Source organism: Peromyscus leucopus, chromosome 17, assembly GCF_004664715.2.
Source record: "Peromyscus leucopus breed LL Stock chromosome 17, UCI_PerLeu_2.1, whole genome shotgun sequence".
Taxonomy (NCBI): Eukaryota; Metazoa; Chordata; class Mammalia; order Rodentia; family Cricetidae; genus Peromyscus; species Peromyscus leucopus.
Window position 1 is genome coordinate 52543925 of NC_051077.1, and position 143623 is coordinate 52687547.

At 46.3% G+C, this 143623-nt stretch overlaps 4 protein-coding genes and 1 non-coding gene across 8 annotated transcripts; 4 read left to right on the top strand and 1 right to left on the bottom strand.

The window, feature by feature from the left end:
* The first annotated feature begins 31212 nt into the window (after positions 1-31212).
* On the top strand, positions 31213-31287 carry Trnaa-agc. Its single transcript has one exon. It is a non-coding gene; the product is annotated as a tRNA-Ala (tRNA).
* A 1421-nt stretch (positions 31288-32708) lies between these two features.
* On the top strand, positions 32709-44107 carry LOC114709579 (zinc finger protein 791-like). The gene is made up of 4 exons (XM_028893511.2): positions 32709-32793; positions 40596-40722; positions 40871-40931; positions 42328-44107. Exons 1-4 carry the CDS (start codon positions 32791-32793, stop codon positions 43481-43483), a joined length of 1347 nt encoding a protein of 448 aa, XP_028749344.1. The 5' UTR covers positions 32709-32790; the 3' UTR covers positions 43484-44107.
* Positions 44108-65371: 21264 nt separating this feature from the next.
* On the bottom strand, positions 65372-91133 carry LOC114709593 (cytochrome P450 4F3). 4 transcript variants are annotated; one of them, XM_037211794.1, is made up of 14 exons: positions 90991-91133; positions 90421-90619; positions 84313-84457; positions 83020-83073; positions 82215-82342; positions 79061-79182; positions 76311-76581; positions 74006-74072; positions 71478-71607; positions 68948-69081; positions 68795-68859; positions 68128-68210; positions 65922-66016; positions 65372-65791 (listed from the first exon to the last, which is right to left on the bottom strand). In XM_037211794.1, exons 2-13 carry the CDS (start codon positions 90616-90618, stop codon positions 65953-65955), a joined length of 1461 nt encoding a protein of 486 aa, XP_037067689.1. In that variant the 5' UTR covers position 90619; positions 90991-91133; the 3' UTR covers positions 65372-65791; positions 65922-65952. The 4 variants fall into 4 exon arrangements, 2 of the variants coding, with proteins under 2 accessions (XP_037067689.1, XP_028749361.1); XM_028893528.2 differs by lacking the exons at positions 65372-65791; positions 65922-66016 and adding an exon at positions 67555-67801; XR_005093112.1 differs by lacking the exons at positions 65372-65791; positions 68795-68859 and having other exon boundaries at positions 65949-66016.
* A 31716-nt stretch (positions 91134-122849) lies between these two features.
* Positions 122850-123852, top strand: LOC114709560 (olfactory receptor 2Z1-like). Its single transcript, XM_028893475.1, has one exon. It carries the CDS (start codon positions 122851-122853, stop codon positions 123808-123810), a length of 960 nt encoding a protein of 319 aa, XP_028749308.1. The 5' UTR covers position 122850; the 3' UTR covers positions 123811-123852.
* A 6201-nt stretch (positions 123853-130053) lies between these two features.
* LOC114709603 (olfactory receptor 1361-like) lies at positions 130054-134159 on the top strand. Its single transcript, XM_028893541.1, has 2 exons — positions 130054-130180; positions 133211-134159. The coding sequence occupies exon 2, from the start codon at positions 133218-133220 to the stop codon at positions 134157-134159; it is 942 nt and encodes a 313-aa protein (XP_028749374.1). The 5' UTR covers positions 130054-130180; positions 133211-133217.
* The last annotated feature ends 9464 nt before the right edge of the window (positions 134160-143623 follow it).

The following is a 143623-nucleotide window of genomic DNA, read 5'->3' on the forward strand; positions in this document are numbered from 1 at the left end:
CCTATCCTCTATGTTTAATATTGTGGCTGTTCTGTCACTGACCCCAGATAAGTTTATTAGGGTGCACAATATTTCGGGGAACACAATACCACCTCAGAGAAACCCTGTCTTGAAAAAAAAACAAAAACAACAAAAAAAAGAGAATAGCAAAAACAAACATTTGGGAAGATTAATGAAATTTTATCCTGTTGGAGATGGGACAATTATTCCTGGATGATTTGTCATTTTTCTACAGATGTCTCATTTATCCAGTGGTCTTCAGACTCCTTAGCTGATAAAATCAAAAACCCTTCTCCAAACCTAACTTTGGGGAGGTCCCATTTGGCAAGTTATATCCTATCAAATGAAAAGCATTTGTTAGTCTGAAAGTTAGTTTAGATTGAATGGCCATGCTGATTGATGAACTATATCATCTTTTTTAATTAAGAGGTCTCTCTTGTTCAATTCAAACCTTTATAAATCTTGATGATATTCATAGCCTTTCTTCTCCTGTGGAAACAAAAGCAAAACCTCTTCCCAACATAACACATATCCTAGTTTCCATTCTAAGGTCAACACATCTTTAAAGTATACAGGTTGAAGTAATTCTGTAGATTTTTTTTTCTATTGTCCAATGTCTCTCTGCAGCTGTTCCTTTCTCATTAGAATTTAGAAAACTCAAAGTTAATAAAACATTATGTAATCTATTTCTGAAGGTCTTTATTACCCCCTCTGTTTATTTAGCATATCCTTTAGAGTTCAGTTTGATCTTTGTATAGTTGCTTGGCTTGTATGATTCTGTGATATACCTTTAATATGCTTTATATTGTAATAAGAAAAAGCTTTTTCATTTACCAGAGACATATTCTAGAGAACTGTCAGTCTTACTTTGTACAGGTATACCCATGATGGCCATAACTTCTAGCAAATTTGTGATTACAGAATCAACCTTTTCAGAACTCAAAGCAGCTGCCCATTGAAATCCTGAATAGGTATCAGTGGCTTGGTGTCTGTATTTTATTTTTCCAAATTCTGAAAAAATGAAACAAATATGTCTGCCAAATTTCATTCCTTTGAGTACCCTATGGGCTACTTCCTGTGGGTAATGGAGTTTGGGTTTATAAAGAACAAGTAGGACATTTACTTATCATTTCCTTGCCTTGTTGCCAAGTGATGGAAAAATCCTTTTTCAAACCCTTGCTATGGACATGTTTTTTATGAAACTCTGAAGTCTCTAGCACATTTCCTATCAATAGTTGATCAATTTCATCATTGCCTTGTGCTAGAGGGCCTGGCAGACCCGTATGGGATCTGATGCATGTTATATATAAGGAATGATTCCTATTTCTGATTTTCTTTTTTTTTTTTAATTTTCCAAGACAGGGTTGCTATATATAACAGTCCTCGCTGTCATGTAACTCACTTTGTAGACCAAGCTGGCCTCAAACTCACAGAGATCCACCTGCCTCTGCTTCCTGAGTGCTGGGATTAAAGGCATGTGCCGCCGCCACCACCAGGCTTCTGATTATTTTTTGTAACTGAATAAATAATGAAATTAATTCTGACTCATTAGGAATAAATTCAGCAGTTTAAATATGTAAAAGAACTCTGTATACTGAGAGAGAGTAACTTTGTTAAGAGGTTCTATAAAATCCATTAATACCATCACCATATAATTTCAACTTTTGGACCGATTCATAAGGGCTTTGAGCCACTTTAGTTTAATTTCCTAATTTATAAACTGCCTTTCCTGGTTTGTTTGCATCAGTATAAAATGTAGAGGCTCCAGAAATTGGTGCTCCCCATACAATATGAGAAAGAATCCAGTTAGTTCCTTTTTTTTTTTTTTTTTTTGGTTTTTTCGAGATAGGATTTCTCCATGTAATGGCTGTAGCTGTCCTAGAACTCACTTTGTGGACCAGGCTGGCCTCGAACTCACAGAGATCCACCTACCTCTGCCTCCCAAGTGCTGGGATTAAAGGCGTGCACCACCATGCCTGGCTCAGTTAGTTCTCTCTCTCTCTCTCTCTCTCTCTCTCTCTCTCTCTCTCTCTCTCTCTCTCTCTCTCTCCCCCTCTCTCTCTCTCTCTCTCTCTCTCTCTCTCTCTCTCTGGTTTTTTGAGACAGGGTTTCTCTGTGTAGCTTTGTGCCTCTCCTGGAACTCACTCTGTAGCCCAGACTGGCCTCGAACTCACAGAGATCCGCCTGCCTCTGCCTCCCGAGTGCTGGGATTAAAGGCATGTGCCACCACCCGGCCAGTTAGTAATCTTTATAAACTGAATTCTCTTGCTTTTGGGATATTTGTTGTTAATCTTTCCCAGAAAAATTACTGCAAGTTCTTTGCCAAGGTTCATTTTCTGCTCATAATTTGTCCATTTCATCATTAGTAAAAGATACTACAATTTTTGCTGGGTCTATTCCTGCTAATTGATGAAGTCTCAGTTTTACTTTTAGAATCAACTCAGAAATCTTTTTCACATAAGTTTTTAATTTGTTATTCTGTTTATGTGGTAAAAGATCCATTCTAAGATAATGTCTTCTCTCTGCATTAATATTCCTGAAGGAGAATGCATAGAGGTCAAAATAACCAGGATGCAATTGAGCTCTGGATCCAAATGATCCACATGTGTATCCTGTAATTTCTTTTCCACCAAAGCCAATTCAATTCTCTCTTAGCATCAGATGATAATTCTCTTGGACTATTTCAGTCACCATATAAGGTTTTAAATAAATAATCAGTTCGTTATTTTTTATGACAATAGTGGGCCGTAGATTGAAAATATCTCCTAGCAATCTTTGAAAGTCATTAAGAGCCTGCAATCACTCTCTCCTAATTTGCAACTTTTGGGGTTTAATTTTTTGTAGACCCATTTTACATCCTAAATAATTAATAGAATCTCCTGTTTGTATTTTTTCAGGAGCACTTTGTAATCCCCAACAATTCAAATTTTTCTTTACTTCTTCAAACATTCTTTCTAAAGTATCTACATTTGAATCAGCTAGTAAGATGTCATTCATGTAATGGTAAACTATAGAGTGAGAAGGTTGCTTGTGATTTTTTTGTTGTTTTTGAGAGAGTTTCTCTATGCAGCCTTGGCTGTCCTGGAACTCATAGAGATGCACCCACCTCTGCCTCCTGGGTGCTAAGATTAAAGGTATGGACCACCAACACCCAGCTTTTATTATGATTATTAATAATGCCAAGACCAATTAATGCTGACTATGTGCACATGGTTATGGGGACGTTCACTGTGGGGGCAGGGTTAATGGGCAATCTACCAGCAAGCACATCACCAAAGAATACTAGCTCTCCCTCCCTCCCTCAGCAGCCATCAACTGACAATAGTTCCTCCACTTGCAGTGAGGCCTTATGATCCTTTCCCCCATCCATGTTGGAATTTTGACAGGCTTGATCTTGTGTAGGTAACCATAGCTGATGTAAGTTGATGTGTGTAGCAGCCATGTCCTGTCTAGAAGGCAGAATTTCACACTCTCCTCTGAAAGATTGTTGTAGAATATTATTTGAAAATGTGATACATTTGTTTATACGGTGGAATTTTTTTTTTTTTTTTTCCGAGACGGGGTTTCTCTGTGTAGCTTTGTGCCTTTCCTGGAACTCACTTGGTAGTCCAGGTTGGCCTAGAACTCACAGAGATCCACCTAGCTTTGCCTCCCGAGTGCTGGGATTAAAGGCGTGCGCCGCCGCCGCCGCCGCCGCCGCCGCCGCCGCCGCCGCCGCCGCCGCCGCCGCCGCCGCCGCCACCACCACCCGGCCTTGGAATATTTGTTTTAATGATGCAAAGACATGTTGCATTCTTTTATGATGCATTTGTTTAACTCTTTGAAGCTGTGATTCTTTAGCTGTCTAAAACACCTGATGTAGAGCTGAATGGCCAAAAGCAAGGCAGGAGAAAGGATAGGCAGGGCTGACAGGCAGAGAGAATAAATAGAAGGATGGAGCAAGAGAACAAGAAGAAGACACTAGGGGCCAGTCACCTAGTCACACATAGAGTAAGAAGTAAAGAAAAGGTATACAGAAAAAGAGAAAGATAAAAGCCTGGAGGTAAAAGATAGACAGGATAATGTGGGTTAAGAAAAGTTGGCAAGAAACAAACCAAGCTAAGGCTGGGTGTTTATAAGTTATAATAGGTCTCTCCGTGTGTTATTTATTTGGGAGCTAGGTGGCAGGCCCCCGAAAAGCCAAAGAGCCTAAAGAGGAAAAACACAAACAACAAGAAGAATGAGGTCAAAGAAACCATGGACACCAAAATGAGGAACAGTAAAGGACTCAGCTTATTCAGGAAGCAGAGTACAGAGTCTTAATTCTTAGCCCTTTTATACTGTTACAGCTCTAATTACAAAATTTATAGTGCATAAGACACTAATCTGTAATGTTTGTTTTTTTCTTACTGAATAAAGAACAGTTTTTTATGTGTTGCTGACTGAGACTTTCCCCCAAAAGATAAATCTAAAGAACATGACAGCTGGCCAAGAAATATTTGTTGGAGTGTGAAGGTAGCATTCTGCCCAAATTCTGCAAACATCCTCTCGTTTTCAAGGAATGTCTGGCAAGTGCATTGTCCTGGCCTGGCATCAGTTCAACAAATCTCCTTCATTTTCCCCTTTTTATTTAACTATATTTTGTAACATAATATTGAGTACAGCTGCTCAATGTTGAGTCATTTCTTGATTCTCAGTTTTTTCCTCAGACTATTAAAATATAACAAAACCAAACAATCAATATAAACATTATAGCATGGGAGGAGCTTGCACTCTTAAGTTGATTAAATGAATTTAACTTCCCCAAGCCATTAGCAATATCCACCAATAATTTATCTCCAGACAATCCATGCATTTGTTTTGCAATGTGAATAATATCAGACTGTAACTTCAATATTACCTGAGTGATATACTATATTAGCATATTAGTCATATACTAATACAAATAATGAATGTTTTCTAGCCTTGTCCCAGTGGAAGGAGATCTTGTTCATTGCACAGGAGAAAAACACAATTGAGTCACATTCCAATCACATCTTTTTTTACTTTATTTATTTTTACGACAGTTTCCCCTCCTTTCTCTCCTCTCATTCCCTCCCCATACCTCTCCTCTGCCATGCCCCCCTCAATCCACTCCTCCTCTGTTTCTGTTCAGAAAGGACAGGTCTCCCATGGGTATCAATAAAGCATGGCATATCTAGTTGCAGTAAGACCTTTGTATTAAAGCTGGCAAGGTGACCCAATATGAGGAGTAGGGTCCCAGTAGCCAGTAAAGAGTCAGAGACAGCCCCTGTTCTCACTGTTAGGAGTCACACAAGAGGACCAAGCTACACAACTGTCACATATATACAGAGGGCCTAGATCAGTCCCACTCAGGCTCCCTGGTTGTTGGTTCAGACTCTGTGACTTCCTATGAACCCAGGTTAGTTGTTTCTGTGGGTTTTCTTGGGAAGTCCTCTACCCCTTTGGCTCCTACAATCTTTGCTTCCTTTCTTCAACAGGATTCCCCAAGCTCGGCATAATGTTTGTCTGTGGGTCTCTGCATCTGTTTATGTCAGTTACCGGATGAAGGCTCTCTGATGACAGTTGGGGTAGTCACCAGTCTGATCACAGGAGATGTCCAGTTCAGGCTATGCATCCACTATTGATAGGGGTCTTAGTTAGGGTCATCCTTGTAGATTTGTGGGAGTTTCCCCTGCATCAGGTGTCTACCTGACCCTGAAATGCACCCCCTTCAATCATCTCTTTCAGTACTCTCCCCCAACATCCACCCCAAACCTGATCCTTCATGTACCCATCGCCACCTGCCCCCAGTCTACCAGGAGATCTCTTCTATTCCCCACCCCCTTACTAGGGAGAACCATGTGCCCCCCCAAGGCCCTCCTTGTTACCTAGCCCCTCTGGGACTGTGGACTGTAGCATGGTTATCCTTTACTTTAGAGCTAATATACACTTATGAGTGAGTATCTCTGTATCTGGGTTACCTCACTCAGGATGATCTTTTCTAGTTTCATCCATTTGCCTTCAAATTTCCTAATATCATTGTTTTTAATAACTGGGTAATACTCCATTGTGCAAATGTGAAACATTTTCTTTATCCATTCTTCAGCTGAGGGGCATCTAGGTTGTTTCCAGGTTCTGGCTATTACAAACAAAGCTGCAAGTGTCCTTGCGATATGATTGAGCATCCTTTGGGCATATGCACAAGAGTGGTATAGCTGGGTCTTAAGGTAGATTGATTCCCAGTTTACAGAAAAACTGCCAAATTGATTTACATAATAGCTGTACAAGTTTATGCTCCCACCAGCAGTGGAGGAGTGATACCCTTATTCCACATGCTCTCAGATATAAGCTGTCCTCAGTGGTTTTGATCTTAGCCATTCTGACAGGTGTAAGATGCAATTTCAGAGTCATTTTGATTTGCATTTCCCTGGAGGCTAAGGATGTTGAACATTTCTTTAAGTGTTTCTCTGCCATTTGAGATTCTTCTGTTGAGAATTCTCTGTTTAAGTCTGTACCACATTTTGTTTTGTTTTGTTCTGTTTTTGTTTTTCAAGACAGGGTTTCTCTGTGTAGTTTTGGTGCCTGTCCTGAATCTCACTCTGTAGGCTAAGCTGGCCTCCAACTCACACAGATCTGCCTGGCTCTGCCTCCCGAGTGCTGGGATTAAAGGCGTATGCCAATGTTGCCCAGCCCCTGTACCACATTTTTAATTAAATTATTTGGTTTTGTGATGTCTAGTTTCTTGAGTTCTTTAAATATTTTGGAGATCATCCCTCTGTTGAATAGGGGGTTGGTGAAGATCTTTTCCCATTCTGTATGCTGCCATTTTGGTCTATTGACAATGTCCTTTGCCTTACAGAAGCTTTTCAGTTTCATGAGGTCCCATTTATTGTCAATCTTAGTGTCTGTGCTAGTCTGTGCTATTTAGGAAGTTGTCTCCTGTGCCAATGAATTCAAAGCTATTTCTCATTTTCTCTTCTATCAAGTTCAGTATAACTGGATTTATGTTGAGGTTTTTTATCCTCTTGAGTTTTGCACAGGGTGATAAATATGGATCTGTTTGCATTCTTCTGTATGCGAACATTCAGTTATGCCAGCACCATTTGTTGAAAATGCTTTCTTTTTTCCATTGTATAATTTTGGTTTATTTATCAAATATCAGGTGTTCATAGATCTATATATTTATGTCTGGGTCATCAAGTCAATTCCATTGATCCATGTGGCTGTTTCTATGCCAATACCATGCTGTTTTTATTACTATAACTCTTTAGTAGAGCTTGAAATCAGGGATGGTGATACTGCCGGAAGTTCTTTTATTGTACAGGATTGGTTTAGCTATCCTGGGGTTTTTGTTTTGTTTTGTTTTGTTTTGTTTTTTTGTTTTTGTTTTTGTTTTTTTGTCTTTCCATATGTAGTTGAGTATTATTCTTTCAAGATCTGTAAAGAATTATGTTGAGGCAGGTGGTGGTGGCACACACCTTTAATCCTAGCACTTGAAAGGCAGAGACAGGCAGATCTCTGTGAGTTCAAGACCAGCCTATCTACAGAGTTAGTTCCAGGACAGCCAGGGCTACACAAAGAAATCCTGTCTTGAAAAACCAAAAAAAAAAAAATTATGTTGAAATTTTATGGTGAATCTGTAGATTTGGTAAGATGACCATTTTTACTATGTTAATCCTACTAACCTGTGATCATGGGAGATCTTTCCTTTTTCTGATATCTACTCCAATTTCTTTCTTCAAAGACTTGAAGTTCTTGTCATAAAGGCCTTTCACCTGCTTAGTTAGAGTTACCCCAAGATACTTTATATTGTTTGTGGCTATTGTGAAGGTTGTTGTTTCCCTGATTTCTTCCTCAGCCTTTTCATCGATAAGAGTGCTACTGATTTTTTTAGTTAATTTTGTATCCAGCCACTTCACTAAGTAGGACTTCCCTGGCAGAATTTCTCTGGTCTCTTATGTATACTCTCATGTCATCTGCAAATAGTGATACTTTGACTTCTCCTTTTCCAATTTGTATTCCCTCGATTTCCTTTTGTTGTCTTATTGCTCTAGCTAGAACTTCAAGTACTATATTGAATAGATATGGAGAGAATGGACAGCCTTGTCTTGTTCCTGGTTTTAGTGGAATTGCTTTGAGTTTCTCTCCATTTAATTTGATATTGGCTGTTGCCTTGCTGTATATTGCTTTTATTATATTTAGGAATATTCCTTGTATCCATGATCTCTCCACGACTTTTATCATGAAAGGATGTTGGATTTTGTCAAAGGCTTTTTCAGCATCTAATAAGATGATCTCTCTTTTTTTCTTTTCTTTTCAGTGGTTTATGTGGTGGATTACATTGACAGATTTTCATATGTGGAACCATCCTTGCATCCCTGGGATAAAGCCTACGTGATCATGATGGATGATCTTTTCAATTTGGTTTGCCAGCATTTTATTGAGTTTTTTTGCATTAATGTTCATGAAGGAAATTGTTCTGTAATTCTCTTTCTTTGTTGCATCTTTGTGTGGTTTGGGTATCAGAGTGACTGTGACCTCATAAAAAGAATTTGGCAATGTTCCTTCTGTTTCTATTTTGTGGAATACTTTGAGGAGTATAGATATTAGCTCTTCTTTGAAAATCTGGTAGAATTCTATGCTGAAACCATCTGAACACTTATGCCCTAACTATTTTTATAGTTAGGAGAATTTAATGACTAATTCTATTTCCTTAGGGGTTATAGGTCTATTTAAATAGTTTATCTGGTCTCAATTTAATTTTCGTATGTGATATCTATCAAGAAATTTGTCCATTTCTTTTAGTTTTTCCAATTTTGTGGAGTACAGTTTTTTGAAGTATGACCTAATGATTGTCTGGTTTTCCTCAGTGTCTATTGTTATTTGTCCCTTTTCATTCTGATTTTAGTAATTTGGATATTCTTTCTGCCTTTTAGTCAGTTTGGATAGGCATTTGTCTATCTTGCAGATTTTCTCAAAGAACCAACTCTTTGTTTTATTGATTCTTTGCATTGTTCTCTCTGTTCCTATTTTATTGACTTCAGTCCTCAGTTTGATTATTTCTTGCCATTTACTCCTCTTGGAGTATGTTTGCTTTTTTTCTTCTAGAACTTTTAGGTGTGCCATTAAGTTGCTAGTATGAGATTTCTCCAAATTCTTTATGCAGGCACTTAGTACTTTGAATTAGCACTAAACACCACTTTCATTGTGTCCCATAAGTTTGGGTGTGTTGTGCATTCATTTTCATTGAATTATAGGAAGTTTTTAATTACTTTATTTCTTCCTTGACCCAGTGGGATTCAGCTGAGACTTGTTCAGTTTCCATGAGTTTGTAGGCTTTCTGTTGTTTCTCTGGCTATTGAAATTCAACTTTAATCCATGGTGATCTGATAAGATACAGAGAGTTATTCCAATTTTTTTATATCATTAAGACTTGCTTGTGGTCAGTTTTAGAAAAGGTTCCATGAAGTGATTGGAAGAATGTATAGTTTTTGGTGTTTGAGTAAAATGTTCTGTGAATATCTGTTAGGTCCATTTGAGTCATAATTTCTGTTAGTTCTTTTATTTCTCTGTTTAGTTTCTTTCTGGATGACTTGTCCATTGGTGACAGTGGGGTATTGAAGTCTCCTGCTATTAATGTGTGGTGTTTAATATGTGATTTAAGCTTTAGTAATGTTTATTTTACAAATGTGGCTGCCCTTGTATTTGGGGCATAAGTGTTCAGAATTGAGACATCATCTTGGTGGATTTGTCCTTTAATGAATATGAAATCTCCATCACTTTTTGATTAACTGTGGTTTGAAGACTATTTTGTTAGATATTAGGATAGCTATACCAGCTTGCTTCTTAGGTATGTTTGGTTGGAAAATCTTTTTCCAACCCTTTACTCTGTGGTAATGTCTCTCTTTGATGTTGAGGTGTGTTTCTTGTATGCTGCAGAAGGATGGATCCACTTTTCATATCCATTCTGTATGTCTATGTCTTTTTATTGCCAAAATGAGTCCATTGATATTGAGGGATACTAATGACCAGTGATTGTTATTTCCTGTTATTGTTGCTGTTGTTGTTATTGGTGGTGGTGGTGGTTTTCATTTGTGTAGCTAATTTCCCTGGTTGGAGTTTTCCTTCTAATACCTTCTTTAGGCCTGTATTTGTGGATAGATATTGATTAAATTTGACTTTGTCATGAAATATATTGTTTTCCCCATCTATGGTGATTGAAAGTTTTGCTGGTTGTAGTAGTCTGGGCTGGAATCTGTGTTCTCTTAAAATCTGCAAGACATCAGACCAGACCCTTCTGGATTTTAGAGTTTCCATTGAGAAGTCAGGTGTGATTCTAATAGGTCTGCCTTTATATGTTACTTGGCCTTTTTCCTTTGTAGTTTTTAATATTCTTTCTTTTTTTTTAATTTATTTATTTATTATGTATACAGTGTTCTGCTTGTGTATATCCCTTCAGGCCAAAAGAGGGAGCCAGATCTCATTGCAGATGGTTGTGAGCCACCATGTGGTTGCTGGGAATTGAACTCAGGACCTCTGGAAGAGCAGCCAGTGCTCTTAACCTCTGAGCCATCTCTCCAGCCCCTTAATATTCTTTCTTTGAGCTGTATGTTAGTGTTTTGATTTTTTTTTTCTGTTTGTTTGTTTTGTTTGTTTTTTCGAGACAGGGTTTCACTGTAGCTTTGGAGCCTGTCCTGGACTAGCTCTGTAGACCAGGCTAGCCTCAAACTCACAGAGATCCGCCTGGCTCTGCCTCCTGAGTGCTGGGATTAAAGGCATGCGCCACCACCACCCAGCAGTGTTTTGATTATTATGTGGCAAGGGGACTTTTTTCTGGTCCAGTCTATGTAGTGTTCTGTGATCTTCTTGTATCTTTATAGGTACGTTGTTCTTTTTTTTAAAGATTTATTTATTTATTTTGTATACAGCATGTATGACTAGAAGAGGGCACCAGATCTCATTACAAATGGTTGTGAGCCACCATGTGGTTGCTGGGAATTGAACTCAGGACCTCTGGAAGAGCAGTCGGTACTCTTAACCTCTGAGCCATCTCTCCAGCCCGGTACGTTGTTCTTTAGGTTGGGAAATTTTTATTTTATTATTCTGTTGAACATGTTTCCTGGGCATTGGAGCTGGGATTCTTCTCCTTCTTCTATTCCCGTTATTCTTAGGTTTGGTTTTCTCATAGTGTCCCAGATTTCCTGTATGTTTTATGTTAGGCGTTTTTTAGATTTAACACTTTCTTTGACCGATGGATTTATTTACTCTATCATATCTGCAACTCCTGAGAGTCTCTCTTCCATCTCTTGTATTCTGTTGGTGATTCTTGCATCTGTAGTTCCTGTTGCTTACCAAGATTTTCTATTTCCAGAATTCCCTTGTTTGTGTTTTCTTTATTGCTTCTATTTCCATTTTCAGGTTTGAACACTTTTTTTTTTTTTTGGTTTTTCGAGACAGGGTTTCTCTGTGTAGCTTTGCGCCTTTCCTGCAACTCACTTGGTAGCCCAGGCTGGCCTCGAACTCACAGAGATCCGCCTGCCTCTGCCTCCCGAGTGCTGGGATTAAAGGCGTGCGCCACCACCGCCCGGCTAGGTTTGAACACTTTTATTTGTTTCCATCACCTGTTTGTTTTCCCCCCTGGTTTTCTTGACATTCTTTAAGAGATTTATTTATTTCCTCTAATTTTTTGTTTGTCGATTTCTTCGAGGGATTTTTTTCATTTCCTCTTTAAGGACCCCTATCATCTTCATAAGGTCATTTTCTTGTGCTTCAGCTGCATTTGAATATTCAGGTCTTGCTGTCATAAGATAGCTGGGCTCTGGGGGTGACATATTGCCCTTTCTGTTTTGATTGTCTTATACTGGCCTTTAGGCATCTGGATCTAGGATGATTGTAGGTCAAGGTGTTGATTACTATGTTTGTCTCTGTTGGATGGGTGTTTTGTTTCTTGATTTCTGTTTCCTCTGATCTTCTGGCTAAGTGGCCAAAGGTGACTGGTGAGTCTTCCGGTCCAGTAGGGTGTCTCTGCTGGGGTCTTGGGGGTCCTTTGATCTGGTCTGGTCTCTGGTAAAGTTGAAGTCTTCTTGGGTCTCTAGATACAGCCTGCCCTCCAATAAAGCCTGAGTCTTTTTCTAAGGTACTTAGGACCAGCCTGGCCTCTAGTAGAGCTGCTGGCACTGTTTTTCCAACTGGTTTGGACTATGTGTTGGGATTCTGCCGTGCTCCAGCTGCATGACCACACATGCGCAGTTCAGGAGCTAAACAAAGGGTCTTGTGTCTTAAGTCATCAGTGTGTGCTGTTGTTGACTACGTGCATGCAGCATGGTCACACAATCAGCGCATGCCTGGCATAACTTCATAAGCTCACCTGTGCCTTAAAAAGCCAAACATAGACCCCCTCCTTCTCCTCTCTATTCTGTTCTCTCTGCCCTCCCCCATCTCCATCTCTCTCCCTCTCTCTGTTCTCTGCACATGCTTCCCCCAGGCCTGGGTCTCCCCCCCTTTCCTCCTAATAAAGCTCTGATACTGGGTTTTATCATGCCTCATGACCTTTCAGCGCTGGTAGCCAGTGACGCCTTATCATTTTAAAACCATCACTGTGTCTGGGCCTGTGGAGTGTGCTGGAGCTCTGGGAAATGGTTGGTCATAGGGGTTTGATGGGGTGGGAGGGGTTGGGTGTCTCTTGGTGGAGCAGAATTCAGGGGTTGCAGCAGTCCAGCTGGCAGATCGGTCACTCCCCAGTGCCTTGACTGGTGAGGACTGTACCAGAGCAGTGGGATTCCTCTGGGTTTGGGGGAAGGGCCCAGCAGTTGGCACAGGTGCTGAGATGGGAAGTGGTGGGCCATGGGACAGAAGGATCACTCACCAGTTGTGTCTGGTGTGGTCTGTGCCTCAGTGACAGAAGCCCACTGGGATTAGGAGCAGGCCTAGAAGCAGCAGAGCCAGGGACAAGCTGGGGTGGCATGGGCTTGGAAAGGGTCAAGGGAGACAGAATCCAGGAAGGGGTACAGTTTGGCTGGCAGGTGGATCGCTTACCAGTTCTGATGTCTCTAATCACATCTTAATGATAATTATCTTTGGATTTTTTGTTTGGTTGGTTGGTTGGTTTGGTTTTTTGAGATAGTGTTTCTCTGGTTATCCTTGGTTGTCCTAGAGTTTCCTTTGTAGACCAGGTTAGCCTCATACTCAGATATATGCCTGTCTCTGCTTCTTGAGTGCAGGGACTACAGGCATGCACCACCACCACCCAGCTCATAATTGTCTTTGTAAGCTAACAACTTGATCACCTATCATAACTACAGCTGACTCCAAATCAGTGATTTCAGCATGAAGCATACTGTCTTTGAGTGTTCCATAATTTTTCTGAATCAGAGTGTCATCTTTAACTGCAATATACAATTTGCATGCTTTGATGCAGGACTAGTCCAGCTGTAGCAGCAATGGCAGTAATGGTAACGATTCCCAATACAGTGGCAAATAATAGTCCAGTCATATTTTAGCCCTTTTCTTCATTTGATCCAATATATGATAAAGCATAGACATGGAGGGAGATCCTTCCAAGGCTTGATCCATCTCTACAGGTATCCAAACACCAATCCAGGCTCAGAGTATATAAATGCACTGGGAGCTCAAATTAAAAGGTGTACAAGCATTTAAACATATATATAAATTGGAACAAGTCACATGTCCTTCAGATCAATTCCATGTAGTTTCTCCAATCATAAACAAATAAGGAAGATGAACACATGATAAATTTTTCATAAAAGAGAAAACAGTAATTATTAAAAGTATTTTTTTCATATGTTCCCTTTTCAGTTCCAAATGTTATCCAATGCTGATATTAGTTTTCATGTATGTTCTTGAGTAGTTCCTCTTTCCACATGGAGAAGGAAGGTAATCCCCCCATGCCACACCAACCCCTCAGGCCCATCACTATGGGTGGTGACAGTATTATTATTAAAGAACCATCTTAATTCTTTGTCTTCCTATTTGATATGAGCAGAACCTACAGGGCTCTAATCTATGACACTACCGTATGAAGTATCACTAGGAACTCACACCTCTGGCCCTGTGCAGAGACAACAGGAACGGGGTGGAGTAAAGGGTCATTAGTAATATTTCCTTTAAACCCTTTAGCCACTAAAATAAACAGGTTTTCCTTCCCTTCTTTTTTGTTCCGTTATGAATAATTGATAACCATTCCCTAGATATATCTTTCGAACAACAAACTTCATGTCCAATACAAATAGGAAGTCCTTCCACCCGTATTTCATGAGTTTACATTTAAACCCTCTTCTTTGGGAAAAAAAGAACCTCTAGTGTTATAAAGTCATTAGTACAAATTAGAATAGTGGAATCCCCCAATGTACCAGTCTGCTTAATGGAGGGCTAGGAAAATGAGCCCAGTAAGAAAAATTCTTTGCCTCACTATTTGAACTTTGGGATTGATAACATGGCCAAAAACAAGGTTTCAGATGTTTTGTTTCGCCCTGGATTATGAACCATTTCATCTCATTCACTGGCTAATTTTTTTTCCAGCTGTCCCCAGGTAGGAAAGGTGCCATTTATTGTGGAAGGTAATGGTTTCACAATTGTTTTGGATGTTTGACCAAGAGTCAGATGAGCCACTTGTTCAGTAGGCAAGTTAGGGTCAAACAGTGGTCGCTTGCTCACCTCTCAATTTCGGCAGTCTCTCTGGAGACCAATAATCACCTGAATCTGTGGAAACATAAGCATATCCTTTATATCCCATTTATAACATTTCCTTTATTCCACTGTGAAGAGTTTTGCTCTTTATACCTAATAGGTTGTAATATATTACCCTCAATACTTTCTTCAGTAATACATTGCCAATGAAGTTCAGCTGGCAGAAGATCACTGTCCTTACAATTCAAAAACTTAAAGTTAATAATGAATCTAATATGATGTTCCTAGGATTAAGGGTCATCTTTCCCCCTTTTTGTCTAATTAGCATCTCTCTTAATGTCTTTTTAAATCTATTAGTAATGGTCTATCCTTGAGGATTACTAAGGAAATTGGTAATATGTTTACTATTCCAATATTTTAAAACTCTTTAAATTTTTGTGACATACACACTGGAGCATTATCCATTTTAATTTGTTGAGGAATACCCTTGACATTAAAAGCTCCTTTTTTTTAAGTAATATAACTGATGAAGACTTTTCATTTCTTAATGAAATGGTGGTCTATTGAAATGCTGAAAATGTGTCAAGAGAATGATGTACATATTGTAATTTACCAAAAAATTAATGTACATTACATCCATTTGACATATCTTATTTTATTTATTTTTTGTTTGTTTTTTGAGACAGGGTTTCTCTTTGTGTAGCCCAGGCCATTCTCAAACTTGCTTTATAGACCAAGATGGCCTTGAACTCAGAGATCTGCCTGGCTTTGCCTCCTGAGTTCTAGAATTAAAGGCATGTGCCACCACCACCCAGCCCATTTGCCATATCTTACTCAATATATTACCTCTGGGGTTGTTACCAGAAGGTAATTGAGGCCTATGAAGAGTTTGACAAGTTTCACAATGTGAAGTTTTTAATTTTGCCATTTTTTGGGTTGTAGGAATTTTTTTCTTTTTTTATTTATTTTCTTAATTACACTCATGATATTCATTAATTACACTCATGATATTAATTACATTTGTGGTATTCACTGATTACATTCGTAGTATTCATTCAATAACTATATTTATGACATTCATTAATTACATTAATTGTATTGATTTATTACATTCATGGTGGTAGCACAGTGGCATTCTGCTGTGGCAAATGACTGTCTCTTGTCTCTTATTTTTTAATCCACAGCCCCTCGCTTGGACATGGTGAATGGGTGGCGGTAGCGTTACCACAACAATTCATGATATTATGTCCTGATACTACTGTCCATTTGTGGGGCTTTTGCATCACACAAAACAGAGATTCTGTACTTAGGAAATGATGGCTCTATATTCCTTTTTTTTCCATCTTGAGATAATGTCTAATCTTTCTGTCTCTATGAATTTGTGTAGCCAGAGTATTTCTGGTCCTGCGTGGCCCACGGTCAGGACAAATCTCTCTCACCTGCCAGTCCCACCGCTGCTCAGACCCAACTGAGTAAGCACACAGAGGCTTATATTTCTTATAAACTGTGTGGACATGGCAGACTTCCTGCTAACTGTTCTTATATCTTAAATCAACCCATTTCTATTAATCTATAAGTTGCCACATGGCTCAGTAGGCAGCTGGCAGCCTCTCTCTGCCTCAGCCTTCCACTTCCCAGAATTCTCCTCTCTCCTTGTCCCACCTATAATTCCTGCCTGGCTACTGACCAATCAATGTTTTATTTATTAAGCAATCAGAGCTACACATTTAACATACAGAACATCCCACAGCAAATTTGTATATTCTATATATTTCATTAATACAATTCTATAGTATTTGTCCTTTTTTAATGTAAAATATTTTATATACAACTGCAGGAAAAATAATACACAGATAACTTGAAAAAAAGTCCAGGGTTATTTGAAACTGGAAAATACTTTCTCTGTAGAAAATAGGAAAAATGATAACATTTCCCAATAAGCCCTGTTAAGCCAAATAATAGCTGAATTATACATATAAATATTGATTAGATCCTGGGATACAGAAGAAACCTTTCTTCATCTGTTCAGAAAGCTATGTTTTACTTAAGTTGTATAAGTGAGATTCCTATTTATCTCCCCCTTCGCTATTTGTTTATGGCAGACATTTTTCTGTAGGATAATCCATAATCTAAAAAGATTTTAGCCTCTCCTCCTGAAAGTACAGCCAACATTTTCTTTCATCAGCTTGATACAGTATAAATTCTTATCCTAATAGTGAAATGTTTCACTAAAGCTTGCCCAGTGATTGGGCAAAACCAAAACTTATTATAAGGCACAGTCATCCTAGGGTCCCCCCTACTATGTAGCCTCCCTGGATCTGTGGGTTGCAGTCTGACTGTCCTTTGCTTTATATGTAATATCCACTTACAAATGAGTACATACCATGTTTGTCCTTCTGGGTCTGGGTTACCTTACTTAGGATGATATTTTCTAGTTCCATCCATTTGCCTGCAAATTTCATGCTGTCATTGTTTTTCTCTGCTGAGTAGTACTCCATTGTGTATTGGTACCACATTTTCTTAATCCATTCTTTAGTTGATGGGCATCTAGATTGTTTCCAGGTTCTGGCTATTACAAATAATGCTGCTATGAACATAGTTGAGCATGTATCTTTGTGGCATAATTGAGCATTCCTTGAGTATATGCCCAAGAGTGGGATGGCTAGGTCTTGAGACAGATCAATACCCAATTTTCTGAGAAACAGCCATACTGATTTCCACAGGGGTTGTACAAGTTTGCATTTCTACAAACAGTGGAGGAGTATTCCCCTTGCTCCATATCCTCTCCAACATTGACTGTCATTGGTGTTTTTGATCGTAGCCATTCTAACAGGTGTAAGGTGTGATCTCAGAGTCCTTTTGATTTGCATTTCTCTGATGACTAAGGATGTTGAGCATTTCCTTAAATGTCTTTCAGCCATTTGAGATTCTTCCCGTTGAAGAAGCCAAGCTGTGGTGGCACACGCCTTTAATCCCAGCACTCGGGAGGCAGAGACGGGAGGCAGAGGCAGGCGGATCTCTGTGAGTTTGAGGCCAGCCTGGTTTACAAAGTGAGTTCCAGGAAAGGCACAAAAATCACATAGAGAAACCCTGTCTCAGAAAAAAAAAGAGAGAGAGAGAGAATTCTCTGTTTAGCTCTGTAGCCCATTTTTTTAAATTGGATTGTTTAGTATTTTGATGTCTAGTTTCTTGAGTTCTTTAAATACTTTAGAGATCAGTCCTCTGTCAGATGTGGGGTTGGTGAAGGTCTTTTCCCATTCTGTAGGCTGTCCTTTTTGTCTTATTGACTGTGTCTTTTGCCAAATTGTAGGAAAATTTTTAAGGCTCTCCAATTAGCATGTATATATGGATGAAACTTAATAGTTTCAGGTAAAAAGGTACAAGAATATAATTGATATGCATTGATTAAAGAATCTATGAATTGATTAGCATCAGCCACAGGGCAGGGAGATTGGTGTGCTCTAATGTGTGTAATTAAAAGTGAGTTAAGCCAGGTGGTGGTGGCCCACGCCTTTAATCCCAGCACTTGGGAGGCAGAGGCAGGTAGATCTCTGTGAGTTCGAGGTCAGCCTGGGCTACAAAGTGAGTTCTAAGAAAGGCACAAAGCTACACAGAGAAACCCTGTCTCAAAAAAACAAACAAAAGTGAGTTAATGTGCCGGGTGGTGATGGTGCAAAAACCAAAAAAATAAAAATAAAATAAAGGAAAAAATGTGGGTTAATGTGATGAATCAATAGTTGTTGTAGCTATGGAATGAAAGAAATAATTCTCTATCGACAAGATAAAGAAAAACAGTGTAGGGGCTGGGGATTTAGCTCAGTGGTAGAGTGCTTGCCTAGCAATTGCAAGGCCCTGGGTTCGGTCCTCAGCTCTGGAAAAAGAAAAACAATGTAAATATGTTGAACTGTATATGTTGTATATTGTGAATCTGTAATAATATTTAAAGGTTGGGGGAAATCTGGCAAGTTGCCAATCAGCATTTGGACAGAGAAGAAAGGGGTTTATAACACTTTGGAAATATCTTTTCTGTCAGAATATCCAGCAATTTCAAATGTATTACCATCAGCTTAGAAAGTTAGTGTTTGATCAAGAGGTTTATGCTTAACAATGGTGTAAATAATAACATCTGTTCATTTTAAAATGGAAAAGGCTTGTGTTTTGGATACTGATTACTCATTTTTCCTATGTAATCACTTGAAGCTATCTGCCAATTTTCATTAATTTTCCAAAGATCCTGTGTTTGCCTTATTAGTTTAAAAAGGAGATACAATGATAAGTAGGGACTCAATAGGACTAAGAAGTTTTCAGTTAACTTTTTGTTACAGAATTTTAACTATATCTAATAAATGTACAAATCTCGAGGTAAGTTTGTATTTTAGCAAAAGTTTTAGAGCAGTGCCACATTTACATCACAATTCATAACAGTAGCAAAATTACAGTTATGAAGTAGCAATTGGGGGTCACCACAAAATGAGAAACTGTATTAAAAGGTCACAGCATTAGGAAGGTTAGAACCACTGGTTTAGAGAGTTAAAACTAAGAAAAAGAGTATGAGGTAAGCAATTTATTATTTTTTTAATTCCAAATCACTAATATTTCCCGTCTTTATAATGTAATTCATTAATTGAAAAAGATGAGCACCATTTTCATAGTATTTCAATTCCTAGAAGATCCACTTCATGGGTCTTTATAAAGAGGAAATAAAGAAGCCAAAGCCAATGATGGAATTTGACAAGGTATAACTTAACATTTAGGATGATACCTATGGTTGTTGACCGCTTCCTCAGAACCACACTGGACCTTCAACCACGTCTTCATTAGCACTCTGAAATCAAGTGAATGGAAAGAATAGCAACATGACACTAATCAACATAATTAATGTGAATGTGTAGGGATGCATATCCAACAATTTGACATACACTAAACTTTACAATACCAAAATGAATCTGTTTACCATGTTTGTATTCCATCAGAATCCTGTGAATATGCCTCCAGCATTTCCTGTGAGCACCCATTTCTAAATATAAAAGGTAACATGGGAAAACATAATGTGTGCCCCAGGGAAGCTGGTCTCTTGACATCATACATCCAAGAATTTTAAATTTAGTATTGGCCTCTGATTGGGTGCAAAAGGTTATACCTTCTCCATCTTCGACTTCTGAGCAATAATGTAGAAATCTATACAAGGGCATAGTCTGTTTTGATTGTTTTAAAGCACATGTCTTTTCCTGGGCTATTCTATTTGTTCTGTCTTGCTACCTTAGAGTCAAATGGCCTTGTGACCCAGGACAGAGATTTGAGGAAACTTTTAAACAAGCATGATTGAGTCAGGAGAGGAAGGGCCATAATACAACACCAGAGCCAGCTTTTTAATAACGAAGAACAGCATAAAACAATATTATTCATGCCCCAAAGCCATCTGAATCCCTGAAAAATGGAATCAAGTGACCAGAGGAAGGGACCAGAACAAACAGAGAACAAAGAAAGCTCAGAGATAAGAGATTTAGCAGGACTTAAACAGCAGGCTTCACTGAATCAAGAAAAGGGACAGAGACTGAGCAAGGAGAGAGCTGGGAGACAGAACTACAACAAAACTTGTACATATAGACAAAGACAACACAAGACAACTTCATTTCGAGGGAGTCCAGAGAGGGGCTTGCCTTACCCAAATAAATACAAACAGAAATAATAATCAGACGAGCAACAGCCAGCCACCAAGCTCTGAAAAAAAAAAGAAGAAAAAAGAAAAAGGCTTAGAAAACTTGGAATTGGGGCTGGAGAGATGGCTCAGCAGCAGTTAAGAGCACTGACTGCTCTTCCAGAGGTCCTGAGTTCAATTCCCAGCAACCATATGGTGGCTCACAACCATCTGTAATGAGATCTGGTGTCCTCTTCTGTATACATAATAAATAAAAAATATAAAAAAAAAAAGAAAGAAAGAAAGAAAACTTGGAATTACATGCAGGAGGTCGATCAGGAAGAACCTCATCAACTGGACCCTCCCCCATCTAAATAACTTTTCTTTTTTTTTACATTGATTTTTTTGAAATAACAATCTCTTCTTCTGAAGAGGAATGTTTTTTCTTAATGCCTTCCTCCTCCTGCTCATCATAAAAGATATCAGAACCTCAGCGACTCTGAGTTCTAACATGACGAGTTTACGTAGTGAGGGCAGAAATCTAAGTGCTGGCTGTGTCAACTGTCAAATACCTGGATTTGTTCTTGTCTTTTATTTCCATAGCCTTTTTTCTCTAACTCCTATCAGTCGTAGCCTAATTAGACAAGCTTTTGGCATCAGTCTGTAATGGTGCTTAAAAGCATTGGAAATTAAAGTGCAAGGGGACCAAACAGCAATGGGAATATTTTCCCCTCTTTAATGAGCTCTCTTTAGAGATTTCATTATTTGCATCCACGTCTTATAAATTAAAATAGGCCGGGTGGTGGTGGCGGCAGCGGCGGCGGCGGCGGCGGCGGCGGCGGCGGCGGCGCACGCCTTTAATCCCAGCACTCAGGAGGCAGAGGCAGGCGGATCTCTGTGAGTTCAAGGCCAGCCTGGTCTACAAAGCAAGATCCAGGAAAGGCTCAAAACTACACAGAGAAACTCTGTCTCAAAAAAAAAATTTAAATAGTCCTCTCTTCTGGGTGGAACCAATAGCAACACCTGTTTAAAAATTGTGGAAAAGTTTCATTTTTTATACATATCCCACCTCCTTAAGAAAGGCTTTGAGATATTCTCTTCAATTGACAGAAATTTCCCATTTCTTTGCTGTCAATACTGAAAGTTTCCCTGACTTCTGAGTGGACTATTTCCCTTTGGTTTCAGATGCCTTTACAGGGATGTGTTGATTATACACACACACACACTCTCTCTCTCTCTGGCTCTCGAAGAGAGGACCTCTTTTATTTATCCTTCTAATAATGAAACCATTATTTGCAGCAAGGCATGTAAAGCCTGGGTTTTACATAATCAGTTCCCAAAACCTTTCAAGATTAAATCATAATGTTCCCGAGCCTTCTACCACTTTTTCCTTCCATGTCCATGGTAGCTTGCACGGTACATTCCTATTTGGGTCTAGGGGCAAGTCTCATTACTTTAAGGGACGTAGGTCCAGTAGGTAAAACATCTAAAAGATGCTTTAAAAAGATGGTTAATAAGGAAAAGGAGCACTCAAGGGAAGGAGCCAGAGTGGGAGGGACAAGAAGGCCACACATAAGAGGAGGCTTGTCATTGAATTTTTGTCTGGTCCCTGCGTCTTTGAGCCTCATCTTAAGCCAGTTAGGACTTGCTGGTAAGGAGCATCGCTTTTTGTGGAGGAGGACACAAATCCCATCTTTAGCCATACTCAGATCTAGCTTCCTTTAATTTTGGAGTACCCAGCAATGGAAGAATGGAATTGGTCTTGAAGGATGTTAAGATGATTATGTTATGCCCAGATCTTGGGGACCCCCAAAAGACCACCACGGAGACCAAATCCCATATGTAAAAGCAAAGAGCCTTTATTTTCAAGCTCCACGTTTGGTCTCTCTCTCTCTCTCTCTCTCTCTCTCTCTCTCTCTCTCTCTCTCTCTCTCTCTCTCTCGCTCTGTCTTATGGAGAAGTGAGAGCAGAGAACCCTGAGCTCAGTCGAGGGTTTTATCATAGCAGAGGTTGGGGTGAGGGGGATTTCCAGGGTTCAGTACCCTGATTGGCTGACATTTGTCTAGGGATATCTGTAAAACGGAAATAGGTGTGTGCTAGATTCAGGGACATCTGGCCATCTTATCTAACCTTATCTAATGGTTGGAATGTTTGGGATGTTAGGTATTTCCCCTAAGATGCCACGTTGTGACCACACTCCTCCAGGAGGAATCAAAATATCTGGATTAAAGTTGCCATCTCCCTTTCTTGGTGGAGGCCACCATTTTCCTCCTAGTCTAGGTCCCCACACTTTAGTTTGTCATCCCATCTGTATGTTACTCCATCCACAGTCTTCAGCCAATACCCCTTAGGGTCTCATGTTATACACAATGCCCTTGAAATAGCCCCAGAAACTGAATTATTCATCACGGCCAAATTAAGTCCATTGAGCTGATACACATCATACCACATGCTACAGTTGACCACACATTCAGTACCTTTTATCCAAGCCTGAAAAGCTTCCCCGGGCTGAAGGTCCTTTCTCATGACCTGCATAACTGCCTTGACCCCAGCCTGGGTGATCATCTCTGTATAATTTCCCCTGAAATTTGCTTCATTCCCATCCTGTTTCACAGAAAGTACCCTTGGTCTAGGAACACAGAACATGAAGATCAGATAGAAGAAAACGATTAGCATTACAAGAAGTAATTATATGGAGGAGAATGTGACATGTGCATGCCATAAAGCATGACCTTGGAACACGTAGGCATTTCTGCCTTGGCCCTCTAGAGGCATGCCAAGCAGAAGATCTGGAGGGGAACTTGAGGAGGGTTGGAGGTCCACAATCTTGGGTCCCTCATCTCTACTTTCTGCTGGCAGCACTTCAGGCATCTTGTATGCTGCCCCGGGGCACAGATGTTTTAGTTGTAAAGTCCTGAAAAACTGCCCAGAGTGGCAAGAAGAGGGATGAGCTGGGTGGCCCATTAGTCAGTCCCTTTTTCAGAAGTCACCTGAAATACTTTTAGGGGGCACAGATCTCTCTTCACTGCTTTGAGCTGACTTAAGAGGTGTATGGAAGGGGCAGCAGTCAGAGTGTCTCATGGGAGGGTCCCTCTAATGGGTCATGATACAGCTTAACAGATGTCAAAGATCCGAAACATAAGACAGCCATGGAGCATCCTTGGAGCTTACTCTATGGCTGAGGTAACATCTGTAACACACAAAAATGTTAGAACTATTCCTAATGAAAGTGGAGTTAAGAAAATAGGGCAGACTTTTGCCCGTGTTCGAGGAAGAAAACCGTCTAAAGAAACTTTGGCAGGCTTTGTCATAGGTATTAGTGAGACTGGTATTTTTTGTCATGTGTCGATTACAAGGTGTAAGGCCATTGGTTTGGTGGAAGGGCTTAAGATATTTTTTTTTTTTTTTTTGGTTTTTCGAGACAGGGTTTCTCTGTGTAGCTTTGCGCCTTTCCTGGAACTCACTTGGTAGTCCAGGCTGGCCTCGAACTCACAGAGATCCTCCTGGCTCTGCCTCCCAAGTGCTGGGATTAAAGGCGTGCACCACCACCGCCCGGCTTAAGATATTTTTCATTGACGAGCATGAGCTCAGAATCTGCCAGTGTATCTCTGCTGTCATGACCTTGTGGGGAGCATTAGGAGTTTAACCCACGATTAATTTGACTGGAACTTGCAGGAATAAGGGTCCTGAACGGTGAGGTGTGGAGTGGGAGTGTGGTGAGAAATAAAGAAAAAAGCAGCAGCTGGAACCAGGAGGCCTTGCATAAGCTGATGACTCGTGCCAAGCTGGTTTATCAAGAGTGCAGCAGCATACACACCGTTTGCAGGGAGCTAAGTCAGACATCAGCAGAGGACACAGGATACCTCAGATACCACCGCTGCCTAAGGACTGATAACTACACCCCAGGGGGATGAGTGGGGTCCCCAGGCACCACAACCATGACTCTTTTTCTTTTGAGACAGGGTTTCTTTGTGTAGCCTTGGCTGTCCTGGAACTCACTCTGTAGACCAGGTTGGCCTTGAATTCACAAGAGATCCACCTGCCTCTGCCTCCCGAGTGCTGGGATTTAAAGGTGTGTGTGCCACCACCACCCAGTCACAACCATGATTTACGAGGAACTGGCTCCAGCCTCAGACAGGCCTTGCCAAGTCCACTCCTGGACAAGAACACAGAAGTTCCCTTTGTCCTTTCATCAGGGCCTCTTTGTTAATTCTACAGTACCTCCCACCCATATGTGACCAAGCACATCCGGTGCAGATGGGTCACACAAACTTGTGTAGAGGATGAAAAACATCTGGCTTGGTATCTCCCATAAACAACAGCCTCCAGAATTTCAGAAACTGTTTTGGGGAAAGGGACTTGCAGATCAGATTTGTTTCATGGATCTCTTTAAACACAGTAACTCAAATTTAAAATGTAACTTTGACTCTCACATTCTGAGGGAGTCTTTGGTCAGTCTGGTTCCCCACATAGCTTTGTTTAGGGAGGAAAACGCAACTGCACAACAGGCTAGAACATGCATGCGCCAGAGGCCCATAGAAGGATACAGCAACCATAGTCAACTGTTGCACCAGACTCCTGCATAAGGGACACATACCCGGAAGCTTTGTAAGAGACGTCTGTTAAAGTTACCATCTAAGTGACACTTAAAGGAGGAAAAAGAAGGCTGGAGAGATGGCTCAGAGGTTAAGAGCACTGACTGCTCTTCCAGAGGTCCTGAGTTCAATTCTCAGCAACCACATGATAGCTCACAGCCGTCTATAATGGGATCTGGTGCCCTCTTCTGGCTTTGCAGGCAGGATATAGTGATATACATAATAAATAAGTCTTTTAAATTAAAAAAAAAAAAAAAAGGAGAAAAAGAATCCCATTGAGACACCATTTGGATATCCTGAATCATTTCCCAAAACTCTGAGTTTGAGTGACAGTATCTAACAGTTGGTCTCCTTTAACCAGGGAATCTGATGTAACACACAATTAACTACCTTGGTCTTTTACAGGGCTCTGGTATGTGGTCCAGCTAGTGGCTGGGGATGCAGAAGGACACATCTGTGGGAAGTACACTTCCAGAAAGAGATGGTGTCTGTAGTTGGTAAACACAGTGCCAGAGTCCAGCTCCAACAAGGTTCAAGTCCCCCAAAGGAAGTGTGGAATCGTCGAGGGAAGGAGGCTGACAGGCTCTGAGGGTGAATCAGGATGGCTGCCCATTTAGTGAAAACAGGCCCCACCTTATGTACACTCTACACAATTGCATTACAGTTTAACCACAATCGATATTGACAGCAAACAGTGTTTCTGGGGTGAAAGCAGTCATCAGCGTCATTACAGCATTTTTTTTTTTTCTTGAAGCAGAAAACAAGAAGTTTAGCAAGAATCTAAATGCCTATTGTTCTCCAAGATTCAGTTAACCCCTCCAGGTCAAGATGCTGGAACCTTGTCAAGCAGCAGTGGTCGCCAATTCGGTCCACACCAACACAGCTTTTAGATTTGGCCCCATATTACAGAAGATGGGGTTGCTTTCTGGCTGTGGTTTTCTCAGAAACTGTAGCTGCTAACATAAGCCAAGGTCTGTCCTGTACCTCGGTAATAAGTATATGAAGAAGAGGATCGCTACTTGGAAATAGCTGAGCAAATACCATTCCATATGGTGTCTTGGTTATATTATCATTGCTTCCATCAAACTCCATGACTAAAAGCAAGTTGGGGAGGAAAGGATTTATTTGGCTTTCACTGAAGGAAGCCAGGACAGGAACTCACACAGGGCAGGAACCTGGAGGCAGGAACTGATGCAGAGACCATGAGGGGTGCTGCTTACTGGCTTGCTTCCCCTGGCTTGCTCAGCCTGCTTTCTTATAGAACCCAGGACCACCAGCCCAGGGATGGCCCCACCCACCCCTGGGCTGGGCCATGCCAGATTAATCACTAATTAAGAAAATGCCACTCAGGCTTGCTAACAGCTAGATCTTTTTTTTTTTAATTAATTAATTTATTTATTTATTATGTATACAGCATGTATGACTGCAGGCCAGAAGAGGGCACCAGATCTCATTACAGATGGTTGTGAGCCACCGTGTGGTTGCTGGGAACCGAACTCAGGACCTCTGGAAGAGCAGCAGTCAGTGCTCTTAACCTCTGAGCCATCTCTCCAGCCCCACAGCTAGATCTTATGGTGGTATTTTCTCAGTTGAGGCTCCCTCCTCTCAGATGACTCTAACTTGTGTCAAGTTGACAAAAACAAACAAACAAAAACAAAAACAAAAACCAGCCAGCACAAGTGGCATCCTTCTCATTCTGATCCAGCCCACCCCTGCCGAATACCCACAGCACTTGCTGACACACTGTGAGTCCTGCCCCCCCGCCCTGTGTGGGGGCCCCTTCTGTAGACACCCACCGCCCCCAGCAGCTCCTCTCTGTTTCTCTTCCACTCCTCCTCCTCCTCCTCCTCCACTTCCACCTTCCTGGGCAATCTCTGAGTTTCACTCTGTAACCAAATCATCCATTTCCAGGCCCGGTGTGGACCGCACGGCGACCACCACTGCTTGACAAAGTTCCAGCATTCTGACTTTGTGGATCGCAATTCTCTCGCCCCCTTTTACTTTCATTTCTAATGATTCTCACTCTGTGTTAATGGGAGTTTCCTTATGCTTTGGTGAAGGATGAAAATGTATACAATGACAGTCTCTCTCTCTCTCTCTCTCTCTCTCTCTCTCTCTCTCTCTCTCTCTCTCTTGTTTTTTTGTTTTTCGAGACAGGGTTTCTCTGTGTAGTTTTGGTGCCTGTCCTGGATCTCACTCTGTAGCCCAGGCTGGCCTTGAACTCACAGAGATCTGCCTGCCTCTGCCCTCCCCTCCTCTGAGTGCTGGGTTTAAAGGCATGTGCCACCACCACCCAGTCAATGGTAGCCTCTTTAAACAAAATAATTCTTTAAAAAAAAAAATCCCCACCTCTGCGGCACCATATAGCGTGATAACTCTGCCTACTTCCATATACATTAACACCAAGCTGTTAGAAAAATTAGATAAGTAACTTATGCTTGATAAATAAGATATATTTGATAATCAAGATTTATAAATTCCTAAGCTCTACCCAGGTTCACAGTAATATTTGTCTAGCCTTGTCTTTGCTTGCTGGGGACCAGTCTCAGCAGTTTTGGGGGTCCTAAGGATGGGGTACCTGGAAGGCGTAGTAACGACTCAGAGACAGTGCTCATGCAAGTTGACAGGTCACGTCAGGCTTCTGCAGTTGCTAAGTAGCTTCTGCTACAGCTTCTGCTTCTGGCATGGTAACCTCAGTCTTTAATTATCATGAGCAAGGGGAAACAGAAAAGGGGGAAATCCCCCAATATGGAGTATTCTCATAATTCCAAAGGTTATTCTTAGAAAAATCACTAATATATTCTTCATCATCTTTGATTAAACACAGAAACAATCCCAGGCTTAAAGCCAGAGCAAGCACAATCTACTTTTATTCTTTAATGATTATACAGTCTTCTGAGCATTTGACCCAAAGGCTAGCAACATGCAATTTCACAATTAAAAAAAAAAAAAAAAAAGGTAAAAATAAGAACAGTGGTCAATGTACCAGACAGTCATTTCCTTCTCACACAGTCTGCTCCGACCTCAAGACCTCTGCAGCTGCCTAAGTTCCTCCTCAGCCCTCTGCAAACATCAAGCCCCATGACTGGTGGGCCACAATGACTTCAGACAAGAGATCTGCCCCTGCAAGTCAGCAACTTCTGTCCTTCTATATCCCAACAGTTCCAAGGAAGACTTGATCCAATTTTCAGAGCTTCCATGAAAGGAAGATCACCTTTCCTGGCAGCTCTTTTCAATCTAGGAACCCAATAAAACTTGCAGCCATCACTCCAACCACTGCCACATTGTCTCCACACTCCTCCAGGAGGAATCAAAATATCTGGATTAAAGTTGCCATCTCCCTTTCTTGGTGGAGGACACCATTTTCCTCCTATTCTAGGTTACCACACTTTTAGTTTGTCATCCCATTGAAAGACCCTAGCCCTTCAGGCTTCCACCCCAAGCCTCAGGAAAGGAGAAACTTCAAGCACCAGGAAATGAGAAACTAAAAATCTAGTTCCAAGGGCAACCTGACTTAGCCATTGTTCAATCTCCCCTGCAACCATATAACAATGTAAAGAGATTTTTGTTAAGAGATGAGCTCAACTGTGACTGGGATAGTTGCAGGTGTTCCAGGAAGGACCACTGTGACCTTTGTGTAAACTCCACTCCTGCCCTGATGCTCCCCTTGAGGTTTTAGGAAGAATGTACCTGTTGATGTAACTGTACCCCCTCTGTGATCACTCTATACCCAGACCATGATCTTGTGAAACGAAATTGTATGGGAATTGTAATCTTATGGGGTTTGTGGGTTTTTCCTTTATAAGCCCCCATGAGGTTGCAGTAAGATGCAGCTCTTGCTCTTATGAGCAGAGTTTGCCCTTCTATATAGAAGCTTAATAAAATCCTCCTGCTATTGCATCAACTGGACTGGAGTCTGGGTTCTTGGGGCGCCCACTTGAGACCCTAAATTTTGGGGTCCAACACCATCTATATGTTACTCCATCCATTGTCTTCGGCCAATACCCCGTAGGGTCTTAGGGTCTCAAGTTTTAGGGTCTCAAGTTTTACACAATGCCCTTGGAATATCCTAAGAAACTGAATTATTCATCATGGCCAAATTGAGTCCATTGAGCTGATACACATCATACCTTGTGCTATAGTTGACCACACATTCGGTCCAGTTTATCCAAGCCTGAAAAGCTTCCCCGGGCTGAAGGTCCTTTCTCATGACCTGCATAACTGCCTTGACCCCAGCCTGGGTGATCATCTCTGTATAATTTGCCCTGAAATTTGTTTCCTTCCCATCCCGTTTCACAGAAAGTACCCTTGGTCTAGGAACACAGAACATGAAGATCAGATAGAAGGAAAAGATTAGCATTACAAGAAGTAGTTATATGGAGGAGAATGTGACATGTGCATGCCATAAAGCATGACCTTGGGACAGGTAGGCATTTCTGCCTTGGCCCTCTAGAGGCATGCCAAGCAGAAGATCTGGAGGGGAACTTGAGGAGGGTTGGAGGTCCACAATCTTGGGCCCTCGTCTCCAGTTTTTGCTGGCAGCACGTCAGGCATTTGTATGCCGTCTCCAGCATTTGGTATTTGCTCACTTTTAAGCTTTAGTTATTTGGATAAACTAAGCCAAACAAGAATCTATAATAGAGTGTATGATTCCCCAAGGAAGTCCTTTTCCCAAGGTCAGGCATTTAGACAAAGCCCCCCATTCCCTCAGGGGCTTAAAGAAAGTTCCTGCTTGTTAAAAAAACCAAAAAAAAAAAAAACCAAAAAAAAAAAACAAAACAAAAACAGAAAAGACATTCTCATCTCTGACAAGAGGAACTTGTGGCCCTTCCATTAACATGACTGGTGCCTATTAACTTGTCAAGGTCAATGCTAGCCTCCTGGATCCCTGATCACAAGCCACATCCCAGTTCACTTGTCCTTGTCCCATTTAATTCTATGTGCAACTACAGAGTATAAAAGATGTATTTTTTCCAATAAATTGCGCAGGCAGCCATACTTATTCACCCTCAGATCCTATCAGTCATAGCCCTCTCCCCATCCCCCAACTCCATACATCTTCTGTGGGACCTGAACCCCACCAGAGCTCGTCTCCAGCATAACTCCCTAAAAATTATTTTTCAGAAGCTGCTCTAAGAGAGCATGATGGCAATTTCAGGATCCACCAGAGCCCAGCCAATCAAGTTAAAGCTGTTTTCCTGCTACATGGAGTCAGCCTGACCTAGGCCCCCTTAAATCCTGGAGACAACCCTCAGGCTGTCTTTCTTCAATAGGAAGTAGCCAGGGAGAGAATCCATTGCTTCATCTTCTTATCTGTTGTCGGGGTCTGGAATGAAAGGTTAAAGACCTAAATGCCTCAAGTGGTCCTGACTGATGTCACCTGTGGGAGCTTCTGATAAGGGGACCCACAAATGAAACCTGCAGGGATCCACCTCTCCCAGACTGCAGGGGAAGTGATAGACTCTTCATCCTCAACCTCCTTTTCCACTTGTAAAACCCCAAGACACCACACACACACACACACACACACACACACACACGCACGCACGCACGCACGCATGCACGCACGCACGCACGCACGCACGCACGCACGCATGCACGCACACCCACACTTGTAAAACCCCAAGACATACACACACACACTGGGCCTCAAAACTCAGGACAAACGGCTGCCCTTCAGATGTTCTCATGACAAGGCCCCAGACCTTAGCATAACTAACTCCCTGATGGAAGTACCACTCCGGCCATGAAACTCAGCACATAGCACCACCTTTGAAAAATGAAAAAAATAAACCTACTCCAACAAAGCCCATAGTCCTGGGAACGTCTCTAAATGACTAACCTTGCTTTTTGCTTCTGTAGTTCTGTTTTTGACTAACTGTTCTTTTTTTTTTTTTTCCTGGAGCTGAGGACCGAACCCAGGGCCTTGTGCTTGCTAGGCAAGCGCTCTCCCACTGAGCTAAATCCCCAACCCCTGACTAACTGTTCTTAACTGAAGTATGTCAACCCAGCATATATTTTGTGCTTAAAAGTTCACCCTGAGGCTGGAGAGATGGCTCAGCTGTTAAGAGCACTGGCTGCTCTTCAAGAGGACCCAGGTTCAATTCCCAGCAACTACATGGCAGTTTACACCTGTCTGTAACTCCTGTTCTGGGGGATCTGACTCCCTCACAAAGACATGCAGGCAGAATACCAAAGTACATAAAATACAAATAAACAAAATTTAAAAAAAAGTTCACCCTGAGAAAGACTGGGGGGTACACTGAGATCCCAAACATCAAGTATAGTCGCCACCTGCCTAATAAAGACATTCTGTTAATCCCAACTTCAAGAATAAGACCACTACATGGGGTTGGGGATTTAGCTCAGTGGTAGAGCGTTTGCCTAGCAAGCACAAGGCCCTGGGTTCGGTCCTCAGCTCCAATAAATAAATAAATAAATCCACTACAATTTCAACCAAATTTGAAGCAAGATTAATTTTTATTAGAGTGCACCCAAGAGCTGGCCAGAAACTACTTCCTAAACCAGCCCCAATCCACCTACTTCTTGGGCCCCTTTTAAGGAATAAAATTACAAGTAGTTTCACAGAGGAGAGACAAAGGGGCAATAAGGGAATAACAAAACAAACCAAAAAAAAAACCTTTAAAACATCAAGTGGTCACCAACCATGAGATTAGGGAGGGATCAGGGAGGGTCAGGATAACCCCAAAAATAAGTCAAGGTCATGGGCTGCGGAAGGTCAGGTTCCAGGAAACAGAGCAACTCAGCTCTCATTGGCAATAGAAACTTTTTTTTGACAGTTTCTCTCTATAGCTTTGTGCCTTTCCTGGAACTCACTCTGTAGCCCAGGCTGGCCCTGAACTCACAGAGATCCGCCTGGCTCTGCCTCCCGAGTGCTGGGATTAAAGGCGTGCACTACCACCGCCCGGCGAAACTTATTTTATTTTTTTTTAAATACAGCATAATGGCTCCTGCCTTCAAAATTGAGGCAGGTTCCTCAATTCTGTTGGTTTAAACCCATGTCTGCGGAGTCTTCTTTGGTGAATACCCCACAACATTCCCATTAAAGAATAATTCAGCCTCTGGAGACGTCTATCTGCTTTCACACATTTCCAAGTCACCTCCATCAATTCCTAACAAGGAACCTCATCGGGCAGTGCTACACAAAGGGAATACAGATATCTCAGGAACATCACAGCAAGCACACAGCGGCCTTGGAACCAGTAACCACAGCCCTGGAGGGTGGGCAGGTCGGCTGAAAGCTTAACTCGCTAGAGGCTCTGGCCATAGCCCGGGACCTTGCCAAGTCTGCGCCTGGACAAGAACACAAAACTAGAGTTTCCCTTTTGTCTTTTCATGTGCGCCGCTGAGAAAGCCTCAGATTAGCCTGGCCCCAACAGGTTTCATTGTAGCCCTAGCCGGCCTTGAACTCGTAATCCTCCTGCCTCCATCTCCCTAGTGCTGGGTGACAAGTTGTGCGTGCCATCACACCCAATTTTCCGTGAGTAAATCTGCATTTCTTGTGTCCTTTTTGGAGACAAGGTCTCCTGCGGCCCAGGCTGACCTCTCACTGTGCAGCCGAGGCTAGCCTCCCTGCAACTCCAGATTTTCCAGTTTCTACCTTCAGCCCCCGTGCACATGCCCAATCAGATCTGAGCCAGCATTCGCCTCTGGACAGGCACCAGGCCGGGGCAGGACTGCGCTGGAACGCACCGGTTTCAGGACTCTACTGGAGGCGACTGATCCTGTCCATCAAGGAGCAGGGACTCCCTGGAGCCAATCAGGATGGCGTGTGAGCGGAGCCGTCCAATCAGCAGCGGGCAGCCGCTCTTCCGGTGCCGCCTCTGTTCGGCGCTCACCTCGGCCGCGCAGCCGCGCGCACGGTCCGCGGTGGCACCAGGCGGAGCGCAGCGAGAGCGGGAGCGCGCCATGGTGAGTGCGGCGTGGAGACGCGGGGGGAGGCGGAGGGCGGAGGGGCCACGGGCTCCGCGCGGTTGGCGCTCGGAAGTTCCCGGAACTTGCTGAGCGTTTGCAGACCGACTCTGCGGCCTCTTCCTGGAGCCCGCAGCCCAACTGCAGGAAAAGGGGGTCGCCGTGGATGTGTGTGTTCGGGGGTTCGAGTGGAAAGGGAGACGTGGGGCCCTCTCTGGGTTAATTGCTCTTGGGGCTGTTTCTAGATGCGTTCTTTTGGTGTTTTTAATTACACTTATTTGTAGGGGTGGGTCCGCGGGGAGGGCAGCGTCCGGTCTCGCCTTCCACCGTGTGGGTCCTGGGGATCGCGCAAGTCGTCAGGTTTGGCAACAAGCACCTTTTCAGCTGAACCATCGCGCAGGTTCCTTCTTTCTTTTTCCCCTCACTATTTTTGTTTGTTTGTTTGTTTGTTTGTTTCGAGACAGGGTTTCTCTGTAACAGCCCTACCTGTCCTGGAACTAGCTCCCTAGACCAGGCTGGCCTCTCAGACATCTGCCTGCCTCCGCCTCCCGAGTGCCGGGATTAAAGGCGTGCGCCACGTAACTATTTTTTTTTTTTCCCCAAAGATGCGTTTCCTTATATGCATATTCACAAACCTGGTGAGACCATGTTCCCAGGATGAGAGAAAGAGGTTTTTGTCTCCGGGGCTGGGGAGATGGCTCAGAGGTCCTGAGTTCAATTTCCAGCAACCACATGGTGGCTCACAACCATCTGTAATGGTATCTGATGCCCTCTTCTGGCCTGCAGGGACACGTGCAGACGGAGCACTCAAAAAAAGTCGGCGGGGCGGTAGCTAGCGGCCCGCGCCCTTAATCCCCGCACTCCGGAGGTAGAGGCAGACGAATTTCCGGGAGTTCGAAGTCAGTCTGGTTTACAGGGGGAGTTCTAGGACAGCCACAGCTACCGAGAACAACCTTGTCTCGAGGGGGGAAAAAAGTCTTTGAATATACAGCAGCTGAAGAAAAATTACAACTTCTTGGAAAAACTTTTCTTCAGTTGCTGTATGTTTCTCTTTCCCCCATTACACCACAAACAAAAGGATGGGGGCTGGGGGTCCACTGTAGCCCCGACTGGCCAGCACTGTTTCATTACCGAGTCTGAAGACAGGACCCTGTGGCCCTGACCTACTTATGGACAGAAACAGGGACCCAGTCCCAGCAACAGAAGGAAGAGCAATCATAATTCAGGGGGAAAAAACACAACTCTCATCTCAGGGGAATAAAGGCATGCTTTATTTTGAATCCACACATGAGTGGCCATGGCCGGAACCCCCAGACACTCCTCACACAGTGTTCCACTGTGGAAGTGGTTGCATGATGGGTGGTGGCAGTGCACGCCTTTAATCCCAGTAATTAGGAGGCAGAGGTAGGTGGACCTCTGAGTTGGAGATCAGCCTGATCTACAGATCAAGTTCCAGGACGGCCAGGGCTACACAGAGAAACTCTGTCAAAAAAAACCAAAAAAACAAGAAGAAAGAACAGAGTCATGAAGTGTTTATCAAAGGCCTCAGTAGGGCCACAGGTTTGCAGCAAGTAGGAACTCAGTGCTGTGGGATTCTGAAGCTAAGTCAGATATTCCGGGTTTGGGGGAGGTGCGTGGTTGGCTAAGAATTGTAGGATTTTTGATAGTCACAGGATGTGGGCTTTCAAAGGGACAAAAGCCCCTGTAATCCTGTGAGCGGCCCACTGTGGGTGCTGGAAACTGAACCCAGGTCCTCTGGAGAAGCAACAGGTGCTTATAACCACTGAGCCATCTCTGCAGCCCCTTAGGATTTGGGGGGGCTGCTGGGGGGGGGTCCTCTCACTATGTAGCCCTGGAGAGCAGGCTGGCCTGGGATTCAAAGAATCCTCCCTGACTCCCAGGTGCCAGGAATTAAAGGTATGGTCACCTCTCTCCATGATCCTTGGTATCATCAGTCATTTTGGCCTAGAATCTTCATCTCTTTAATCTCTCTTCTCTCCACCCCCCTCGCTGTTCTGCTCTCCCTCTTGGGAACTTCAGTTCTCATGGGGTTACCGGGAAACTGATACCCAAACCCTAGAAAATTCCAGGCTTCCTTAGAGCCCCAGGTGCCCTGCTGCCCTATAATTATAGACATACACATACCTCATTCCCACCCTCATCTACTGAACCTCTGATCCCTCATACTTCCACGACTTCTTTTTTTGTTTCATTGTGACTGCGTGTGTGTGTGTGTGTGTGTGTGTGTGTGTGTGTGTGTGTGTGTGTGTAGATGTGTGCACATGTGCCATGGAGTACATGTGTTGGTCAGACATTCAGAAATCAGTTCTGTCTTTCCACGGTGGGTCCCGGGGATTGAACCCCGGTCATCAGGCGTGGCTGCAAGCACGTACCTTCTCACGCACCTTCTCTCCTTTCTAGTTTGACTAGTTGAATTTTATCAAATCTCATGCGTCTTTCAAAGAACGAGCTTTTCCTTTTGTTGTTTTCTTGAGTTTAATTTCTCATGTTCTTGGGATTGTCTTGCTTTAAAAGATTCCTGTGTGTGATGCATGAGTGCATTGCCCAGGAAGGCCAGAAGAGGGCACTGGATCCCCTGGAGCAGGCATTACAAGTGGTTGGGATCCATCCAGTCTGAGTGCTGGGAACTGGCTTGAGACCTCTGGAAAATAGCAGGTGACTCCGCGGCAGAGCCATCCCCCACCCCCCGGTGCCCCCCACCCATGTAATCTGATACCATGTTAGGAGCAAACATACCTGTAGGGTTTGTTGCATTTTCGTTGATTAGCATTGTTTGATCCTCGTATTCCTGGAAGACTCGGCATAGTCTACAGTTAATTTAGGTAGTGTGTCCTTTCGGTTAGTGCTAGAAGTACATGGATCTCATTTTTTTTTAAGGGAGGGTTTTTACCCCCATCCCCCCCCCACCCCAAGACAGGGTTTCCCTGTGTAGCTTTGGAGCCTGTCCTGGAACTCACTCTGTAGCCCAGGCTGGCCTCGAACTCAGAGATCACTGGCTCTGCCTCCCAAGTGCTGGGATTAAAGGCGTGTGCCACCACCGCCTGGCTAAGGGGGGGGAGTTTATTTCAGTTCAGTTCCTGTTTACCGTTCATCATGGTGGGGATGTCACAGCTGCAGGAGCTTGAAGGAGCTGGTCATCTTTGAAAAGAACGACTTTTTTCCCTTCCACTAGCTCTTTATTATTATTATCATTATTATTATTTTCCTTGTTCTTCCTCCTCTTTCCCTTCTCCTTTTCCTTCTTCCTCTTCTTTTCTTCCTCCTCCTTTCTTTTCTTTTTTAATTTATTTTTAAATTACTCTTGTGATAAAGAATGACTTTCATTTATGTGTCTCTGTATGCAGTGGGATGACGGACTGTGCCACCAAAGCCTGGCTTCTATTTCTTTACCATCTCTGTGTGAGTTTTTGTTTTAAGGGGTGTGTGCGTGTGTGTGTGTGTGTGTGTGTGTGTGTGTGTGTGTGTGTGTGTGTGTGTAATTGTTTTGTTTGCATGTATGTGCACCCCATGCATACAGTGCTCACAGAGATCAGAAGGGGAATTCAGATAGCCTGAGTTACAGACTGCTGTGAATCATCATGTGCGTGCTGGGGATTGAACCTGGGTCCTGCAAGAACAAAAGATGCTCTTAACCCCTGAGCTATTCTCCATTGCCAGTATGATGATGTTTATTGGGTGTGGTGTGCACGTGTGCCATGGCAGACACATGGACATAAAAGAATAACTTACAGTAGTCAGTGCTCTCTCCTCCCAGGGTTCAAACTCACGTCACAGATTTGTACAGCAAGCACTTTTAGCCACTGGACAATCCAGCCAGGTTCCTGGTGTGATTCTCCCATTATTTAAGCTGGTGGGATCCCTTCCCCCAACTCAGATCCTAGATGCCGCCAGAGGTTGAATACTGAACTGGCTGCTCAGGGGGACAGTCTTGGGAATGCTTAGTAACTCCTTCAGCACTCCGGGCGGCAACACTGCATTTAGTCAAGTGCTGTAGACCCTGCGTAGGAGATGTTAGGTCCAATTGGATGGCTCAGCTGGTGAAGGTTCTGGCTGGCTGCTCAGTCTTGTCACCTCTGATCCCTGACACCCACATGGTAGAGGGACCGAACTGCTTCCGGCGGGTTGTCCTCTTGTAAGCACCCATGCTTACTTTCCAGGTTACCTGAAATGGCAGCCAGGAAGAACGAGCCTGTGACAGTTTTATTGAGAGCAATCAGACTTTTTATACCTGTATCAGGAACAGAATATAGTGACAGTTGCCAGGATACGGTGTTTGCAAACCTTACAGAGTACACAAGATGAATGTCCAAGACCAATTGTCCTGTCAAAGCTTCCTTGACGTCTAGGGGAACATACAGAGAAACACAAAGCAGCCTGAATGCTTCACTGCCTGAGGGAATGCATAGACACACAGTGCCCCGGGAGCCATGGACTCTAATCTGGAAAACCTATGATGATGCCTCTCCGGGCAGCTAGGCCAGGCCACATCCATGGTTCCCTGCGTTTTCCCCTCTTTTATTTTTTATTTTTAGGGTATGCAAGTCAATCTTTACAGCAGATATGGAGTAGCAAATCAGTCTCAAAGCTGTAATGCTTCCCAGTATAACCATTAACAAACTTCCAGAGACATTTCTTGGACCATAATTTAGAAGTCCAATTTGAGACAGAAAAATAATGATCAAAAATCTTTGCTAGGTTTTGTGCAGCAATGGAGGAGGGCAATTCATCTCATTCGAATGCTGAATAATTAGTATTTCATCATGCAGGGTCTGAACATCAGTACTCAAATTGCCATGTGACCATCTTTGTTTAGGGAACAACTTGATTACCAGGATCTGAGTTACTTGCGTCAACAGGGATGTTATTCTCTTTCCAGCTAGCAAAGCGAAGCGCAGGAGGGTCAGGTCTGGAAACCCAGTAGCAGGAGCAGGTGCCTTCAACAGGACAGCTTAGCAGACAGAGCAGTTCTGCAGCCACGCCCTTCCCTTGAGCTTTCCTCAGCTCTCCCAGTCACCCGCTCTCCTCCTTTTCTTCCAGTGTAGCCTCTGGAGACGCTTTGGAAGCTCTTCATCCGTCTTCCACAGCTTGAGTCGGTCTTTCAGGTATCCACGCTGACTTTTCAGCACCCTGAGGGAAAAACACAAACACAGCCTCTGGCTCCAGTGAATTGCTGTACCCGGGCATTCAATGGGCCAGACATAACATCTCTCCAAAGGACCGGGACCCTGAAATGTTTTGGAGGGGCCCAAATTTAAATTTTTTTAAGTAAATAAACAGAAGATAAGGGATGGAGAGAGAGATGGTTCAGCTGCTGAGAGCACTAGCTACTCTTCCAGAGGACCCAGGTTCAATTCCTAGTACCACCATGGTAGCTCACAACAGGGCTTCTGACACCCTCACACTGACAGACAGACATAAAATAAAATTTAGATCCTATGTATGTTTAAAGGGATAAAATACTGTGAGGAGTAGCCAAACTACCTTACTCCTCCTCCTCTTAAATAATGTTTAAGCTGTCCATTAGCTTTTTCCACAAAAGATTGACCCTGAGGGTTGTGGAATGCCTGTGATGGGTTGTATCAAATTGTTGGCAAAATTCCTGAAAAGGCTTGGCGGTGTATGCAGGAGCATTGTTGGTTTTCAGTGTTTTACAGGGGCCTAAAATACAAAAGCCAGGGTTAAGTTATCCAGAATATCTAATAATTTTTTTAATTTTTTGAGGAATATAAACCTAAAGGATTGATCCAATTTTTATTTATTTATTTTTGTTGTTGTTTTTGGTTTTTTTGAGACAGGGTTTCTCTCTGTAGTTTTGTTGCCTGTCCTGGATCTCACTCTGTAGACCAGGCTGGCCTGGAACTCACAGAGACCCACCTAGCTCTGCCTCCCGAGTGCTGGGATTAAAGGTTGTACCACCACTTCCTGGCCAATTTTTATTTTATTTTTTTTAACAAATTTTTAAGATTTATTTATTATGTATACAGTGTTCTGCCTGCATGTATGCCTGTAGGCCAGAAGAGGGCACCAGAGCTTATTATAGATGGTTGTGAACCACCATGTGGTTGCTGGGAATTGAATTCAGGACCTCTGGAGGAGCAGGCAGTGCTCTTAACCTCTGAGCCATCTCTCCAGCCCCAATTTTTATTTTTGCAAAGAGTTCTTTTAGCATTTTTTTGGGGGGGGGCAGAAAGCAAAATATCCATATAATAAAAGCGAGAAGAAACAATTTTCCTCTTCCCCTGTTGTTTTTTCCTGATCACTTTCATATATAATTTTAACTGTCATTTTTATCTATTACTGTTGTTGATTTCTTTCCAAAGCTGAATAGCATCACTGGGAATTTTCTCTGGTCTCCTTGTGTCTAATTCTCCCTGAATTGCTCTTTGTATCTGGGACCCTGTTCTCAGATCCAGAGATCCCTCTTCAGGGAAAGATTTGAGAGAAATCAGACTTTTTATACCTTTATCAGGAACAGAATGTAGTGCCAATTGCCAGGATCAATACAGCTGTAGTTGCCAGGATACAGTCATGTTTGCAGGATATACAAGATGAATGTCCAAGACCAATTGTCCTGTGAAAGCTGCTTCTACGAGATCATAGAGAGAAACACAAGGCAGCCGGAGAGCTTCACTGCCTACAGAGTACTCACAGGGGCCATGGACTCTAACCTGAAAAACCTATGATGTGTGCCTCTCAAGGCAGCTAGGCCAAGCCAACTCCATGATTCCCTGCATCCTCTGACCTTGACTTATGTGTCACCAGTACGTACATACACACACGAATAAGTTTTCTTAATGCTTGGAGTAATCCACACTATACACGTCATCGCCTGCACTTACCAGTGGAAGGCTGCTCCTTCTGTGTATGTTGAGGCAGTCTCAGCTGAGGGACTGCCCAGACTAGACTGGCATGTGGACTTGTCTATGAGCAATTGTCTGGGTTGTTGATTGATATTGATATAGTAGGGCCCAGCCCACTGTCAACAACAACGTTCCCTAGACAGATGGGCCTGGACTATATATTTTTTAAAAAAGTTAGCTGAGTATGAGCCTTAAGTGAGCTAGCAGTGTTCCTCCATAGTTTCTGTTCTAAATTCCTGCTTGAATCCAAGCCCTGGTTCCCCTCAGTGAGGGACTGTGACCCGGGGAGTCTAAGCCAAATAAACTCCATCTCAGTTACTTTACTGCTGTGGTTACTTTGCACCATGACCAAAGCAGCTTAGAAAAGAGAGCATTTAAGGGCTTGCTTACAGTTTCATAGGGTGAGTCCATAACCATCATTGCAGGGAGCGTGGTGGCAGGCAGGCAGGCATGGCAGGCAGGCAGGCATGGCAGGCAGGCAGGCACTAGAGTTGTAGCTGAGAGCTTACATCTGATCATAAGCAGAGCATTCTGAGAATGGCTTGGGCCCATCGCTGGGGACACACCTCCAACAAAGCCACACCTCCGAATGCTTCCTAAAACGTTGCACCAGCCGGGACCCCAACACTGAGCTGTGTGAGCCAGTGGGGGGCACTCTCGTTCAGTCCATCCCACATTCTTTCCTCACCTAAGTCGCTCTTGCTGGGAGTGTTCATCGCAGCAGCAGAAGTCAAAGTAGAACACCTGTGTGTTGCTTGCAGTTGCAGTGTGGGAGGAAGAGGAGGCCGCAGAGTAGACGGCAGGTCTGATTGCCATGCCGTAGAACCGACGGAAGCATTGTCCTCTCAGCCTGGTATCAGCGGAGAGTGAGCACCAGCTGCTGCCAGTCTCTTTATTGTGTAATAACATGGGATGTTTCAGGACCCAGTGACCTTTGAGGATGTGGCTGTGAGCTTCACCGAGGAAGAATGGGCCTTGCTGGATGTTTTCCAGAAGAACCTCTACAGAGATGTGATGCAGGAAACCTACAGGAATCTGACGTCTATAGGTAAGCCTGCCGTCGAGGTTTCACTCGCTTTGTCGAGTGCTGATTCGGAGTGAGGATGCGAGCACACGACAGCCAGGGTCGGCCTCGTGCCGCAAGCGGCTGATGTCACTTTATACTTTCTTAAAATTGTTCTGCACCTGTATTCCAGGAACGAAATGGGAACAGTGGAATTTGGAAGCTTACTACAGAAGTCTAAAGAGAAATATGAGGTAATGAATACCCACAAAGAAACAGCTGAGAGTCACTGGATGTTGGGAAAATGTTAAAAAGAGCACAAATTCAGACTATTTATTCTTTTAAAAACAATCTCCCTAAGCTCTGAAAATGAATGCTTGTATGTCCTATGGATATTCAAGGTCTGCAAAATAGTTTATGTAAGACATTCCATCTGGGGCCAGAGCATTCAAATACATGGGCCTGAGGGGGCCATTCTCATTCAAACTACCACATACACATCATTTGAAAAAAATAAATAAGGAGCCTAGAGAGATGGCTCAGCCGTAAAGGACACTGGTTGCTCTTCCAGAGAACTCAAGTTCGGTTTCCAGACCCACATGACTGCTCACAACTGCCTGTAACTCCAGTTCCAGGGATCTGACACCTTTACACCAATGCACATAAATAAAGTTAAATAGCCGGGCGGTGGTGGCGCACGCCTTTAATCCCAGCACTCGGGAGGCAGAGCCAGGTGGATCTCTGTGAGTTCGAGGCCAGCCTGGTCTACAGAGCAAGTTCCAGGAAAGGCGCAAAGCTACAGAGAGAAACCCTGTCTCAAAAAACCAAAAAAAAAAAAAAAAAAAAAAAAAAAAAGTTAAATAAATTATTAAAAATATATATAAAAATAATTTTAAAAAGTAACTAATCTTAAAAAAAAAATGATAGGAGCTATGGTCCAGCCATCTTACAGCCCCTTGAATCCACTTATGTTAAAACTTCTCTCCAGTGCTATACCCTGTGTGGCTGGGCCACAAGGGAGTAAGGAAAGGACAGAGACTCGTAAGGGAAGCTAGGGTCATGTGGGCAGTGCTGGAGCCACACCAAGTAGGCCACACTTGGCACCTGAGTGCATTTATTAGTACACCACAGAGCTGGTGTCTCTAGGAGGTGGCTGGAGGCAGCAATCTCAGGCTGTAAACATCTGGGATGAGGAAGCTGCAGTTGCTAGTCTTTCCCCCCACCTCCCAGACAGGGTTTCTCTGTGTATCCCTGGCTGTCCTGGAACTCACTCTGTAGACCAGGCTGGCCTCGAACTCACAGAGATCCACCTGCCTCTGCCTCCCTAGTGCTAGGATTAAAGGCGTGCGCCACCACCGCCCGGCACAGTTGCTAGTCTTTACACACACCAGTCACTCGTTTGTAAATACTTGTACTTACACAGTCAACATTAACACACAGGCTGGAGGAAGGCTTCGCCATTGTCATTAGACTGAGGCATGGCCATACCCATGTCAGCAATATGCATTCACTCAGGACTTCTGCCCACACTGTGGGTCATAAAAGCCCAAAGGACCTTGTGAATGTTCCCAATGTAAATCTAATATCTACTAATAAGTATAACACTGTTAATAAGTAAACTTTTAAGGTTATATTTCTTAATTCTTACAGAATACAAATGGTAAAGAGAGACGATGAACTTGCAGACAATGGCCTGTATAGAGAAGCCATAGCCCAAAATCCAGTCGATATCACAAACAAGACTCCTGAACTTCCTGATTGCCACAACATCAGTCAGTCGTCCCCGGAGAGGCATGTTATGTTCAGCTCTAAGCAGAGAACCTGTGACTATCAGAAATATGTAAAGAAATACTGTGAATGTGAAACATGCGGTAAAGCCTTTATGTGCTCAAGCTCCCTTAAAAAACATAAAAAGATCCACAATGGAGAGAAACCTTATAAATGTCTGCATTGTGAGAAAGCCTTTCGTTATCGGCACTGCGCCGATAGGCATATGCTAACTCACAATGCAGACAGGCACAAATGCAAGGTGTGTGGAGAAACCTTTCCTAATGCTGATGCCCTTCGGGGTCATAAGACAATTCACTCTGGAGAGATACCTGAATGTAAGGAATCTGGGAGGATGTTCTGGACTGTCAGTTCCCTGGACATGCATAGAAGGCTTCATACAACAGAAAAACTTTATGAATGTAAACACTGCCTGAAAACCTTCAAGAGTTACTGTTCCTTTAAACTACACGAGAGGATTCACACTGGGGAGAAACCTTATGAATGTAAGCAGTGTGGGAAAACCTTCAGACATTCCAGCCATGTTCAAGCACATGAGAGAATTCACACTGGAGAGAAACCCTATGAATGTAAAGAGTGTGGGAAGACCTTCACTTCTGGCCACTGCGCAAGAAGACATTTAGGGACACACAGTGGAGCCTGGCCTTACAAATGCGAGGTGTGTGGGAAAGCTTATCCTTATGTCTATTCCCTTCGAAACCATGAAAAAAGCCACGCCAAGGAGAAACTTTATGAATGTATGCAGTGTGGGAAAACCTTTAAATATAGTTCTTCCTTACGGAACCATTTGACCACTCACACTGGAGAGAAGCCGTATGAATGTAAGGAGTGTGGGAAAACCTTCAGTTGTTCCAGTTACATCCAGAATCACATGAGAACACACAACGGACAGCCCTACAAATGTCAGGAGTGTGGTAAGGGGTTCTCGTATTCCAAAAGTCTGAGGAGACACATGCATCTACACAGTCAGTTGGTGATGGGTAGTTTTAAGTATGAGTTAGAAGTCGAGTGTGAGTAGAAGAACTCCACACATTCCAGCACATGGGGTAAAAATGAGCCTAGGGGTGCAGTGTGTGTGGGAAAATCTGCACAGTTTCAGTCAGAAGTATGTGCCAGAGTTTGTTCGGTGTGTCAAACCCTGTGAGTTCACATCCTGTTGGGAAGCATTTCAGCGCTGAGGACTTGAGATGAATACACACTTGGGAAAGCTTTTTGCCCATCCTTGTTAGCACACATGGGCAGGAAGACACAGTGGAAAGAAAACCTATCCCTGTTAATAGGATGGGAAAGTTCTACCTTGAATTTCAGCAGTGTGGGAAAGTCTTCAGTAAGCTCCCCCACAGACCCAGACTCTGTAAATGAAGGAATACTTGAACTTTTGCAATGTTAATGTTTTCAAACCCATGACATGAAGTGAGTCCCCAAATCTCATAAACCTAAGAAGTTTAAAACCTGTTGATTCCAGTGCTGTCCAGAAGCCACAATTGCAAAGAAATGTCATAGTGTCCTGTGATCTTTCTCCAGCTCACTGCTAAATGTGTGGATTTCTGATTCTTAGTCATAATTCTGTTGGTGTTTTTTGATTTAGTTATACATGGTTTTTGTTTGTTTGTTTTGGTTTTTGGTTTTTCGAGACAGGGTTTCTCTGTGTAACAGTCCTGGCTGTCCTGGAACTCGCTATGTAGACCAGGCTGGCCTCGAACTCAGAGATCCACCTGGCTCTGCCTCCCGAGTGCTGGGATTAAAGGTGTGCTCCACCACCCCCTGGCTTAGTTATACATGTTTGATCGACATAATTTAAGTGCTTTTGTGATTAAGGGACCAATAAAAACTGACTTTGTAAATTGTCCAGATTTTGTCACAGGCCTATATATTCCACATTTGTTTTCTAATAAAAATGTCTTTTTTCCCCAGCACAAAGTTTACTCAATCACTCATACTAAAATAGTACCTCTTTATGCTTTTTACATCTGTTACATTGTGTATGTGGGGGGGTGGGGCGAAGCGGGTTGCACACGTGAGTTCAGGTTACTGCAGGGTCCAGAAGAGGGCATTGGATTCCCTTGAGCTGAACTGTAAGAGCCGATTTCTGAGTCCTCTCTTGAGTCCCCATTTATTTCTGGGGAATGTTTTCACTTAGCTGTAATGGCGTCTCAGATGCGCATCACTGATTCCAACACTGCCTCTATGCGGAGCTGTTTGTTCATGGATGTCGCTTTGAAAATGGACTCCCTGGGGGAGCTATTCAGTGGCTCGGTGGCCCCGGACTCAGTTGCCAGGCGCTGTAAGGTGTGTCATTGGGTTTCAGTGAAGCTGAAGATGAATTCAGAGTGAGATGAATTTTCTGAAGGGAATCCCGCTGGTGTGGGCATTCCAGAACTAGCCCTGGTGCTTCCATGGTAGTTTGCTGAGAGCTTAACTTGCAAACGATGTGGCTGGCAGTGTGTGGGAGGGGGTGGTCGGTCCGTGGACTCTCCATAAACGGGTGCATGCTGCCAGTGCCCGCACCGGCTTCCAGTGGGTGTGAGTGCCTGGTGTGGGCATGTGTGCACCACGGCATGCACGTGGAGGTCAGAGTTGCAGGAGTCGGTCCTCTTACCATACGGGCCCCAGGGACCTGACTCGGGTCATCAGGCTTGGCCACCAGTGATTTTCCTGGCTGAGCCATCTCCCCAGCCCTAGTTTTTAATGTAGGAGATTTTAGTTGTCCTTTTCTTTGAGAGAGGAGGAGGACTTTTGTTCTGGCTGTCCTGGAACTCGCTTTGTAGACCAGACCCAGACCTGGCCTGCCTCTCCCCCCCTAGTGCTGGGGTGAGGAAAGGCGTGTGCTACCGCCGCCCGGCTAAAATAAAGGTTTTTAAAGCTGGTATAGTGGTACACACTTGTAATCCCAGCACTGAGGAGGTAGGGTCAGGAGGACTGGGCCTTGCTGGTTCAGATTTATAGGATTTTCCATATGACCCAGCAGTACCTCTTCTGAGCACATCCCCGAAGGACTTCATCTCCTACTACAGTGCACATCTGTGTTCACTGCTGTCACTATGGAGACACGAGCACATCTATGTTCACTGTGACACTATGGAGACACGAGCACATGTGTGTTCACTGCTGTCACTATGGAGACACGAGCACATGTGTGTTCACTGCTGTCACTACAGAGACACGAGCACATGTGTGTTCACTGCTGTCACTACGGAGACACGAGCACATGTGTGTTCACTGCTGTCACTATGGAGACACGAGCACATCTGTGTTCACTGTGACACTATGGAGACACGAGCACATGTGTGTTCACTGCTGTCACTATGGAGACACGAGCACATCTGTGTTCACTGTGACACTATGGAGACACGAGCACATCTGTGTTCACTGTCACTACAGAGACACGAGCACATCTGTGTTCACTGCTGTCACTACGGAGACACGAGCACATCTGTGTTCACTGTCACTACGGAGACACGAGCACATCTGTGTTCACTGCTGTCACTGCGGAGACACGAGCACATCTGTGTTCACTGCTGTCACTATGGAGACGCAAGCACATCTGTGTTCACTGTCACTATGGAGACACGAGCACATCCGTGTTCACTGTCACTGCGGAGACACGAGCACATCTGTGTTCACTGCTGTCACTACGGAGACAGCAGCGCATCTGTGTTCACTGCTGTCACTATGGAGACACGAGCACATCTGTGTTCACTGTGACACTATGGAGACACGAGCACATCTGTGTTCACTGCTGTTCTATTCCCAAAGGCCTGGAAATGAAATCAAACTCAGCTACAGAGTGAGGAATGAAGATGGGAATATATGCACAGTGGAATACTGCTCCGCTGTAAAACATGAAATTAATCTGCAGGAACATGGAGGCAACTGGAAAGTAAAATTTGAAGCAGTGTAACTCGGGTTCAGAAACACAAATGCCACGTGTTCTGTACTATGTGGATTTTAGAATGGTTTATTTTTCTGGGGGGTGGATGAGCGTTTTGCCTATAGGTATGTACATTCACCATTGGTGTGCTGGGTACCTGCAGAGGTCAGAATTGGGCAACGAGTCCCCTGGGACTGGAGTTGGTCGTTCTGAGCCACCGAGTGGGTGCAGAGGGTGGAGTCCATGTCCTCTGCACAAGCAGGAACTGCACTTAACCATTGGGCTTCCCACCCCGTCGTATGCAGATTTAGTGTGTGGTTTGTAATTATGCATTTCTAAGTAGGAGTGGGGGAGAATCCTGGGAAAGGACCCATCGGAGGAGGGGAAGTACCTTTAGATGCCTCTAGCTAACCCTCAGGAAACATTAGCCGTGCTGTATTTAAAACCTGGGAGTCATGATTTACTGGATTAGTATCTGACCGCTTACAACAGATTCTAAATTAATGACGGGTTGGTGAATAGAGACACTCGCTGCCAAGTCTGAGGACTCACTCCCCAAGAGCCTCGTGGTGGAAGGAGAGACCAGACTCCTGCAAGTTGTCCTCTGACCTCCACACACGATGCAGCACACGCATGCAAGCCACAACCAGCCAATCAAAAAATAAGGCAAATGTAACTTATTGCATTCCCTGACTGTGTTCTCTCAGGAACTGCGGTTCAAATGTACTCCCAGGTGTTTCTCCTGATCAACAGTGCTGCTGGAAGTGTGTGGCATTCCTTACTCATGTCCACACGTTCGGTTGTTTCCATTGGGTTGCTTTTTAAAATTTGATTTGTCTTTCACTAGTTCTTATTCTGTAAGTGTAAATATTTTAATAAAAATAATGTAAGGGGCTGGGGAGATGGCTCCGTGGGTGAAGAGTGCCTGAATGAGGACTGAGTTCAGATTCCCAGCACCCATGCAAAAATCGAGCATACGTCAATCAGGGACAGAAACCGGGGATCCCTGGAACTCACTGGCTAGTCAATCTAACCAATCAGTGACCTCTAGGTTCAGTGAGAGACACTGTCTCAAAAAAATGAACTGAAAAGTAGGTGATAGTAATATAAATACAATAAAAGATAAGTAAAATAAATAATAAAAGATAAAGTGAGCAACTGAAAAAAAATGGAATCAACCTCGACTCCACACACACACACACATGTACAAACACACATGCGCAAATACCTGCATGTGTATATGCACATAATATTCACACATACGCAAAAATAACAAAATAAGACTTAAAAACGGGGAGGGGCTTGATTTCAATGGACCTTCCCCTTTGAATGACCCTCATCAACATGTGGGGTCCTATCTATATGATACACACACAGGATAGGTAAATAGCTTCCTGTGATGTCATTCATGCCTGAAAAAGGACTGAGAGATGTGAAGGAGTGGCCGTCCACATTTCAGAAGGCGCTTGTAACTCAGACTTGGTATGTCGTGTAGAATACTCTCTCTCTCTTTCTCTCTCTCTCTCTATCTCTATCTATCTATCTATCTCTCTCTCTCTGTGTGTGTGTGTGTGTGTGTGTGTGTGTGTGTGTGTGTGTAGGCTCACATGCCACGGTTTGTTAGTATACTAAGTTACTCAGGACAAGGACAGCCAAAGAGAGACATTCGAGGATGTAGTGGAGCTTTGCAGCATCAGGGCAACTGTCTCAAATGGTCTGAACCCCAGAACAGCTTTGCAGAATCGTCTTTATTGATGGTCACACAAAAGTCAAGTTTCTCGTACCACAGCCTCTGCTGTGATCTATGTGCTGCCTGAAGGAACACACGACCCACGCACTTCTCAGTCCTTACTGTGCACTCTTTGCAGTACCCAATAATTCAAGAATTCCAGGTTCGCAGGGAACGTCTTGTGATTAGTCATGCGAAGGCCATAAAGCTCCTTCAGAAAAACAGCTCCATAAATCTCAGAAAAAAAAATCACTGATCAGATACAAAAGATTTCCTCAGGACGCAGGCGCGTCTAAAACAACCCCAACATCCCAGTGTTCATGCCAGATACCACGGCTTTACTAATTCTCCCACTGCAATGGAAGGCCAGAGGACAACTCACTGGAGTCTGCGCTCCTACCACTCTGTGGGTCCTGGGAACTGAACTGGATCGTCACACTTGGCAGCAAGCGCCTGCACTTGCTCAGCCCTCTCTACGATCCCTGCCCACATCCCCTGATGCTTGTCAAACCGGAGTCTGCGCTTGAGGCTTGCGGGGGAGGCGGGGGCGCGTTCTTCCAAAATGTGGTCCATCTGTGCTGTGGGCAGCTCCCTGGCTGCTGCTTGAGGACTCGCTGCACAGATGAAGGGATCCTGTGTCAACTTTGAATTCGTCCCAAGCATCCCTGAAAGTCCCAGGGACTGCTGCGGAAGAGGACTTGGGCGAGTTGAGGTGGGGGGGACACTAGAATACCCGGAAGAGGATCTTGGCTGAGCTCTGTCGTGTCCTCCAGGGATAATGCTCAGGAAACTTGAGTGATTGACAGGCGGAGCTCTGGAAAGGAGGTGGCCGAGGGGCCGAGGGTTCATTCTAACAACTTAGTGCACAGAACTAAGGCAATGCTTCAGCTCAACTCGGGGGCATCTTTTTCTTTTCTCTTTTTTTCTGTTTCTTTTTCTCTTCTTTTCTTTCCCTCCTTCCCTTTCTCCCTTCCTTTTCTCAAGGCTAGAGAGATGTCTCGGTGGTTAAGAGCACCCAAATTCGATACCAGGGTTCCACATGGTGGAGGGAACCCACTCCACAAAGCCGTCCTCTGACCTCCACTCACACAAATAAGTAAATGTACATTTTCAAAAACTAAAACTTCCCAAGAAGCCCCCGGTGTAGGGAACTCTTTTGTGGCCCCTGCTGCTGGGAAACCATGTGATCCACACTGAAGGGAGGACCCTTCCCCCTCCCGGGTCCTTCCCCGCTCACCATTTTGGCCTCCAATTGTGGGAACTTTCTCCCCGATGAAATCCGGGTCAAGTTGGGCATCTGCAAGTCCTTACATCACCGCAACCCCCAGAGAGAAGGGGGTAGGTTAAATAAAGAGAAGACGTGGTGGGAGGCGTCCTTCCCATCCCTCTCACCTTCGGCTGAAGGAATTCCTCCTGCACCTCCTGCGCCTTCATCAAGACATCAGACACACGCAATGTGTTTTGAAGCTTCCAGAACAGCCTCAAGGCTCTCCTTTGTTCCCCCTGCCTGACCTGGCTAAGGCTTTATCCTGCACCAGTGGAAAGCACTCCATGAAGGCTCTAAGATAAGGAAAACTGAATCCCAAAAAAAGAAAAAAAGGTCTTGCCTCAGAGCAAGAGCTGCAACTCAAGAAGGAGACAACTTTATTCAAGAGCATCCAGGAGCCAGCAAGATGGCTCACGGGAGAAGGCACTTGCTGCCGAGAGTTCAGTACCTGGAACCCACATGATAGAAGGCAAGGACCGGATCCAGCAAGTTGTCCTCTAACCTTCACATGGCAGGTATGTGTGCGCGCGCGCGTGCGCGCGCACACACACAATGATTGATTGATTGATTGATTAGATGGTTGGTTGGTTGTTTGGTTGGTTGGTTGAGTTTTAAAGCTGGAGAAATGGCTCAGCTTTTCAGAATGTGTACCATTCTTGCAGAGGACCAGAATTCAGTTCCTAGCACCCAGATGAGGCAGCTCACAATGCCTACAATTCCAGCTCCAGGAGATCTGGCACACTCTTCTGGCCCTTCACTGGCACTACACTCACATGCACAAACACACACACATGATTAAAAATAACACAAACCTTCATCAACAATTTTGAAGCATCCACAGAGACAGTTACCAGTCATCGAGTGAAGAGTTTTTCTTCAGTGGTGCAGCCACTACTAGTAAGGTGTCCATACTCCCATAAATAACCCTCACCCATGCTCCTGCAAGAGTGAAACTCTGCTTCACACACACAAAGGCAAGAGCAGGCAGAAGAACTAGCTTGGAAAGGGATGGGGATCAATGGGAGCGGGGTGGGGAAAGAGGGTACTGAGGGATGAATGTGATCAAAACATGTTATATACACTTATGAAAATGTCAGAATGAAACTCACTATTATATATTATTAATACACTCCAATTAAACATCTTAAATATTTTTGATATGTATATATTGTGTGTGGGTATTTGTGTGCTACAGTAAGTAGGCATGATGGCTAAAGAAGTTCCATTTTATGCTGGGCATCCATCTTGGTAGCCACCAGTGGTTTGTCTCTGACTCCAGTCCCTGGAGGATAAGTTCCTAGTAACCTCAACTGAGTGACTCCCACCTAGAAATACACAGCCCTGACCATCTACTTGTTATGATACGGCTACTGCTTTTTTTGCTTCTGTAACTTGCTTATGCAGACACCCAAATGGCATGGACCACGTGGCAATCGTTACTGCTTGACCAAGTTCCAGCATTTTGATATTGCAGATCACAATTCTCCAGCACCTTTTAACTTCATTTTTAATGATTCTCGCTATGTGTTATGAGAGTTCCTTTATGCCTTTTCCTTTGGGAAATTTTCTGTGGGCTTTGCAGGGTGAAAATGTATAAAATGGTGGCTTCTCAACAAAATAATTCTTTGGAAAAAAAATCCCCACCACCGAGGACTAGGAATCCCAATGTGCCCTCCTAATTATACCAAGAACAGGAACGTTAGAGATTTACCAGCACACCTGATCCCAAGGATGAAATGTCTACAATCCAGATCCAGAGATCCAGAGCCTGAGGCCATTAAGGTCAAGAGTTCAGTTAATAAGTATAGAGAAATCAGAATGGTACTGTATAATGGGCAAAGAGTAAGACATCAGGACCGGCCCTTTTGGGAGTGAATGAGGGGAACAGGCCCGTAGAGTAAGACTAAGACACAAAGGAACACAATTAGAGAACAGCTCAGTGCTTACACTGCATCATGCCCCTTGAGGAATGAACATTGCTCTTAAATTGGAGTGGAATGTCTGGTCCCCAAGGAAGTCCTTTTCTCAAGGTCAGGCATTTGGATAAGGACCTCTATTCCCTCAGGGGCTTGGAGAAAGTTGCTGCTTGCTAAAGCAGTCATTCTCCTCATCTCTGACAGAAGGAACTTGTCCTTACATTCTATCAATGTAAGAGGGTGCCTGGTGGAGTTACTGAACCTTTGAGAACAATAGGCATTTAGATACTTGCTGAACTTATGGCTTCTGTCTCAGGAAAAATGCTATGATGAGGTTAATAGGCACTTTCTGTCCCTGAATCATTGAGTGTACTTTCAATCTTGCCTGTGGCTAAGCCATTGAGTACAAAAGGTGTATTTTTTCAATATGTGCCTTTTTCAATAAAGGGCACACTAGCAGCCCTCTTGATTCACCCTCAGATCATGTCCACCCCCTTCCTTCCCTCCACAGACTCCACACATCCTCTTTGGGATTCTAACACCACCCCCACCACACCCCCTACCCCCACCCACCAAAGCAGGTCTTGGGTACCCAAAGATTGTTTTGAGTTGCCTTAACCACTTACCTTGGCAGAACAGACCAGTTTTTGCTTGTTCGCATAAGTATTGAAGGACTTCTTTTTTTTTTTTAATGTGATAGACGTGTATTAAACAGCACCAGCCTCCGATCACAAAAATAATGCAAATTCTAAATCGCTGGGCATCTGTTTGAGCACCTAAATTTCACGATTTCCATCTCTGTGAAGAGATGCCAGAGGAGGGGCTTTCATTCTGCCCTTTCGACTGTTGCTCATGGGTGCTGAAAGAATGGCTCCCCTTTTCTGCTCTGGGTTCCCCTTCAAGCAGCTCGCCACAGGATTTCCCCATGCTTGGGATTTCTGGGGTGGCATCAGCCAGTCATTCATTCTTGCCCTGGCCAGGAGAACGCTCCTCACTGTTTTCCAGCTTAGCTGCTGCTGTTTGCCAAAGACTCGAATCCACAGAAACTGTTTAGAAGCTGGGAAGAGGTGCCCCCACAACTGTACCTTGTTTCTTTTTCTTTTTTCTTTTCTTTTCTTTTTTTAATGCCGAATGCCATTTATTGAAGGAGGGAAGAGGTCTTAAATACAGGTTTACAGCACAATGGGAGAACCCCGGAGGGCAGAAGTTAGCTACTGTTGTTTTACAATCTTGCATCTAAGCTGTTAATGCCCATTATGCAGGATACACAGACAAGGAACTTCCCTTAAGCATTCAGGAGGGTGGAACCTCTGAATTAGGCAGGGAATTAACATAGGGAGGATATTAAGGTCAAGGTCAGCCATCAAGGCAACAGTTACCCAAAACAGGGGCCAGGACCCTACAGGTCCCCCTTTTACTAAAAAATGAGCTTCTGACTTAGGTTGCGTGGGACATCAGCAGGTCACCTTACCCGTCATGGAGACGCCTGCCCAGGCCACACAGGTGCTCTGTCTTAGGTTGGTGAGCACCCCACAGGCATTACCCATCTCTGAATAATCATTATCATACAGGCTCAATCATGTGTGAGCTGTAGAGTTAACTGCTGCCAAAGATCTCAAAGTGGCACTGGGCTTGCAATCTGTGTGTTCGACACAGAAAAGACCAACAGAGGTCCTATCCCACCCATAGCCAGTAGGCTAAAGGCAACTGAGCCATTCCCTTCCTTTTTTTTTTTTTAATATATTTTATTTTTTTATGTGCATTTGTGTTTTTGCCATGCATGTCAGGGTCTCCTGAAACTGGAGTTACAGACAGGTATGACCTGCCATGTGGGTGCTGGGAATTGAACTCAGGTCCTCTGGAAGAAGAGTCAGGGCTCTTAACCCCTGAGCTATCTCTCCAGTCCACCATTCCCTTCCTTAACAAGCTTTACTGCAAATTGGAGTCCTTGTAAGATGGTATCCCAAAAGCAAATGGAACTTGAGTTTATAAATTTATAATTTTCAAAGCCAATCAAAATGTATATAACTATTGAATTAAATTTTTCATGCCCAATAGAATGAAAGATTAACTAACTGTGGTAGCTACTTTTGCTGCCAGGGTCTCCACTGTGCTAGCTGTAGTAAGCAATTATGAAATGATAATCCCAGAAACAGTAGCAGCGGTGGCCGCCACTGCTATAACAGCAACAATGGCAGCAGTGATGTCAAATTCTCTTCTGGAGCATGTGGACATCCACTGGCATGGATCCAACTCCAGGAACAACTCCCATTTTTCTTGATCCCAGCACGACTTAAGCTGGCAGCTCTGCAAAAGAACAACTAAGAACCATAAAGAAAAAACAGGCAGCTCACAAGGAGCAGAACTAATGGTCTCATAATGGCTACATTCAGGCTCATAAATTTTAAGGTATCTTCAAAGGGGGCTAGATGAATTTCAGGAGGCCAATGAATGTTGCACAGAGCCACTCCTGAAAAGTAGGTACTGCACCAGCTTGAAGAGGGTTGTGAAAATGAAAAGGCTTAGCTGGCATGCTACTGTTAACAAATGGAGGTCAGTGACCTTCAGGGTTATGCTTAATCTCCAAGGTGTCTGGGTGACACGTTCTCAAACATACTTGAAAAAGCAGTTTCCATACATTACCTTCTGGAATTCAACCGCATGGCTACAGTTCCTAGGCTTATGTTAATACTTGCCAAAGCTGGCCATATTGGGCTCTCAATCCCCATTGGCATCAGAAGGGGAGAGTTTTTCACAAAGGCCCAATAGGTCTCTGCCATGTTGGGCTTCAGCAGCAGCCACAGGGTGCACACAGTGCTCAGGAATCCAAAGAGGAACCTCATTGTTGAAGGACTTCTTGAAGTTTTCCCCTATCAAAATCCTTCCCTCTGCCCCTTCCTCATGGCAGTCTCAAATTCGACTCAAAGATGGTTTGTCCTGCTAGCAGCTAATCAATAAATCTTTTAATTACAATTGGATTGAGTCTGTGTTCTTTTCCCAGGGTCACAGACTCCATAACGAGGACAACTTGCTGTAGCTGGTTCTCTCCTTCCGCCCCCTGGGTCCCAAGGACTGAACTCAGTGCATTGGCTTAGTGACAAGCACCTTTATTCACAGAGCAATCTTACCAGCCCACAGACTTTCTTAAGTGGTTGGCTCTTACCACTTCCCTGCACTGTGTATCAGGAAGGCTGGGGCTCTAACCCCGGCTTAGGGACCATCTCTGGGGAGACACCTGTCAGTGATCCTAACTAGACCATCCCAAAGTCCACTGAGGCAGGTGATGAGGTCACCTGAGTCTGTCACCATTCCCAATCCTCAAGGACAGAGACCAGCCAGTCCTTTCTGCTCCAGCCTTGTGACCTTCCTACAGAGCCCCCTCTGCAGGCTGGGGATGGCTGTGCAGTGACCAGGTCTCCTTACTTCTGGAGAGAACCAAGCTCGGGGTGACAGCCCTGAGAAAGAGTGGCCACAGAGAACACCACCTGACTAAGAAATGGACTGGTCCTGTCCTGCAGTTTCTATCTCTATTGCCCTGGGAGGACCAAGTCAGGCTCCTCCTCAGAGACAAACACTCTCTTTCCCTAAGAGGCTGGGGCAGCCTTCAGGCATGCCTCCCTGCTGTGGAATAATGCTTTTGTACACTGGTTTAATAAAACACTGATTGGCCAGTAGCCAGGCAGGAAGTATAGGTGGAATAAGCAGAGAAGGAGAATTCTGGGAAGAGGAAGGCTGAGTCAGGAGATGCCAGCCTGCTGTCCAGGGAGCAGCTTGTAATGGCACACAGGTAAAGCCACGGAACATGTGGCAATATGTAGATTAATAGTTATGGACTAATTTAAAATATGTATACATAATAAGTAAATAAATCTTTTTTAAAAAATGCTTTCTTGTCGGGGCTGGAGAGATGACTCAGAGGTTAAGAACACTGACTGCTCTTCCAGAGGTCCTGAGTTCAATTCCCAGTAACCACCACATGGTGGCTCACAACCATCTATAATGAGATCTGGTGCCCTCTTCTGGTGTGCAGACATACATACAAACAGAACACTGCATACATAATAAATAAATAAATCTTTAAAAAAAAAATGCTTTCTTGTATAAGAGCTGCCTTGGCAAAGGATACTGTCAATAAGACAAAATAGCAGCCTACAGAATAGGAAAAGATCTTCACCAACCCATATGACAGGGCTGATCTCCAAAATATATAAAGAATTCAATAAACTAGACATCAAAATATCAAACAATCCAATTAAAAAATGGGGTACAGATCTAAACAGAGAATTCTCAACAGAAGAATCTCAAGTGGCCAAGATACACTTAAAGAATTGTTCAACATCCTTAGCCATCAGGGAAATGCAAATCAAAATGACTCTGAGATACCATCTTATATCTGTCAGAATGGCTAATATCAAAAACACTATGAACCAATGGCTGAGGGGCCCCCAACTGGATCAGGCCCTCTGATCGGGTGAAACAGTTGATTGGCTTGATCTGTTTGGGAGGCATCCAGGCAGTGGGACCGAGTCCTGTGCTCATTGCATGAGTTGGCTGTTTGAAACCTGGGCCTTATGCAGGGACACTTGGCTCAGTCTGGGAGGAAGGGACTGGACCTGCCTGGACTGAGTCTACCAGGTTGATCTCAGTCCTTGGGGGAGGCTTTGTCCTGGAGGAGGTGAGAATGGGGGGTGGGCTGGGGGGAAGGGGAGGGGGGTGGGAGGGGGGAGAACAAGGGAATCCGTGGCTGATATGTAGAACTGAATTGTATTGTAAAATAAAATAAAATTAAATTAAAAAAAAAACACTGATGACAGCTTATGTTGGAGAGGATGTAGAGTAAGGGGAACACTCCTCCACTGCTAGTGGGAGTGCAAACTTGTACAGCCACTTTGGAAATCAGTATAGTGGTTTCTCAGAAAACTGGGCATCGCCAGGTGGTGGTGGCACATGCCTTTAATCCCAGCACTCGGGAGGCAGAGCCAGGTGGATCTCTGTGAGTTCAAGGCCAGCCTGGTCTACAGAGTGAGATCCAGGAAAGGCGCAAAGCTACACAGAGAAACCCTGTCTTGAAAAAAAGAAAAAAGAAAGAAAGAAAACTGGGCATCAATCTACCTACCTCAAGACCCAGCTATACCCCTCTTGGGCATATACCCAAAGGATGCTCAACCATACCACAAGGACACTTGCTAAACTATGTTCATAGCAACCTTGTTTGTAATAGCCAGAACCTGGAAACAACCTAGATGACCCTCAACTGAAGAATGGATACAGAAAATGTGGTACATTTACACAATGGAGTATTATTATTCAATGATTTTTTTAAAAAAAAGACATCATGAGATTTGCAGGCAAATGGATGGAACTAAATAAAAATCATCCTGAGTACAGCCGGGCAGTGGTGGCGCATGCCTTTAATCCCAGCACTCGGGAGGCAGAGGCAGGTGGATCTCTGTGAGTTCGAGGCCAGCCTGGTATACAGAGCGAGTTCCAGGAAAGGTGCAAAGCTACACAGAGAAACCCTGTCTCGGGGAAAAAAAAAAAAAAAAAAAAATCATCCTGAGTGAGGTAACTCAGACTCAGAAGGACAAACATGGTATGCACTCACTCATAAGTGGATATTAGATGTAAAGCACAGAATAACCAGACCACAATCCACAGCTCCAGAAAAGCTAGCTAACAAGGAGGACCCTAAGAGGGATGCATGGATCACCCTGGGAAGAGGAAATAGATGAGATTCCTGAGTAAACTGGGGCAGGGGGGTATGAGAGGATGGGAACTTGAGGGAGCAGGTTGAACAGGTTGGGGGTGGGATGGAGGGGGAGAGCAATGAAGAGATATCTTGATGGGGGCCTTTGGGGGTTACGGGGAAACCCGGTGCTAGGGAAAATCCCAGGAGTCCACAAGGATGACCTCAGCTAAGACTTCTAGCAATAGTGGAGAGGGTGCCTGGACTGGCCATCTACTGTAATCAGCTTGGTAACTACCCTAACTGTCATCAGAGAGCCTTCATCCAGGAACTGATGGAAGCAGATCAGAGATCCACAGCCAAGCACTGGGCCAAGCTCCAGGAGCCCTGTTGAAGAGAGAGAGGAGAGATTGTATGAGCCGGGAGGGTCAAGATCATGACAGGGTAATCCACAGAGACAGCTGGCCTGAGCTCATGGGAGCTCATAGACTCTGGACCAACAGCTAGGAGCCTGCATGGGACCAACCTAGGCCCTCTGCATGTGGGTGAGAGTTGTGTAGCTTGGTCTGTTTGTGGGGCTTCTAGCAGTGGGATCAGGATCTGCCCCTGGCACTTGAGCTGGCTTTTGGGAAGATATTCCCCATGCTGGGATGCCTCCTCAGACTTGATGCAGGGGGAGGAGCTTGTGACATGCCATGCTTTGTTGACTCCCATGGGAGGCCTGATCCTTTCTGAATGGAGATGAGGAGGAGTGGATGGGGGTTGGGGGGAGTGGATGGGAGGTGGGGGAAGGAAAATGGAGGAGAGGAAGAAAGGGAAATTGTGGTCAGTATGTAAAATAAATGAAAAAAATGTAATAATAAAAAAGAATGTTAAAAAAAAAAAAGAGTTGCCTTGGTCATGGCAGCTTGGTCACAAACACTAAGATAGTGGGTATGGATGCTTGCCAATAAGTCTGATGGCCTAAACTGGGTCCTGGGGACCCACAAGGTGGAAGGAAAAAAACCAACTCCCACAAGCTGCCCTCTGACCTCTACATGGACACACACACACACACGCACACGCACACGCACACGCACACGCACACGCACACACCTTTCTCTACTGTGCAGCAAAGGAGAAAGGGACGCATATTTACCTCTGCATTCTGTGAGTCAACCTTCCAAGGCATCAAAGACATATAGGATGTTATGCTTGTCTTTAGGGGGGAAATCACTGTCTGAGACAGGAACTGTGTCATACGTGATAGGCGGGAGGCAGGAGACTAATACAAGCCAGACAGAGCTGCAGGACAGCTTGGTGGTTAAGAGCACTCGCTACCCAAGCCTCAGGACCTGTAACAAGCCCGCAGGCCTCGCGCAGGAAGTCGGGCAGAGATAGCGGAATGGCTGCAGCTTGCTGGCTCCCAATCTGGCCTCCCCAAAATGTGAGTCCCAGGTTGAAAGAGAATAAATCAGAGAGTGATAAAGGACATGTGGGGTCTTTTCTGTCCTCCATGCACACACCCAGGCAAGTGCGTGTACCTGCATCACACATACCTAAAAGAAAAAAAAATCCATATAGGGCTAGAAGAAGTTCTTCCTGACACCCCAATATTCCTATTCTGCTATTTTAACCCGAATACCAAGAAATGGGAAGAAAATAAAATTGGGGCTGGTGTGGGGGGGGTGTCACCGCCTAAGGCGCTTGCCCACTAAACATGGGGACCTGACCTTGATCTTCAGAACCCACGTAAAAAGCTGGCACGGTGGTGCACACTTAGAATCCCACTGCTGCAGAGACAGCGACGAAATGAACCTGAGCCTTGCTGTCAGGCCAAATGAATCAGTGCGTCCCAGGTCGTTGGACAGACTCAGGCTCAAAAAACAAGATGAGGTCAGAAAGATGGCTGCCAAGCCTGACGACCTGAGTTCTATCCCCAGGACCCACAAGATGAAAGGAGAGAACCAGTTCCCACAAGTTGTTCTAGAAAGCCCACACTCAGCCCATGTCATGCATGCACACAGATAAAGTAATTAATTTAAGAAAAATTATAAACAAAAGAAAATGTGTTTATGCGCAACGGAGTACCGAATATCCAGGGTTAGATTCCCTAGGAGGAACTGGACAGCACATTGGCCCTCTAGTGGTTATTGTTGGCATCTCACTTTAGTGCGATTTCCCCTAAGCTGTGGAGACTGACGCTCCAGCTCCTGTCTGTCACAGGTTAGTGGTGAGCCAGGAAGGTTCTCCCAACATGTCTCAGTTTCCCTGACAGCAGAGATACATCACTTTTTAAATATTTCCTTTATTTTTGAGGATTTCATACATGTACACAATGAAATGGTGGCATCTACTGCTAACCCCTCCCCGTCCCCCACTCCCCCCCCCATTCCTGTAACACCTCCCCTTCCCAACTTCATGTCTGTTTTTGGTAATAACCCACATAGTGCAGTTAGCGCTTCTCACACGTGCATGGGTATGTAGACATCCACTAGAGCATGGGAAATCTGCCGGTGGCCACATTCTCAAAACAGAACGATTATCCCTCCCCAGGAACTATCCGCAGCCAGTAGCTCCTCAATAAGGGGTGGGGCCTGGAGACCATCACCCCTGCGTCTGCTGAGATTTTGATTGGCCTGATCATGTGCAGGTGACAACATTATCATGATGGCCATATTTCTCCGGCCCCACCAGGCCCCCAGGTCCAGAAGAATCTCTCCCACCCACGGTCCTGAAGCCACTCATAAAATAATCACTCAGAGGCTTAATGTTAATCACAAACTGTATGGCCTATGGCTCAGGCTTCTTGCTAGCTAGCTCTTATAACTTAACCCATTTCTATTTGCTGGACTCCAAAATCTGGGGGTCTCAAGTGGGCGCCCCAAGAACCCAGACTCCAGTCCAGTTGATGCAATAGCAGGAGGATTTTATTAAAGCTTCTATATAGAAGGGCAAACCCTGCTCCTAAGAGCAAGAGTCGCATCTTACTGCAGCCCCATAAGGGCTTTTAAAGGAAAAACCCACAAAACCCACAAGATTACAATTCCCATACAATTTCTTTTCACAAGATCATGGTCTGGGTACAGAGTGATCACAGAGGGGGTACAGTTACATCAACAGGTACATTCTTCCTGAAACCTCAAGAGGGGTTATCAAGGCAGGAGTGGAGTTTGCACAAAGGTCACAGTGGTCCTTCCTGGAACACCTGCAACTATCCCAGTCACAGTTAAGCACATCTCTTAACAGAAATCTTTTTACATTGTTGTATGGTTGCAGGGGAGATTAAACAATGGCTGAGTCAGGTTGCCCTTGGAACTAGATTTTTAGTTTCTCATTTCCTGGTGCTTGAAATTTCTCTTTTCCTGAGGCTTGGGGGTGTAAGCCTGAAGGGCTAGGATCTTTCACTATTAATCTATTTCTTGCCATGTGGCTTCATGGCTTACTGGTACTTTCACACCCTGCCTCTCCTGGTGGCAGCTCACAGCATCTCCCTTCCTCTTCTTTCCTCTCTCACTGTCTCTCCATCCTGCCCTGCCATAAGCCAATGCAACTTTATTTATTAGCCAGTGGGAACAACACATATTCACAGCATACAGAAAGACATCCCACAGCAGCCATGTCCTGACCGGAAGATGGCATTTCATAGCTCTCCTCTCCACCCTCGGGCTCCTACCTCATCTGAGATGTGCCCTGAGACTTGGGGGTGGCAGGCTTAATGCAGATGTCCTGTTTAGGATGGGTACTCATTCTCAGCCTCAGCACTTCGGCCATCTCTCCATTGACTGCAAAAAGTAGGTTCTCTATCCAAGGCTGAGGGCAATCCAGACAGTCAGCACCTGGGGCTGGGCAGACTACCACACAGCAAATCATGATGGGTAGAGGGCCAGCTGCAGGGACTGAGTATCGATGACCATGAGGACATGGGCATCACTGTAGACCTGGCCACGACTGGGAACAGAACAAGAATGAAGGAGACAGGGAAACCCCTGTCTCGTGGAGCTTGTGTCTTGATTAGAAGAGGCAAACAAGAAAACATACATCTGCTGAGCACCAAAACGCAATGACCAAAATGGATTTTAGTGTCTGGGGCTGGGGCTCAGTTGATAGAACTTATAGCTCGGTTGGTAGAGTACTCACCTAGCATGCAAAAAGTTCTGGGTTCAATTCCCAGCACTTCATAAACAGGGCTTGGTGAAGCACACTTGTCATCCCAGCTCTGGGGAGGTAGAGACAGAGATCAGGACTTCAAGGTCATCCTGGGCTGTAAGAGCTAGAAGAACAACATGCCAGGAGCTGAGAACAGCAAATGCAAAGGCCTGGAGCAAGGTGAGAATGAGTCCATCAGAAGCAGGGATGAAGCAGGTCTGAGGAGACAGTCCACTCAGTCATGAGACGCTAGAACCCAGCACCCAGAGGAAACAAGCTGGGTGTGGTGGCACCCACCTGTTCTGCCCAGATTAGGACCCCCAAAGAAACCACTGTAGGCCAAAGATGTCCAGAATGCAATAGCAAGGTTTACTTCTCGACGCAATACAAGCTAGCAGGGAGCCCTCATCCGCAGCACTCGGCTAATCGAGGCACGGAGAAGAGTTCTTCTTTCTTGGGGAGGTTAGCTTTTGAAGGCAAAAAACACAAAATTCTTCAGAGAGGAGGGGGTTAGTAGGGGTCTATCCTTGATTGGTCCAGTTTTCCCAAGCCTGGACTTTATCTTATTTAGTTTGTCTGTTTGCTCTGTCAAGAGTTTTATGGCTCATCTCTGAAGTCTGGTCATGTTATCTCGGGGGAGGGGGCGTCTCGTGGTTAGTCACCACCAGACGGCCTGCTTTGTACTTTTAAAACTTCCGACTTCACCCTGTCTGGGAATGGGGAACTGACTCAGTTCTGGTTATTTTAAGATATCCCTTCCCTCAGCTCTCCGGGCCTTAGGGGGAACTGGGGTGGGGGTCTCTCAATCCCAGCACTGGCCAGAAGACAAACAGATCTCTGGGGTCACTTAATATAGAACTTGGGGCCACAGCTTGTGTCTCAAGCAGCCAGGCTCAGTCACCTGTCCTCCATAAGGCAATTAGAAAAGTCAAATTAAGAGTGAAAAAGCTACACAGAGAAACCCTGTCTCGAAAAACCAAAAAAAAATAAAAAATAAAAAATAAAAATAATAATAATAAAAAAAGAGTGAAAAACGGAAAAAGGAGATTTGGTCAATGTGGCCACTTCGGGAAGAGCAAAGAGACCCAGCGACTCCCCCAAACCCACCTTTAAGGTCCTGGAGTAAGTTAAACTGTGAGGCATTTCTGTGCGCATCTGAGCTGTCCTGGGCAAGGTGAGGTCCCACCCACCAGTGCCCTAGATTACCTTTGGAAGGTTGGACATCTCTCCAGGAGGAGAAAAGCACGGCCCCCTCTGGCTGGCCCAGGCTGGCCTTCTACCAGCTTGAGACACCTGGGAAAAATGCAGTTTCTTGGGGACCATTTTTAATAGTCGTAACCAAAGAGTCTCTTCAGAATATATTCATTTCTTCCATGCTGATTACAGGCTGGCCGGGAAGCCTGTCATATTGGTAAGGTCCAGGTTCAGGGAGAAAATATATCTTAGAAAACAGGGAGCTGGAGAAGCGGCTCAATGGCTTCGAGCACTTACTACCCTCCCAGAAGACCGGAATCTGTTTCCCAGCATCCACTGCTGCTCATAGCCATCCGTAACTCCAGCTCAAGGGAATCTGACGCCCTCTTCTGGCCTCTGTAGGCACTGCACACATGTGGGCATAGACTCGCGAGCGCGCGTGCGCGCACACTCGGGAACTTATACACACAGAAGGGGAGGGAAAAGGAGCATAGGGGAAGAAGGAGGAGGAGGAAGAGGAGGAGGAGGAGGAGGAAGAGGAGGAGGAAGAGGAGGAGGAGGAGACCCCTGCCACCAGCAGCAGAACCAAGGCAGCCAAGTGGAAAGAGCCAAGGGGACAGGCTAAAGAGGAGGTGACGCCAGCCAGGCCTCAGCAGTGCCAAGCCCCTCGAAAGTGAGACACAGACAGGGAAAGAGGCCAGCATCTCCGCTGAGGGGTCTCTCAAGAGCTCTTCCAGATACACCCACTACTCTAAGAAAAAAAACTGCTGCTGGGACCCAGTGAGATGGCTCCATGGTAAAGGTGATCGCAGCTCGCTGCTCAAGTCTGAGGACCTGAGTTCAGTGTCCGGGACCCATGGTGGAAGGAAAGAACCGACTCCTGGAAGTTATCCTCTCATCTCCCCACATTTGAGATGCGGCACATGCACATTGTACACACACACACACACACACACACACACACACACACACACACACACACCATGCATTTACATAGACACATAATAATAACAATAATAGCAAATTGATGGCAAGGCCCTGTTGCTGGAAATAACACCTACACAGGTCATTGAACAGGCAGTCAAGCTGCTGCCTTGCTAGAGCCTCCGCCTCCACTGGCTAGTGTTCTTGGTACCCAAAGGTTCTCTGCGTGCTACCAAAAGAGAAACATAAACACCAACCCAGCCACAGTCCCTTTGATCTACAGTGGGGTCCTGCCTGCCAGACATGCTAGGGCAACGGTGGCACGAGGCTGGTGGGAGTCACCAACCAACCACAAAGATGGAACCCATGCACAACACTGCTTGGGTGACCAAGAACCAGAGACCAGATAGCCCAGGGTGCTGTGGGATGATCTGTATGTCCTGTGGGAGCCCTTCTTGGGTTCCTTGTGGCGTTACCCAGCAGGTCCGTATAGAGGATGATTAGGACCATGGGCCTGAGTGCAGGTGTTTGAGATGGTCTGCACTTGGCTGTGCTGGGGGATGGTCTGTATGTCAAGTTGTTCTGATTGGTTAATAAATAAAACCTGATCGGCCGTGGCTAGGCAGGAAAGATAGGCGGGACTAACAGAGAGGAGAAATAAAAAGGACAGGAAGGCAGAAGGACTCGCTGCAGCCACCGCAATGACCAGAGAGGCTGCAGCCGCCGCCATGACCAGAGACACTGCAGCCGCCGCCATGACCAGCAGCCTGTGAAGACGCCGATAAGCCACCAGCCACGTGGCGAGGTATAGATTTGTAGAAATGGATTGATTTAAGATAAAGGAACAGTTAGCAAGAAGCCTGCCACGGCCATACAGTTTGAAAGCAAAATAAGTCTCTGTGTTTACTTGGTTGGGTCTGAGCGGCTGTGGGACTGGCGGGTGGCAGAGATTTGTCCTGACTGTGGGCAAGGCGGAAAAATCTTAAGCTACACCAGGGACCTAGGGTAAAAACAAATACTACTGTTCTACAAAAGGAACAGAGCAATAAAGTGACATTCGGCTGTGCTCATAGATCAGTGCCTTCCTCGGCCACCATCAGAGACGCTTCCTCCTGCAGCAGATGGGAACAAATACAGCCAGACATGATGCAGACAATGAGAGACACTGAGCCCTAAATGGGATGTCTCCATCAAATCCCTCCCCTCGGAGCTCAGGGAACCCTGAAGAAGAGGAAGCAGGAAGAGTGTGAGCTCCAGAAGGGATGGAGGACACCAAGGAAACAAGGCCCAAGAGCTGCACATACGAAGTCACGAGGATTGAGGCAGCCCTCAAGGCCTGCGCGGGTCTGCACCAGATGGGGTCCTAGAGCTGAAAGAGAAGTGGACACAGACCCCATCCCTATCCTAGAAGCCACCATTTGCAAATGAAAACTTTATATTCTCCAAGGGAGTCTCACTGGGGAAGCACAGTACTCTTAAGGGTAGGCGGCCAACAGAAAACAAACTCAATGGCATCTTTAGAGGTCCCTGGTCTTATAATGTCATACAGGATTTTTTTTTTTTACTTGTATTTTACTTTGTTTTTAATTATTTCTGTTTGTTACCCTACAGGTTTTGCATGTGTGTGATGGCTTCTGGCTTTGTATTTTTATGGGATTCCTGAGTCTATATCTGCTCTTGTGCCTTCTCTTGGGCTCTTTTCCTTCTGATTGCTTGTTTTGTCCTATTCTGATGTGTTCATTTCTGTTTCTCATATTATATTACATTTTGTTTCATTATTATCCCTTAGAAGACATTTGTTTTCTAAGGAGAGACAGAAGGAGAGTGGATCTTGATGGGAGAGGAGGTGGGGAGGAACTGGGAGGAGTGGAGGGAGGGAAACTGTAATCAGAATATATTGTGTGAACAGAAATCTATTTTATAAGAGAAAATATCTATAATACATTGTTATGAGATGTAAGCAAACTATGATTTTGGGGATGACTCTCATAAATATTATTATTATTAATATACTATCTTCTTATTTTGTGAAATTTTAGCAACAGGCTTTTTGTTATTCTAATTCCTAAACGACATGTACTAAATTATAGTACCTTACTATGTATTTATAATACATAAATACATGAGAATGAATGTATAGAATTGTTATATTACAAAATACCAAACAATTGAACGCCATCCCCAAAATGAAATAAAATGAATAATGAGCATATGAAAAAAATAATAATTGCAATAAATTGATTTACAACCTGTGTCCTTTATGCAGAGCCACCAAGGTAGGGAGAGCTGATGCAGCAAACGCAAACACTAGATCACCTGCTTTTGAGTTTAAAGCAATGAAATAAAGGTGCCGAGAGACAGGCTCTGGATGCCCCACCGGGGCTTCCCAAGACAGGAGATAACGGCAGCCCTGTTTGTTGAGCACTTGTTATGGACCAGGCACAACTCCAAGTCCCTTATGCTCCCACCTCCGGTGGTGGTGTGTCCTCCCGTTGCTTGAAGAACAGAGAGTGTGGCTAACCTGCCCCCGTCACACAGCTGAGCTTTCACCGGCACCCAGCATCCTCCAGGTCACTGGCTCTTCAGAGGTGATGTTTTTCTTTCCAGTGGTCTAGTTTTAAATTTCAGGAGTCAAACGGAATGGCCCTGAACCCCTCCATTCTACCCCAAGATGCTCCCAGGTGTTCTGAAGACAGAGAATCCTGGAGCTAAGAGGGAGAGGAGAGGGCACACCTCCTGACATTTGTGACGGTCCTGGGCACACAGTGAGGGCTAAGCCTGTCTCTCTTGGCCAGCACATAGCATTAGGGGATCCATGGAGGAAGCAGGGAGGTCTCTGAAAGCAGAAGGAATAGCAGGAGCTAGAAGAGAGCCAAGAGTCCTGCTGGGCTGCCTGCTCTCCTCTGCACTCTGGACCAGTCCCTTGTGAACTTTCCTCTCTAACGCAGAGGCTTGGCCACGCCCTTTCTTTGGTTACACGTCCAGTTGCTATAATGAAACACCCTCAAAAGGTAAGGGAGTGGGGTGCTTTGGATGAGAATGCCCCCTAGGCTCGTGTGCTTGGTCCCTTGTTGGGGGACATGTTTGGGAAGGGTTAGTGTGGCTGTGATGGCTATTTGGGGTTTTCAACTTGACTACATCTGGAATTGACTAAACCCAAGCTGTTTGGTACACATCTAAGGGATTTTACTTGATTGGATCTTTTGAGGTGGGAAGGGCCACCTTTAATCTGGGCCGCACCTTCTGGTGGCAGCCCGTATAAAGGACATGGAGGGAGGAAGCTCTTGCTCGTCACCTGCTTGCTCTCCCTCTTGCTGGTAAATTCATTCCTTCACTGGCATCACACCAGTGGTTCTCAGTCTTCCTAAGGCTGCAGCCCCTCATCACAGTTCCTCATGGTGTGGTGACCACCAGCCCTAAAATTACTTTCATTACTACTTCGCAGCTATAATTTTGCTACTGTTATGAATCTATGAATCATAATGTAAATATCCGTGTTTCCCCCATGGTCTTAGGCAACCCCTGTCAAAGGGTCGTTTGACCCCCAGAGGGGTCACCACCCATAGGTTGAGAACTGCTGTGTTAGAGCCTACTTCTTCAAGATTCCAGCATATACTAAAAACCAGCTGAGACATCCCGCCTCATAAACCAAACAACTATTGGATCCCTGGACTTCCCATTGGTAGACAGTCATTGTTGGAACAGTCAGGCCACAGCCTGTGAGCCAATCTGATAAATCTCATTTATATGCATTCGGTCTGTAAGTTATGTTTCTCTGAAGAATCCTGACTAATTCAGTGGCCTTGTTGGAGGAGGTGTGTCCCTGAGTGGGGCGGGAGACACTCGGACGGACTTAAGAGGTTCGCTCTCTCTGCCTCATGCTTATGGATGAGATATAAGCTCTCCAGCACCATCCATGCCTGCTGCCACCGTGGGAGTCATGGATTCACCCTCTGGAACTGTAAGCTCTCAAAAAAAGTTTGTGGGTGTTGCAGAGGACGTGGGACCCCCCTGGAACTGCAGTTACAGACGGTTGTGAGCCTCCATGTGGATGCTGGGAGCCGAACCCGAGTCCTTGACCTTAACCTGTCAGTCTCGCTTTTTCCTTTTTATTCAACCCAGAACCCAAACTCGGTCATGGCGCCACCTACAGTTACAACGGATCGTTCCACCTCAGTTGACTTAATCCAGGGAATCCCTCACAGGTGTGCCCAGAGCCTTGCCTCCTGGGTAACAATCAATATTAATCTTCCTGCCCCTTAAATCCGACCTGTCCCTCTACTTCTCAAACACCTTCCATGGCTGCCTGTGGCTCACCGGAGGCGCGCCACCTGGATTCTAGAGCCTCTCTGCTGATGTTTGGTGAAGCTCAGACACGGGTGACCAAGACTTTTATTGTTGGGAATGTGCAGGGGCGTAGGGAGTTGGGGTTCCAGGCCAGGTGTGGGGTCACTGCGTGCTCAGCGGCTCCACCCGCAGCCACAGGCCGCCCTCTGCACGCAGGATCAGCTCCGGCTGCCTGCGCGGCTCCTCGCTGTCCGGCAGGACGCGGAAGCGCAGCAGCGTCAGCGCCAGCGCCACCTTCATCTCGCTCATGGCAAAAGTCTGCCCGATGCAGTTCCTGCGGGAGGGCGCGGTGGGGACTCTGACTGTGTCCTAGACCCCACCCGGGACCGACACAGCACTAGAACCTGGACCCGGGCTAAGAGATCTGGGACCTCGCCTGGGCGTCAGTATCCTCGGAGTCTGGCCCAGACCAGCACCCAAACGCCAGGGAGGGACTCTGAGCACAGAGAGGGGTTCTTCACCTTCCCCTCCCTGCTTCCCCAAACCTTTGCTCAATTCCTGTGCAGAGAGGCTGAAGGGAGATGCTAACGCCTCCCCCACCCAACTCCCCCTGCCCCCACTGCCAGCCCCGGACCCCGCCCCCCTCACTCCCGACCTCACCTGGGCCCTGCGGAGAAGGGAATAAAAGCCAGGGATGGCCTGCCCTTGGCGTTGTCTGCGTCAAATCGGAAGGGGTTGTAGACCTGCAGGAACACAGAGCCACAGTGGGTGACTACCATCTGCCAGCACAGCCAGGAACAGAGAGTCCTCCGTGTGCGGTGGAAGGTAAGAATTGATTTCTCTGCCTCCTGGGCTGGTGGACTGCTCGCCACGAGTTAGGGGTGCGGCCAGGAGCAGTTGGAAGCCCTGGATCCCATTCCCAGCACCAGCATAAATCCGAAAGGGTGCAAACCTGTCATCTCAGCACCCCAGAGGTGGAGGTGGAGGATCAATGGTTCAGGGTCAATTTGGGCTGTATAGGGATTTGCAGGCTAGCCTGGGATACCTGAGACCCCGCTCTATAAAACCTATGATTGGGGTTGGGGAGGTAGCTGAGTTGGTGCGGCACTTGCCCTACCAGGCACATCCCTGGACCCCATCCCCAGCACCATATAAGCCAGGCATGGTGCTGCCCGCCTGTCATCCCAACACTCAGGAGGTGGAAGCAGGTGGATCGTAAGTTTACAGTTATGCTAGGCCACAGCGTGAGGTCAAGGCCAGATTGAGCTGCGCGCGCCTTCACCTCTAGAGCCCCAGCCCACAACACAGGAGAATTAAGGGACAGCACCTCCGGGTCAGGCCACACAGCGGGATTGTGATGTGTCCCGAAAATACTTATTCTGCAGATGACACCTGCGGGGGAAGTGAAGCGGTGGAGACAACGTGTTGCACGCTGGGCCCACTGTCTGCCCAGGACCCTCCCTCTCCTCCCTGTGGGCACCTTTGGGGATGACCCGGCCGTCTGGGAGCACAGTGTCCTGAGAGCAGCAACGGGAGATCGCTATGACCGGGGGATGCAGCCGCAGACTCTCCTTGATGCACATGGTGAGGAAGGGCAGCTGCGCCAGGTCGTCCCTGGGAAAAGCCCAACCAACAGTTACCCAGGTCAAAAATGAGAGCACGGCAGCGCCTCTGTGGCCCAGCGGAACCTTTCTCCCTCTGGCAAAATAATCTTGAGGTGGATGAAGTGCTTGAGCGCTGTAAAAGCACTAGAAGGCTCAGTGAGGAAAAGCACTTGCTGACAAGTCTGAAGACTTGAGTTTGGTCCCCAAGAGCGACATTAATTAGCTAATGTAATTTTTGAAAATGAAAACAGAAACAAAATTTCAACAGTGGAAAGGCTGAGACAGGAGGGTTATGAGTTCCAGACCAGCCTATGGCACACAGTGACACTCTGTCTCAAAATACTTTATCACTTGACAGTTGGTTAGCTTACTGATTAGTTAGTTTAATTGTGTTTATTAGCAATTAACTTTTGATTATTCAAAAGGTTTTTAAATCAGAGAATTAGGAAAGTGCCAAAGAAAGTTTAGCCTGGTAGCTTTAGGATCTTCTGAGAGAACTCAATGTCTAAATGCCAATGGTATAAAAAGTCAACAAATGGGCTGAGAGATGGCTCAGTGGTTACCAGGACCTGAGTTCAGTTTTCAGCACCTACATCAGGCAGCTCACAACTGCCCCATAATTCCAACTCCAGAGACTTGACACGCTCTTCCTACCTCTGCAGGCACTGTATTCACATACACCTTCCCACCTACACACATACACCATACACATACCATGTAATCTTAAAAATAAAAATAATTTTTAAATGAACAAGTTTGAATAAAAATTATTGTCTCTGGAAAAAAGAGAAAAACCAAAGTACAAAACAGTAAAAAGTAAAAAAATTTGTCTAAAATGCTTTTGCTTTCCTTCATCACTGTACTAGAGATACTAGCAAATGTAATTAACCAAGAAAAAAAAAAAGGAAGGAAAGAATGTAACTTGCTGTAGAAGGGTAAATGTGTCATTTTAGCAGAGAGAGGTGCTGGGGAGGGTTGTTTGGGTTTTGGTTTGTTTGGGGTTTAGTTTTGGTTTTGTGGACTTAGGATCCATCCCATGGGCTAGGCAAGTTTTCTCCCACCAAGTCCCACCCACAGCCCCAGACAGGGATTTTATGCTTAGAAAACACAGCAGAATCCACTGGGGAACTTGAACAACTTGCGCAGAGCCAACAATGTGGCTGAAACCTTGGATCTGTGTTCTTTTGGTGTGAGCAGCTAACTGCTTAAAATCTGAACTCTGTGGCACATCACTCATTCCCCTGGCCCAGCGCCATACATATTCTCTTTCTACAGGCTGCCTGGTTGCTAGCTTTTTGTTTGCTTGTTTGTTTATGTGTCCCTCCAAGGATGCCTTTTTTGTTTGTTTATATTTTTAAGGTTTTTTTTTTTTTTAAGATTTATTTATTTATCATGTATACAGTGTTCTGCCTGCACATACACCTGCAGGCCAGAAGAGGGCACCAGATCTCATTACAGATGGTTGTGAGCCACCATGTGGTTGCTGGAAGTTGAACTCAGGACCCCTGGAAGAGCAGTCAGTGCTCTTAACCTCTAAGCCATCTCTCCAGCCCTATTTTTAAGGGTTTTAAAGTGTGTGTGTGTGTGTGTGTGTGTGTGTGTGTGTGTGTGTGTGTGTGTGTGTGTGTGTGTGTGTGTGTGTGTGTGTACATTTGCATTACAGGTGCCCAAGGAGTCTGGCAACATTGGATCCTCTGGAGCTAGGGTTACTTGCAATTGTGAGCAGTCCGGCATGGGTCCTTGGAATGGACCTGGGGTCCTCTGCATTTCTCCAGCCCTGTTTTGTGTTTTGAGGTAGACAAGGTCTTGTTATGATACCCAAATTTATCTCCAACTCCTGACTCAAGGGATCCTCTTGCCTCAGCTTCCCAAGTAGGTGGGACTAAACGTGTGCCTCCGACACCCAGCGCACCTGATGTTTCAAAGGAACTTCAATAACTAAGCTAAAGTTTTTCTGGATGACTAAAGGATTGTACGGTTAGGTCAATCTGACAGGGGAGGACCTTGGAAGATACCTACAAGGACCTTTGCAATACAGAGCTGATGTGCCTATCTTCTGCTCAAACCCTCTCCTGGCCCCATAAATGCCCTTGGGTTAAAATCAAAGTCACTAACATTACCTGCCCAGTCTGTGCTGGTGGCCTCAGTTACTGCCATCTTGGTTCATCTTAGCCCCAGCACACACACACACACACACACACACACACACACACACACGCACACACACACCTTCTTCCTGTCCCACTTTCTCATTTCCTTTCCTCCCCCTTCACCTCCATCTTTCAAAGCCTCTCTCCCCGATCTAAATGCAGACCTCCTCTTCCCTCCTTCCCTCTCCCATCTTTCATTTTCTCGTGAGAAGAGCCAAGGAGAGGGGCTCAGAAGCACACCAGCATCTGCACTCACCATTCAATCTCCTCAGGCCCACGGCCCCTCAGGAGATCCCGCACCTCCTGCCGGCAGCGATCCTGGTATTCCGGGTGCCTTGCCAGGTTGTACAGGATCCAGGAGAGCCCACTGGCCGTGGTGTCGTGGCCTGAGGGGCAGACAGGCAGCCTGGGTCTCTCGGCTGCTTCAGCATCACCAAGTGGACACCATGCAGGTGGCTCAGTCCCCAGGAAGTGTAATTGCCAAGGAAGGACAGGGAAGGGGAAGGGATAGAGGGATCCAGGTTCCGCCTACCAGGTTGTTGCTGGAGGGCTTCTCTCCAGGTTCCACCAATCCCCGCAGTCCCACAATCCATGTATAAAATAATCACTCAGACAGTTATATTACTTATAAACTGTATGGCCATGGCAGGCTTCTTGCTAACTGTTCTTATATCTTAAATTAACCCATTTCTATAAGTCTATACCTTGCCACATGGCTGGTGGCTTACCGGCGTCTTTACATGCTGCTTATCCTGGCGGTGGCTGCAGTGTCTCTCCCACTTCTTCCTGTTTCCCCAATTCTCCTCTCTCTTTGTCCCGCCTATACTTCCTGCCTGGTCACTGGCCATCAGTGTTTTATTTATATAGAGTGATAGCCACAGCACTTCCCCTTTTCTTCTTTTTTTAAAAAGGAAGGTTTTAACTTTAACATAGTAAAATTACATATAACAAAACAATTATCAAGCAAGAATTACAGTTATAATATTAAAGAAGATGTACTATCTTATATTTGTGAGTTTAAGGTTTTATATCTAACTTATCTTTTATCATAACTGAGGAAATTACAACTATCTAGTCTTTAACCACATCAAAGACCTGAGAAGGAACATAATGGTACCTGAAAAATGGTAGATGGATGCAAGCAACTTTTGGGAATCTTGCAAGAGTAGACAAAGACAGCTGGCAGCCTGGACAGTCACCTAATGTTTTTCAGAATTGTTGGTGTATTCAAATTGGCTACAGGCCTAGAGTATCTGACAGACCATTTTCAGAAGCAGGAATTCTGAAAGACCATCTTACCCTGTCTTGGCAGAATACAGTGGTCGCTTTCCTTGTGTCCCGCTTGTCCAGGAAGGACAGCATTACATTCGTACTGTCAGCCATCAAGGCAAGGGCAGTTCTTTGCCCAGTAGGCCATTTTGTGCTAAGAAGACAGACTTCCAAATGGAAATGTCTTAGAAGCCCAACATTCTCTCGGGATCAAATTGGTGCAGCCAGGAGCAATTGTGTCTCATGTCAACAGAATTCTAAGTTATTTAAATGCCATATTCTTTAGGTCTATGAAGTGTTTGAAGATTACCTATCTATCTGAAATATATCTATGTATAACTAGAAGACTTAACTAACATGGCTACAAATATGATTATCATAAATAACTAATTCTTAATCTATTTTTAATTATCCATTACAATTTTAAATGAGTTACATAAACATAATACCTCAAACAAGAATAGAAATATATATATATACATAGTATAACAAAATTAACTTCAAGTTTGTATCAATAAACTAAAATTTATACCAATGTAAAACATTTTAAACATAAACTAAAATCTATACCAATGTAAAATATTTTAAACAAGTTGTTCTTTAAAAGTAGGTTGATTAATCTATCCTTTTATCTTATCATCTCTATATCCTCCTATATATCTATATCATATCCCCTTTTCTTTTTTAGAAAGAGATCACATTTATAATCAACCTGTTTTAAATAAAAATATTGGTTTTTCTCTGTCCCACACCAGAGGGCTCTTCTGATTTGGGACACAAGAATCTCTTAACCATTTTTTTTAAGCAATATGTCTGGCTTGATTGAAGACTAGCAGTTATAATTAGAACTTAGTATATATAATATCTTAGATAGAACATATTAAGTATTAGATTCAGGTTCTTTAGGATAGGATACCTTTGAATGATCTTTATAACATGCCATTTACCTATGCTCTATACTTCTCTGGATTTTAGTATGTGTTTCTTGCTTGATATTGTTTGCATTGGTTGTAGTTCCATCTTATCTAGGTCATTATCCCTCATTATTCCTGGACAATATTTGATAACAATTCCTTTGTATATAGTCTTGTATTAGTTTAGAACCTTCTTATTTAGACAAAAAGGGGGAGATGTAGTGGGTAGCCATTCCAGCTTGGATCTGGAAGTTCCAACCCCCATTGAGACTCTGGCAACTGTCACGCCTACGAGGCGGGGCCAGGGGAGGCGCCGGGAGACCTGAGAGCTGGATGGGCCAGTGCTCTCTCTGTGCGCTCTCTCTGTGCCGGGACGCTGAACAGTGGAGGTTGACTGATCAGAGCTCCAGAGAACACCACTGGATTGTGATACACCTTCCCCAGACCCTGCGACCTACCTATTACTTAATTTGTGAGTTACGCCATTAAATAAATATCCTTTTAACTACGTGGAGTGGCCAAAATCATTTCACCAATACCAGGTCACCAGGATGCTTAGACAGACACCTCCCCTCTCTGCAGCAGTTCATGGAACACTCACCTCCAAACATGAAGGTGTCGGCCTCTGCTCGGATGTCCTCATCAGACAGTGCCTTTCCATGTTCGTCCTGAAGACAAAGCAAGACACCAATGGCACCAGTTCTGAGTATTCCTGTGTCCAACCTGAGACAGTCTCTGAAGAGCCCTGGTCCATGTGGACACCCACCCAACCACACCCCTGCACCTGTGTTAATCACCATTCTCAGAGTCCTCAAGCCAGTGGTGTCATTCCTGGCGGCTAGCCTCTGTCCTAACCCTGGAGGAACCAGCAACCCGTCGGTGTGCTTTATCCCTGTACTACAAGTATCTGGAGGAGTGGCAACCTAGAATATAGGAGTTGAATGTGGATTGCCTTTGAAGTCAGAAGCAGAACTTTATTCCAAAAAGTGTGCTTCTGTGTGTATCTAGGAACAGGCCAGTGAGAGGGCTCCATGGATAAAGGCCCTTGCCACAGCCTGATGATGTCCTACATAAGCCTCAAGCCTTATAGCATCCAAACCTTGCTGCTTGAAAATGAGAGCTGGGATCCAGGACTGGGAAAATGGCTCAGTCGGTAAAGCCCTTCTCACTCAAGCAGGAGGACCTGAGTTCAGATCCCCAGCACCCACGCAAAAGCCAGGCGTGGTGGCACCTGCCTCTGACCCTAGCACTGGACAGGTGAGATAAGTGGGTTCCTGGAGCTCTAGCTGATCTATGACACATAAATTCATGTGATAAAAATATGTTTGAGAAAAAAAATATGTTCCTATTTTCAATCATTTTATCATGAAATGTCTGTCTTTCATGTCTAAATAAACTTAGAGGAAAAAAGCTTTAAAGGAAAGAGTAAACAACTGTGAACACAGACACCCTACACACACACACACACACACACACACACACACACACACACACACTACATATACGAATCTAGACAGGCAGAATGTGATGCTCCAACTTAATGTGCAGCCTGAAAAAAAATGTGAATTGAATCTAGATTTTAAAAATGTCTCAAAAGACTGGTGAGATGTCTCAGCAGGTACAGGCACTTGCCACCAGGCCTGAAGACAGGAGTTTGATGCCAGGGATGCCACACAGTGGAAGGAGATAACCAATTCCTACAAGTTATTCTGTGACCTGTGAGCACACACACACCCCATCAATCAATCAATAAAAAAATGTAATAAAAAAGCAAGGTGAGGCTGGAGAGATGGCTCAGTGGTTAAGAGCACTTGCTGCTCTTGAAGAGGACCCGGGTTCAATTCCCAGCACCCACATAGTGTCTCGCAACTGTAACTCCAGTTCCGGGAGATCTAAAGCCATCTTCTCACTTCCTTGGGCACCAGGCACATATGCAGTGCACATACATATGTGCATACAACACATTCACACACATAAAATATAAATAAACCTAAAACCATTTTTAAAATGAAGCAAGGCCGAGCAGTGGTGGTGCATGCCTTTAATCCCAGCACTCAGGAGGCAGAGGCAGGCAGATCTCTGAGTTCGAGGCCAGCCTGGTCTACAAAGTGAGTTCCAGGAAAGGCGCAAAGCTACACAGAGAAACCCTGTCTCGGAAAAAAAAAAAAAAGGAAAAAAATAATAAAATGAAGCAAGATGAAGAGTGATTAAGGAAGACACTCAGTGCCAGCTCTGTCCTCTGCATGATCATGCACACATGAGCACAGACCCTCCTACACCACAAGGGAACACAAGTGTTTTTTGTTTTGTTTTGTTTTGTTTTTTTGATGTTCCATACACAGGTAAAGTATTGCATTGGCCACTAAGGGCACCTGGGAGCTGGGAGCTTTGCCATTGTCCTAGCTGTTTTATTGTGGAATGGGCTGTTCTGCTCCTGGGCACCAGGCTGCTGAGCATAGCCATAGGAAGATGTACCTGCTGCTCAAAGACACTAACTTCTAAAACTCAAAGGTCCCCAGCCAGGCCCATGTAAGTCCAGGGGCCTGGGGTGATGAGTAGGATCCAGGAATGATAAATGGGAGAGTTGGCATGGCTCGTATTCAGGGTCTCCTTCCCACCCTCTGTACAGGTTATGTGCAAACATTTAGACTCATAGTTGGAAAGTCAAGAACAGCCTCCCTGTGCTCAGAGCCCCTCCCTGGTCTGAGCTGGCTCAAAGGATGCAGATACCCATGCAGGGTTCTAGACACCTTAGTTAGCCTGGTGGTGAAGGGCTCATGGCCAGGTTCCAGTGATGAGTGGAGCCTGCATGGGGTCCAGGACACAGGAAGGGCAGAGCAGTCTCAGCTCTGTGACGTCACTTTGTCATCCCAGGCCCGGCCCTCCACTCCCCGTAAGGAACACACCTTACTCAGCAGCAGCACATCAATGAAGTCCAAAGTCTTGGCCTTGGCCTTGGCCTTGAGGACATCATCATCAACCTGATCAGGGAGGGTGCTGCGCCGCTCCTGGATGACGGCATCAGTGAAGTCATGCACTAGGCGGCAGGCCTTCCGGAAGCGCATCCCGTCCCGGGTGAGGTGATAGAACAGGCCCACGTGCAGATGCAGCTTCTGGTGCCTTCTGGCCACCAAAGCACTAAGTTCCAAGATGGCAGCGATGTACTCACTAGGCTTCCTGAAGGGTGTAGGCATAGAGGAGGTGATACTTTAACATACATGAACCCCGAGAAGCATCTCAGCAGCCAGGAGCTGCTGCCCATGAGGATGGAGAAGCTAGAAGCACTTGTTTACTCTTGATGCCATCCTGGACTTTGCCCAGTAGCCACGGCAAGTAGAGGAGAACAAGACAGTGGTGCCCAGGTCTGTGGTGATAAGAACAGACCACCTTCAACTCCAACTATGTCTCTCTGTCAGTCCCCTACCACCTGCCACAAGTGATGTAGAAAGTGGGACTCCTCTTGTATAATATCAGAGGGACCAGCCTTAATATTATACATCCCAGGGGCTCAGGAGAGAAACTACTAACAGCGAGGACTATTTTCAGGAAATAGAATCTCAGCACACTGAGCTCTTTAGTCCACTTACTTTAATTCCTCTGGCATAACATCCTTTATACACAGCTTCAGTTCTGTTCTCGTGCCTAGCTCCTTTCTTGCCTGATTTCTCTCTATATTTATCTATTGCTCCCTCTAGGTTCTATCTTAATTCTCTCATCTTAATTCTGCCTCATCTAGGTCCTTTTCATCTTGTTCTTACCCTGCTAGTACTTCCCCATCTGACTCTTCCTCATCTTCCATCTCATCCACACGTTCTCTCTGGTCAAAATCCTCCTTATCCCTCTCTGTTTTCCATCTCCAAGTTCTCCATGTTCCTCCTAAGTCTCCCAGGCATCCAGTTATAAACCCAAGCAATAGCAATCCCCTGGTGGAGCAAGGTCACCAGGCTTGAATTCTTAGGGGTCATAAAGGCAGGTAATTTTCCTCAGGCAGTGACCACCAGGCTTTCTTTTACAACCTGAAAGGAGTGGTAAAGGAGGAGGTCAACTGAGAGCTAATGATCTTTAGTCTATCAAGAAGGGGTTCTGTGTGCTCAGTCCACATTCCTAGAAGTGGTTAGGTAAAAAGTTAGGGGTCTATTAGTAAGATTATATAAGAAAGGAGGGTTTCACCCTAAATTGCAAAAGAAATAAAGCTATCCACCTGACCTAGGAGACAGGTGTAGTTTTGTTCAGCCTTGGATGTTTGATGGGCATTTTAGATAAATACACTGTTAGGAGTTCATGGAAGCACACAAGAAAATCATTTTAGGAACCATCATATATATACATACATACATATATTTACATATATATAAGCTAAATATATATATAAGCTTATATATATATATATAAGCTAAAATATCACCAAGACTTCTTGAGCCATGGCTTGACCTTTGGAGAAGTCCTTGACTTTTCCAAGTAGTAGCTTTTGTGATAGTAGTTGAATTCCATTACGTTTTCCTGAGGCTTGCAGCAGACTCCATGTACATCCATGAGGTCTCCATCCTCATGAGGTGAGTCTCTGTGATAGTGCAGCTGTTTTGGGGTTCCCTGTGCCCCTGAAAGTAACCCCTCCACTGTGCTTTGTAAGTAAGCCCAGTAAACCAGTGTACAGAAAGTTCCTAGAAGGAATTCCAGTTGGCCTTGACCCTTCCGCAAGGCTGCTTCACTGATTAGAATTTCAGTAACTGTGGAGAGTTGGAATGGTTCAGGCACAGAGTCTAATCACAACTTATCTTAGACTGAGACTGTCTTTAGCCCCCATAATAGTCACCATTCCTTGCTCATCTCTGACCTAACATCCTTGTGACTAACAAGTAAAACCTTTTTGGATGTAGTAGCTTAAAACAATAGTTTCCATAAAAAAAAAAAAAAAAAAAAAAAAGCTAAGTGTATCATCATCAGGTGACGCCTGAGCACCACAGGGACGCATTAGCCCACCTACCTGATGGGTCTGTCACAGTCTCCCTACCTGGGGTGAGAAGATGTTTGTTTACATCTCCTCAGAAAACAGTGTCACACAACATGCCTTCCGAGTCCCAGGAACTACAGCCCTAGGTGGGGACTGACAAGCCCCTCCGCTACCCTCCGCCACCTCTCTCTTTACTGTGAAAAGTCCCCTCTTCTCCATGCTCCAACTTTGAGGTACGGCCTCATCCCAGGAGCCAGCTGATCACTGACTGAAAGCCTCTTGGGTTTCACTGATTGAAACCCTGGGCTCAAAAAATCCTTTTTTCTCTTGACGTTGATTGTCTCAGACACTTTGTTACAGTGGGAGAAATCCGACTATTGCAAAATCAAACTCCTTCAGGGGTTTCCTCGAAATCTCATAATGGAGTTCACATCCCTTGGCCTAGCTTTTCAAGGTCCTTAGAACTGTGCCACCAGCTCTCCTGACACCCTCAGGTGCTTCCTCACGGCGGGGTGCAAGCCTGCATCTCCAGGCTACCATCTGAACAATTGCACCTCCTGGAAGGACCACTCACTCTCTCCCCTCCCAGGTCCTCTAATGCTAGGTCTGAGCCACCTCCTCCAGGAAGGCCGTTCTGCTCCCTCTGGCCCGTCCCCCCCTCCCTGTGTCTAGGGGCCACGTTCCCAGGCCAGGACAGAGACTCACTCCTGACAGTTGCTGTTGAAGCTGAAGACACACTTCTGCAGACTGTCCAGCGTCATGAGGCTGATGTGTTCAAACATGTCCAGGCGGGCGCTTCCCTTGGAGGCTAGATGCTGCCACTTGGCCTGGCCAGAGAAGGGGACAGGAATGGGCTGGGCCTTGGCACTTTGAGCCTCTTCCCAACCCCAGTCACCAAAAAGGGACACCCCCCCCAAAAAAAACAGCCTCCGATTTGACCTGATTTGCTGTGTGCCATACTAAGATAGAACCGGTACCCCACCATCCACAGATCACATCTTTAACTGGGTGGACTTAAACAAGCTCCCTGATATGTCAGGCCTTCAGGGTCGCCCTTACTGGGCAGCACGACCCTCCTCTTCACAAGCTTGTGAAAGCAAAAAAAAAAAAAAAAAAAAAAGGTGGTCGTGGTGGCGTGCATCTGCAATCCTAGCCCCAGAGACGTGGAGACAGGAGGGTCGCTGGGGCTCAACAGCTAGCCGGCTTGGTCAAAGTGGTGAGCTCCAGGCAATGAAAGACCCCTGTGTCAAAAAAGCAAGGTGGGTGGCAACTAAGGAAGGATACCCAAGGTTGACCTCTGACCTACACACACACACACACACACACACACACACACACACACACACACACACACACACGTTGGCAGCAGTGCAGCCTAGTCTCGGATCAGCACATGACTACTCATCCAACGGGTTTCCTCAGGGCAAGTCACCCATGGAAATGGACTCTCACTTGGCAAGGACCAGTGGTCCACAGGACAGCATAGGAACTTGCAAAACTCATGCAGCTTGCAGGCTCTTTTCTCTCTCATTATATTGGTGATTCTTTGGGTGGTTTTTAGTTTTACTTTGTCAGCATGCAACAGCTGTAATTTTCCCTGGAAATTCTGCTCTTTTTCAAATATTTCCCAAGATTCAGCAGGGGGTTAATGCTTTTATCTGGAATTGCTAATTACAACTCCCAATCCTGGGAACTTTTCTGACTCAATGGAGACAGTTAGGTACATATGAGAACACAACACTTGGAACATTAACCATGTCTCACAGTTCGGGAAGGGAGAGCAGGGCATGCGTACACAGACTAGGAAGAAAGCCTCGGAATACACATGGCGCCAACTGTTGACAGTAAGTTCCCTGGACACCAAGCATAGAATCATTGGTAGGATCTGATGTGCTCTAAGAGGAAAAAATACACTGGAAAATGTGGGATGGATAGACCTATCCTTCCCATACATAGGAGCTTATATTGGTGGAAGAAGTATGGCACAGCGGCATGGGACAAGGGTGCTTTTTCAAGGTCTGCCTTTTACAGAGAGATTGAGACATGGGACCCTCTTGTAGTAGAGGGAACTGTATAAAAATATATCTTGCAGACATGAAAGGATTGTCTGGTTTGAATATTGTTTCCCTTACAGCATTGTGCCCAGGTCTGTTACTTTCTAACTTTGTAACCACAAGTAGCTGCCAGCTGATGTAAGTGCTGTGAGAGCAGGATGTGTCTGACTTGAAATTTAGTTAAGGCTGCAAAAATACTGAACCCTATGTCTAGAATAAAGTTATGTAGGGGGTGGGAAGGTGTATTTGGGGAAGCATAAAGGGGAACAATGGGGGCTTTCATAATGATCACTATGTATTCCTTAAATTATGATGCATTTCTTCAAATTAAAAAATGGGAACCGATCATAAAGCTGGGCATGTAACCATGGTAAGATAAACTCTAAGTATAAATAAAGATGGCCTGAGCTATTTGTGGCCACTTGAGTGCAATCCACTTGGTAGTCAGAAGTTTTCTTTGCACCAGTGCCCCTTCCCTGCCTCAGGACCTGAACCTGAGCCGAGGCTGGACCCCGGCACACACAGGTGTACATGCACATACACACAGGTGTACACACACACACACACACACACACACACACACACACACACACATACTGTCCCTGTTCATGAGAATCCTTTCTAGGAATATCAATAATTCACTGTCCTATTATTTCTCACCTGGGCCATTTCTCAGATGTGTTTGCAAAGGACAGCTCAGAGACCAGCAGTGACCCCAGGCTTCCTCGTTTCCTATCACAGAAGATCCCAGCCTCACACAACCATCATGCCTTTAATCCCAGCATGCAAGAGGTAGAGGTAGGACCCCCAGTATAGCTGGCTAGAGAGACTAGCTGTATCCATGAGCTCAGGGTTTGATTGAGAGACCCTGCCTCAATGAGTCAGGCTGAGAGAGATGGATGAAGATTTCCAACATCAAGCTTGGGCCTTCATATGCACACACATGTGAATATACAAACCCTCTGTGATGATTAATGTTGATTGCCAACCTCACAAGATCTGGAGTTACCTAGGAGACAAGCTTCTGGGCATTCTTGTGAGGGTTTATCTGTGTTAGGTTACCCTCTGTGCGTGCCTGGAAGGGGTATCTGATGTGTTGGCTAGTTTTGACTGTCCACTTGACCCAGTTAGAATCACCTGGGAAGAGAGTCACTCCATGAGGTGTTTTCTAGATCAGGTTAGCCTGTGGACATGTGTCTGGGGGATTATCTCGACTGTGAATTGATTCAGGAAAACCCATCCCACTGTGAGTGGCACCATTCCCTAGACAGAGGTTCCTGGACTGAACAGAGAGGAGAAAACTGGCTGTGGGTGAGCAGGGATCCTTGCGTTTCTTCTCTCTGCTCTTGACCATGGCCATGACACTTTCAGCGATTGGACTTGAGCCAAACAAACTCTTTCTCCCCTCAGTCAATTTTTTTTTTGGGGGGGGGGTCTGGGAATTCTGTCACAGCAGCAGAAGAGAAACTAGAAGGCTGAGGTTAACTGAAGGGCAATGGTCCGTCCTAAAAGCAGGTGGGCCAGCGGCGTCCTTGGCTGTACAAAAAGGAGAAAGTGAGCTGAGCGCCAGCACTCATCCGTCTTTGCTTCCTGACTGCGGATGCAATGGGACTAGCCGCCGCACGCCTCTGCCACTGGGACTCCCCCAAATGATGGAGCATGAAGCAAAGCGACTTCCTCCCTTAAGTTGCTTCTGTCTGGGTATTTTATCACCGCCTCCATCTGAGCAGGGACTGGAGACCAGACCTGTCTACGGCCCTTTGTCCCCCAGGCTCCAGCCGGGGACCTGGGTTCCAGGGACTCACATGCATGATGTTGGTGCTGGCGTTGAAAATCTTCACATATGGCTTCAGGATGTTGAAATGGAAGGCGGGTGTCAGCATGCGCCGGTGGCGGCTCCACTTCTCACCAGCGCTCATCAAGAGGCTGTCTCCTAAAAAAGCAGCAAGGCAGCAGGCAAAGAGAGCTCCCCCGGCCCCCGGTCCCCCAGCCCCCGGCCCCCGGCTCCCCGCCCCCCCAGCTCCCTGGCCCCCGGCCCCCGGCCCCCCGGCTCCCCGGCCCCCCGGCTCCCCGGCCCCCCGGCCCCCCGGCCCCCGGCCCCTCGGCTCCCCGGCCCCCGGCCCCCCGGCCCCCGGCCCCCCGGCCCCCGGCCCCCCAGCCCCCCGGCCCCCCAGCTCCCCGGCCCCCGGTCCCCCGGCCCCCCCGTCCCCCGGCCCCCCAGCCCCCGGCCCCCCGGCCCCCGGCCCCCCGGCCCCCCGGTCCCCCAGCCCCCGGCCCCCCGGCCCCCCGGCCCCCGGCCCCCCGGCCCCCCAGCCTCCCGGCCCCCCCAGCTCCCCGGCCCCCCGGCCCCCAGCCCCCGGCCCCCCAGCTCCCCGGCCCCCGGCCCCGGCCCCCGGCCCCCCGGCCCCCAGCCTCCCGGCCCCCAGCCCCCCGGCCCCCGGCCCCCGGCCCCCCGGCCCCCAGCCCCCGGCCCCCGGCCCCCGGCCCCGGCCCCCGGCCCCCCGCCCCCCCAGCCTCCCGGCCCCCGGCCCCCCGTCCCCCCAGCCCCCCGGCGCCCCCAGCTCCCCAGCCCCCGAGGGTGTTCCCAGCCCCTCACCTCTTGGTACTCACCCAGCCAGGGCTTCAGAAAACTGTAGAAGACTGTGTCCTTGGGAGCAACTGAAGCTGGTGTGAACAAGGGCCATCAGGAGCCATGGCGGGCGGGAGGGGCCCTTAGCCTGGGATCTGCACACTCCCCTCCAAGTCCACATGGTAGGGTTGGGGGCAGGGGCAGAGGGTACAGGGAGGACTCAGCCTGACATGGCACACATACTTCAGCACACCTTCACACAGCTACTACATGGCTGAACATGTTCCCCTGCCAAGCACAGCATCACATTCTGCAGACCTTTATAGAGACCCACTGCTCCTATCTGCTCCAGCATGTGCTGACATCGCCTGGCATAGTCACGTGACACACACAGACACACATAGGCTAACGTGACTGAAGTACACGTGACCTGCCCTGACTGTGACACAGATGGTCAAGCACACCTCAGCATGTCCCACTGACAGGCCCCGGATGAGATTTGAAAGTCCATTTCTGGGCCAGGCATGAGGGAGCACGCCTTTAATCCCAGCGTTCTGGAGAGAGAGGGGCAGGTGGAACTCTGTGAGTTCCAGGCCAGCCTCGTCTGCATAGTGAGTTCCAGGCTAGCCAGAGCTACACAATGAAAATACAATGAAATATAGTGTTTAGGGAAATAGAGTTTTAGAGGGGAAAAGTTCATTTTGGGAGCAGCAAGATGGCCCAGTAGGCAAAGGTGCTTGCCACTCAGCCTGATGACCTGAGTTCAATTCCTGGGATGAAGAGAAATGACTTCCCAAGTTGTCCTCTGACCCCCAACCTTGCTCTGTAGTACACACACATGCACACATAAATAAATGTAAAAATAACACTAAAGTTAACTTCCCTGATGTAACCTACACAGGCCTCAACACTACTCAGATTTTTCTCAAAAGTTCTGTCTCAGTTCTATCTCTAAAAGCCCCTGGTCCCAGACTTCAGACACCCCAAGCAGGACATAGACACAGCCAGGAGAAAAAGACAGTTTCTAACAACACCTCAGAGGAGAGCCAGTCAGAAGCCAACATGTCCCAATTGTCTGTGGCCCCAGAGAAAACCATTGTCATATAAACCCAGGTGGGAACCAGGTGCAGCCAGAGAACAGCACACACCAGAAAGTCAGAAGCGTCTGGAAGATACCACACGGAATGCTCCAGACAGGAACCGCATGACCACAGGTGAGTCAGGTGGGTCCAAATGAGACAAGGGCAGGGGCATTTCTACCACGGCCCTTCCTGGCCACACTGAGGTCACCTGAGACTCATGAGTGTGCAAGCTGGGACCAGCATGGTGTCTACCTGGAGCCAAGAGCACAGGCTTGATGAAGGCAGGGTGGAATATGCGGATGACGGGTTGCCATGGCCCCACCCACCAGCAGCACACATCCCTGAAGGTCCGCACCAGGCTCTGGACGTACAGGAGCCCTTCCTCCGAGCTCTGGATCTATAGAAGAAAAGGACCCACCTGGTGTTTGTTCTCTGGGCTGCCAGAGATAACAAGTAGGATAGGGAGCCGCAGGGAGTCCCGGGGATTCCATCCAGGACTTCATTCACACTGCTGAGCCTTGCCCGGGTGCCCCATCATGAGTCTTGGGACAGAAGATATATACTCACTTTGGATCCTAAACACTGTATTTTATTTTATTTTATTTTGCCTTGTGTGCATGCTTGTGTGTGTGCACATGTGTGCACATGATCATGTGTGTGTGAGTATGGAGGCCGGAAGTCAACCTCAGGTATCATCTAATTTGTTGTTTGTTTTTTTTAATTTTTTGTTACATTCTATTTATTTGTGGGATATCAAGTGCTATGGTGTACATTGTAGAGGTCAGAGGATAACTTGCAGGAGTTGGTTCTCTCCTTCCACCGTATGGATCCCTGGAATTGAACTCAGATCGCCAGGCTTGGCAGCAATCACCTTTACCTGATGCGTCATCTCACCAGCCCCAACTTTGTTTTCTTGAGACAGAATCTCTCACTGGCCTGAGGCTCACCGACTGGGCTAGGCCCGTGAGCCCGTGAGCTCCGGGGACCCAGCTGTCTGCACCTCCCCAGTGCTGGGGTCACGCTTGTGCGCCAAGCACCTCACTGACTGCGCCATCCCCCCAGCACCCTGAATACCGGGTTACCCCGGGTTCTCCTCCATCCCGTCTTCCAGATGGGAACAGTTGTACCTCACAGTTTTCCACATAGCAAGCGGCATGGCTGAGACCTGAGCCTGGGACTCTGGATCCCCAGAGTCACAGAGACTTAGTGCAGACTTGGCCTTGTGAAGGCCGTTTATGGGAACTCCAGGGGGCAGTGAGCTCTCTCGTGGACCTGAATCTCTAAGACTCATCGGTACAGGCATGCCTGTGGGGCGTCGTCTTGATTGTTAATTGATGTAGAAGGACTCAGTCTTTGGGGTGCATCACCATTTCATGGCCTGATCCTGTTCTAGTTTTAATGTTACTGTGATAAAAAAAAAAAAAAAAAAAAACACCCTGACCAAAGGCAACTCTGACTTATACTTCCAGGTCATAGTCCATCACTGAGGGAAGTCGAGGCAGGAACTCAAGCAGGAACCTGGAGGCAGGAACTATGGAGGAACACTGCCCGCTGGCTCACTCTGGTTTGCTTACCAGCTTCTATTTATCTGTCTTTCTTAGACTGCTTGGGTCCACCTGTGTAGGGATGGTGCCGCCCTCAGTGGTCTGGGCTCTCCTGCATCAATTAACAGTCAGAAAATACGCCCACAGACATCAGACATGTCCTTCGGCCAGTCTGATAGAGGCGATTTTTTAATTGATTCCTTCTTCCATGGTGTGTCAAGTTAACAGTCAAGACTTCATTACAATGTGTGTGTGTGTGTGTGTGTGTGTGTGTGTGTGTGTGTGTGTGTGTTATACACATGAGTGCAGTACATGCAGAAGCCAGAAGAGGATGTTAGATCCTGGAACTGAAGTTATAGGTGGTTGTGAGCTGCCCAGTGTGGGTGCTGGGAAGTGAATCAGGTTCTCTGTGAGAGCAGCCAGTGAGCTCGACCACTGGGCCACCTCTCCAAGGCCTCTCCATGCTCCTGACCTCATCAGTGACAGTGTAGCCCCAGCTTTCCAAGTGTTCCCCCCCACTTTTTTTTTTTGCCAAACTAATAATTTTCTATGTTATTCTGTCCTGCTTTTTGCTCCTAATTCTCAGTATAAACACACCTAAAAGCAAACATCAATACCATGCAACAGCCTGAAAAACCTGCTACTTTGAAATTCCTTCTGTCAAATGAACTAGTTTGTCATTTTAAACACAGCTTTGATGCTGGAGAGACGGCTCAGTAATTCCGAGCACTTGTTGCTCTTGCAGAGGACCCAAGTTTGGTTCTTTGCACCCACATGGGGCAGCTCACACCTGCCTGCAATTCCAGCTCCAGAGGATGTAACACCCTCTTCTGGCCTCCCTGGGCACTGCACACATACACACACACACACACACACACACACACACACACACACACACACATACAAAAAATAAATCTTTAAACAGAGACTCCCACAAAGTCTCAGAGCAGGAACAAAATGTCCCTAAGTTCTTTGCCAGTGTGTGAGACAGTCTCCCTGGGAAGGTGTGTGACCCAATGTGTGTGTGACAGAGTCTCCCTGGGAAGGTGTGTGTGACAGAATGTGTGTGTGACAGAGTCTCCCTGGGAAGTCACAACACACACCCCTACTCACCATGACAGACCAAAAGTAACGATTGCATGGGTGTCTAACTTGGCCAACCAACACATTTTATTGGGGTTACTAACAGGAGGATGGAAAGGGGCTTACTTACAGGGAGCAGGGATGACTCAAAAGCAGCTGCATTGCTAGGAAACCCACCCAAACATGGGTGATTGCACCCCACCCCAGAAAATTCCTGAAAAATGAAACAACCCTGGAGCTCTCTTTAGAGCTTGCGGGCCACTCCACAGCCCAAATATCTTTCTTTAAGCAGTTTGGCTGGTCAGAGTCTCCATCCAGCAAACGTTTGCCCCTTTCATACTGATGGCTTAAGGTCCTCAAGAATCTCCTAAGTTTCTGTTCCCCTGAGGCTCGTGAGCTCCCCTTTTCTTTCTGGAGCAAATGCTATGGGATGGTCTGTTTGTCAAATTGCTCTGATTGGCCAATAAATAAAACACTGATTGGCCAGTGGCCAGGCAGGAAGTATAGGCGGGACTAACAGAGAGGAGAACTGAGAGAACAAGAAGGCGGAAAGAGTCACTGCCAGCTGCGGCCATGACAAGCAGCATGTGAAGATGCGGGTAAGCCATGAGCCACGTGGCAAGGTATAGATTTATGGAAATGGATTAATTTAAGCTATAAGAACAGTTAGCAAGAAGCCTGCCACGGCCATACAGTTTGTAAGCAATAGAAGTCTCTGTGTTTACTTGGTTGGGTCTGAGCAGCTGTGGGACTGGCGGGTGACAAAGATTTGTCCTGACTGTGGGCAAGGCAGGAAAACTCTAGCTACAAGCAAATGTTTCAATTTGGAAGGAATGTTGTAATTTGGAGGAAAATTCTATAGAACAGGTGGCCTCTACTCCAACTACCAGCAGTGTTTTTTCCCATCTAAAGACTCATAAGCACAGTCATTACCTCATAGGTGCAGTCATTACCTCATGGACACAGTCATTACCTCATAGGTACAGTCATTACCTCATGGACACAGTCATTACCTCATGAGCACAGTCATTACATCATGGACACAGTCATTACCTCATGAGCACAGTCATTACCTCATGGACACAGTCATTACCTCATGGGCACAGTCATTTCATCATAAGCACAGTCATTACCTCATGGACACAGTCATTACCTCATGGGCACAGTCATTACATCATGGGCACAGTCATTACCTCATGGGCACAGTCGTTACCTCATGGACACAGTCATTACATCATGGGCACAGCCATTACCTCATGAGCACAGTCATTACCTCATGGGCACAGTCATTTCATCATAAGCACAGTCATTACCTCATGGACACAGTCATTACCTCATGGGCACAGTCATTACCTCATAAGCACAGTCATTACCTCATGGACACAGTCATTACCTCATGGGCACAGTCATTACCTCATAAGTGCAGTCATTACCTCATGGGCACAGTCATTACCTCATAGGTACAGTCATTACCTTATGGGCACAGCCATTACCTCATAAGTGCAGTCGTTACCTCATGGACACAGTCATTACCTCATGGACACAGTCATTACCTCATGGACACAGTCATTACCTCATGGGCACAGTCATTACCTCATGGACACAGTCATTACCTCATGAGCACAGTCATTACCTCATGGGCACAGTCATTACCTCATGGGCACAGTCGTTACCTCATGGACACAGTCGTTACCTCATGGACACAGTCATTACCTCATGGACACAGTCATTACCTCATGAGCACAGTCATTACCTCATAAGTGCAGTCGTTACTGTCTGAATTCTCACCGGATTCTGGACTTTTGAGTTCCTCCAGACCCACCCCCTAATCTCTGTGTTGTTATTTTTATGAGCCTGTGAGCAGAGCCCCTGAAAGAACAGGTGACAGCAGGAAGGCCTTTCCTTGCTCGAGGTTTCAGAGCGTTTAGTCCATGGCTGCTCGGCCCACCCACTCGATGTTTCACCTCATGGCGACAGGAGCCTATGGTAGGGAGTTCTTCACCTCACGTGGACAGGAAGCAAAAAGAGATAAGAAAGGACAGAGGACAAGAAACCCCCAAGAAGCTGTCCCCAATGACCTATGTCTTCTAACTCCACCCTGCCTCCTGAAGCTTCCAGAACCTTCAGACGAGTGTCGCCAGCGGGCACTGGGCATCCAGCAAGCATATGCTGTGTAACAATTTTCTCTAACATTCCCTCTGGGGAGCTGGGGTTGGGGGTGCTCAGGAGACTCCAAAGGGGTCTGAAAGTGGAAACACACAAGACGTCAAAGCCTCATCCTGGACGAGCAGAAGTTAGTCCTCGTTTCCTCAAGTCTCTCAACACCACGATGTCCACCTTGGCTTTGGAATGTGGATTTTCTCACCCTGGGAGCAGTCCCAGCATCAGAGGCCACCACAAGGGGGAACTCACACGGGGAGATAGTGGGTGGAAGTGTGGTCTCAGGACTTGTCCCCAAGGTATCCCATGTCCCTCCGTGGTCGAGGTGGCCCATTTTTATGTGGCACTTTCCCCTCCAGGCCTAACAGGATGTCATTTTCGGCATTTCCTGGTAGTCATGGCAACTATGGCAGAACACTGGAGTAGTAGCCAGGCCAATGGTAATGGTGATGGAGTTAGTAGACTCCAGGGGAGACCCTTTTCTGGTACTCCAGCTATGACTCTCTCCTCCAGCAGCAAGTGATCTTAGGATACGCTAGGGTGTACCGGAAAAGGAGGGTTTTTAAGACTCTACGGTGCAGCTTCCATGAAGTTGTCACCCAGGGTGGTTGAGATCTTACAAAGATAGAGCTGTTTGGGGGGTCACCCATGATCCTATAAGTAACCACTCTCCTCTGTGAAAACACCTGATAAACCCATTGTTCTCACAGAGCTGGACGCTGGTGGGTTTGCTGCTCAGGCGCCTCCTCGGGGTAAACACTTGTTCACATCTACTCAGGAAAAGTTAGCTTGCCACCCACGTAGCCTCTGGTTCCTCCTGCGAGGAAGCCTTGACAGACCCCAAGGGAGCAGGGGTGTCCCCTAGGTCTCCATCAGGGGGGCAGCTCTCACCTGTCCTCTGCGGACACCAGGCCCTGGCAGAACAGCCTGTGTGTGGTCCAGCTGAACCCCTGCACCCCTGGCAACCATGCCACTTACAAGGAAAAACAAATGTCACCAAATCACCCCGAGGGAAAAACAGATCTAAGTCAACGTTCAAGGTGTGGCATGAAGGATGGGTGCTGGGAAGACGTCCGAAAGGGGAAGCGAGTGGCCAGCTCATATCTAGATTGAGCAACAAGGCTCGTTGGTACATCTCAGTTGAGAAGCCAGACACAAGCGGAAGAGGCTGAAGGAAGTGGGAAATCAGACCCCAGAGCTCCCCTGGCCCAGCTACGCCCCTGGGTGTGCCTCGGTGGGCTGCAGCTCATTTCTGTGACCAGTGGGAGAGCAGAGATGAAAAGATATAACAGAGGCAGAGGACTGGCCCTGATCTCCCCTCAGGAGGCTTCCAGCCCAGCACAGACAGCCCGAGAACACCAAGGTCCTCAGTCTGTGGAGCCCATGCTGGGAGCCCTGCAGCATGGCCCTCTGTGTGGAACTCAGCTGGAGACGGATGCAGAGAAACCTGTTCCGGGTGGGAAAGGCTCAGAACCTTTTCTTTGGAGCGATGTCATTCAGCCCATCCCTGTCCCCATTCCAGGCTCCTCGCGATTCCTTCCTCCCTGAAATCCCACCGCCCTGCCACACTCACCAGGCCCAGGTGACCCAAAAGCCAGTTTCGTTTGGGGGGCTGAGGGAAACAGCGAAGGCGGTGGGAGATTTCGTAGACAGCGTAAGCCTGGCTCAGGAGGTAAGCCAGGAGGCAGGAGGCCCCCGCCAGGGGTAGGAACAGCCACAGGGAAGCTGTTGCAGGCCCCAGGCCCAGCCAGGACAGGCTCAGCTGTAGCATCCTGCAGGACAAATGGACACAAGGTGAGATCCCGGGGCATGGGAAAGGGACAGGGGTGTCCAGGGACAGTGGACGGGAGCAGGGAATTAAAGGGTGGGGATAAGGCCTGGGAAGGTGGGGAGACCCAGGGCAATGCAGGGGGGAGACAAGAAGGAGGAGAAGAGGAGGAAGAATAGACGGAGCAGGAAGAAATGAAGGAAGAGAAGATGGAGGAGGAAAGAGACTGATTTGAGTCCTAGTCATATACCGGGGGGCCAGGGACAATGAGCGAGAAATCAACACCTGATGCCGATTTCCTGTCCTGCCCCAGCCTAGGACAACCCCTCCCCACCCCAGCTGGGATCCCTCATCCCCCCGGCCCTAGGCTGGTACCTTCTCTCAGGATCTCTCTGTTCCCCAAGTCCTTCTCCCACCTTTGCTGGCTCCTGACCAGGGCTGGCTAGAGGAGTCTGGGCTAGGCCAGCCCATGCCTTGCAGGCCCAGCTGCCTCCTTCTGTCTGGGTAGGTGGCCCACATGGGGGCGGAGCCAGCCTGGAGCAGAGGAGAACCAATCAGGACCCCACACTCAGGGTCACACAGATACTCGAGTACTGGGTCCTCAGGACTTTACACCTCTCGTGTGGGGGCTCTAGAGGAAGCAGCGGGCAGATCAACAGAGATAGAGCCCCAAAGAAAGGGTGTGAGGAAACAGGCTGGCCACCACTGTGGGGCCGTGAACTAGGACTCTGCTCCGTGTAAGAGTGTGAGGAAAGTCCTCCCACCGTGCCTAGGCTCCTCATCCTGCCTCCTGTGCCCAGGCTAGTCTACACACTAGTCAACATAAACTGTCTGCTTTCTTCAGGTGCCCAGCATCCTCACAAGGCCTATTTCCCTCCACACTCTAAGCAGTCTGCTCTAGAGTCCTGAGTATCAACGGGAAAGCAAGGGGAGGCTCAGAGAGGGCAAGCATCTAACCCAAGTCGCACAGCTCAGAAATAATAAATAAATAAAAATAAAATCTCAGGCTTGTCAGAACCTAAAGCCCAAAGCTTTTCCCTCTCCAGAGCTGTTTTACCCTATGGAGCACAGTGCACTGTCAATGCAGGGACATTTATAGTGCTGGGATCACATGGCCACACAGCAGAGCATCCTGAGGCCCTTCGATGGCCCCCTGCTTCTCCTCCCTTCCCAGGATGCTCTGTCCACAGATTGCCTCCTTCTCTCCTGGCCCTCCTGAAGGATGGTCCAGAGGGAGTCTGGAAGGATGGGCTCCAGCGCAGCTGCTGAGAAAGGCAAGGGGGAGATAGCTCCCTCTACGTCCCCAGCACCGCCTCCAGCCCAGTCAGCCGGAGGTCAGGTGGCTGTAGCCCTCAGCAGAGTCACAGTGCCATGTGCCTGTCATCCAAGCCCTTGAGAGGCTAAGAAAGGAATGTAGTTCAAGGCCAACTTGGGCTACATCGAGAGCCTGTACTGTATTTCAGCTTTCCTATGGCCTCCTCCGGTACCCACACGTACACACACATAACCTACACAGAGACACAAACACACAATTTAAAATAAAACCTTGCCTGGCATGGCAGCTCATGTCTTAGTCACGGTTCTGTTGCTGTGAAGAGACACCATGACCAAGGCAACTCTTATAAAAGAATGCATTTTAACTGGGGCTGGGGGCTGGCTTACAGTTTCAGAGGTTAGTCTCCGTGATCATCATGGAGGGAGGGGGGCATGGTGGCAGGCATGGCGCTGGAGCAGTAGCTGAGAGATTTAAATCCTGCAGGCGCAGGCAGAGAGAGAGAGAGAGAGAAAGAAAGAGAGAAAGACAGAGAGAGAAAGACAGAGAGAGAGAGAAAGAAAGACAGAAAGAGAGAAAGAGAAAGAGGGAGAGAGAGAGAGAGAGAGAGAGAGAGAGAGAGAGAGAGAGAGAGAGAGAGGCTGTGCCTGGCTTTTGAAACCCCAAAGCCCACCTCCAGTGACACACTAACCATTATAATCTTCCCAGATGGTGACACTCCCTGGTGATTAAGCTTTCAAACGCATGAGCCTATGGGGGCCATTCTTATTTAAACCACCAAGGCCCACCACTTTAATCCCAACACTCTGGAGGCAGAGGCAGGCAGATCTTGTGAGTTCAAAGCTAGCCTGATCTACATAGTGAGTTCTAGGTGAGCCAGGGCTAGATGGTGAGACTCTGTCTCAAAAATGAATGAATGAATAAAATATTTTAAAGGCAACAACAACAAGAAATAAAATCAAATAAATGAAGAAGTCTGGCTGGGGAGATAGATCAGTCAGCAAACTAGTTGCCTGGCAATTGTGAGGAGTTAGTTTGGATCCCCAGGACCCACATAAAAAGCCATGTACAGCGGCACACATCTGTAATCCCAGCCATTACATGGCCAGGTGGGAGGTGAAGATGGACAGATGTTGAGGAGCACAGTGGCCAGCTAGCCTGACCTATATATGGAAGTTCCAAAGACTCAAACAAAAGTTGGGAGTCACATGAGGGTATGTCCTCTGGTCTCCACGGGAACAATGTATGTGCCTTCACCCACGCACAAAGGAATGGTCCTCTGCAGAAGCTGCCAACGCTCTTAACCACAGAGCCATTGCTCCAGCCCAGGAGGTGACTTTGCAACAGGGACTAAGGAAGTCTCCAAGGGCAGGTGTGTGGAGGGGCACTGAGCGGCCCAAGTGGGTCCTCGGGTCTTTGACAGGTGCTGAGGTCACAGTGTGGAGGATCATGAAGACTTCAGGAAGACCAGGTTGGGAAGCCAGGTGTGGCTCCACGCTGAAGCCTTGAGCAGTGTGGCTGTGACGGAGGGCCCCTTTAGGCAATGTCCATCAGGTTCCAGGGCCCAGTGGCAGGAGGGGATTAGGAAGGCGGACGTGGGGCCTGTCCTTATGCTAAGTCCTCAGCTTGGGAGTTTTCTTCCAGGGAGGGAAATGGTACAAGCCAGGCTTATGGGACATTCCCAGAGAGAGACATGGGGAGGGGAGCCTTGTTCTGGAGCATACGTCCTCTCCCTCCACCCAGTGGACAAGAGCATCAATAATTACAGTCAGTTCCAAGAGGCCTGCCCCTCACCCATGAGCCTGTATTCAGAGCTGATATACAGGCTTCCTGAAAATTCCATCAGGCAAATCCAGGGACAGGCTGGGGCACAGATCTGCAGGTCAGGGACAGGCTGGAGCACAGACCTGCAGGTCAGGGACAGGGCTGGGGCACAGCTCTGCTGGTGAGGGACAGGCACAGGTCTGCAGGTAAGGGACAGGCTGGGGCACAGCTCTGCAGGTCAGGGACAGGCTGGGGCACAGCTCTGCAGGTCAGGGACAGAGCTGGGGCACAGCTCTGCAGGTCAGGGACAGGCTGGGGCACAGCTCTGCAGGTCAGGGACAGGCTGGGGCACAGCTCTGCAGGTCAGGGACAGGGCTGGGGCACAGCTCTGCAGGTCAGGGACAGGCACAGCTCTGCAGGTCAGGGACAGGCACAGCTCTGCAGGTGAGGGACAGGGCTGGGGCACAGCTCTGCAGGTCAGGGACAGGCTGGAGCACAGCTCTGCAGGTCAGGGACAGGCACAGCTCTGCAGGTCAGGGACAGGCTGGGGCACAGCTCTGCAGGTCAGGGACAGGGCTGGGGCACAGCTCTGCAGGTCAGGGACAGGCTGGAGCACAGCTCTGCAGGTCAGGGACAGGCACAGCTCTGCAGGTTATGTGTTTGCCTTACAAGTGTGAGGAGCTGAGTTCAGTCCGTAAAACCCACATTAAAACAAAACCAAATGGATGTGGTGGGGGAGATGGTTCAGTGGGTAAGAGTGCTTATGCAACAAGCATGAGGGGCTACCTGAGTTTGAGTCCCCAGCACCCCTGGAAAAAGCTGAGCGTGGCCAGTGAGATGGTTGAGTATGTAAAGCCACTTGCCCCCAAGCCTGATGACCTGCCTTCAAGCCTGGGACCTAGGAAGGTGAGAATCAATAATTCCTACAAGTTGTCTTCTGACCTCTACATGTTCACACCAGACATGCACACCACAAATAAATAAATAAATAAATAAATAAATGCTGAATTAAAAAACAAAATCAAGCGTGGTTGCATGTGCCTGTAACCCCAGCATTGGGGCATAAAGACAGGGGGATCCTTGAGGCCAGCATAGCCTATCTGAAGAACTCCAGGCCAGGGAGACACCCTGACTCAAAACACAAGGTGGAAAGCTCCTGAGAAGTGACACCTGAGGTTGTCTTCTGACCTTCACACACATGCATGCACTTATGCATAGGCACACACAATCAAATGTATACCCATGTGCACGCGCGCGCGCGCGAGCGCACACACACACACACACACACACACACACACACACAAGCCTTGAACAGTGGTGCATGTGGCAATCCACCTACCTCAGTCTCCTGAGTGCTGGGATTACAGTCATGCGTGCTACCATGCCTGGCTCCTGGGGTCCCTTTAGACTCTCATGTGTGCTACCAGCTGCTAGGTCCCTACCTCTCCCTTTCTTAGCGGTCAGAAAGAGATAACTTCCAAATTCACTGGAACTGAGTTCAAGCTGGCTGTGCAAACTCAAGCAAGTAGCTTGCCCTCCATGAGCCTCTTGTCTTCTTTAAAATGAAGAGGTAGCCGGGCGGTGGTGACGCACACCTTTAATCCCAGCACTCGGGAGGCAGAGCCAGGCGGATCTCTGTGAGTTCGAGGCCAGCCTGGACTACCAAGTGAGTCCCAGGAGAGGCACAAAGCTACACAGAGAAACCCTGTCTCGAAAAACAAAAAAAAAAAAATAAAAAATAAAAAATAAATAAAATAAAATAAAATGAAGAGGTGAGGTTATACGCTTCGGTGAGCCACCTGAGCATCTACAGTATCCCTGGCTTGCCGCTTTAGACTCAGGACATATAAGACATGCAAAGTCCCTGTCATCATGGTGTGCATGTCTGATGGGGAACACAACAGGTAATAGGACCAAGTCAGCCAGTGCAGGCTTAGGAAGGAGTTAGCAGAGACCTGGGAGGATGGGGGACTGTTCAGGACACAGTGATCAGGAGGACATCCCTAAGAGGTGACCCTAGAGCAGAACCCAAGTGACACAGAGGACTGCGTCAGGGCAGCAGGCAGACCACCTGAAACACACCTACCTGCCCTCTGCATACTTCCCCTGCAGAGCTGAGATAAACAATGTGCGGCAACTTCCCCTCCAACGGTGGGGGAAGGAGAAAGGCCACGCAGAAAACCACGCTGCAGTACTGACAGTCTGCCCCAGGTTAAGGCCAGAAATGCTTGTCGAATTCCCACCCTGCAGTGAGGTCTGACATCCAGCAGCCCAGAGGCCTGCCATGCAGGAAGCCCCCAGCATCTTGGCAGAGATGCCAGGGGTCCAAGTGAGCCACCTCATTGGTCTCCTGGTTCCTTTTTCTGCATAAATTATAAAGTCATTGTTTAGGGTTGACAAGGTGCCCCAGTGATAAAGGCATCTGCTGCCAAACCTGATGACCTGGCATCAATCCCTGAGACCTACATGGTGGAGGAGAGAATCGACTCCCACAGGTGTCCTCTGACCTCCACATGTATGATATGGCATGTGTACACACACACACACACACACACACACACACACACACACACACACACAAACATATGATTAATTGCTGTGGGATAATCCTTTTCTACAATGTAAAGGTTTGTCACTAAATTGGTTTAATAAAACACTGATTGGCCAGTAGCCAGGCAGGAAGTATAGGTGGGGAAACCAAACTAAGGGTGATGGGAAGGAGATGGGCAGAGTCAGGAGTCACAACCCAGATGCAGAGGGAGCAGGAGATGAACATGCCATGCTAATAAAGGTACCACCACATAACAGAGCATAAATAAAGAATGTGGGTTAACTTAAAATGTAAGAGCTAGTTAGTAATAAGCCTGAGCTATTGGCTGAGCATTTAAAATTTATATTAAGTCTCTGTGTGGTAATTTGGGAAGTAGTTGCCAGATATTTGGGAACAGGGGGTTGGGACAGGAAATGTCCATTTACATATGGATTTCCAACATGTGGCTGAAATTTCCACATAAAACCTGACAAAGCTTAAAAAAGGATTCTAGGGCTAGAGTGATGGCTCAGAGGTTAAAAGCACTGACTGCTCTTCCAGAGGTCCTGAGTTCAATTCCCAGAAACCACATGGTGGTTTGCAGCCATCTATAATGAGATCTGGTGCCCTCTTCTGGCCTGCAGACAGAACACTGTATACATAATAAATACATAAATCTTTTTTTTTTAAAAAAAAAAAGGATTCTAAACACACAAGAAGGGAGTCAAGCATGGTTTCTTGGTAACTGCCTTTTCTCCAGTGGGCTCTGTTTGTTGGAGGTGAGCAGAGGCATGGCTCCTTTAAGAAATGGCTCTTCTGGCTAGGTGCTAGCAGCAAGAACTGGTGATCTTTTAAGAGATCCTACTATCAAACACTTATATGGTGTTTGTGGGCAGCCATTACTTGGTGGCGGCATGGAACTAGAAACTTCCCAGAGTTGGGGCAGTAAGCAAGGCTTTCAGAGCTGGTGGTAAATGTGCCTCTGCTATGGGACTAGACTCTCAAGGCTCCAAGGAGGAAGAGTCAGCACCAGCACACCATGACCTAAGTCACACAGCAGGGTTTTGTTTTTTCTATCTTTTTTTTTTTTTTTTTTTTTTTTTTTTTTTTGGCTCATGCAGATAGAAAATGTTACAGATGCACAGTAAGGACAGATTCAGATAAAAAAAAAACACCTCTAAATGGATTACAATGTATTTAAAAATATATGCAGGCTTGGGAGAGAAAAGAAAAAGGGTAGAGAAAGTCTTTTAAAATGGAATAGAGTAATAGACAATATAATAAGCCACATAAAAATGGAAAATACAGAGAGTCTAAATTATGTATATTATTGTGTTGTCTTTAACATTTTTGGCTGCTAAGAGACCTTGGATAATGAAAGCTACTATAGTAAACCAAGCTATATATTTTAAAATTATTTTGACTTCAAAATTTAAGACAAAAGATATCTTACTTTGGGGGAGAGGTATACTTTTATTTCCACAGGAAATGAGGGGCTGTGGATTCATTCCAGGTTAAGAAAAATCAGGTTAGATGGAGAAAGAACCCCTGAAAAATCTCCAATGGGAACGGATGACCCTGATGATACAGCATTTCAGAGTGTCTCTGTTGCAATTTCCTCTGAGTTCTGCATCCAGAACAGCTTAAAGGCTGCTGACTGAGATGGACCAGCCCCACAGACTACTCCAGTCAGGACTTGACCATATCTTAAATTTTCTCAGGGTCCCTCCAAAGATTACCAGCATCCCCAGTCAGTAAGAAGTAGTCTAAGAGAACTACACTCACATTCCCAAAAATAAATTATAAATGTTTGCCATCATTTAAGGGTGTTAGTTACAAGTTGTTATGGATAATGGTCAGGAAAAAAGCTAAACAAAGGAGATTAGATTCAGGGATCTTGTTCTGAAGAAAGAGGGGGGAATGGAGAAATGATAGGATAAAAGGATAGATTATTGAATCTACTTTAATCCAAAAAAACCAATTCTCAATCTTACATATTTTACATTAGTATGAATTTTGGTTTATTGATACAAATTTAAAGTTAATTTGTTATACTGTATGTGTGTTTCTACTCTTGTCTGGGTATTACATTTATGCAACTTATTTTAAAATGTAATATATAATTTAAAAATACAGACTAATAGTCATCTATAATAAGAAACTTACAATGTTAGTTAGGTTTTCAAGTGCATACAGAGATATATTTCAGATAGATAGGCAATCTTCAAACACTTCAAAGACCTACAGAATATGGCATTTTAAATGTTTTAAGACTTTAGACTTTTCTCAACAGTGAGACATGTCTGCTCCTGGCAACACCAATTACTTCAGAGAGGATGATGGGCATCGAAGAAACTCCACATAGAGTTTGTTTTCTTTATGGCAAAAGCTAGCCCTGTGGGCAAAGAAACTGCCCTTGCCTCAGTTACTGTCCAAACTGGACCAGCAGGATGTAAGAAAGGTGACTGCCGAACTTTGCCAAGACAAGGTAGGACAGTCCTTCAAAATTCTCTGCTTCACAGGAAAGTCTGTCAGATATGCTAGGCCTGTAGGACAGAGTTGGATGCCCCAACATTACAGAGGAACTTTGGGTGACTGTCCAGGCATCCTGATGTCCCTATCATTAGGTAACATTTCACCCTTCTGGGGTCTTTGATGGAATTGAAGACTAAATAGTTATAATTATAGTTTTTCCTTACTTATAATAGAAAGTAAATTAGATACAAAACCTTAGACTCACCAAAACAGATAATTAAGTATTTTCTCTAATTTTGAAAAATGCAGATGGATTAGCTAGTGTTACTGTAATTCATACTTAATAACTTTTTGTTGTATATAGATTTACTATATTAAGGTTAAAACCTTCCTTTTAATTAGACAAAAAGGGAAAAATTCTGTGAGATAATCCTCTTGTACACTGTAAAGATTTGTTTTGGTTTAATAAAACACTTATTGGCCAGTAATCAGGCGGGAAGTATAGGTGGGGAAACCAAACTAAGGGTGATGGGAAGAAGAAGGACAGAGTTGGGGGTCGCCACTCAGATGCAGAGGGAGAAGGAGATGAACATGCCATGCTAAAGGTACCATCACATGACAGAGCATAAATAGGGAATATGAGTTAACTTAAAAATGTAAGACCTAGTTAGTAATAAGCCTGAGCTATTGGCCAATCATTTATAATTTATATTAAGTCTCTGTGTGGTAATTTGGGAAGCAGCTGCCGGGTATTTGGGAACAGGCAGTTGGGACAGGAAACGCCATTTACAATTAATGTTTTAAAGTCGTCTTGTTTTTGTCAGCAGTCTGTGGCTTCTTTGCATCCATACAGTGTTATACCCCACCCAATCCGGAACCATGACCTGGGCCCCCACTTGTGTGTGCTTCCATTCATTTTTCTCAAAAACATAGGCTTTTACCTTTTTTTTTTTTTTTTTGGCATAAATGCCTTTTTCAGTTACTTTTTATTATTGCATTATTTATTTATTTTGTGTGTGTACATGCATGCATGGGTATGGCATGCGGGAATGTTGGCTTGACCCCTCCCAGGTGAACACAGCAGCTGTGAGGACATGAGTACCACACCATGTCATGTTCAGAAGACAATTTCACAGCTCTCTTCCCCAACCTCAGCAGACTCTTTTTTTTTTTTTTTTTTTGGTTTTTCGAGACAGGGTTTCTCTGCATAGCTTTGTGCCTTTTCTGGAGCTCATTTGGTAGCCCAGGCTGGCCTCGAACTCACAGAGATCTGTCTGGCTCTGCCTCCCAAGTGCTGGGATTAAAGGCGTGCGCCACCACTGCCCGGCTAGCCTCAAACTCTTACATCCTTTCTACCCCCCAAGGTTGTACAGATGTCCCATTCAGGCCTGAGCAGCAGGTTACCTCAGCACTTTGACCAGTTATGAGTCTCTTCATTACCTGCTGACCATGGAAGAAATCATCTTCTCTGGCCAAGGCTGAGAGTGGTGATAATCTACAGGACTTTTTGTATGTTTTTTACTTGATGGATTATGCTTTTTTTTTCTCCTTTGTTCTGTTAACATTATAAATCACATCGGTTTGTTTCTTTTTCTTTTTTTTTTAATTGTACTTACTTATTATTTATCATGCAGGGCCTGCACAAGAGAAGTCAGAGAGCAACGCTCAAGAGTCTATTATCTCCTCACCATGTGGATCCCAGGGATCAAACTCAGGTTATCAGTCTTGGTGGCAAGCATCTTGGCCGTTGAGCCATCCTGCCAGTCCAGATTAGTTGGTTTCCAAATGATAAAAATAATGTCTGGAGGAAGTCATGATGTATCACCTCTTGAAATTTATTGGGTTTTTTTTTTTGCTATAATTTTTGCACTTCTTTCTTTTTTATTTCTGCTGGAGTTATTGTTTTAGAGACAGGGCCCAGATGGCCTTGAACTCCTGAATCTCTTGTCTCAGCCTCACAAATTCCAGCCTGGCCCCACCTGGCTGAGTCTCTGTTTCTGGCTGTCATGGAGATGGGTCTGGGATTTCTCATGATCTTCATCTTGGTACTAGAGCTGTTGCAGGCCTGTTGGGATGAATGATGAAGTCTTCCATCTTTTCCTCCATTCTGAAGGTGTTTTAATATGTGTCTCATTTCTCCACCTGAGGAACGCTTGGCCGTTCACAGCTGCTGGGGAAGGGAGGGACATTTTCTTCAGTAGTATGGCACATGCCCGTGTTCCTGTAAGCAACTCTAAACTGATTCACTGGTTTTTCAAAAGTCAAAAAGGGACATGACAGAAGGAAGGGGGGTCTACCTGGAAAGAGGAAAGACAGAGATCACTGGAAATGGGAGGGAAGAAGAGAGGGCAGCAGGTCAGGGAGGTGGCTCAGCTGATGAGGTTGTCTGCCGCCAAGCTTGACAACCTGAGTTTGATCCCTGAAACTCATGTGAAGGGAGAGAAAGTAAAAGACACAAATATGATCAAACACATTACATATGTGTACAAGAGTGCCATAATAAAACACATTATTACATGTAATTAATATATGCTGATAAAAATCTTTTCAAACACTAAACCAAGGGGCTGGAGAGACGGCTCAGTGGTTAAGAGCACAGGCTGCTCTTGCAGACCATCCCAGTTTAGTCCCCAGAGCCCACCCACCCATAGCAGCTCACAATCATCTGTAACTCCAGTTCCAAGAGATCCAGCACCCTCTTCTGGACTCCATGGGTACTGCACACACACACACACACACACACACACACACACACACACACATCAATAAATGTAAACAGAATTTCTAAGCTTTAAATACACACACACACACACACACATATATTTACACATACAAATATCTTTGTACATTTTATTGTTCCACTTTGGGAAAGTTGGCTACATTCAGAATTTTCCTTTCAGAGGCTGGAGTAATAGTCCAGCAGCTGAGAGTGCTTGCTGCTCTCATAGAGGACCTGAGTCTGATTCTCAGCACCCACATCAGGTGACCGACAACCACCTCTGACTCCAGTCCCAGAAGATCTGATGTCCTCTGTGGCCTCTGAGAGAACCTGCGCACAGGCGCCAAACACTCACAGAGATATAGACACATACATAAAAACAAAATCTTAGCTAGACACACTGCCATCTTCCTTTAATCCAGCACTCAAGAAGCAGAGGCAAACAGATCTCTGTAAAGTCATGGCCAGCCTGGTCTACACAGAAAGTTCCAGACCAGCCAAAGAAAATTAAAGAGTAGTTGTTCCATTTGATCTGCATTTGCACACTCATTTGTACGACTTTTCACCTTCCTGTTTCTCTTCACTGTCTGTGCATCACTGATCCTGCACCATTCTGATCTGGACCAACTGTAATGTCTCATCTTCATCATCAGTTCTTCAGGAATATGTAAATTATACTAATCTCTTCAAATACTGCAATATTGACATGTTAGATGTCACTGCTTGTTGCAAATCTGTTTTATATTTTACCTTTTTTTCCTTTTTATTTCCTGTTTCTGTCTGTCCTTGGAATCAAATCCAGGACCTCCAAGTGCTAGGCAAGCACTCTGCCCCGGAGCCTGCTCTCCAGGCCTCTTTTGACTCTCTATCTCCTTTTTTTTTTCTTTTGGTTTTTCAAGACAGGGTTTCTCTGTGTAGCTTTGTGCCTTTCCTGGAACTCACTCTGTAGACCAGGCTGGCCTTGAACTCACAGAGATCCGCCTGGCTTTGCCTCCCGAGTGCTGGGATTAAAGGCGTGCACCACCACCGCCCAGCATCTCTATCTCCTTTTGTACTTATTATTTTGAGACAGGGTCTAAGTTACCTAGAACTTACTGGCCTGAGTTGCCTGGTCCGGAACTTCAATTCCAAGCTGATTTTTTTTTTTGAGCCACAGTTTCTCTGTGTAGCCCTGGCTGTCCTCAAACTCACTCTGTAGACCAGGCTGGCCTCAGACTCAGACATTTACCTACCTCTGCCTTCCAAGTGCTGGGGATTAAAGCATGCGCCACAACACTTGGCCAAATTGTCAAATTTCTTTTTTTCTTTCAAGTTTCTTTTCTTTTTTCTTTTTCTTTTCTCTTTTTCTTTTTCTTTTCTTTTCTTTTTTCTTTCTTTCTTTCTTTTTTTTTTTTTTTTTGGTTTTTCGAGAGAGTTTCTCTCTGTGTAGCCCTAGTTTTGTAGCCCAGGCTGGCCTCAAACTCACAGAGATCTGCCTGGCTCTGCCTCCCGAGTGCTGGGACTAAAAGTGTGTGCCACCACCGCCCAGCACAAATTGTCAAAATCCTTTTTTTTAAAAATATTTTTAATTATGTATACATTATTCTGCCTGCATGTGTCCTTGCAGGCCAGAAAAGGGCACCAGATCTCATTATGAATGGTTGTAAGCCACCATGTGGTTGCTGGGAATTGAACTCAGGACCTCCAGAAGAGCAGTCAAAGCTCTTAACCACTAAGCCATCTCTCCAACACCCAAATTGTCAAATTTCTAATACCCATTTACACCTTCAAAAACATTGCTCTCTCCTCATTCTATGCAAACTAGTTGAGTAAATGGAAAGATGGATAGATAGATACATACATACATACGTACATACATACATACATACATACATACATACATACGTAGACACATAAATAGATATATAGATATATAGATAGATGACAGATAGATGGATGATAGGTAGGTGACAGATGATAGATACATAGGTAGATGGATAGATAGATGATTGAGAGATAGATAATAGATTATTGAGAGATGATAGACAGGTAGAGACAGATAATTGATAGTTGATACTATAATAGATGATAGGTAATATAGATCAATAGATGATAGAGAGATGATAGACTGATAGGAAATAGATGCATAGAATGATGATAGATAGATATAGAATGATAGATAGATAGATAGATAGATAGATAGACAGATGGAACATATGTGACTCAGAAGTGCAGCCCAGAGCATGGCACACTCTAGGCAAGTGTTCTACCACTGAGCATCAGCCCCAGCCCCTAGAAGTTAAATTTTTTGTGCATGTGTGTCCTCACTAAAATGAAGAAAAAGGGAAAAACCAGGTCTCCTAGGACCTGTTCCCACAAGAAAACAAGTGAAGAGTTTTAAGTTGTCGCCTACAACTGGCTTTGAGTCGATCATTGACCTGTTTCCCAGAGCTGAAAGTTGAAAATGTTTTCCAAAATCTTCTGGGAGGAATTCTGGTCTCAGGAGCTCTACCTCCCAGAGCTATTAATTTTCCATCTAAACAAAAACCTGAGAGATTAATAGAAGGGTCCTGATGCAATGGCATCCCCAGGGGCCCTTTCTTCAGAGAGCGCTTTTAATGACATCTCAGAACAAAGCAAGTGATATTAGCAGAGGACTGGTCTCCGAGGAGGTTCTGTCAGGAAGACGTTCTAGAACAAAGTGTGGGCAGGTGTGTGTAGACCTGGGCATAGAAGGGGCTGGACAGGGGCTTGGTGACTCCTAGGTATCTCATTAAGAATAGAGAGGACTTGCTGATGTCTTTATTTCATTTCATGATTGTCAGGTTCAAGGATACACAGACATTTTCAAGGGTAAGAAAATGTATTTACTTCATTCCCAGCTCCCACCAGAGCGTGTAAGCACTCAGTGAGTCTCATTTGATTTGTTTCTGTGTTAGCTGTGTGCGTGTGCGTGTGCATATGTGTGTGTGTGTGTGCGCGTGCGTGCGTGTGTGTGTGTGTGTGTGTGTGTGTGTGTGTGTGTGTGTGTGTGCAAGCACATGCCATGGTGCCTACATGGAGGTCAAGGACAAGTTGCAAGAGTTGGTTCTCTCCTTTGGGTACCAGGGATTGAACTCAGGTCATTGGGCTTGGCAGCAAGCCCCCCCCCCCAGCCATCTTGATAGCCCTTGTTCAGTCCCATTTGGTGGCACTACTGTGACTGGACACTCCAGATGCCATTTTAGAAGTCCACCCCTGAGCGTCCACTGGAGCTGCGGAGCCTGGAAGAACCCTGGACAACTGCTGTGGAGTCAGACCCAGAACACCCCGGGGAAAGCCTAGGCAACCTTTGCCGCCTCTGTCGACCACTTCAGGCTCGCAGTAATTTTTATTTTACCTTTCATTGTGTGTGTGTGGTGGGGAGGGTTGAACATGAGCTCAGGTGTCCTAAGAGGCCAGAGGCATGGGATACTCTGGAGTTGTCTGTGTGCTGCCCACTGTGGGTGCTGGGAACCAAACTCGGGTCCTCTACAATGGTAACACATGTTCTTAACTGCTGAGCCACCTCTCCAGTCCCACCAGAGCAGTATTTTAAATCGCATTTTATGGTTGGTTTTAATTTAAAGACACAAACTCCAGGATGGGCAGAGTCTTTTTTCTCCATCTGAATTTTACAGAAACTAAAACAATTTTGTGGAACTAAAGCTATAATTTTAGAGTGTTTTACTTGTACCTCAATAAGTAGAGTACATGTAGCTGAGTGGGTAGAGTACTTGTAGCTCAGTTGGTAGAGTACTTGTGGCTCAGTTGGTAGAGTACTTGTAGCTCAGTTGGTAGAGTGCTTGTGGCTCAGTTGGTAGAGTGCTTGCCTAGCATGCACAATCCCTGGGTCCATCCCCAGCATCATATAAACCAGACAGATGCATACTTGTTCCCAGTGCTTGGAAGATGGAGGCAGGGGGATCAGGTCCAAAGTCAGACTTAGCTACATAGTGGTGAGTTCAAAGCCAGCCTGGATGGCAAGAGACTGTCTCAAAAAAGAAAAATAGGAAACATTTCCATGAATGTAGAGCCTCCTGAGCCTGGTGCCGTCAGGAAGAGAGGGTTTGATGGGCACAGAGCCAGCCGAGCCCAGCACCTCTCTTCATCTCTCGTTCTCAGTGTCAGACCTGAAACACACAGCAAAGGAGAAGATGTTAAAGATCTTTCCTTTCACATCAGTCCAAGAAACCGGTGACAGCCGGGCCCTGTGACAGCAGGGCTGTCATTCCAGCTGATCAGAAGCTCAGGCAGGGGGATTGCTAGTTTAATGTCTGCCTGAAGGACAGAAAGAGTTCCAGCTAGCCTGGGAACGTTAGTGAGATCCTGTTTCAAAATGTAGGAAGAAAGGGAGCGGGTGGCAAGATGGCTCAGGGATCAAGGTGCGTGCTGCACAAGCCTGTGGCTGAGGTTGACCCTGGAACGCCTGTGGTGGAAAGAGAGAGCTGGTTCCAGCAAGCTGTCCTCTGGCCTACACCTGTGGGCTGTGGCACACACGCTTTGCACTCATTTATGTGAGGGGGGGGGAGAGACGGAGAGACAGAGAGACAGAGAGACAGAGAGACACGAGAAAAGTCCAAAGAGGGCTGGGGGTGTAGCTCACTGGCAGAGTACCTGCCTGTGTGCAAGACCCTGGGCCTGGGCCTGTGGCAGGGACTCTTCACCCTAAGGAACCCAGCATTCCATATGGAAGAAGGAAATAATCCCCGGGAACGTGGTGGAGGGGTGTTGAGTGAGTCAACGTGCTTACCCGGCAAATCCAACAAGCTGGGTTGGATGCCCAGAGCCCATGTAAAGGTGGAAGGATAGAAGTATCTCCAGGAAGGTGTGCTCTGACCCACACACGCACTTCAAACACACACAACCACAAGAAAGCTGTAAAAGGAAAGAGCCGTCCCAGGTCCTACAGCCCGCCAACCTAACTACAGAGGGTGGGTTTGGTGGGTAGAAGCACTCATTTTCTGAGGCAACCTTTGACGCACAGAGATGACATCACAGGGGCTGGAGAGATGGCGCCGAGGTTAAGAGTATTAACGGCTCTTTGGAGGGGACCTGAGTTCAGTTCCCAGCACCCACATCAGGGCATCTCACAACTTCTTGTAACCCAAGCTCCAGGGAATCCAACACCCTCTTCTGGCCTCCAAAGGCACTGCACGTGCACACACACACACACACACACACACACACACACACAAGACAGTAAAAATCATTTTTTTAATCCTATTCAAAAGCAACCTGAAGGAGATCCCAGACCCTGGTGGAGGTGCACTTTCCCAGATCAGCAAAGGGCCCACCCAAACGCTCCAGGAGACAACAGGAAGTCATCGAGACATCCCCGGCTGTTCTTCTCCTCAGCGGGGACCCAACATCCAGAAGCCAGCAGTCCTGAGTGCTCCTGAGTCAGGTAAACCAGAGCCAACCTGCACACCCCTTTCTCAAGACCGAATCTGGACATCTGTCTATGACCATGTATCCATCAGCTGAGAGGACCCCAGGACAAATCCACGTGAGTTCTGTGGGGAAGGGAATTGGAGCGTGGACGCAGGGCTCAGACATCCATGGATGAGGAGGCAGTTTCTATCCTGGAACAGGAAGGATTTTTACCATGCCTTGTTTAATTATAGTCCCAGGACTCGTGTGGAGGTCAGAGGACAACTTTTGGGAGTCAGTTCTCTCCCTCCACCATGCCAGTTCTGAGGATCTAACTCAGGTTCTCGGGCTTGGCTGCAAGGTCCTATACTTGCAGAGCTATCTCAACCACCTGGGAAGAAATATCAAACAGAGATGCTAAAGGTGGCGTGGCTGAGGCAGGAGAGCAAGGACTGACCGGGAGAAGCAGGCTTGACTTAGTTCCAGGGATCAAACTCAGGTCTTCAGGCTTGGTGGCAAGCACCTTTACCCACTGAGCCATCCTGCCATCCCTTATCCACCTTAAAATGTCAATGGTGCCAAGGTTCAGAAACGTCCCAACCCAAACCCACGCATTCCTTATTGGCTCGGAGTAATTCCTTACTTTTTTTTATGGTGCCGAGGATGGGATCCCAGGCTTTTGACATGGTAATCAAGCTCTCATCCACTGAGCTGCATTCTGCCAACTGTTTGAATATTTACATTTCTTTAACGATATAAATAATACTTGAGAACTTAATTCAAGAGTGTAAGCTCCTTCACCAAGCAAGGTGGGTCACACCTGTAACCCCAGCATTTTGGGAGACTGAGGCAATGAGGCTGTGAGTCAAGAATCTGTGGCTGTTATGTAGAACTGAATAGTATTGTAAAATATAAAATAATAATAAAAAAAGAAACTTTAAATCTGAAAAAAAAAATATGGGGAGGCCAGTTCCTGTATCCTTAGCTTTAGTGAGGAAGGGGCTTTTTACTGTCCTCTAAATTCGGGTAAACAGAGCCCTAGGGGGTGCATAACCTGCCCAGATCCTGCTGTGAGCTGCAAGAATATATTATAGAGACTCAGCGGTATATGATAAAGCTATACCTAGAAAGATCAAGGAATTTTTCCAGGGGGAAGCCATTTATCAAGGAATATTTGATGTTATTCAGCTTTTAATATTCAGCTGTTTCTTGCTATGAAATTCTTGTGCAATAATATACTAATAGGCCATACAACAAAAGCATAAACTTCTCAGACCTACTGCTGATCTACGAGGTAACACCCCTACAGACCTAGGAGACAGGTGGACTGAAGATGCATAGCTTTGTTTCTTGTGCAAATGAAGCTCAGACCATTGCTTTCCTTCAGGCCTAGTGGCTTTCCAGAGCTGTTGACTCAAGGGCTTTTTGCATAACCAGGTGCAGTAAAGACTGGAGCAGAACTCCTGGTTGGAGCAGAGTGGCTGGGGAGAAGAGAACAAGGCAGAGTTTCTGTGGATGACAAGGCAGACTGGCTCGGGCCGAGGAGTAAGTGTTAGTTATTTAGCTGCGTTGTGTTCTTACCCTGCAAGGAAACGTCACGAAACATGACAGAATCCACTTATAAGAGTTTATTAGAAATACAGGGATAGAGAGTGCGCAGGCCTGTGGGAGAGACACGTGCATGAAGAGGGACTGGGAAACATGGCGCTCCACTTTTAAAACCGGCTGGGGGGCGTGGCCAGGTCACGTCACTACTCCACGCGTGTGCGTAGATCACATGGTCACGTTGCGCGCTTACGTAGCCATGTAACGTCACGGATTCTGGTCACGCGAGATGCCTTGGCCGGAACTTGCTTGACGGAGGTGTCCGGCCTGACCAGAATTGGCTAGGCGGAAGTGTCCACCTGGTAAATGCGACCGTGGGGGGGGGGGCGTGTTGTGAACCCTTCAGTAAGGGCAAGGAAAAGTTCTGCAGACTGTAGGTGGGTTTGAATCAGCTCAGGAGAGGAGAAGAGGAAGGAAAGATGGAGGACGAAGGAACAGAGGATGAAGATGAGATCGAGAGCATAAGAGCTTACTAGGGCTTGAGAGGACAGAAACAGAAGGGACAGAGAGGAACTGAGAGTCAGAATGGAACTGACGCTGTGTAGATAGAAGTTTGTTATAGAGAAATAAAGTAAACGGACATAAGAAACTGGTGTGCATAGATTCCTTTCCCTCAGATAACCCCATGCCGGATGTAGGTCTTCCCCAGGACTCTGGGAGGATTCCTCTCAGGGCAGACCCCTGGGAAAATTCCGATAAGATCCCTAGGCAGATGGGCTAGCACCACCGAAGCCTAGGGGCATTCTCTCTGCTAGTAACCAGCAGCCCACAGGGATCAGTGAGACCTCCTTCCTGCCTTCCCACATCACACGCTGGCCTTCCAAGGTCTCCTGTGACGCCATGTGTTGGTTTTATCTCTAGTTCCTGGTCCATAGCTTTCTCCCCAAAGCATACACAGAAACTAGAATTTCTTTTCCCTCCAAGGCTTAGAAACCCTCACCTTCCCCCACCTTCCCAGCCGAGAACTGGCCATAGGGACAACCCCTGACCTACTTCATGTGTGCAGTGTGCAGTGATGCCCAGGAGCTCTGCAGCTGTCAGTGCAGACAGACAGACACCACAGGAATGTGGGATCCCTGAGTCCCAGTGGGTCCAGCCAGAGCACAGCACAGGGAAGACACTGGTTCTGGTGGCTGGCTGCAAAGCAGCAGTCTCGGGTACCTGTGATTGACAGCCGAAGTGGGTGCTGTGGACTCAAGGACTTGTGATTGACAGTTGGAGAGGATGGGTAGGCTCAGGTACTTGTGATTGACAAGGGAAGTGCGTGAGGGATGGACAGTTGAACTGATGCTGAACTGGCCGTGTGGGAACTTGCAATTGGCAGCTGACTAGGAAAAGAGAGAGTTCTGGGGCGGAGCCCTCAGTCTCTGGATCTCTGGTTCCCTGCCTGCTCTGCAGATAAGAATGTGCCAGGTGCCGTGTCCTGTGGTGTGGGGACAGAAACTCACCCACCTGGTTCAAGGCAGCTGTGCTCCGAGTGTATACAGGGGACCTGGTGTTTCTGAACCCACTTACCTGCCAGGCAAAGCCAGGTGCTGGTCCTCCCTGGGGACCGAAGCACCATGTTTCCCTAGTATCACTACCTCCTTTTTTTTTGCCGCCCTAAAGTAATTTGCTTGCCTACCTGCATCTCATCAAACTTAGGAGTTTAAAAAACACTTTAAAGGGTCTTTCTGTCATCAGCAGGAAGGGAACAGAGACACACCCCCAAGTCACTCACAGTGGCCGGAGGAGTGCCCTTAATCTTTCCTGTCAAGATTTCTGATTGACTGATTGTGTGTGTGTGTGTGTGTGTGTGTGTGTGTGTGTGTGCAGTGCCTGCAGAGGCCAAAAGAGGGCATTAGCTCATCGGATGACCTGGAGCTGGAGTTGCAGGGGTTTGTGAGCCATCCATCATGGGCACTGGGAACCAAATATGTGTACTTGGCAAGAGCAGTGTATACTCTTAATCAGTGAGTCGTCTCTCCAACCTATATTCTCTTCGTCTTTCAGGGGCCTCCACTCAGGCAAACGCAGGACTTGGGATCTGAGTTGGGGGTCTTCTTAAAAATAGAAAGAGGGGGCAAGTGAGAAGCTGAGTGGGTAAAGGCGTTGTGACAAGCTTGCTCCCGCAATCTAAGTTCCACCCCCAACTCCACATAAAAGAGGAGGGAGAGAATGGACAGCACAAAGTTGTGCTCTGACCTCTGCACGCACACAGGCAAGCCCACACGCGGACACACAACATGCACACACTAATAATAATTGTTTTTCTTTTTGAAGATGGAAGGAATGAATGAAGACAGGGTGGCAGAGGAGTGGGGCTTCTCTGCCAAAGACACGATTCACTAAGAGATATTTTTGCCATTATTCTTAAGCATAAAGGTTAAGGAAAAAGAGGGAACCTCTCAGAGCAGAAATGAGGTGATGCCCCCGAGTGTGGGGCTGGCCTCACTGGAGAGTCTCAAGCGTCTCAGCATCAGTTTGGTGGCTCTCAAACCACAACTCAAAGGGTTGCTAGGAAACTTGATTGTCTTTCCCCCCCTCTATCCTGATAAGTGAGATTATAGAGTGGCTCCAGGTCACCCTGGAGGGAATTATAATCTGATAAAACCAGGGGCCACTGGGGGTGCACAAGGAAGTGAGGCTGTGTTTTTTCCTGGAGAGATTCCTAGAAAACTACAGGTTTCCTGCCAGTGAAGAAGCAGCTGGTAACTGTCGGGATTCTTGCTTCTGGTTGGTAACTATTATGCCCAGATTGTGACCCCCCAAAGAGACCACCGAAGACCTTGGATGTCCAGAATGCAACAAACAGCAAGGTTTATTCTGCAGATACAAGTCTAGACAGGAGACTCATTCCTACACCCAATACAGTGAGGCAGGGAGGAGCTCCTCTTTCTTTGTGTGGCTGGCTATTTAAAGGCAAAAACCACAAGCCCTTCAGGGGCTAGGGGGGTTTGCACGGGTGCAACTCAGATTGGTTTATTTTTATCTCTGTTCTCTTTTAATGTAACCTTTGAATTTACTGGTTGGTGGTTACAATTATCACTTTGGGGGCAGTCCAGCACAAGTCCCAGGCTTTGTCCTTGAGCCGCCATGGGGGCTGGCTGGCCAAGCATGTCATGCACATAACTCTAAGTTGGTGAGGGGCCCCAGACAGTAAACATCTGGCTGAACTTTTAGCAGTCAGAGTACGTGCAGAAAGGGAGCTACTGCAAGGACTATGTCTTTTGTTCACGGCCCTCCCAAAGACTGCTTGCTCAGTCTCAGGAAACTGAAATTGAGGCCTGATCTCTGAGAGAAGACTGAGCAGCCTGTTATGGCGTCTGCTTGGTCCTTTCAGTAACTGTGTCGGGATTCTTGCTTGCAGCCAGACCCCTGCCCCTTCTCATGTCCCCTTTCTGCCATCCTTCCTCAGCACTGTATATTGTCCAGGGATTTGATCAGACAGATACCACCCTGGAAGCTCAGGTTTTACCAATAATCCCAGGTTTTAGCTTATTTGACCCTTTAAACATTCAATTGATGGATAAGACTGTGTATATTTAAGATGTCCACTTTCTGATTTACATATGCACTGGGTCATGGTTATTACAAGCAGTTTAATTAGCATATTGATCTCCATCTAGGCTGTGCATCAGAGTGGCTGAGAAAAAACCAACTGGCCAGCCCCTGGTGATCTCTGTTCCCTTTACTGCTCTGTTGGTTAGTTACTTGGTTGGTTGATCAATAGGAAGGTTGGCCAGTTGATTGGGTTGGGGATGTTTTGTGGGTTTGATTTTTGTTTTAAGAATTTACTTATTTTTATTTCGCATTGCCTGTATTTATATCTGTGTATCATGTGCATGTTTGGTGCCCTCAGAGGCCAGAAAAGGACAATGGATCCCCTGGTAGTGGGGTTACAGACAGTTGTGAGTGCCATGTGGGTCCTGGGAACCAGGACCTCTGCAAGAGCAGCCAATGCTCTAACCACTGAGATACCTCTCCAGCCCCATGGGTTTGGAAGTTTTATTGTTGTGGTTGGTTGGTTGGTTGGTTGGTTGGTTGGTTGGTTGATTGGTTGGTTGAATTTGGGGTTTGTTGTTCTTATGACTGGTTAATTGCTTTGTTTGGTTTCTCTTCCTATTTTTGGTAGTTTTATTAGTTGCTGTGGGCTGTTGTTCTCTGAGACAGAGTCTCACTCTGTAGCCCCAGCTAGCCTCAAACTCATGATAATTCTCCTGCTCAGCTTCCTGAGTACTGAGGTTATAAGCATGATCTACTACACTCAACCCAATTTTCTGTCTCTGTTTGTTCAACTGCTCCAGAGTCCACATATAAGTGATAGTAGGCCATAATTGTCTTCCTGTGCCTGTTACACCATCTCCTCAAGGTCCATCCACACTGTTCCAAATGGTAGGGTGTCCTTTTTGTGGCTGCGTAATATTCCATTATAAATGTACATCCCATGCATGCAGTCTCATTTTCTTCCTCATTCATTTGTTGACACGCAGCTTCTTTCCAGCCTTAGTTCCCATGCCTGATGACAAAGTGATTTTAGGAGTTCAGATATGTCTTCCACACACCGATTTTGTTTTCTTTGGATATTTACCCACTCCTAGAGTGGCTGCATCCTGAGGCGGTTCTGCTTATTGTTATGTGAGGAAGTTCCAGAGACAGCTGCACATGTGGAGCCAAGCCGTGCCACCCTTGATTTCATTGGATGAATCCTGAGGGGCACAGCTGGATTAGTAGTTCTAGTTCTTAAGAGACCCCCCCCAGACTGACTTCTGTGATGGCCGCACTGGTTTGCACTTCATGGTATATAAGGCTCCCTCCCTCATCATCGCCAGCATCTGTTGCTTCCTTGGTGACAGTCACTCCCTGTGGTGAGGTGGGGTCTCCATGTACCTTTTTGGTTTAAGTTTGAAGTTGGGGGTCTCACATAGCTGAGGCTGGCTTTGAACTCCTGATCCTCCTTCCTCTGTCTCCTGTGTGCTGAGATGACAAGCACTGTGTGACATTATGACTGGGGACATGAACAAATGTCTACTCACTCCAGACAGGAAATTGGCAACGGGTCAAATGACAGATGCCACCAAATCCAACTTGGTGAACCAATGAGTTTTATTGGGGTTACATAGGATTATGGGTGAGAGGTCACTTACAGGAGCAAAAATGACTCAGAGACAGCTGCATCACCAGATCCCACCCCAGCCCAGGTGACAGCTCGCCAAGCTGGGAGCCTGGAGCACAGTGCACAGCCTGCAGGCAGCTCAGCAGGGTGGAGGGTGTCTTTCCAGGTGCCTCAGTTGGGCTGAACCTCTTCCCAGAGGCTCAGCTGGTCTGTCTCTCTCAGCAGGTCTTATACCTCATGCACACTTGAGGGAGGAGGGGCCTGTCAGTCCTGTCACTTTGGGGGAGGGACTTCCTGGAGACTTTGAGTTGTTTACTTCCTGTGCTTAGTTAAGGAGATCCCCTGGGAGCCAGAAGGTTCTAATCTCAGAGGAACCGTCCACACCCCACTTCTCAGTGAATGTCTTGATTTGCATTTCCCAAGAGGTTAGGAAGTTGAATGTCATTTTCATGAATGTATTGTTCTTTTGTTTTTCTTCTTTTGAGAACCGTCCATTCAACCCATGTCCCTGTGTTGACGGGCTGCTTTGTTTCCTTGGTTGACATTTTGAGTTCTTCATATATTCATGACAGTAACTCCTATCTGGCAAATGCTGGCAAAGACTTCCCATTCCGTGGGCTGCTTCTTCCCATGCCAGTCTGTTTCGTTTCCTCTGCTGTATGAGTGCTTTTCAAGTTGGTGAATCTCCTTTGCTATATTTATGGAAGAAGATGGTGGGTTTTGTTTTACTTTCTTGCTTCCTTGTTCTTATCTCCCCAAAGGGCCTCTGGACTTTCTGGAATCATCTCTATCTTTTTCACTCCCAGCTTTCCTTTATGTTTTAGATTTCATTTATTTATTTATTTATTTTTATTTATTTGAGACAGGGTTTCTCTGTGTAGTTTTGCACCTTTCCTGGAACTCACTCTGTAGCCCAGGCTGGCCTCGAAGTCACAATGATCTGTCTGCCTCTGCCTCTCCAGTGCTGGAATTAAAGGCGTGCGCCACCACCGCCCAGCTTAGATTTATTTTTTAACTTATGTGTATATGGGTGTGTGTGTGTGTGTGTGTGTGTGTGTGTGTGTGTGTGCAGTGCCCCCGGTGGCCAAAAGAGGGCATTGGATCCCCTGGAGCTAGAATTACAGGCAGTTTTAAACCATGTGGGTGCTGAGAACCTAACTCTAGTCTTTGGCAAGAACAACAAGCACTCTTGACCAGTAAGCCATCTCTCCTGCCCGGATCCCCAGCTTTCCATGCCTCCTTTAGTGACTAATGCGAGTGTTTCAGCTCTGGAGAGAGAGGTATCTTGACTTGTCCAGAAGTAAGGTGACACCTGAACCTGGGATGCAGTGGGGGACGATCTCCCTGCAGGATATAGCAACCCTGCTCCTCTCCTAGGAAAGAGCCATTACAGCTGAGCTTTGTTCCGCCCCCTCCTTAAGGGGGCTTCCCAGCAGAGCTCCGCTTCTCCTCCCTGGCCCAAGATGTTGCCTCTTCTGCTTCACTCTGCTAACGGGGAAACGTCTGCAGAAATGTAGCAATCTCCTCTGGCTCAGGCGAAAAGTTGTTACTTTTTCTGCCCTGCCTTGTTCCGCGCCCCTAAGGGAATGCCTCAGCAAGGTTATTTTTTCTGCTCAGTCCCACTAAGGGAGGTCTCAGCAAAGTTCTTCTGTTCTGTGCTGGTAAATAAAGATCTTCACCCAAGACTCTTTAGAAAGAGATTTATTTGGGAAGGAGGAGTAGACCAGAGTGGCTGCCTCTGCTAAGGTGGGAAAGCAGAGTGGCTTATACGGGGCTTCTTAGGAGTAGAGTTTCTCCAGAGAGAAGATTTTTCTGCTCCGGGATTGGTTGGTTTTCCTGCTCAAGGGTTTGTTGGTTTTGTTGGTCAGGGGCAGAGTTGGCTCTGGTTTCAGGGCCAAAACTGGTTTCTTTCACTGGCCCTCATTAGCTTTTTGGCTCTAATTTTAGGGCCAGGGCATATTTCTTTCACTGACTCTGATTCTAAGGACAAAGTGTGTTTCTTTAGTTCTGGTTTCAGGACCAGGATGTATTTCTTAGGTTCTGGGTTCACTGGCTCTGGGTTCAGGGTCAGGGTGAATTTCTTTGGCTGGCCCCTTTTCCCTACAGCTAAGACATTGTAAGAGTGTAATTAACTGTTACCAAGAGAATGAGTGAGTGTCAGAATATGTTGTGTAACTTTTCCTGGGGAGATGTGAACAAATGTCTGTTTACCCCAAATAGAGCTCCTACCACAGAAAAAAAACAGCTCTAGCCAAGCCCAGCCTGTGAACCAGTGGGTTTACTGTTAGTTGGGTGGAGGGGAGGAGTCCCAAGACCAGGGAAATGGGGAGAGATTCTAACCTGAAGAATAGGCAGTAGGCAGGGAAACTCAGGCTGTTGATTGACAGGCATACTTATCTGGAGTCCATTTGACCTGTGAGAGATGGGTCCGAGTCTCATAACTCTTTGAAGCTTACAAGATTTTTAAATTTACAAAATGAGATAAAAAAATTTTAGGTATGTTAGCATCACCACTGTTTGTAGTCTGTACTGAAATCCACAATGTAGAAAAAGGAGTAGACTCACACCTCTGAGTTGTAGTAGAAGCCTGGGGCCCCAAAAATGATTTTGGGTTAAAAATCATTAATACTTCGTCCCTCTGTCCAGAAAGATGGATTTATAGATTGGACAGAGATGATTTTAGCACAATGAGAAGCACTTTTAAGTCTATACTTAGAAGACACCAAAGGAAATTTAAGTTTTTGAGCTTGTAACTATGATAATAGTAGCAGTGCTTTATCCGGGCTTGATTAATAACATCATTGATTAATACTTAACTCTGAACATTTGAAATCTTAGTATAACAATAGCATAAGAGAGGGAAAGAAGTCTGAAGCGTTTCCCATTTTTATATTCCTTAGATCACTTTCTTACACCTTTACAACATGCATTTATATACCGTAAATCGCTTTCCTAGACCCTCACAACTTACATAAACTTTAGACCTTTTCTTTGCATCCAGTCATTTACCACGAGATGCAGGTGGTTGATTACTGAGAGCCATCATTGCAAAAACAAGTTCCTTTAAATAAAGGAGTCATTTTTAAAAAATTACATTGAGCCAGGCTGTGGTGGTGCACGCCTTTAATCCCAGCACCCAAGAGGCAGAGGACAGCAGATCTCTGTGAGTTCAAGGCCAATTTGGTTCACATGATGAGTTCCAGGACAGCCAGGGCTATGCAGAGAAATCCTGTCTCAAAAAACCATAAGACCCAGCACTCAGGAGACAGAGGCAGGCAGATCTCTGTGAGTTCAAGGCCAGCCTGGTCTACAGAGTGGGTTCTAGAACAGCAAAGGCTACACAGAAAAGCCCTGTCTCCGAAAAAAAAGAAAAGAAAGAAAGAAAGAAAAATTTGATGTAGCTTGAAGCTATCATGTGTCCTGCCTGGTTCCACAGCTGCTCAGTCCCAAATAAACACACAGAGGCTTATATTAATTACAAACTGTATAGCCTGTGGTTCAGGCTTCTTGCTAGCTAGTTCTTTGATCTTAAATTAATCCATTTCTATTCATCTATATGTTGCCACTTGGCCGTGGCATTACCGGTCTCCTGGCATCTTGTTGCTCCTTGGATGTTGGGCTAGTGTCTCTCCTGCCTCCACCCAAAGGTAGATTATTGAATCTACATTTTAAAAGCAACTACTAGTTTTAAATATTTTACATTGGATTGGATTTTTGTATATTGTATACAAATTATGTATATTGATACAAATTTGAGATTGATTTTGTTAGAAAATATTGTACATATATTTCTAATCTTGTTCAAGGTTGTATAGGTTGCACCTATACAGTTCATTTAACAATGTAATGTAAATTTTTAGTCCTTGAAAGTTATTATTACAAACTAATTAGGATATAAAGAAATGCAGGGGCTGGAGAGATGGCTCAGCGGTTAAGAACACTGGCTGCTCTTCCAGAGGTCCTGAGTTCAATTCTCAGCAACCACATGGTGGCTCACAACCATCTGTAATTAGATCTGGTGCCCTCTTCTGGCCTGCGGGGATATAGAACACTATACACAATAAATTTAAAAAAAAAAAAACTTAAAAAAAAAAGAAAGAAATGTAGGTTAGTAGTTAGTCACGTATTACAATCAAACTTGTAGTCAGATTAGGTATGTTTTCAAGGTACATATTTTATATAGACAGGTCATCTTCAAACACTTCAGAAATCTACAGAATATGGCATTTAAGATGTTTTAATAACATAGATTCTTTTTTTTTTATGACTATGAGACATGTGTGCTCCTGACAGCACCAATCTACTTCAGAGAAGATGATGGGCATCAAAGAAACTCCATATGGAGTTTACTTTCTTTGTGGCAAAAAAGTTAGCCACTGGGCAAGAAAATGCCCTTGCCTCAACAGCTGACAGTATGCTGTCCAAATGGACAAGCAGGACACAAAAGAAAAGACTGCCGAACCTTGCCAAGACAAGGTAGGAAGGCCCTTTAGAAAGTCCTGCTTCACAGATGAATCTGTCAAATATGCTAGACCTGTAGGCTGAAGGCAGATACCCCAGCATTGCAGAGGAACCATGGGTGACTGTCCAGGCAGCCAGCTGTTTGTCATTTCTCACATTTTTTTGGAAGTTATTTGCTTGCACTTCCTGCTTACTTAGGTAATATCATTTTCTTCTTGGGTCTTTGAGGGAGTTGAAGATTAGATAGTTATAGTTTTCCTTGGTAACAAATTCAGAAAAGAAACTCACTAAAGAGGTGTAAAGTGTATAAGTTTGAAAGACATTAAAAGATAGTTTTTGGATGGTAATACAAGTTAGGATAGAAAGTGAATTAGGTATACTTTGGACTCACCAAAATAGGATAGATAATGGAGTATTTTCTCTGTCAAATGTTAATGGACTAGATATTGTTAATGTAATTCTTCACTGTATATATTACATATACTTATTGTATATAGTTTTTCTTGTATTAGTTATAACCCTCTTTTATTATTTTAGACAAAAAAGGGGAAATGTGGTGTTATAGTGTACCCTAATAAACTTTGCCTGAAGATCAGAGAACAGAACAATCTACTAGATTAAACATAGAGGCCAGGCAGTGGTAGCACACACCTTTAATCTTAGCACTCAGGAGGCAGAGATCTGTCTGGATCTCTGTGAGTTCAAAGCCACCCTGGACTACACAAGATTGATTCAGTCTAGGAGAGAAACAGAGCCAGGCAGTGGTGGCACGCCCCTTTAATCCCAGTACTTGGAAGTCACATGCCTTTAATCCCAGCACTTGAGATCTCATGCCTTTGCTTGGGAAGCACACACGCCTTTAATCCCAGGAAGTGATGGCTGAGCAGAGAAAGGTATATAAGGCATGAGGAGTTGGTGAGGCAAGAGGTAGTGGCTGTGGCTTGTTCCTTTGTCTCTCTGATCTTTCAACATTTACCCCAATATCTGGCTCTGGGTTTTTTTATTAACACCATTTAGGAATTCATGTTACAATTTGAAAGCTGTTTTTTTTTTTAATTTATCTCTTTTAGAGTCTGTCAGCAAGGTAAACTACTCATGTCTGCCTTTCTCAGCGGGGACCTAGGGGCTCTAGAAAAATGAGGCCTGAATTTACATATGAAATGAACTGACCGGACAGCTGAAGCCTTAGGGGGAAGAGCTGGGTTCCTGACACTGATAACATAAAGTTACAGTTAGCTGTCAACATCATCAGAGATCTGAGAAGGATAAATTACAGCAGGAAATAAAACCCAAATGGCCTGTGTATCAATTACAGTGACAGAGATTTGCCACTACCTGGATGGTTACCATAGGCTCCCATGGTCTCAGTGGTCTCAGTGGTCTTGATGCCTTCACTAGGGGAAGGAGTTTCCCCATCTGTCACACAGGACACCATTATGTCTTTGGCTTCTGTGCCAGGCAGGTTTCAGCTGCCAGACCCAGAAGGTCTGAGAGATTTTTCCTGTGGAGGAGGAGCTTGGGAAAACTGATGTACAGTGACAAGACACAGCGGAACAGTCAAGCCCACAAGGCCACAGTTTGGGTGAGGCTCTGGTGGTGGGCAAGGCATGGGGCAGTTCTGCCCAGCTGCAGTGTCTGGGCCCTGTGTTTTCTTTGGAGACCTTAGGGTTGCTGCTAGGATCTGGCATTTCTGTCAACCATGGGGGAGCTTTTTCTATTAAACATTTTAAAAGCCATATTCAGCAGATCTCTGAGGAGTTTGAGGACCATTATTTACTTACTATATTAACTATACCTGATTTTAAACAAACTTTACTTGTTTTCAGTTACTTACTTTAGGCTTAATCTTGAAAACATATAGAGGAGCTAAATAAAGCTTGTCATTAAATGAACTACACTTGTACTTAGCATGACTATGAGCCTAGTTCTGAGCACAAAAAGAATTCGATCATCTATAAGGTAACTGAGAATTAACTTGCATGTCTTAATTATCTTGAACAGTTTACAAGTTAGTGGCTTTTATAAGATTTTACAACTTAATTCCTGTTAAGTCTGAGACTTAAAATTTCGAATTGAAGATTTAATGGAAAATCCTTTAGCAACAAAATAAAACTTTAAACATGAATAAAAATGAATACAGTCCATAGGGAGATTCTGAGTTAGAGGCTAGTCTGATCTACAGAGCAAGTTCCAGGACAGACAGGGCTACACAGAGAAACCCTATCTAAAAAAAGAAAGATGGGAAGGAAGGAAGGAAGAGAGGAAGGAAGGAAGAAAGAAGGAAAGACCAAAAAAAAAAAAAAAGATCTAACACTCTTGGGGTGTCTTACATAAATACGGAGGTCAGGAAACCTCGCCCAAAGTGGACGGCGCCTCTCTAGAGTCATCATTGTCACGTCATTCCTGCCGTTGTCCTTGTCTGTCCCATCACGTGTGCCATGCTCCTCCAGTGCCCCTCGGCAACACTTCACTGCTTCTACAACCTTGCAATGGGGACTTGTCAATCTTGGCTCTGTTTCCTGGGCCTGGGGAGTCTCCAGGAGGGACTGTCTCAATCAGGAAGAAAGAGCTGCCTGACAGGGCAGCTGGGGAAAGGACGCTGGAAAGACAACGCCTTCAGTGATTTGAAGTTCTAAAAGCTGACTTCAAAGGAAACAAGACAGAAGAGACAGAGTGGAGAGAGGACAGCAGCTAGGCAAAGGAAAATGCCATCAGGCCGCTTTGGGGAGGAGGGGGTACACATCATGACAAGTGTGTGGAGGACGTAAGACAGCTTGCAGGAGTTGGTTCTCCCCTGGCTCCATGTTGTTCCTCAGGGCTTGAACTCAAACTTGGCACCAAGCATCCCCACCCACTGATTCGTCTCACTGGGCCCTTGCCAAGGGTTTATTTATTAGTAATTGATTTATTCATTTTAACTCATGTGTATGTGTGTGTGTGGATGCTCTCAGAGGCCAGAGGTGTCTGATCCCCTGGTGCTGGAGATACAGGTGGTTGTGAGCCACCTGGCATGGGTTCTGGGAACCAAACTCTGGTCTTCTGGAGCAACAGCACATGCCCTTAACTGAGTCATCTCTCCAGTCCTGGACCAAAGGTTTCTGATGAAGCTCAGCAAAGCTGTGTTAGAGGAAAGCAAGTCAGAGAGGCTGGAGGGTATCCATGGTAATGGCATGGTGACCTGGGTGCCCGGTGGTCTCCAGGCAGGTCCTGATGTCCAAGTGTCTCACCTCCTGTGGACACATGGCAAAGCAGGTGTCTGTCCTGTGCTCCAAAGGCCAGAGCTTCTGTGCTTCTGGATATGTCCCCATCAACCATAACAGGTGCATCTTCAGCACAGATGTGCTCAGTGCTGGAGGTCAAAAGTATAAACACTACTGCAATCTGCTCTGAGATCAGGGGGAGGGGAGGCTGGTGGATGGGTGGCCACACATTCATACACACGAAACAGGACGCACCTGCCCTGAGCTAGCTTCCGGCTGGGGAGACTACTCTGCAGGAAAGTGTTTGACATACAAGCATGAAGACCTGAATCAGTCCCTGGGACACACACAGTAGGAGAAAGAACTGACTCCTCCAAGTCGCTCTCTGGCCACCACATGTGCATGTATACACAATCAGGGAGGAGGAGAGAGAGTGGGGGAGGGAGAGAGAGGAAAGGGAGAGAGAGTGAGGAGAAGGAGAGGGGGGAGAGAGAGCTAGAATAGGAGATAGTGAGAGAAAGGAGAGAGAGAGTGAGAGAGAGAGAGAGAGAGAGAGAGAAAACAAGCATGGTGGCAGAAACTTGTAATCCCAGCTCTGGGGAGGCAGTAACAGGCTGGTCCCTCAGCTTGCTAACCAGCCAGCCTACTTGGCAAGCTCCAAGCTGGGGAGAGACCTCATCTCAAAAACCAAGATGGACAGCACAGCCCCAGAGAAACAACACCCAAGACTGACAGCTAGATTACACACACACACATGCACACACACACACACACACAAATACACACACACATGCACACGCACACACACACCAGAAACTTAACAAGCAGCCTGATGTGTCTCCTCTGTCACTGGGAACACTTAGTCCAACCTGCTGACTCTCCGTCTCTTCCCAGACATTCCATTTCTGACGGTTCTCGATTTTCAGATCTGCTCTCTGCCAAAGATACGGAAATGAGCCGTTCTTCCCGGTTCCAGACATTTCTCGACCTACCTTTGTCTTCATGTGTCATCTTGGGCAAGGTCTCCGTACTTCGAATCTTAACTTCTTCAAAATCCTACACCTGATTCAGCCACAGGGTGTCTGGTGAGCTGTGTGCCTCTGATCTTCCACGGGAGCTGGCTTGTGCCCTTCAGTTTAGTGGCATACTTCAACAGTAAATGTTAGTAGATTGAGCTTCCCTGAGAGATATTGTGATGGTATCTCTCAGATACCAGGGTGGACTTCTCCATGTTCTGATCACAGGTGGATTCCAAGCAGGAGCTCCACCCCTGAGCCACGCCCCCAGCCCCTCACTGGGGATTCTAGGCGGGGCTCCACCCTGAGCCACGCCCCCAGCCCCTCACTGGGGGATCCTAGGCGGGGGCTCCACCCTGAGCCACGCCCCCAGCCCCTCACTGGGGATTCTAGGCGGGGCTCCAACCCTGAGCCACGCCCCCAGCCCCTCACTGGGGATTCTAGGCGGGGCTCCACCCCTGACCACGCCCCCAGCCCCTCACTGGGGGATCCTAGGCGGGGGCTCCACCCCTGAGCCACGCCCCCAGCCCCTCCCTGGGGATTCTAGGCGGGGCTCCACCCCTGACCACGCCCCCAGCCCGGCACTGGAGCTGACCCTGGATATATTCATAAATTTTCATCCCCTTCTAGAGAGACTCCAGGAGGCCACCACCTAACAGTTACAGTACAATGTAAAATTATCCCACTGGGACCCTTTACAAAATCACCTGTACTTCCCTCGACAGTGATGCACTCTGGGAGGATGGGGGCATCAAATGCGTCCACAACCTCAGATTTCACCCTCGTGGGGCTCTTCAGCTACACAGGGCCCCATCTCACCCTCTTCTTCCTCGTGGCCACCATGTTCACCGCAGGACTGCTGGGCAACACCATCCTGATTCTCCTGATTGCCACAGACTCCAGACTCCACACACCCATGTACTTCCTGCTCAGCCAACTCTCACTTCTGGATGTTGGCTTCCCGCTGGTCACCATCCCCAAGATGGTGGCTGACTTCCTGCAGGGAGAGAATGCCATAACCTTCGGGGGATGCGCCACCCAGATGTTCTTCCTCATGCTCATGGGTGTCTCTGAGGGTGTCCTTCTATCCCTCATGTCTTATGACCGCTACGTGGCTGTGTGCCACCCCCTGCATTACCAGGTGCTCATGAGAGGCCAGGTGTGTGTGGGGATGGTGGGCGCATCCTGGTTCTCGGGTGCACTTGTGGCCTCCATCCAGACCTCCATCACCCTGCAGTTCCCCTACTGCGCCTCACACACCGTGGACCACTTCTTCTGCGAGCTGCCAGCCCTCCTCAAGCTGTCGTGTGCAGACACGTCCGCCTATGAGTTGGCGCTGTCTGTCTCCGGGGTGCTGATCTTACTGCTGCCCTTGTCGCTCATCTTCACCTCCTACGGCCACGTTCTGGGGGCCGTGCTGCGCATGCACTCAGCCGAAGCTAGACACAAGGCCTTCACCACATGCTCCTCACACGTGGCCGTCGTGGGTCTCTTTTACGGGGCAGCTGTGTTCATATACATGGTCCCGGGCAGCTACCACAGCCCACAACAGGACAATGTGGTATCCCTCTTCTACAGCCTCATCACCCCCACCCTCAACCCCCTCATCTACAGCCTGAGGAACAGAGAAGTCCGAATGGCCTTGGTCAAGGCCATGGGCAGGGCTGACTTCAGGGCCAAGCGGTGATGTCCTGGGATGCTGGTTTTCCCAGGAGCTCGTCTCTAAGACTGGGCATGCCCACGGTTCTCTGCAACTAGCCAGCTGCCTCCTCCAGGGTGCACTTCTCACTTCTGGGTGAACTTGCAGAAAAGTAGGTGTTATGCCCCAGTTTGGGGTGCATGCCGGTCATCTCCGCACCAGCACAGGGGTGCCGAGGCAGGAAGGTTAACTCAACTTTTCAGCCAGCATTGGAGACATAGCAAGAAGCTGCCTCCAAAAAAAAAAAAAAAAATACATTTAGGGGAAGGCAGATGGATTGGCTGTTTAGAGCACCTGCTGTTCTTCCAAAAGGCCTGCATTTGGCTTCCAGCACCCGAGTCTCACAGCTCACAACTGCCTGTAACTCCAGCTCCAGGAGATCCAATGCCCTCTTCTGTCCTCCTTGGGCACCCACACACTTATGGCATATACACATATAATAAATGTTTTGTAAATTATTTAAATAAGAGGGCAGGTGTTCTAGGCTGCACATGGTGAAGCATGCCTTTTATCCCGGCATTGGGAAGGTGGAGGCAGGAGGATCGGGATTTCATAGTCGGCCTGAGGAAATGGCTTCAGCCTTTAAATGCTTGCCACACAAGCATGACGACGACGTGAGTTCAGATTCCCAGAGCCCACACAAATGTTGAGTGGTCATGGTCACTCACCTCCAATCTCAGTCTCCAAAGGCAGAGATGGGATCCCCAGACTAGCCACATTGGTGAGCTCTGAGTTTTATCGAGAGACCCTGCCTCAAAGAATAAGGTGGACATGGAGGACTGGGAAAGGAATCCTGACATCAACCCCAGGCCTCCACATGGGCACACACACATACACACATGCAAAAATACATACACACCACACATGAAAAATAATGATAAATACAAATTAAAAAGCAGTCCAAGGTCATTCTCGGGTACATATTGAGCTTGAAGTCAACCTGGACTACGTGAGACTTTTTCCAAAAAAAGAAGCACTGATAGATATGGCCCTTCAACTTTGTATTCACAGAACCATAGACCAAAATAAACCTCTTTCCCTTATAACTTATCAGCCATTGTGTTACAGCAACAGAAAGTGAACAAAGGCGCTAAAGCCAGCCTGCCTCACGCCATGATTAACATTTCTGCAGTCTGGGAGGGACTGTTGTCTAGTGATTTCCTCCAAATTCCCGGAGAAGGGATGAAGGCTCATATCATAGACGAAGGAAGTTAACAAAACTTACACGTTTCAGGAAACTCCTCAAATGTACAGGATTTGCAAGGCCCCTCCCCAAGGTTACAGAGCGGTAAGAACTGCTGGGGTGGAAACTCGAAGGTGGAGCTGTCTGCACGTTGTACAGCTTCTGTGAGTCGACCACCACGCTGTGAGGGGCTTTGGGAGCTGCCTTTGAGTCACCCATACTCTCCAAGTGACCTCAGTGAACGCACTGGTTCCCTGAGCTGGAGTGGGTAGAGTACTTTCTTTGGTCTGTGGCCAGTGCCTGTCCAGAGTGAACAAGCCTTTATTCACTTCTCTCCAGGATTAGTCACAGGGCACAAAGGGCATGGTGCCTCATGACTTTGATCCAGCCATCTAGAGATCAAGGCAATTGTGTCTTTGTAAGTTCGAGGCCAGTCTGGTCTACATTGTGAGTTCCAGGCCAGCCAGGGCTACACAGTGAGACCCTGTCTCAAAAGAAGAAGAGGGGGGATCACAGGCCAGGACTCTAGGATCCAACCTCTGAAATCCACAGAGAAAGAACCGCTAACAAGGCTCTGAAACTTCCAGCTCCTGCTGACCTTGGCAGTGACTTTGCTTGGGTCACATCTGCAAATTTTACCTAAGTAGAAGAACAGCAACTCAGGGTGACCCTCTCTGGCCAGTCAACACATGAGTTATTGTGCTGTTTTGATAGTTATAGAGCTGAGTGGTGGAATGGGAACCCACCAATGACTACCAACTCTGTCACTGATTGATGCTGCAATTTTTATTATTATTATTATTATTATTATTATTATTATTATTATTATTTTGGTTTTTCAAGACAGGGTTTCTGTGTAGCTCTAGGTGTCCTGGAACACACTCTGTAGACCAGGCTGGTCTTGAACTGCCTGCCTCTGCCTCCTGAGTGCTGCGATTAAAAGTGTGTGCCACCACTACCTGGTGATACTGCCATTTTAAGCCTCTGTTGTCACTGACAGTGGGCCCGAGGCTTAATGAAGATTGCTCACTCAGAGTTTTAAGTGGACAGTGTCTGCACTGCCGTTAGTAGCTTAGACAAGGGCTCCACCCTGAGCCACGCCCCCAGCCTCTCACTGGGGATTCTAGGCGGGGCTCCACCCCTGACCACGCCCCCAGCCCCTCACTGGGGATTCTAGGCGGGCTCCACCCTGACCACGCCCCCAGCCCCTCACTGGGGATTCTAGGCGGGGCTCCACCCCTGAACCACGCCCCCAGCCCCTCACTGGGGATTCTAGGCGGGGCTCCACCCCTGAACCACGCCCCCAGCCCCTCACTGGGGATTCTAGGCAGGGGCTCCACCCCTGAACCACGCCCCCAGCCCCTCACTGGGGAATTCTAGGCAGGGGCTCCACTCTGAGCCACGCCCCCAGCCCCTCACTGGGGGATTCTAGGCGGGGCTCCACCCCTGACCCACGCCCCCAGCCCCTCACTGGGGATCCTTGGGGGGCTCCACCCTGACCACGCCCCCAGCCCCTCACTGGGGATCCTAGGCAGGGCTCCACCCCTGAGCCATGCCCACAGCCCTCACTGGAGGATTTTAGACAGGGCTCCACCCCTGAGCTACATCCCTTCCCTAGTTCTTTTTCTTTTTATTGTGAGACAGGGCCTATCCTTGAATTCACTGTTTTGTAATTCTTCCGCCTCAACCTCCCAAAGTAACTGGAATAGTAATGTCTGCATCACCATGCCTAGAAAATGTCAAAGTGAGCTGGGCGGTGGTGGCGCACGCCTTTAATCCCAGCACTTGGGAGGCAGAGGCAAGAGGATCTCTGTGAGTTCCAGGCCAGCCTGGGCTACAGAGTGAGTTCCAGGAAAGGTGCCAAAGCTACACAGAGAAACCCTGTCTCGAAAAACCAGAAAGAAAAAAGAAGAAAATGTCAAAGTGTTTTGATCTTCAGTGATGGAGTGCTTGTATCCATTAGCAAATCTTAACAATCAAAATCTAAATAGGTTTGTTTTTAAATGACTTATTTATTACTTGTTATTTATTTATTTGGTGTGTGGTCGGAGAACAACTTGTGGCAGTCAGTTGTTCCACCATATTGAACCCAGGGATCAAAATCAAGTCAGCCTTGATGGCAAGCACCTTTGCCCAGTGAGCCCTTGAGCCAGCCCTAAATATGTTCTTTAAATAGTCAGTGTCATGAAAGATCAAAGAAAGCTGAGGAGTTCCTCAGATGAGCGTACACAAGACACACGGTGTCCTGCTTAGTTTTGTCAACTTGACCTGAGCGTCAGTCATCTGAGAAGAGGGAACCACAATTGAGAAAACACCTCTGTAAGACAAGCCTATGGGCAAGCCTGTAGGGGAGGGATTTCCTTGACTAATGATTGATGTGGAAGGACCATGACAATCCTGGGCTGGTGATCCTGGGTTCTACAAAGAAAGCAGGCTGAGCAAGCCAGGGGAAGCCAGCCAGTAAGTAGCACCCCTGCATGGCCTCTGTATCAGCTCCTGCCTCCAGGTTCCTCTTGCCCAGTTTGAGTTCCTGCCCTGGTTTCCCTCAATGACTGTGATTCAGGATATGTAAGTCAAATAAACCTTTTCCTCCCCAAGTTCCTTTTGGTCATGGTGTTCTAACCACAGCAGTAGAAAGCAAACTAAGACACACAGCAACTGGATGGACCCAACCAGACAGAAAAAGAAAACACTAACTATGGACACTGAAGCCAGAAGTGATGGTCCACACCAGCCATCCTAGCACCAAAGAGGCAGGAGGCAGGGATATGGAGAGTTCTAAGCCAGCCTGATCTACAAAGCTAGACTCTATCTACAACAAGATAAAACCCAAAAGTATAATCAAGCAACTCCTGTCATGATGGCACACCTGTCATCCCACAATAAAGGAAGCTGAGGCAGGAGAATAGTCAGGCCAGGCCAGCCAGGGCTACATGGTGAGATCCTGTGGTGGGGGTATGGGGTAGTCTACAGTATGACATTTACACATTAAACATCTGCCTTGAACCACGACTCCATAAAAATTTCAACTAATTTGGAAACACTGTAGCTGTGTGTGGTTCAATGGAAGAGCGCTTGCCTGGCATGCGATGGGTCCTGGGTTCATCTGCTGCACAGGAAGAGGGGAGGGGAGGGGAGAGAAGAGAGAGAGGAGGGAAAATGGAGGATGGAGAAATAAGGAGAAGACTGAGAAGGGAAGAAGGAAAGACAGAGGGAGAAAGTGAAGGGAGAAGGAAGGGGGATCCAGAAGGAGGCACCTCTGGGGTTAAAGCTGCTAAGCTCTGTGCTGTGATTCTCACTGTGGCCACTAGGGGACGAGGTGCCTCCTCCAATCCGCACAGCCTCGCTGCTGCTCACTCCCAGAGTTAGGGTGATGCCTGAAGGTGCTGCAGAGTCCCCCAAAACGCGGGAGACCCAGAGGGAAAGGTTTAAAGTCACGCAATCCAGTGTTTCACAACATCAAAGCATGCAGCAAAATAAAAATTCATGAAGATACTGGAAGGCCAGGTCCAGTCTCCACGAGATGAGGGCGGGCCTCCGGATCCCACCCAGTGCTGGTGGACTGGTGTGCATCTTCATCCTGAATGCTCTAATCCTTTTCTTTGTTTTGCCTTTTAAAAAGAGTTGTTTTGTCGGGCAGTGGTGGTGCATGCCTTTAATCTCAGCACTTGGGAGGCAGAGGCAGGCAGATCTCTGATTCAAGGCCAGCCTGGTCCAGGGCTACACAGAGAAACCCTGCTTTGAAAAAGCAAACAAACAAAAGAACAAAAAGAAGTTGTTTTATTTTTTACGTATGTGTGTTTGTCTGGGGGGGGGGGGGGTTTGAGCTTGTACATGTGTGTGCAGTGCCCTCAGAACCAGAGCAGGAGCTATGATTACAGGCAGTTGTGAACTGAGAGCTGGGAACTGAACTAGCATCCTCGGCAAGAGCAGAAAATTCTCTTACCTACTGAGCTGTCTCCAATCTCTCCCCCTCCCATGATCAGGACGCAAGGTGTTCAAGCCGCAGCACATCCAGCCGGAAGCTCCTGTGGTCCCCTGGGAAGATGTGAGTGCGCCCTCACAGCACCTCTCCCAAAGACTAGCTTGTTCATCCCAGCGATGGCTTCTCTCCTGCCAGCCCTTGACACCCAATCCCAGCTGAGCAGCTCCCGGACAGCAGAGAAAAGCTCGGCCCCAAGCCCTGTGCCTGAGAAACTCCACGGTGTGAGAGCAAGCAGCAACAACAAAAACTGCAGGTCAAGGGTAATGAGAGCCCAGAGCCAGGTCTCGGGCGGGAAGCGGTGCCGGGAAGTGTGTCCTGCAGAACGGGCTTGGGATAAACAGAGTTCAGCTTGAGGAACAAACCCGCAGGAGATGTGGGGAAATTCCTGTCAGAGGACCCCAATATGCAATTTGGCGCCCCAGAAAGCATAGTTTAGGAGGGGATGGGAGATGGGGAGTGATTATAGAAAAAACTAGTGAAGTCAGTGGGAACCTGACCCCTCGTGAGGTTGGGGAGCCACCCCTCAGCAAGGGGACCAGAGCCAGTTGCTGCTGCTGTCAAAGTGAGGCAGAGAAGCCATTCCTGGAAGAACAGGACCAGGCTGAGAGGAATGGTAGGGCATTAATTCTGGGAACTCCATTCCCACTGGAGGATATGAGAGTGTTACATGCCTGAACACATGGACAAAACAGGAATTGCACCTGCTGTAGACAATTGTGTCCCTCGTCCCCCAAAGAGATAACAAAATAATAGGTATGATTGGGGGCTACTGCTCCCAGCAGTAGGAAGCCACAACCTACCCCGGGGTTTGGGCAGGACTAACAGTGCCAGGGGAATTCTACTGAACCATGCTCTTCAGGGAGTCCCCCAAAGAATCCCAGAGACACGGGCACCACAGGTGTGGAGGGAAAACCTGGGAAGGAGCTCCTGTGCCCTCGGCCCCTGAGAAGCTGGCCCGATAGGAACCGAACACAGAACAGACAATTAGCCAGTGTCCTAACAAGACCCTAGGGACCAAGTTCAGGCTATGAGGATGGAGGGTAAATAGTGCTCTACCAAGGCCTTGTGTTGTCCTTGGTAGGGACAAAGAGCTTCGTCCACGGGTCACACACCTGTCCAAGACCCTTTCCCAAGAAAAGCTGGCTCACCTCCCACCAGGAATCCCAGAGTCGGAGGGATACTTCCCATAGGTGAGTGGAGACAGATGAGCTGGGCAGAAGGAGAAGGGGGCCACACCAGGCAGTGAGCTGTGGGGGGTTCAGAGGAGCCCACTCTGTAACCCTTTCTAGACCTCATTAAGTCATGGCTATAAAAAAGACACAACAAAATGGCAGTTCTGCTGAGTGGTCACCGTGCCTGGGTCCTGCATGCCAATGTTTCGAGACAAGATCTTATGTGGCCCAGGCTACCTGGAGCTTGTAATCCTCCTTCATCCTCCTGAGTGTTGGGGTGACAGATGAGCCTACCATGCGCAGGCTGTATAGTATGGTATTAAGAGCTTTGGAGAAAGACAGACTGACATGAGGGACAATTGCTAAATTCCTGAGTCCCCTCAGTGCATGAATGGTGATAAGGGACCTTAGCTGGAGAGGTCTTCTGTTTACAGCAAGTGTCTCATGAGTGGAAGCTGCCAGCTATCAGCAGCAGGTTAGCAGGAAGCCAGTGCAAGATTTTACAGAGGAGAGGCAGGTCCCCTCACCCTGATCAGGTGCCATTGTAGAGAGTGGTCCAGCTCAAGCCTGGTGCCAAAGAAACCAGCGAAGGGGTAAAGTTGAGAGTCAACAGGACGAGCTGAGAATCAGCAGGGGGAGGGAGGCTGGGTGTGGTGACCCTCACCTGTCATCCCAGCATGCAGGAGGCTGAGGCAGGAGGATGATGAATTCCAGACCAGATTGGGCTAAAGTGAGACCCTGTCTCAACAGACCAAAGGTGGAGAATGTGGCACAGTGGAAGAGTGCCAGCAAGCAGAGTCCCCGGATCCATCTCCAGCACCACAAATAATAATGAAAATTGAAAAAGAGGGCAGAAGGGAAGAAAGAGGAGAGGGAGGGGGAGGAAGAGGAGGAAGAAAGGATGAGAAGGGAGAGGAGGAAGTAGAGGGCGAAGAGGATAAGTGGTATGTAAGACGGTCCGCACCCTTGGACAGCCAACGGCCACCACTGTCCACCCCGAGCCCTGCCTGGGCAGCTCTGACTTTAGTGGAAGTGAAGCTAAGCCAGGGGGCCCAGAATCGGGCCAGACACTGAGAGAGGGTGGACACAGCCTCTGGGGTCTGAGCAAGCCCAGCAAGGATGAGGTCACCCGAGAGGAGTGAAGGGTCCTTGGGTGACGGCTCACAGGAGCGGTGGCCTTGAGCATAGAACGGTGTTGGGGTCTGAAATTAACTAACCAACTCAGGCAGGGCTGAAAAGTGGTAATAGTGCGCGTGCGCGTGTGTGTGTGTGTGTGTGTGTGTGTGTGTGTGTGTGTGTGTGTGTGTAAGAGAGAAAGAGAGAGTTTGATTTTCAGGCATCCAAAAAATATGGGGAATTCCACTTTGGCCAGGTTTAGTGGTGCACACCTTTAATCCCAGATGGAGGCAGAGACAAGCAGATCTCCATGAGTTTGAGGCCAGCCTGGTCTATATGTGGAGTTCCAGGACAGTCGGGGCTACATAGAGACTTCGTTTTAAAATTAAAAAACAAAACAAAACGAATCAGCTGCATGACAAATTATATTCATTATCCAAACTAAGAAGGAAAATATAGTCCAGAGAAAGCTAGTGCTGTGTGGTGTGGTTCCTCCCACATCTATCTACAGAGTCGTTCTCTCTCTCTCTCTCTGTGTGTGTGTGTGTGTGTGTGTGTGTGTGTGTGTGTGTGTGTGTGTATGGAGGTCAGAGGAAAACTTGTAAGATTCTTTTTTCTCCCTCCATCATGTGAGAACTGGGGATCGAACTCAGGTTGTCAGACTTGGCAGCAAGCTCCTTTACCCACTGAGCCATCTTGCCAGCCTGAATTTCCTTCTTTTTTAAGCAGACCTACTTCTGGTCACACACCCAGGAAATGATCAGCAGGGCATAGAAGCACTCAGCTGTCATCCACGCACTGGGAGGTGGAGACAGGAGAATCAGGAGTCCAAAGTCAGCCTTGGTCCATTAAACCTTGGGTCTGGAACTCCCTGTACAGGCCCATAAGATAAGGAGCTCAGTGGATAAGAATTTGTGCTGCTCTTACAGAAAGCCCTAAGTTCCCAGTGCCCATGTTGGGCGACTCAAAACCACCTCTAACTCCAGCAGGGGACCCCATGCCCTCTTCTGGCCTCCTAAGGCTCTGTACACATACATGCATAATTATAAAAACACTAGAGCCACGCATGGTGGTCAGTGCCTATAATCCCAACACTGTGAGCTCAAGGCCATCCTGGACTACATAGTGAGATAATTTCTCAAAAAAAAATAATAATAAACCAGGTGGTGATGACACGCAACTTTAATCCCAGCACTCAGGAGGCAGAGGCAATTGGATCTCCAAGTTCGAGGCCAGCCTGGTCTACAGAGTGAGTTCCAGGACAGCCAGGGCTACACAGAAAAGCCCTGTCTTGAAAAACCAAAATAATAATAATGGTGATAATAATAATAACAGCAGTAGTAGTAATGGTAAAAAGACTGGGTCATCAGCCTGTGTCACTATTGGGAAATAGTGACACATTTAGGAGGCAGAGCCTGGTGGGAAGAGGCACTGGGGTACTGGCCCCTCCTTCTCTCTCTTCTGCCACGCCCACCGCAGCGTACTGTCTCCCACTGACCCAGGCTCAGGGCAGGGACTGAAGCCTCTGAAGCTGTGAGCCAAGACAAGCCTGTCCTGCTGTGCACTGACTGTCTCAAGCATTTCGTGACAGTGTTGGAAATCTGATAAACGTACTATCTCAGACAGATACACTCACTCCCACACAGCATTGTTTTTACCTTTTTCCCCTTTCAGGAGCCTTTGTCCATGCTAGGTGAGCACTCTGAGACTGAGTCATCCGCACCCTATCACTGTGGGATTCTAGTCAGAGGCTCTGCTACAGAGGTGGAGCCCCTGCCTAGAGTCTCCCAGTGAGGGCCTCAGGGGGTTCTGAGCAAGGAAAGGGGATACAATCCAGGTGCAGGGCTGAGGGGTTGGGAGGGGCACTGATGGACAGACGGACGGACCTCAGTCAGCACCGCGGACAGATCCAGTTTCTTCCTCTCATTCTAGGCCTGCCATGGAAGGTGCCAACCTCAGCGGGGTCTCTGAGTTCCTGCTGCTGGGCCTGTCACAGGACTCCAGGCAGCAGGAGCTGCTCTTTTCTCTCTTCCTAAGCATGTACCTGCTCACAGGCCTGGGGAACCTGCTCATCATCCTGGCCATTGCCACCGATCCCAGGCTCCACACGCCCATGTACTTCTTCCTGGCCAACCTGGCCTTTGTAGACATCTGCTTCACCTCCACCACCATCCCCAAGATGCTGGCCAACCACGTGTCCGGACACAAAAGCATCTCTTACTCTGGTTGTCTCACACAGATGTTCTTCTTCATCTGGTTTGCCGGCATCGACAGCTTCCTGCTGACCGCCATGGCCTATGACCGATACGTGGCCATCTGTCACCCTCTGCATTACACTACATCCATCACACCCTGCCTCTGTGGCCTCCTGGTCGCTGCCTCCTGGACCTCGGCCTTTGCAAATGCCCTGACCCACACAGTCTTGCTGCCTCGCCTCTCGTTCTGTGCCCGCAACCAGATCCCCCACTTCTTCTGTGACCTCAGCTCCCTGCTGAAGCTGGCCTGTTCAGACACGTCTCTCAACGACACCATGGTATACACTGTGGGCGCACTGCCCATCATCCCCACCTTCGTGGGCATCCTGGTCTCCTACATGCGCATCTTCGCAGCAGTGCTGAGGATCCCGTCTGCAGGAGGGAAGCGGAAGGCACTCTCCACCTGTGGCTCCCATCTGTCCGTGGTATCACTGTTCTATGGGACACTCATCGGGGTGTACTTCAACCCCACATCCTCCCACACAGCCCAGAAGGATACGGCAGCTGCGGTGATGTACACTGTGGTCACCCCCATGCTGAACCCCTTCATCTATACCCTGAGGAACAAGGACATGAAAGGCGCCCTGGGGACCCTTATCGGAAGGAAGACAGTCTTTGTTGGGTAACCACAAGGTTGGGAGTTCTTCAGAAGGGTGGAAGTTAAGCCCCTTTGGCTTGAATTGCCCAGACATTCATCTCATGGCTTTAATTCACCAATTATTTTATTCTCCCAAAGTTGTTTACAAAACAGTCATTTGCCTCTCTCTCTCTCTCTCTCTCTCTCTCTCTCTCTCTCTCTCTCTCTCTCTCTCTCTCTCTCGTGTGTGTGTGTGTGTGTGTGTGTGTGTGTGTGTGTGTGTGTGTGTGTGCAGTGCCCATGGAGGCCAGAACTAGGCATTGGACCCTTATAGCTGGAGTTACAGGTGACTGTGAGCCACCTGACATGGTGCTGGAACCCAAATTTGAATCCTCTGGAAGAGCAGTGAGCGCTCTTAACTAGTGAGCCATCCTTCCAGAATGGCCCGCATCCTGTGGCAGACAGGAAAGAGCAGAGGAGGGTAGAGGAAGGAGGGAGGGAGGGAGGGACAGACAGCTTTACAGCCCACCCCCCAAACCCCCCCCCCATTATAACAACCACACTTTCACAGAGATTGGATCACTCCTATAATTCTAATTCTAGAATTAACCATTTCTTCCCTGGCTGTGCTATCCTGGACGCACCAGATCTTGTCCAGTCTTGGAGCCCAGTCCTGTGACCTGGTCACCTCTCGTTGGCCACAGCTCCGGTGCTGACATACTGGGGGCGGGGGGTTCTTCCTTCCTGTTCTCCTACCAGTGCTAAGTCCTGCCCTGTCTGGGCCTTGGGCCCTGGCTCCGTCTGTACTGTACACTGGGCAGGTGCCACCCTCTGGTCCACCATCACAACCCTGCACCCTGCAGCTTTAGTCAGTCACAAGCGACCATGGCCCAAAACGGTGTCCAGTGGAACGTTCCAGACTCTAGGGTGTCCACCAAGCTTGGTCACCTGACTTGATCCCCGGGACTCACATGGTGAAAGGAGCAAATGGACTCTCACGTCGCGTGCTCTGACCCCACACGCCTGTCACAGCGAGCACGCCCATGTATGTACACCAAATAAATTCATTAAAACGTAAAAGAAAAAAATAGTTCAAAAAACAAAGAAATCCAAAGTTTTTAATTTTTTATTTTATCTCATTTCTTATGTGTATGAGTGCTTGCCCACATGTGTGCCTGTGCACCGTGCGTGTGCAGTGCCCGCAGTGGCCAGAAGAGGGGGTTGGATCCCCTGAAGCTGGAGTCACAGATGCTTGTGAACCTCCGTGTGGGTGCTGGGAACGGAACCTGGGTCCTCTGCGAGAGCAGCCAGTGCTCTTCTTAACCATGGAGCCGTCTCTCTGACACCCAAATTCCCAATCATTTGGCATTCTTCCCACGTGATGATAGCTTATGCTGCTCCACTCCATCCCTCCCAGAGTGGGAGTACCCTCTATTCAGCGTGTCCATGCTGTACCTACCTGCCCGTTACTCGAGCTAAACGTCTCCGCACTGGGTGCCCATTTTCCGATGGCATCCCCACACCCTGTCTCAGCGCCTGCGTCATCAGCTCCTGCGGCCGCACAGGCATCCTATCGTCTCCTGGTACCCCAAGATGCACAAGAAGGATACGGTAACACAGTCGGAAGCTAAGCATGGTGGTGAGTCTGGGGGGCTGGGGTGGGAGAGTGTGGAGTTGAAGGCCAGCCTGGGATACAGACTGAGACCTCGGAGAGACAGGGGAGCAGAAGAGAGGTAGGGAGAGAGGGGAAAGGAAGGGAGGGAGAGGGAAGGAGAGAAATGATGAGGGGGAAGAGAGAGAGGAGACCATGTTCACATAACTTTATCACCGTTTGTTACTAGTTGTTTATTGTTAGGGTGCTGCTGTGCCTAACTTATAAATTCATCTGTATCATTCCTTACATGTGTGTATGTATGGAAGTGCACCTTTGTCATGACTTCTGTGTGGAGGTCAGAGGACAACTTGTGGGTGTTGATTCTCTCCTTCCAAGTCAGGTCATCAGGCTTGGCCGCAAGCACCTCTACCCACTGATCCATCTCGAGTATAGTCCCTGGCTGTCCTGGAACTCGCTCTGTAGCCCAGGCTGACTTCAAACTCACAGAGATCCGCCTGCCTCTGCCTCCCAAGTGCTGGGATTAAAGGCATGCGCCACCACCAAGCTTAGATTAATCTTTTTTGAAAATATTTGTTTATTCTCTCTCTCTCTCTCTCTCTCTCTCTCTCTCTCTCTCTCTCTCTCTCTCTCTCTGTGTGTGTGTGTGTGTGTGTGTGTGTGTGTGTGTCCACAGAGGTCACAGAAGGCATCGGGAGGGCATTGGGTCCTTTGGAGCTGGGGTCATAGGTGATTGTGAGCTGCCAGATATGAGTGCCGGGATCTGAACTCTAGCCCATGGTGAAACAGCAATCACTCTTAGCCACTGAGCCATCTCTCTGGTCTCACTAATGAATTATTGGTGAAATTATTACGGCCACGCCACGTAGTTAAAAGGAGATTTATTTAATGGCGTAACTTACAAATGAAGGGATAGGTAGGTTGAGGGTTCTGGGAAAGACGCAGCAGTAGATCGGCGATGTTCTCTGGAGAACTTTCCTCCGTCCACCTCTAGCGTCCGGGCTCCCAGCAGCAAGAGAGAGCTGCACATCCCAATCTCGGGTCTTCAGGCCCTCCCTTGGCCCCGCCTTGTGGGCGTGATAGTTACCAAAGCCTCAATGGGGGTTGGAACTTCCAGACCAAAGCTGGAATGGCTACCCACTACAATGAATCTTTACCACAGATGTTTAACCTTGGTTAACCTGGTTAATTGTGACTGCCAGACTGGTTATATTAGGAAATGGCTAAGGGGTTATTGCAAGCTCTTGATAAATGCAGCTCCCGCCTGTTATCACAGGGGCTTCTTTTTGCAGCAGATGGAGGCTGTTACAGAGACGCACAAATGATCAAATGCAGAGAACAAGTGGCCATGGGCATGCAGTCCCAAAAGTGACATCTATACCACGACCCATCCCAAAGCTCAGCGGACATCATGGGAAGGGGCGGAAAGGACTACTGCAAGATAGTTGTAGACATGACAGGAGAGCTGCAGCCGCAATCCCAACATCACGTCATCCAAACAAGACACTCACTGTGATGCTCTGCTCACACAGGTGGAGCCGAGCGAGCATGGACGGAGCCCTCTGCAACCTTGAGTCAAAGTTGATCCTTCCTCACCCTCCTCACCACAAAAGCCAACACGGCTGGATACATGGCTCCGCAGACAAAGGCATTTGCCACCAAGCTGGATCCCCAGAACTCACGTGATAGAAGAGAACCTATTCACACAAGTGGTCCTTTGGGCGCCATACGTGTGCCTTGGCAATACACCCCCAGATATATGTACACTCAGGAGAAATAAAAACGCAATTTTAAACCAGGCAGCGGTGATATATGTCTTTAATCCCGGCACACGGGAGGCAGAGGCAGGCGGATCTCTGTGAGTTTGAGGCCAGCCTGGTCTACAGAGCTGTTTCAAGGACAGCCAGAGCTACACAGAGAAACCCTGTCTCAAAAAAAAAAAAAAAAAAAAAAAAAGGAAAGAAAATAAATTTAAATTTTTTTAAGATTGTGTGTGTGTGTGTGTGTGTTCCCCCTAGAGCTACAGGCAGTTGTGAGCTGCCTGATGCGGGTGCCGGGAATCTTCTGGAAGAACAGCAAGTGTTCTTTTTTTTTTTTAAGATTTATGTATTTATTATGTGTACAGTGTTCTGCCTGCATTTGTCCATGTGGGCCAGAAGAGGGCACCAGATCTCACTATAGATGGTTGTGAGCCACCATGTGGTTGCTGGGAATTTGAACTCAGGTCCTCTGGAAGAGGAGCCAACGCCCTTAACCTCTGAGCCATCTCTCCACAGCAAGTGTTCTTAACCACTCAGCCATCTTTTTAGCCCTCCCACCATTATTTTGTTTCGTTCTTGAGGGAAAAAAAAAAATCATTATATAGCCTTGGCTAATCTGGAACTCTCTATCTAGCCCAGGCTAATCTCAGACTGCAGCTGTCAGGTTCCAAAGAACCTGAGACAAGTCTCCCTCGGTACCTGTGGCTCCTCCCCAGCACTTCTCACCCTACCCCTACCCTAAACCTCTCCAGTTCCCCCAGCCTCCCTTGCCCTTCTCACCCAGCCACTTTGGTTCTCTCTGCCTTTCTTTGTCTCCCTCTGTCTTCTCTTCTCTCGCTCTCCCCCACCCCTCCTCTCCTGGACCCTTCCAGATGTCTCTGGCTATGTTCTCCCCGACCCCTCATCTAAAATAAACCTCTCCTCAAGCATGCCTGAGAGCCATCATGCCCTCCCTTGAAAGGACCAAAAGCAGATGCCATAACAGGCTGCTCAGTCTTAGAGGCAGGCAGGAAATTCAAAGAGAGAGACAGGAAGAAGGCTGGGGGAGACACCAGCGAGCCGCCCAAGAAGCGACATGTAATGGGACGCAGGTAAAGCCATGGAACATGGGGTAATACATAGATTAATAGTTACGGGCTAATTAAACCTCTGTGTGTTTACTTGGGGGATGCTAGTGGGAGAGATTTGTCCCAACCGCCAGCAGGCCGGGACACAGGAAATCTTCCGGTTACAAATGGCACCCAATGTGGGGCGTAAAACCTAAAAAAGCTTTTTTAAAAAAAAAATTCTAAAATGAAACTAAAAACAGCTTCCTCGTTATATCTCTCAGGCCAGCCATGAGCTACAGTATGGTGGGTTCACAGTGGCGTGTGGGCTTGAGTGCAACATGCCAGGTTTCTGCCATGGTACACAGTGGCATCTCCAAGCCACACAGTGCACTGCGTCACGACAGATTTAGCTTTTGCTGATACAAAAAAAATTAATAATAATAATAATAATAATAATAATAATAATAATAATAATAATAAAAAGCTTCTGGGGTTCACGCTGCTAGATGGAAACATAGACCCACTGCTTCCCATAGTCAGTGGTGCGCCAGGTTCCCAGAGCTAGCGGTAAACATAGTTCTTCCCTGTTGGGAAGCTGAGGTGGGTGGAGCCAGCAGCCAAAGCTGCCATTTCAATCCTAGTAATGCTGCAGTTTAAAGCAATAGATTCACAATACGACAGATTCAGATGGAAGAAGACTTTAAATGGTTTACAGTGTGTGTAAAAATGTATGTAGGCTTGGAAGAGAGAAGAAAATGAATAAAGACAGTTATATAAAGAAATAGTTTAAAAAAATAAAGTCTTTAAAGAGATAATAAAAGTAATATAAAAATAAGCCATGTAAAGATGGATATTACACATACAATCTGAATTGTGTTGTCTTTGATATTTTTAACTGCAGAAAGACATTTGATTGTAAAGGCTGCTCAGTTAAGCCAATATGTATATTCTAAAGGTATATTGACTTCAAAATTTGGATCTAAGGATATGTTGCTTTGAGAAGGAGGCTCTGTTTTTTATTTCCACAGGAAGCAAGAGGCTATGGATTTGTTCCAGGTTAAGATGGATCAGATTTGATCAAGCCAGACCTCCTGAACCTTAACAGATGGTACCTATCAACAAAGGTTATAGCTGGTCTTCCCAGGACTTGACCATTATCTCAAATTTTCTCAGGATCCCCATAAGACTATCAGCAGGAAGTAGCCTAGAACATTATGCCCACATTCCCAAAAAATGAATTACAGATGTTTGTCTTTGTTTAAGTTGTTGGTTACAAATTGTTATCGATCATAGTCAGTCTCTTTCTAAAAGAAGAAAGGAGGATATGATATAGAAAGATAGGATATAGATATGGTAGAATGAAAGAGTAGATTATTAAATCTACTTTTAAAGAGCAACAACTTGTGTAAAATTTTTTAAATTGATATAGATTTTAGTTTATTACAAATTTAAAGTTAATTTTGTTATACTGTATGTATATTTCTACTCTTGTTTAAAGTATTTTGTTTGTGCAACTCATTTGAAATTATAGTGTATAGTTGAGAAATACAGATTAATAATTAGTCATCCATGATAATCAAACTTATAGTCATATTAGTTAAGTTTTCTAGGTATATATAGATATAATCCAGTTAGGTAGGTAATCTTCAAACACTTCAAAGACCTACAGAATATGGCATTTAAAATGTTTTAAGAACTTAGACTTTCTGGACAATGAGACACATCTGCTCTTGGCAGTACTGATTTACTTCAAAGAGAAAGATGGACATTGAAGACACTCCATATGGAATTATCTTCTTCTTGGCAAAAGTAGCCATTTGGGCAAGAAACTGTTCTTGCCTGGACTGCTTGACAAAATGTTGTATCGACTGGACATGCAGGGCCCATAGGAAGGTGACTCCTGAACTTTGAAGGCAAAATGGTCATTCAAGTTCCTGCTTTGGAGAAGAAATTGCCAGACATTCTACAGGAGACAGGAAGAAACAACTGAGAAACTCTAGGTCTGTAGGCTAAAGAATGGATGCCCCAACATTGCAAAAGAACTTTGAGTGACTGTTCAGGCAGGCAGCTGTCTCTATCATTCTAGATTCATGGAAATTGTTTATAACGCTCTTCCTCTTTACTTAGGTACTATATATCCTTCTGAGGTCTTTGATGTAGCTGAAGACTAGATAGTTATAATTATGGTTTTCCTTGGTTATGATAAGAGATAAATTAGATATAAAACCTTAGACTCACAAATATAGGATAAATAGAATATTTTCTTTAATTTTACAAAATACAAATAGACTAGATATTGTAACTGTAATTTTTGCTTGACAACTGTTTTGTTATATGTAATTTTAATAGGTTAAAGTTAAAACCTTCCTTTTGTTTAGACAGAAAAGGGGAAGTGATGGGGAGAAATGTCTTTCTGTACACTACGAATATGTGTTGCTCTGATTGGTTGATAAATAAAGCCATTTGGCCTATGGCAAGGCATCTCAGAGGCAGGTGAGAAATTCAAAGAGAGAGATAGGAAGAAGGCTGGGGAAGACACCAGCGAGCTGCCCAAGGAAAAGCATGGAATGGGACACAGGTAAAACCATGGACCATGTGGCAATACACAGATTAATAGTTACGGCTAATTTAAGATACATGAGCTAGCTAACAAAAGACTTGCGTCATGGCCATGCAGTTATAATTAATATAAGCCTCTGTGTGTATACTTGAGGGACACGAGTGGGAGAGATTTGTCCCAACCGCAGGCAGGCCGGGACACAGGAAGTCTTCCAGTTACACCTCTCCCCCTCCCTTCCTTCCTAAGCCAAGTTCTTCACTGTGATAACTTCAAGGTCTCTTCTGCTGGCCAGCAACTTCTCTTGTTAACCCTTCTCCTGACATTGCTTGAAAAGAAAAATGTTGAAATAACAGTCAAAGATACACGGGTTTGGGTCACTTGAGTTCAATGGGTTATAAATACTTGCCATCATTTAAGAGAATTGGTTACAAATTATTGTTGGTTGAGATAAGGAGAAAAAAACTGTATCAAATTCTAAGTAGAGGATAGTTCAATGAATTGAATAGAAAAAAGACGTTTTAAGATGTAATGTTTTTATAAGAATATAAAGGCTTGAGATATGAGGATGAAAGTTTGAATAAATGATTTTTTTGGCTTGAGGAAACAGTTTAAGATGTGAAAATTTGAGGGCTTAAGCAAGTTTTGAGGGTTTGAGTATGCGATATTTTGGGTCTGAGGAAGTAGTTTGAGGTTTAAAAATGTGGAACTTTAAGTTTAACTTTAAAGTTTAAGTAAGTTGTGAGGTTTGAGTATAAGTAAAGTTTATGTCTAAGATGTAAAGGTTTTAGGTATGGGAATATAAAAAAAACATTTGGGGAAGAAAGAAAATAACTTAAGATTGTGAAATGCAAGTTATTGGAATATGTAAAAGCAAGTTATGAAGGTCTGAGGATAAAAAGGCATAAGTAATGATAAAAGAAAATGATTTAAAATGTATAAAAGAATGAAACATGTTTCAGATTTCTTTCTCTTGCTATTCTACTGTTACACTGAGACTCCAAAGGTTCATAGTTTTAAAAATGTCTGTCTATTCAGCAGGTATGAATGAAAATGTGGCCACATGTATGTTTGGTTTTGAGTGTCTGAGTTTGCGTGTCCTCTGTGTTAAGGAATACAAGTTAATACTAATAATCCAGCTATCCAGATACTAGTTTAAAGCATACTGTTAGCTCTTATTTAAATTATAAGCTATTTAAAGAAAAAGAAAAAAACAGAACTTGAGAGCTGTTTGACTAATATATCTATAAGATAACAAATTGGCCTGGTTATTGTTACCAAACTTAGAGATGTTTTCAAGATTAGGCCTAGATTTGTTTGGCTCAGATATATTTAATAATGACCTCAAACCCGTCAAAGATCTGATGAATACAGCATTTAAATTATTTGATAAAAAGCTTACTATAGCGAACAGAGACTCCCAGCTCCTAGCAATGACTCCCAAGGTCTCCAAAGAAGATATGGAACAACAACAAGATGATGCCAACTGAATTGCAGACAACACCGACCACTGGGCAAGATGCCCCGACTCAACACCTGCTGCCAGGGATCCGGCCCAGGATGGACAAATGAGACACTGACAAGATAAGGTCAGTCTTTACCAAGTTGCTCCTCCACAGGGAGAAATTTCACATCAAGGGCCCGGAAGCCAAGGCTGATGCTGTCCTGACATCTGTCCTGCCAATGTTATGAAGACTACAGGAGCCTGGGATGATGGCGGTCTGGGCAGTGGATAGTCTCTGTCATTTTTTAATAGATTTGGAAGTCTGCACTCAGGTACAATTTATCCTTCTCAGATCTCTGATGACACTGATGACTGGGCTAGCTATGGCTCTGTCAGCTTAGCAACATGAGACAGCCAGAGTCTTCCACAAGGTTGCAGCCACCTTATTAATTAGTTGATCAATGCATTAATCAATTAAAGCTACTAAGTCTCTTAAAAGATAGAGAGAGAGTGAGTGAGAGAGAGACAAATAGGCTTTGAATATAGACTTACAGATGCTTTTCATCGGGCCAAAGACCTTTCAGTCCAATCTATATCTGGCTCCCTAGATAGAAAACACAATATGGATTTCAATGCAAATTGATAATACTATAATTACTGAGACTATGGGTCTGAAAGTTCCAAATAAGTTCATGAATTTTAACCCCTGTTCCTAGTTTATATCTGTCTCAACAGGTTTCCACTTGGCTGACAGACACATCCAAGCATTATTTGCTGATGAGCCCTGAACTTGCTGAAAGCTGGTATGGACCAATCTAGCTGATATAAATGCCATCTCTTCAGTTGGTCAATAAAATATTCCCTCCTTGCCTTTGACTAACATTCTGGCTTTCCAGGGCCCTGACAACAATGTCCCAACACCAAGAAGAAGTAATTACAGCAGCAAAAATGTCACCCTTCCCTCCCCACAATGTTAGATCAAAAGGGAATTTCTTGTCACAGGGAACCTGAGATAAAGTAATAACTGGTCCCCATTCTCATCTCCGAGTTCCTTCAGGATAAGGAACTCTGTCAATCATCACAGGGCTTTT

Coding starts and splice junctions, on each gene's coding strand:
- LOC114709579 (XM_028893511.2), top strand. Junction 40,723..40,870: donor CAGGAATCTGACGTCTATAG/GTAAGCCTGCCG, acceptor CCTGTATTCCAG/GAACGAAATGGGAACAGTGG. Junction 40,932..42,327: donor AGTCTAAAGAGAAATATGAG/GTAATGAATACC, acceptor TAATTCTTACAG/AATACAAATGGTAAAGAGAG.
- LOC114709593 (XM_028893528.2), bottom strand. CDS start 90,618: ATGCTACAGCTGAGCCTGTCCTGGCTGGGCCTGGGGCCTGCAACAGCT. Junction 71,608..74,005: donor CGACACCTTCATGTTTGGAG/GTGAGTGTTCCA, acceptor TCTGCCCCTCAG/GCCACGACACCACGGCCAGT. Junction 68,860..68,947: donor CGGCCGGGTCATCCCCAAAG/GTGCCCACAGGG, acceptor CTTCCCCCGCAG/GTGTCATCTGCAGAATAAGT.
- LOC114709560 (XM_028893475.1), top strand. CDS start 122,851: ATGCACTCTGGGAGGATGGGGGCATCAAATGCGTCCACAACCTCAGAT.
- LOC114709603 (XM_028893541.1), top strand. CDS start 133,218: ATGGAAGGTGCCAACCTCAGCGGGGTCTCTGAGTTCCTGCTGCTGGGC.